The sequence below is a fragment of the Narcine bancroftii genome, chromosome 11 (assembly GCF_036971445.1).
Source record: "Narcine bancroftii isolate sNarBan1 chromosome 11, sNarBan1.hap1, whole genome shotgun sequence".
Lineage (NCBI taxonomy): Eukaryota > Metazoa > Chordata > Chondrichthyes > Torpediniformes > Narcinidae > Narcine > Narcine bancroftii.
In genome coordinates, this window is record NC_091479.1 from 1,421,604 (window position 1) to 1,565,782 (window position 144,179).

Consider the following 144,179-nt stretch of genomic DNA (forward strand, 5'->3'; position numbering starts at 1 on the left):
CTGCAGTGTGAACATGTCGAGATGAGATTTTTTTCATGTGAATTCCATACTGTAATTTATCCATTGGGACCCCTACATATTTTTACAGAGCGGCTGCAGTGTAAAATGACCGCAGCCACTCTGTAAGAAACAGGCCTAATGAATGACGTTCCCCCTCTGACAAACTCCATAACACTGGCTGTGTAAAAGTGCTCCTGTGTAAACAACCACATTGGGATATTCTGAAATATCCCAATTTCTTTCCGAATGATTCCAGTTTCTGTATAAAAATGCCATCTGATTGAGTCTGATGGTGGAGGGGGAGCAGCTATTCCTGAACTGGTGGGGTGAGTCTTGTGGCACCGATACCTCTTTCCTGATGGCAGCAGCAAGAAGAGAGTGTGCTGGGTGATGTGGGTCTTTGACGATCACTGTTGCTCTCAGACGGTAGCATTCCCTGTAGATGTTCTCCATGGTCCTGGGCTGTGTCCACTATATTTTGCAGGGCATTTTGTTCAGGGGTATTAGTGTCCTAATTAGGGAGGCCAGATGTCTGGTTTTAAGCCACAGTCCAATTTTGAGCCCTCTGTCCTCCATCTGGTACCAACTCAAGCCAAACATTAATTTGTTCTCCATTTGGGGGTGTTGGCCCTACTAGGTTAGCCAGACATCCGGGTGGCAGCTTGACACCTCCAAATGGAGGACAAATTAAGGGGAAAAAAGGGCACTTACCTGTGGACAGCCACATTTCTTCTCGCATGCAGGTGTGATGAGGGGGAAGTGTGACAATTGCACCTGTCTTCCCCCCTGAGTTTCTTATGCTGACCCTGCACGTCTTCTGTTTTAGCAAGTTTGAAATGGCCAACTGACCTCAAACCTACCTAAACCTACTCCACAAATTGAATCTTCCCAATCTCACACTTCATAACCCTCTATTTTCCTTGTATCCATGTATCAGAGTGTTGTTAACTTGGCCTGTGACATCACAGGCACCAGACTTCACTCCATGAAGGACATCGACATGATGCAGTGTCTAAAAGCAGCTGCTCACCTCAAAGACCCCACCACCCAGGCCATGCCCTCTTCACTCTGCTACCATCAGGGAAAAGGTACAGCAGCTCAAAGTCGAGCACTCAGTAACACAAGGACAGCTTCTTCCCCCTCTGAATAATCAACGAACCAAAGACACTGCCTTACTTTTCATGCATCATTATTTTCATATTCATGTTGCAAGATGGTTGAAATAGGAATGTTCGCAACTGTGATGGTGCTGTAGAACACAATTTCATGACTTGTTCATGAAAATCAAATCCTGATACTGTTTCTGAGAACCACAGATGGCAATGAGGAACTGAACAGGAGGCAGACAGATCAGCTTGTTGACTGGTGCTACAACAACAACCTTGTGCTCAACATTAGCAAAACGAAGGAACTGATTGTGGACTTCAAGAAGGGGAAATCTAGAAAATACAAATCAGTCCTCATCGAAGGAACAGCAGTGGAAACAGTCAAGAACTACAATTCCTGGGTGTCAGCACCTCCGATGATCTGTCCAGGGGCCTCTGTGTTGATGCAATCACTTTCTCTTTATTTTTAAACTAATTTTTCAAAATATAATTTAAAGCAATTTTGCACAGGGAAAACATGCAAACTCCTTATAGACAGTGCGAGTTCAAACATGGCGGGTTTTCGTGTGAAGACCCCAGTCCCGATTGCTGGTGCTGCAAAGGTGTTGCTCTAACTGCTCCGTCAACCATGCCCCCCCCCTGAAGTTATTGCACTTACAGGCATAAAGATTCTCAGATCAATATCCTTGGGATGTGTTTTTCCTGGGGCGATTGGGGGAGTGAGGGTTCAAACTGAAATAGAGGGTGGTGTGAGAAACAGAAGTACCTTCACAGAAATTGCTCGAGACAAAAATTGAGAACAAAGAACATTTATGATACAACAATGCAAAGTTGGGTGCTTCCCCTTACCCTGGAAATACACACATACACTGGGGCTCACCCAACTTTTATACAGTTTATTTCAGTATAGAAGTACCCTCCCCCTTACATTCTTCTGCCTCCTGGATGAGTTTGGCATTAGGCAATCCTGTCTGCCTACGTCCTGTTTCTGTGAACTTGAAGGACCAGGGGGTATCCTGTCTGTGTCCCATCATGTCATTGGGGGTGTTTCTACTGAGCCAGGAAAAGCACGGTGATGTGAGGTAATGCGAGGTGAAGCGCAGTGATACGCGGTGACACCTCGAATCTGGCCGCACTGTAAACACATCCGGTTGTGGCCGATGTGCGGCAATTCAAGGTGCTCTGGCATCCTACATTTGAGGTGGTCGATGCGGGGTGATGCGAAGGATGACCTCGCAGTGGAAACACCGCGGGTGACTCACTGGAAGTCGCGATTTTTCACCCGCGGTTTTCAATTGCTCATCGGACTTCCTGGTCACCTCGCATCGCCCTGCATCACTGCGTATTCAATCACTCGGTAGAAATAGTTCAGGTAGTCCAAAAATGCGCGGTGATGCGAGCGGAAAAAAAATCGCGGTGATTCGAGGTGATGCGGGGAGATGCGAGATGTCCTTAGTATAAACACAGCTATTGTCCTTATTGTCCTTATTCACAAACCTGCCTTTGTCCTTATTCGCACCTTCCCAACCCTCAGGGCTTACTAACTGTTATATGCAGAACTTGCTAATTCTGTCTAAGGCTAGAAGACCCTTATCTTATTCAGACTAACTTTACTTCCTACATTCTATTATCTACCCTTATCCTATTCATACTGGCTTTATTCATCACACATATATCCATACTAGCTTTCTTCATCTCTCATATTTTCATATTAGTTTTACTCATCTCTCACAATCCTTACTTTTTTTTAGCTACGCTTCCTGAATTCTCAACTGGAATGTATTACTTGTAAACTTGGTTTTTTTTTCCCAGCGAGTCAGTAAACGAACTGCAGTCTCAGCATCATCAGACAGAATTTGGGAAACATACATCCTTTGGGTTATAGTGATCTAACAAGGGGTTAGTTGAATTAAATACTGCACACAAGTCTTAAGGCAGGGGAGTACCATAATGGCCAGAATAGTGAGTCCAGCTGCTATAAGGGCTGTGGTATCAAACTCCAGTTACCAATAAAAAGTCTAGTCCATCCCACACTGGACCAAGGTTGCCAAGTCTGAACCTGGGCATGGGAAGATTTTTGAACTCCTGAAGAAGTGTCTTTTACCACCTGACCATTGTGAGCATTGTCATTAACCAGTCTTTCGGGAAGTCACGTGATGGAGTAGTGGCCGGTCGGTGAACTCCAGCCCTCTCCAGAAAAGTAGAAAAAAATAAAGGAAAACACAAAGGCACAAAAATAAAAATTAAAGTAAAGTGAGTATAAAGGTGGAAAGAAGATGGCAATGAAAAAAGAAAAATCGAAACGAACGGTAAGAAGAGAGGAAGAGAAGACAACGGAAGAAGAAGGAGAAGGCCTTACCTGTTCGAAGAGGTCCGCAGTGGAGAGAGAAACCCGCTCCCTCAGGTCGGTAGGAAGTGGACTACAAAAATGGCTCGCTGAGCCGAGTAAAAGTGCGCAACCGCGCATGCGCGACTCCTCGCGCATGCAAAACAACACACCGACGGGAGGGGCGACCAGCTGGGGAGTCGATCTCCACAGCCGGCAACGACAGCTGCAGAACAGCAGCAGCAAGAAGAGAACATAGAAGACAACGAAAACAAGAAAGAAGAGAAGGAAAGGGCAACAAAGAAACAACAGATGGCCAACCCAGAGGAAGAAGAAGAGGAAGAGGAAGAGGACAGTGAAATGGAAGAAGAAGGGAAAGGCAAGACAATGGATATACTTTCTCTTATTAAAGAATACATGGATTCATTTAAAGAATGGCAAGCACAAGAATTTAGTGATTTAAGAAGAAGAATAAACAATGCAGAAGAGAAAGTGAATAAAATAGATATGACCTTATCAGAAATAGGAAAAAGAATGGACAAGGTGGAAGAACGAGAAGCAGCAGTAGAAATGGAGGTAGAGGACTTAACATAACATAACATAATAACATAACAATTACAGCACGGAAACAGGCCATTAGGCCCTTCTAGTCCGCACCGAACCAAACACCCCTTTCTAGTCCCACCTCCCTGCAAAATGCCCATAACCCTCCACATTAGGGTTAGGGTTAGGGTTATATAAAAAGAAATTAGAGGAATCTAATAAAAAAGTTAAAGAGACACAAGAGCGGTTAGCTCAGAAAATAGATATAATGGAAAATTATAACAGAAGAAATAACATAAAGATAGTGGGCCTTAAGGAAGATGAAGAAGGCAAGAATATGAGAGAGTTTATAAAAGATTGGATCCCCAGGATCTTAGGATGTCCGGAACTACAGCAAGAAATGGAAATAGAAAGGGCACATAGAGCATTAGCCTTTAAACCACAACCACAACAAAAGCCAAGGTCTATTTTAGTAAAATTCCTAAGATATACTACAAGAGAAAAGGTACTGGAGAAAACAATGGAGAAAGTAAGAGAGGACAACAAGCCACTGGAGTACAAAGGGCGAAAAATCTTTATTTATCCAGATATAAGTTTTGAACTCCTGAAGAAGAGAAAGGAGTTCAATACAGCAAAGGCGATTTTATGGAAGAAAGGGTATAAATTTATACTAAAGCATCCAGCGGTATTGAAAATATTTATTCCAGGACAGCAAAACAGACTATTCTCGGATCCAGAGGAAGCACGAAAATTTGCAGAACAATTACAAAATAGACTGAGAGATGAAGACGTGTAACGAGAGTACAAAAGACTGTGAACTAAAAAGACACATAAGTTTTGAACTCCTGAAGAAGTGGAAGGAGTTCAATACAGCGAAAACGATCTTATGGAAAAAGACTATTCTCGGATCCAGAGGAAGGAAGGAAATTTGCAGAACAACTACAAAACAAGCAGAGAGATGAAGACATGTAATAAGAGTAAAAATGACCACGATCTATATGTATGTGGGTAAAGAGGTATATGTGTGTATATATATATATAGTGTGCATACATGAATGTATCCATATTTAGAGGAAAATATATAGAGTATAGACAAGAATTAATAAGGGAGGGAAATGGAATAGAGGGAATAAGGAGGGAATTAAAAGAGTGACCTTTGTTACATATGAAAATTGAAATCTTTTCTGGGGGGGGCTGGGTGGGGAGGAGTTAGTTCACCTAACGAAGAAGATCAAAAGTTTATGCAAGATATCTTTTTGAAGATAGCAGATACGCAAGGGAACATATTAATAGGAGGGGATTTCAACTTGAATTTGGATTCAAAAATGGACAAAACTGGGAAAAAATTAACAGAAAGAACAAAGTAACCAAATTTATAATTAAATCGATGGAAGAAATGCAACTTTTGGATATATGGAGGAAACAACACCCAAAGGAAAAGGAATATTCATATTACTCGGCTAGACATAAAACATACTCAAGAATAGACCTATTTTTGTTATCAGCTCGTATGCAAGATAGAGTGAAAAAAACAGAATATAAAGCTAGAATACTATCGGACCATTCACCTTAATATTGACAGTAAAGTTAGAGGACATCCCTCCAAGAATGTATAGATGGAGATTAAACCCCATGTTACTTAAAAGGCAGGATTTTAGAGAATTTATTGAAAGACAAATTAAAATGTATTTTGAAATAAATACAAAATCAGTGAAAGATAAGTTTATACTATGGGATGCAATGAAAGCATTCATTAGAGGGCAAATAATAAGTTATGTAACAAAGATGAAAAAGGACTATAATCAGGAAACAGAGCAGTTGGAAAGGGAAATAGTAAATATAGAAAAATAATTAGCAATGAAGGAAGATACAACTAAAAGAAGAGAATTGGCAGATAAAAAAATAAAATATGAAACACTACAAACATATAAGGTGGAGAAGAATATAATGAAGACAAAACAGAAATATTATGAACTAGGGGAAAAACGCACAAAATTCTAGCATGGCAGCTTAAGACAGAACAAGCTAAGAAAATGGTATTGGCATCAAGGAAAAAAGACAAACAAATTACATATAATCCAAAAGAGATCAAGGAAAACTTTAGAGAATTCTATGAACAATTATACCGAACTGAAAACGAAGGGAAAGAAGGGAAAATAGATGAATTACTAACTAAAACTGAACTACCAAAACTACAAATAGAGGAACAAAATAAATTAACAGAGCCATTTGGAATAGTAGAAATACAAGAGATAATAAAAAAAATTACCAAATAATAAGACACCAGGAGAGGATGGATTCCCAATAGAATTCTATAAAACATTTAAAGATTTATTAATTCCGCCCCTCCTGGAAGTAATCAACCAGATTGATAAAACACAAAAGCTTACCAGATTTATGTAAAACAGCAATAATTACAGAAATACTAAAGCAAGGGAAAGATCCACTCACACCAGCGTCATATAGACCAATATCTTTACTTAACACAGATTATAAGATAATAGCTAAACTATTAGCAAACAGATTAGCAGAGCATGTACCGAAAATGGTAAATCTAGACCAAACTGGATTTATTAAAAAAAGACGCACAACAGACAATATTTGTAAATTTATTAACTTAATTCATGCAGTAGAAGGGAGTAAAGCGCCAACAGTAGCAGTTGCTTTAGACGCAGAGAAGGCCTTTGACAGAGTAGAATGGAATTATTTGTTCAAAGTATTGCAAAAATTCAGTTTACCGGAGAAGTATATTAATTGGATTAAAGCATTATATAAGGGACCATTGGCGAAAGTGAAAGTAAATGGATATATATCAAAGCAATTTAACTTAAGCAGGTCAACACGGCAGGGATGCCCACTATCACCTTTATTGTTCGCATTAGCTATAGAACCACTAGCAGAATTGATAAGAACAGAAAATAATATAAAAGGGATAAAAATAAAAGACAAGGAATATAAAATCAGTTTATTTGCGATGCGGATGATGTTATAGTATACTTAACAGAACCAGAACTATCAATAAAAGAATTATATAAGAAATTGAAGGAATATGGAGAAGTGTCGGGTTACAAGATTAATGTAAATAAAAGTGAAACAATGCCTATGAATAATGCGGATTTCTCAAAATTTAAGAAGGAATCACCATTTAGATGGCAAATGCAAGCAATAAAATAAATAAAAATCTCGGCCAACTATATAAACTCAATTATTATCCGCTAATGAAAAAATTACAGGACGATTTCAAGCATTGGAAAGATTTACCACTAACACTAATAGGAAGGATAAACTGTATTAAAATGAAAATTTTTCCAAGGATATTATACCTATTTCAGGCATTGCCAATACACCTGACAGAGAAATTCTTCAAGGAGTTAAAGAAAATAATAAGGAAATTTTTATGGAAAGGGGGGAAACCGAGGATAGCACTAGATAAATTAACAGAATGGTATAAACAAGGAGGCTTACAACTGCCAAAGTTTAAAAATTATTATAGAGCCGCACAATTAAGATACCTATCAGATTTTTATCAAACAAGGGAAAAGCCAGATTGGACCAGATTAGAATTAGATAAAATAGGGGAAAAGATACCTGAACACATATTATATAAATGGGATGAAAAATTGGTACAACATAGAAGTTCTCCAGTATTACATCATCTACTCAATATTTGGAAGAAGATTCATGTAGAAAGAAATAAAACAAGTTATCAATTACCAAAACTAATATTGATGCAAAACAAGTTACTCCATTTTACAATAGATAACCTTTCCTTTAGAGAATGGGAGAAAAAAGGGATTAAAAGAATAGAAAATTGTTTTTCAGGAATTAGATTATTATCCTTTGAAAAAATGAAAGATAAATACAATATAACTCAAGATACAGTGCTGGCCTATTACCAATTGAGATCCTACTTGAAGGACAAATTAGGAAGCAGTCTGAGTTTACCAGAGGGAAGTAACTTTGAATATGTGATTACAGATACAATGATAATCAAAAGATTTATAACAAATATGTATATTAAACTGCAAGAAAAGGAGAAGGAGGAAACAAATGGTAAAACTAAACAAAAATGGGAACAAGATTTAAATATAAAGATAAAAAGGAAACATGGGAGAAGTTATGTTCTGGAACGATGAGAAATACAATAAATACGAGGTTACGTATGATACAATATAACTGGATACACAGGCTATACATTACACCTCAAAAGTTAAATAAATGGGACCCAACAGTATCTGATAGATGTTTTCGATGTAAAAAAGAAATGGGAACAACAATTTATGCAATCTGGACATGTGAGAAAGTAAAAAAATTTTGGGAAGATCTAAACCAAATATTAAATAAAATTACAGAAAACAATATACCAAAGAATCCAGAGATCTTCCTCCTAAGTAACATAAAAAACAAAGAATTTGGAATTGATTTGGATGGAGCACAAAAAAGATTTGTTAAGATAGCTCTAGCCGTAGCAAAAAAATGTATTATGTCAACCTGGAAATTGGAAGATAATTTGAAAATACAACAATGGTATATAGAAATGAATAAATGTATTCCATTGGAAAAAATAACATATAGTTTAAGAAATAATATTGAAATATTTGAACAAATATGGGAGCCTTACATGAAACACAATAGCGAAAACCTACCGGGGACATTCACTACCTAAATTAACGGAAGGAGAAGGAAATGAAAAGAATTGACTCAGTGGAATTTCTTGTTTATTTTTATTGAATGACAACATTGTTTGACTGGTTTAATGTATCCTAGATTTTGTACTTTAAATGGACGGGAGGGGGAGGTAGGGAGGGTGGGATGGGAGGAGGGAGGGGGGGAAAGAGAAAATGGCACTGTTTATGTTTGAAAAGGAAAAAGTGTGTATCATGGTTAATGTGGTTTATGGTGTGAAAAATAAAAAAATTAATAAATTTTAAAAAACAGTCTTTCACAAACGCTGCCTTCAGCAGCCAACGAGTCATCGAGAGCCAGGTGGTTTTGTTGAACTGTGGCTCGTATCTGTCGTCTTTCTTCAGCCCATAAATTCAGGGCCATCGCTGTCTGTTCGGTGATGATCTCTAAGGCTGCCTGGAGTCTGATTAAATGATTTAAATGCCAAGCAGCTGTGGTGTTCTGGTGCAGTTACGTCATTTACAGCTGGAACTCCCCTTACCGAGGTGGTGCTTAACATTCCGAATGTCTGTGTGACCCAAAGGATGCTTTACAGGAGACCAAGTTGGGGAGGGGTGTTTCTTGTCACTTTACCTGTGAGTTGCAGCCTGTCTGTGAACATTAGCATATGTATTCACTCTATCTCTGCTACATGTCCAATCCTGACTAACATTCTGTCTGTCATTGTCCCACCATCTTCTTTGTGCTATCTCTTTAAAACTCTTCTTTTTAATACCCGTAGAGGCCGAAATACAAATCAAATCTACTCCCCTAGGGCCGTTCTGTTCCCCTGGTCCATGTTGGGATCCTATTTTAACCCATACCCTAACTATGATTATACTCTATACCTGCGCCCTGTCTACATTCTAAAGGTAAATAATTGTCACCTCTGCTGCCCCTGTTCCAGAAGGACTTAATACATCGTGAGCAATTTGGTGATTTCCCAAAAATTGGGAACCAACAAGTAAATATAACAACAAATCGTAAAAACAGCATTACGGCACTTTTTCCCGGCGTAGTGTAACTTTTAGATCAGAAGGATGAGGGACTGCACGCCAGGTGGAGGGTAGATTATCAATGTCGTTAATCCGTGGATCAGCAGCTCGTTTAATTCGTTGGATGTGGCTCCATCCCCTTTCTTTCGTTCGCACGGCAGTGTCTGTAATCAAAAGTACACAATAGGGGCCATCCCAGACAGGTTTTAGTGGGTGATCTTGCCATGCATTTACATAAACCCAATCCCCAGGTTTAATAGAATGAATAGGATAGTCCAGGGGTGGGTTTTGAGCTAATAAACCCTTCTGTCGTAAGCCACGGAGAGAAGTAGAAAGTCCCTGTAAATATTTAGATATGTACTGGTCATTAGCCTCAGGGGTAGGGGTATCAGTGTGGAATCCCATGTAAGGAAGACCAAACATCATTTCATATGGTGAGACAGCAAGGTCCTTACGAGGGGCTGTGCGAGTCCTGATTAAAGCTAAGGGTAAGCATTTAATCCAGGAGAGACCAGTTTCCTCATGAAGTCGAGTGAGCTGATTTTTCAAGGTCGTTCAACACGGCCTGAGCTCTGTGGGTGCCATGGGGTATGTAGCTGCCCATCTATTCCCAGTATTTTACACACACCCTGGAGTACCTGAGAGGTAAAATGTGTACCTCGATCTGAGTCAATGGTTTGAATCATACCATATCGTGGAATCACAGACTCCAGTAGTATCCTGATAACGGTGCTGGCACGATCATTAGGGGTCGGGAAAGCCTCAACCCATCGTGTTAAATGATCTACCATCACCAGGAAGTATTTGTAAACCCCTATCTTAGGTAATTCCGTAAAGTCAATTTGTACCCGTTATATCGCGACCGCCAGTCATTACCTGGCGCATAACTTTCTTATTTACTCTCTGACAGATTGGACAACCCTGAGTACTTTGCTTGGCTATAGTGTATATTCCCGAGTAATGAAAATACCATACAAAAGTATGCACAAGTGCCTGTGTTCCCCAGTGTGTCTGCTGGTGGAGCTGATCAATAATTTGCCGAGCCAAGGCTTTGTTCAGCACTTGGCGACCTTCTGCTGTCCACCACAACCCATCAGCAGTTTGACGCATTCCCTGGTCCTTCATGTAAACCTCCTCTTCCCGTGAAAAGATGGGAATCTTTTGAACCTCATGTGGGGTGGGCAATAACAGCTGCATGTCTATTTTCTCCATGAGCGCAGCCTGTTTGGCAGCTGCATCTGCCTGTCTGTTCCCCTGTGCTTCAGGACTGTCACCACTTTGATAGCCCCGTACATGAACTACAGCTATCTTCTCAGGTAATGTAAGAGCATCTAGAGATTGGACAATTAAGTTTTCATGGATCAACTTTTGTCCTTTCCCAGTTATCATTCCCCGCTCTTTCCAGATCTTCCCAAAGGTGTGCACTACACCAAAAGCCTACTTTGAGTCTGTGTAGATCGTGCCCACCTTGTTCTCTAGACCCTGGAGAGCTCTACAGAGGGCATACAATTCACAAGATTGTGCTGACCAATGACCGGGAAGGCGACCGGCTTCAATCACTACTCCTTCCTTCCCATCCACTACACTATGCCCACTATAACGAGTGCCATCAATGCAACGGGAAGATCCATCAATAAACCACCTTTCACCCTCCTGTAAAGGCTCATCACTTAAATCCTCTCTAATTTTGGTTTACCTCTAAACATACATGCTCTAAATCATTTATGGTATTGTCAGAATTTGGAGAAACCAAGAAAGCTGCTGGATTCTGTTCTTTATTCGTAATCAGGGTCAAATCATCCCTATCCATTAGGATCGCTTCATATTTTAAAATTCTAGAGTCTGTAAGCCACCTTCCAGCACTTTGTAAGAGAATATTGCGGACTGTGTGAGGGGTGTGAACTATCATCGGGGCACCAAACGTAATCTTTCGTCCTTCCTCAACTAAAATAGCAGTGGCTGCAATGGCTTTCACACATTCTGGCCAACCACGACAAACAGGGTCTAAAACTTTTGACAGAAAAGCAACTGGCTGTCTACAGCCTGCCCTCTCTTGTGTTAGTACTCCGGTGGCCACACCATCTGGTTTCTGGACAGGCAAAACTGGGGTGTTAAAAGGTGACATACAAGGTTCAAGTATACCATCTTTTACCAACTGGTCAATTACTGGCTGCAGCCCCTTTTGGCCAGCCATCGGAATTGGATACTGCTTTCGTCTAATTACTTGCTCAGGACCTTTTAAAGTAACTTGCAGGGGAGGAATATCTAACACTCTTCTATTGCCTCTTTTTGCCCATACTCCAGGATTTATTAGTTCCTGATCCTCCTCGGTTAATACATACAATTGAACCCCGATACCTGATCCCTGTGGTCTGGTACCGATACCCAATTGGTCTTGTAAATCCCATCCCAACAAGCAAACTCCAGCTTGGGGAACTAGTAAAATATCCTCTGTTATTATCTTTTCTCCCATTTGTATCCTTACTTTCTTTAGTATAGGGACCGTAAAATCTCTTCCTCCCACTCCCGAAACCAGCACTGTCCCTTCTGTTTTAACACCCTCGGGCCATTGTAAAATACTAGACCGGGCTGCCCCAGAATCTACTAGAAAAGTCATCTCGTCACCGTGGGGTCCTATGCTTTAATTTACCAATGGTTCTCCGTGCAGCCCCACGGTGTGTATTGACTGAGAACCGTGACCCCCCCTATTCATAATCTGCTTCCATCAGTGCGTAAGATCACGTCTCCCTGGCTCGCATTGGATATTCTCTCTTAAAATGTCCCTCCTTTTTACAATGGTAGCAAACTAATGCTCCTGTTTCCCAATTCCTACCGGGATTACCACGAGGTCCCAGGAACGGTCCTCATCCCCGGAATTCCCCTCTACTCTTGCCCCTCCTCTGGTCTCTACTCTCCCACTCCCGGAGCTCCTCCCAATGTCCAGGAGCTGGCACACAGCCCGTACCCTTTCCTTGCTGTCCCTCCATGACTTCCTTGACTGCCTGCATCCAAATCTTAGCCTTACCTTTCTGTTTATCTTCAGACCTCTGGATGGATGCCCTTTGTGCGATCTGTAAAAGCTGTGTTATTCCCTGTTCATGCCAATTCTCAGTCTTCTACAATTTCCTTCTAATGTCTGGGGCTGAATTTGTAACAAAGCCCGTTAATACCAATTGTTCACCCGCTGGGGATTCTATATCCAGACCTCCATATTGCTGTCTGGCCGTATGCAATCTATTCAGAAATGCAGAGGGGGTCTCCTCGGGACCTTGGGGAACCTCAAATGCTTTCTTAAAATTCTGTCCCTTTGGAACAGATTTCTTGATTCCTTTTATCAGATTAACCCTATATTCCTCCATTAATGTGCGACCATCATTGGTATTCTTATCCCAATTTGGCTTTGCCAGGGGGAATTTAAGTACTCCAGGTATCGCCTCTGGTCCCCCTTGGTGTTCCCTATCCCAGACTCTAATCCCTGCCTGGCGAGTCATTCCACGTTCATCCAAAGTGAACAGAGCCCTAACGATTGATGTTAACTCATCCCATGTATATATATTTGGTCCCAAAAATTGATCTAATTGTTCGGCACATCCCTGAGGATCCTCTATCAGGGAGGTCATTTCTCTCTTAACGTTACTCACCTCCGTACTAGTCAGGGGCACATTTACGAAACCAAGACCCCCCTCCTACGGGAACTTCCCGTAAAGGTCTCATCCAGTTAATTTCTGGCTTATCCTCTCCTTTATAATGTCTAGGTTCCTGCTCTCTGGGAAATGAATCAAAGGGTTATGCCCTTCCCTCCCGGAGGGTCTCACACTGTTCTGAATCAAAGTTTCCTCCCTCTCTTGTCAATTGAGGTGGTAATCTAGTACTTTTTGAACGGGTCATCATACCACCCCTACTTTCTTCTCCTTTCTTTAGCTGTGGGGGAGGAGGGGAAGGTAAAGAAGGGTAGAGCATAGGAGAGAGGGGAAAGATAGGAGCTGGCATAGAAGGAGCATAAGTTGGAGGAAGGGAATATAACACATCCCATCCTTGTGTTTCAGGGACAAAAGGTTCCTCATCCTTCTTGTCCTTACATTCCTTTTCATTCAAAACCAGTTGATCAACCGATCCACTGAGCCAGCAGGCTGTATATTCTCTGCTCTCAATATTATCTCTTTGATTTTGATAGAGCCAGATGTTCAATGCCTGACACATCCAGTCCTCATCGGATCCGAACTTTGGCCAATATACCGAATTCCCTTTTATTGGCTTTTTAACCCATTCCAGACAGAAATACCTGACCACAGTCTGTTTGTCTTTCCCCTGGGTTCTCCCCGCACCCCAATCAGATAGCATTAATCCTAACGGACTTTGCTTAGTTATCTGATCGTCCCGTCCTTCCTTAGGACTATTTCCCTTGCTACTCACACCTCCCATACTAAAAGGTAAGTAAAATTCCTCTTACCGGGATCCAGTAGCTATTCCTGGCGCGTTTCCTTAATGTCCTCCCGTCGTTTGTTCTCAATGCCTCTTCTCGGATATCACTCATTTCATCCACTGACTAGTCACCCGTCGTCCGTGAGTCCAGCTGAATCAGCCGGGGTGCACCTACCCTCGTCGTCGGGCACTCTGTCAGTGGAGGGAGTGGGATCCTGGACGAACCCCCATTTGTGAGAAACAGAAGTACCTTCACAGAAATTGCTCGAGAGAAAAATTGAGAACAAAGAACATTTATAATACAACAATGCAAAGTTGGGTGCTTCCCCTTACCCTGGGAATACACACATACACTGGGGCTCACCCAACTTTTATACAGTTTATTTCAGTATAGAAGTACCCTCCCCCTTCCATTCTTCTGCCTCCTGGATGAGTTTGGCATTAGGCAATCCTGTCTGCCTACGTCCTATTTCTGTGAACTTGGAGGACCAGGGGATATCCTGTCGGTGTCCCATCATGTCATTGTCCTTATTCACAAACCTGCCTTTGTCCTTATTCACACCTTCCCGACTCTCAAGGCTACTAACTCTTATATGCAGAACTTGCTAATTCTGTCTAAGGCTAGAAGACCCTTATCTTATTCAGACTAACTTTACTTTTCCTACATTCTATAATCTACTCTTATCCTATTCATACTGGCTTTATTCATTACACATATATCCATACTAGCTTTCTTCATCTCTCATATTTTCATATTAGTTTTACTCATCTCTCACAGTGGGAATTCATGGGAAAAGACAAGGAAAGAATGGAGTGGAGAGAAGTAAAATGTTTAGGAGACAAAGATTCAGTTCCACAGGGAGAGAGTGGGCAGGCACTTCCTGAAGCTGAATCACAATCTATTTTCATGAACATGCCATGAAATTTGTGGCAGTGTTACACTGCAAATATTGGTATAAAATTACTTTTAAAAATAAATAAATCAGTGCAAAAAAAAGGGAAAGTGAAGTCATGTCTATGGTTCATTGTCCTTTCAGAAGTCTGTTGGCAGAGGGGGAGAAGCTGCTCTTGTCACAGGGAGCTCGTCTTCAGGCTCCTGCACCTCTCTGATGGTAGCAGTGTGAAGAGGGCATAGCCTGGGTGGTGTGGTTCCTTGTGTCAGTACCATACTCTGAAATATCTCTATTCTACAACACTCCCCACCATTGACAGTGTCAGTACCCATACCCTGAGGTCTCTCATTTCTATATTCCCCATTGTTCACCATGTCAGTCCCCACACCCCAAGGTCTCTCTGTATGACAACATTCCCCACTTCACCGTGTTAGCCCCGAATGCTGAGGTCTCTTTGTTCCATGACATTCCCCACCATTCGCCATGTTGGTCCCCGTACCTCAATGTGTCTGTTGGTCAACACTCCCCACCATCCACCATATCGGTCCCTGTAGCCTGAGGTCCCTCTGTGCAATGACCCTCCCCAACATTCACCATGTCAGTCCCCATACCCTGATGTTTCTCTGTTAAGAACATTAAAAAATTGGAGAAAGAGTAGGCCCTCCAGCCTGTCAAGCCTGCTCCAGCATTCAATAAGATCATGGATGATCTGATCATTGCCTCAACTCCACCTCCCTACCTTTTCCCCTTATCCCGTGCTCTTCAACGATGACAGCTCGTCCTTCAAAACCATTATTCCCTCAGTGCTGGTCGAGAAGCTACAAACTCTAGGCCTCTGTCCACACCTCTGCAACTGGAGCCTTGACTTTCTCATGGGAAGACCACAGTCAGTACAAATTGGAAACAACATCTCCTCCTCACTAACCATCAACACAGGTGGACTCCAAGGATATGTGTTTAGCCCACTGCTCTCCTCATTATGCACCTATGACTGTGTGGCCAGGCACAATTCCAATGCCATCTAGTGATGCAATTTTTACAGTAATGTCAGACGGTTATGATATGAATGTCTGCACTGACGCTGCCGCAAAACTCAGAATTTCATGACCTGTTCAGATAATAAACCCTGATTCTGAATTATGGAGTGTGCCACAGAAAAAAATAATAAATCTAGATTTAAAATGTTAACCCCCGGCCCCAAAACAAGATTGAAAGTTAATGTTGACAAAACAACGTTGCTGTGAAGGTTTGGGGGGGGGGTAACACTGAGCCCACGTTCTGTATTAACACTGAACCTGGAGATGAACAGGCCCCATAACATTTGGAATCTCATGTTTAAATCATTAATTGCGAATCTAATTCTCCCCAATTTAAACAGGACCTGACATCCCTCAGCCGTTGTGCAAAAGTAGGGCCGGGCTTTTATCTTTCCACTTCATCCAAATAGCATGTCTGCATCAGCAAGGAAGCGAAAGATAAAAATCACAAGACCTCAAGATAAAGGAATAGGCATAGGCCATTATGCCCATCAAGTCTGTTCCACAAATATACCCTGAGCTCAACCATTCTAACATCTAGTTCCAAATTCCAGCCTTTCCCCAGATCCCTTGATACCCCAACTAATTAGACACGAATCAATCTCCCCTTAAACTCCCTCAATTATCCCACCTCTCCACAACTGTTTGTGGCAATGAATTCCATAAATCCACAACCTAGCTAGAATGGGGAGGGGGGGAGAACAGAGGAGAAGGAATGGAGAATTAAGATTGCAACACCATGAAACTATGTTCAAGGGAGGTGGAGGAGGCACCTGCAGGAATGCTTTGAATCGGTGACTGGATCATATTCAAGGACTCTGCCTCAAACTTGAATGAATCTGCCATGGCTGTTATTGACTTTGAGACCTGCGTGGATGAGTGTGTGTCCATGTGCACAAACCAGGAGTTTCCCAACCAGAAGCCAAGTACGAATCAAAATATTCTCAACCTGCTGAGGGTGAGGACAATACCGTTTAAGATCCGTGAACCAAATCTCTATGTCAAGTCCATGTACGACCTGCAGAAGGCTATCTCAGCTGCATAGAAGCAATTCCAAGGGAAACTGGAGAAGGAATCAGGTACTCACCAGCTATGGGAGGGATTGCAGGCCATTGCATCCAACAAGCCAAGGCTTGTTGAGGCCAGAAAAGTCCATCCTGCTTCACCACTCGAGGAGCTGAACACTTTTTATGCCGGCTTTGAAAAGGGTGGAGGCAGAAGGCACGAGGTGTAGGGGCCAAAGTAGAGGGCACAAGGTAGAGGGGCCAAGGCGGAGGGTGAGAAAGACTGACAATTCCTCAATGCTACCATACTACCCCATTCTCTCCGCTCCCATGACTGGACACAATTCCAATGCCATTTACAAATTTGCCTGTGACCCCATGGTTGTTGGCAGACAGCAATGAGGAATCATATGGGAGGGAGACAGATCAGCTCGTTGAGTGGTGCCACCACAAGAACCTTGCACTCAATGTTAGCAAAACTAAAGAATGGATTGTGGACGTCAGGAAGGGGAAATCTGAAAAATACAAACCAGCCCTCATCGAGGGAACAGCAGTGGAAACGGTCAAGAACTACAAATTCCTGGGTGTCAGCACCTCCAAGAATCTGTCCAGGGGCCTCCGTGTCGATGAAATCATTTTCTTTTCTTTTAAGCTAATTTTTTAAAATGGCATTTAAAACAATTATCCATCTGTTATGTGGCTGCAAAACAACAAATTCTCTGACCCATGTTCATGACAATAAATGAGAAAAGGGCCATTTAATAAAGATTCTCCACACACATCCAGCAAGGAACCACCTTGGACATTGTATCCACTCACCTTGAAAACTAAGGTTGTGTCTCGCAGTTGGAAAACTTCACATACTTTCTGCAAGACAGACATTGTTTTTAATACTAAAATGTTGCACATAAACATGTAGCTTTTTTTTGGGTGTGGAAAAAAATCAGAATTCGGAGGTGGAAAAGGAATTGGGAATCCTCATGCAGGATACCAGAAAAGTTCACCTCAGGTTGAGTCAGTGGTGAAGAAGGCAAATGCAATATTGACATTCCTATTGAGGGAATAGGACTCAAGAGCAGGGATGTGATATTGAGGATTTACTGTGTAAGACACTAAAGAGGCCTCATGAAGTTCGGGGCACAGTTTTTGGCACATTATTTCAAAAAGAATAGGGGAGGGTTCAGAAAAGATTTACAAGAATGATTCCTGGAATGTAGGGATGAGCAGATGAGGAATATCTGACAGCTCTTGCACTGGACTCCTTGGAGTTCAGAACAATGATGGGGAACCACAGGAACATGATGAAAGTTGAAAGGCCCGCGCAGAGTAAATGCGGCGAAGTTGTTTCCCAGGATAGGGGAGTGGGAAAAAGGGCACAATTTCAGGATTGAAGGGCACCCATTTCAATGGGGAGGAATTTCTTCAGCCAGAGTGCAGAGAAGCTCTGGAATTTACTGCCAGAGGCACCTGCGGAGGCCATGTCGTTGGGTGTATTCATGGCAGAGATTGACAGCCATCTGTGATGAACTAATGTTTGGGACTAAAGGGTCTTTTTTAATTTTATTGGGACATGTAAAAAATTACATCTTGAGCCAAAATTTCTATATATAAAAATCAATACATGCTTTTTAAAAATAATTTTCCTTCCCCCCACCCCCCACCCACTCCCTCCCACCTTGAAAAGAAAACCTCCAAAGAAAAGGGAAAAAAGAAAGAGCGAAAGAGAAAAGAATAAACTAATTTTAAAACTATCTGGGGTTATTACCTCCTCGATCAATTGTGATCAAATTATTCTAACACTAACGGTCATCGTTATATCTTTTAAGCATAAAATATACAATAAAATAAAATGCTACTGTATATCATACAACACTTCATCAAAATCAAAGTATAATATTATATTAAAGAAAACACATACAGAACCTCCAGCAAAAATGGGAAATAAAATATTAAAGTTCCCACCAAATTCTACCAAGGGACTAAAGGGTCTTTGACAAGAATCCACTTCTGTCTCCACAAAGTCTGCTTTCCTCTGAACTAAAATGGCCAGACTTTATACAGGTGCTTCTGAACTAACACCTATTGTTTTCAATATCTCAAGTACCATCATAAATCCTTTTCACCTTCTTGACTCTAACTTCAATCAGCACCCATGTTTGTCTCAACTGCCTTCTGTCTGCGATCTCCAAGAACCATGTGTGTTTAAAATGCTAATGCTTTGTCCTTGTGCCCCTGAACCATCCAAGCTAACGCACCAAGAATATAGGTACAATATTTTACCTCTGTAATTTATTTTACCAAGACATTTTTATAAATGAGAAATATTATTTAATATTAAATTAAAGGTTAACACAACTCTGTAACAGATCTGAATAGTCAGGGTGTCAAAGGATATGTGGAGAAGCAGGGGAGTGGGACTGAGTGGGAGTTTTCAAAACCACAATTAGTAAATCAGTTTTGGCTTTTTAAATAAAAATTGCTCGCATTTTTACACAAAGATGTGGCTTTTGACACAAAAACTCGACACACTTTGAAAAAATACAACTTTATAGCAGCGGCTACACTGGCTCCTGCAATAACACACTCAACCAGACGGGATGAGCTCAGTGAGCAGACGAGTTTATTGCAGGCTGCTGGCCTGCGCTTATACTCCCAGCCCAGACCTGGCTGAGAACTGTGCTGGCTGGAGGGCGCTGACATCAACTGGGCGTCACATGGTCCCCAAGCGCAGGTTTCTGAGCCCTGAGCTGGAAGGAAGGGAAACCCCCGACAGCACCATTTTGGCCGGCTACCCCGCCGCGTGGTTTACAAGCAGGGTCGGTTCGCCTGCCTTATGGTGAGCTGCCACAACCTTGTCTTTTTTTAAAAAACAACACACTTTCCTTCAAAACACAACCTTCAGTTTTTGTTCATTGGAGCCTCCACTTCTCACAAAACAACCATTGTGCACAAATTCCCCCAAACACCACAACCTTTCCTTTCTTGGGGAACCCTTCTCCTAAATATTGGCAACATTTATTCTGGTGTTGCTCGGGCACCCTAATCAGAGTGACCCACAGTCGCCAGGAGTGGGTGCTGCCACGCGAGCCATCATTCAAGTAAATGGCTCGCGAGACTATCTTGTGACTTGAAATCAAGCTGGTGTAAATACGATCAATAACTCTCTCCGTTTTGTGTGAAGAGTTTTGCATATCAGAAATAAAGAGAGTTGGAGTGTGGTTTGGGGAAACTGTGTCTGTCATTAATTTTCTGGGGAAACTCTGTGTCTGTCATTAATTCTCTGAGTCAACTCAAAGTGGGAGTTCGATTCCTCAGCTCCGTGTGAAGCCCAAACATTTCAGGCACAGTTACACCAGGTGTACACGTTGCCCAAAGCCTTTGGAATCAGCATTGTCGTGCACACAATAATCACGTCAAATAGGATGGAGTGATTAAATGGTTTTAGTTAGAATGCAATAATCTTCCAGAGGAAATAGTTGAGGCAGAGTCAATTCTTTCATTTAAGAGGAGGCTGGATATATACATGGATAAGAGGGAGCTGGAGGGATATGGGCGGAGAATAGGCAGGGGGATCTCGCAGAGTTGTTTGAGTGAACCGGTGTGGACTTGAAGGGCTGAGATGGCCTGCTTCCATGCCATAAACTGTTATATGGTTAAAAATCTAAGCATTACTGATACATGACTGGGCCAGGTTCCAGGTACAGGAGCAAGAGCGGACAAGTCCGGGAAATCCAGGGAGGAGCCAAGAGAGGGGTTGGGGAAGGTCAGGTAGATTTGGGCTGGCCAGTCCATACATCTGTACAAAGGCCTTTCACCACATTCACCCCTTCTTTGAGATAAAACTCGGTGGGGTGATGTGGCGACATGAAGCACAGACTGTACTTTATTACATACACACACAGTTCATAGTGTCCATCACAGGTTCAGCCTGTCGGGTGTCTCGTGATCCTCTGTGATTTCCAAGGCACTGGGTGAGGCCCCTGTTGTTCCTGCACTGAGCTTGCAGACCTGTGTGGGTGGAATTTCAGTTACTGAGCCCTTTGCTATCTGTTAGGATGGGCTCCTTGCTGGCGAGATCTCTATGGGATTGAGTGCCGCAGGTGCTTGGCTAGTGCTGGCGGGGTAGGTTCTACAGATGACCAGATTATTGGGGGGGGAGCAGTTGGGCTGGAGTATGTCAAAACCCTGGGACGTGGATGGGCACTGTGTCAATTAATGGACTGGATCTTCTGGGGTCACCTGAACAGTGTTAGTGTACCTGCCTGGACCAGGTCTCATGCTGACACTGTGTCCTCCCTCCTGTCCTGGTACCACACAAATGAATATTGTGGGTTCACGTTCACCAGATGCACTTCTTCCACTAAGGCATCTGTCTTGTGGGGTCTAATATGTCTGTGAAGAAGGACCAGTCCCGGTGTCATCAACCAGACTGGCACAGTGGTTCTGGATGCTGACCTCCTGGGTAAAGAGTTTCTTGTGGGGGTGGTATTTGTAGCCGTGCACAGCAGGGACTCAGTAGCATGCAATGCATCCAATCATACCTCTTGCCACTGGGAAACGGGCATCCCTTTTGACGTGAGAGCAGCAAGATGGCTCTCCAGTTTGTACCATTCAGCCTCTCCACTTGCTCATTCCTATGGGGGTTGTAGCTAATAGTTCTGCTTGTAGCTATCCCCATCGCCTGTAGCTGGTAGTTCTGCATATGGCTATCCTCGCCGCCTGTAACTAGTAGTTCTATTCATGGCTATCCCCACCACCTGTAGCTGGTAGTTCTGCTCGTGGCTAACCCCGCCGCCTGTAGCGAGTAGTTTTGCTCGTGGCTATCCCCGCCACTTGTAGCTAGTTGTTCTGCTCATGGCTATCCCCACCGCCTGTAGCTGGTAGTTCAATTTGTGGCTATCCCCACCGCCTGTAGCTGGTAGTTCTGGTTGTGGCTATCCCCACCACTGCAGCAAGTAGTTCTGCTCGTGGCTATCCCCCCCACCTGTAGCTGGTAGTTCTGCTCGTGGCTATCCCCGCCACCTGTAGCGAGTAGTTCTGCTCATGGCTATCCCCACCGCCTGTAGCTAGTAGTTCTGCTCATGGCTAACCCCGCCACCTGTAGCTGGTAGTTCTGCTCATGGCTATACCTGCCGCCTGTAGCTAGAAGTTCTGCTTGTGGCTATCCCCATCGCCTGTAGCTGGTAGTTCTGCTCATGGCTATCCCTGCCGCCTGTAGCTAGAAGTTCTGCTCCTGGCTATCCCTGCCATCTGTAGCTAGAAGTTCTGCTCGTGGCTATCCCCGCCACCTGTAGCTGGTAGTTCTGCTCGTGGCTTTCCACGCCGCGTGTAGCGAGTAGTTTTGCTCGTGGCTATCCCCGCCACCTGTAGCTGGTAGTTCTGCTCGTGGCTATCCACGCCGCCTGTAGCGAGTAGTTTTGCTCATGGGTATCCCCGCTGCCTGTAACTAGTAGTTCTATTTGTGGCTATCCCCATCGCATGTAGCTGGTAGTTCTGCTCGTGGCTATCCACGCTGCCTGTAGCGAGTAGTTTTGCTCATGGGTATCCCCGCTGCCTGTAACTAGTAATTATATTTGTGGCTATCCCCACTGCCTGTAGCTGGTAGTTCTGCTCATGGCTATCCCTGCCGCCTGTAACTAGTAGTTATATTTGAGGCTATCCCCATCGCCTGTAGCTGGTAGTTCTGCTCGTGGCTATCCACGCCACCTGTAGCAAGTAGTTTTGCTCATGGGTATCCCCACCACCTTTAACTAGTAGTTCTATTTGTGGCTATCCCCATCGCCTGCAGCTGGTAGTTCTGCTCGTGGCTATCCTTGCCGCCTGTAGCTAGTAGTTCTGCTCATGGCTAGCCCCACCACCTGTAGCTGGTAGTTTTGCTCATGGGTATCCCCGCTGCCTGTAACTAGTAGTTCTATTTGTGGCTATCCCCGCCACCTGAAGCTGGTAGTTCTGCTCATGGCTATCCCCGCTGCCTGTAGCTAGTAGTTCTGCTCATGGCTCTCCCCGCCACCTGTAACTAGTAGTTCTATCTGTGGCTATCCCCATCGCCTGTAGCTGGTAGTTCTGCTCATGGCTATCCCTGCCACCTGTAGCTAGAAGTTCTGCTCGTGGCTATCCCTGCCGTCTGTAGCTAGAAGTTCTGCTCGTGGCAACCGCGGAAACCTGTAGATACTGTCACAGCTCCTGACTCATGAAAGAGGAACCCCTGTCACTCTGTACATAGCTGGGGTATTCCAACATAGTGAATGTGGTCTGGAGGCTTTGATGACCATGGCTGTGGTCATATCCACAAATGGGAACCGGGAGTTCTCATCCACTACATTCAGGAAGTAGAGATTCCTGTTATTGAATGGGAGGGGACCCTCGAAGTCCATACTAGGATGTTCAAAGGGACAAGTTGCCTTAATCAGTTGGACTCTATCTGGTCTGTAAAAATGCGGCTTGCATTCGGCACAGACTGGACAGTTCCCGAATCTCCAACTGAATCGGGTAAATTTCTAGCCCTCATGAAGAGACACAGCTTCGTGACCCCAGGTGGCAGAGCTTGTCATGCAGGAACTTCATACGATCCACTTGTGTGTTGGCACACATTTCCCGGGACAGAGCATTGGGTGGCTTATTAAACTTCCTGGGCCAGTATAAGATCTCAATAATTATATGTGGAGAGTTCAATTCTCCACCACATGATCTTATCAATTTTTATTTTACCCCACTGTTTGTTGTTTAACATAAACATGACAGCCCTCTGGACCTTCAGCAGGGTAAATGGTTACCAGCCAAATGCCTCCAGTGGCACACAGCTTCCACTATGGCCTGGGCCTCTTTCTCCATTGCCGAGTGCCTGAATTCCGGGCCCTGGAGTTTTCTGGAGAAAAGCGCCACTGGCCTGCTGGCCTGATTCAGCAGTAGAGGTATTACTTTCTACTTGGAATGGGATGGATTCATCAAAGACAGGCATCGCCACCTTGGGAACCTCATCTCAAAGGCTTTACGAGCCTCCGCCGATGGGGGAAAATCCATTGCCCTCACTAATGGCCAGGCCTTGTCCTCATAATTGGGCACCCATTGGGCATAATAGGAAAAGAACCCGAGGCACCTTTGCAGGGCTTTCAGGTTCTGGGGCAACGGGAGTTCCCTCAGGTTCTGCATTCTCGGGGCCCAGGGACATGATCCCTCCCTCTAACACGTACCCTGGCATTGTCAGCCGCGAACATGCACTTCTTCTGATTATATGTCAGGTTTAGGGCTTTTGCTGTGGCGAGGAATTCCCTTCGATTCATATCATGTTCCTCCATGACATGGCCGCATATGGTGACGTTATCCAAATACGTGAACATTGACTTTAGTTTGTGATCGTCCACCACATATGTGGTCCATCTCCCTTTGGAACACTGATACACCCATCATCAGACTGAATGGCACCCCGTGGAACTGATACAGTCAGCCATCGGCTTCAAAAGCCATGTAGCACCTGTCCTCTGGGCAGGTTGGGATCTGATGGGATGCTCACTTAAGATCTATGGTGGAGAAGACCCTATGGGGCAGAATCGAGGGTTATGATCTCAGGGTTGTTACCTGTGCCATGTGTTGGTGAAGATCAGAATAGGAACACAATGGTGCTGAAGATGTGGCTGAAGACATTATGTGGGAGGGAGGGATTTGTTTCTGGATCACTGGGCAGTCTTCCAGGGAAGTCAGGACCTGTTCTGACAGAACAGTTCACATCTGAACTGGAAGGGAAAGGAATATCTGTGAGGGAAGGTTTGCTAGTGGGGCTCCAGGGTTCTAAAACTATATCTGCAGAGGAAGGGAATCATAGAGGCAGAACAAATTGGGGAGTGGAGGAGAGAAAAACATTCCACAGGGAGATGGATGGAAAGGCATTTATCTGAGTGTCCAGAGCATTGAAACCAAGGCCCATAAATGCGTGGCACAAATCAGTGGCTGTTCGAGATCTGTGGCTCCAGGGAGAAGATAATGGAGAAAGGTTGAACATGGTTATTGATTCAGTGAAAACTGAACTGCAGATGTTTGAATCTGGAGCAGTGTCCTTTTTATCACAAAGAGAAAGATACATCACCAACGTTTCAGGCTTGAGGCCTTCAATATGGTTGAAACCTTGATGAAGGCTTCAAGCCCAAAACATTAGTCAGGCATCTTTAGCAGGTGAAGTACACTGTTTGACTGCTGAGTTTCTCCAGCATTGTATTTTTACAGAATTTGGTTACTACAGATTAGGTTACTGTACATCCTCGCAGACCAAAACTTTAAATATCGATGTACAAAACAGTAACAGGCCATAACAAGCCCTTGTCGTACAAATATCCCAATTCACCTGCCCTTCCCATGTTATGAAGGGTGGGAGAAAACAGATGCAGACACAGGAGAACAAAGATATTCCTTGCAAACAATGACAGATTTGAGCCTGGGTCACTGACATTTTAAGAGCATTGCACTTGCCATGCCAAGATCGAGATTCAATTTATAATAAAGACAATGGAATATTGGAAAAAATTCACTTCATTCTCCTGTAAGGCAAACCGATTTGCCGCAGCCACAAGTCCAGCCTGAACCATCAGCAAACACAAGTTCCACATACAAATCTCAGACACAAATATCCCTTCACCATCACCCCAAACTAAGACCCAAAATTGCTGGCAGAGTAAACCAATGCATTTGAGTCGTTTCAGCTACAATATCAATCAGTCACATGGAAAACACCAGCTTACATTGTTAAACAATTTAGCAATCACAGACAACTACCAACATAGAATGGCTTTCACTAACACCTGATGCCTTTCACACCAACTCAAAGGACAAGCCCAAAAAAATTAACAATTAGAACATAGAACTTTCCAGCACAGTATGGCCCTTCAGCCCTCAATGTTGTGCTGACCCAAATTTTCCTTCCTAGACCCTCCATACCCATAACCCTCTTTTTCTTTCATTCATCTTTCTAAGAGTCTCTTAAATGGACCTAATGGTTCATCCTCCACCATTCCAGGCACCCACAACTCTGTGTTTAAAAAAAAAACTTACTCTTGATGTCTCCCGTAAACCTCTCTCCCTTAACTTTGTTCGTATGCCCTCTGGTGTTTTCTGATTCTGCCCTGAGAAACAGGTGCTGGCACTCCACCCTGTCTCTACTTCTCAGAGAGCAGTCAATGGCATCTTCCAGCTAATTGTTGATCCATAATCTCCTCCATCCACAGTTGTGGCAAACAGCAAAACAGCATCAATTACGGAATGGGCGGCTATTATCAGGTGACAGGAGTTCATGGGTTTAAAACGGGGGAATCTCCCCAGTTTAATGCATTCAGAGGGAATATCTCGTCATGTGGAATAAGCTGCCAGCAGAGTTACTGGATATTGATTTTCATATTTAACATAAATTTGAAGAGGTATTGGGGCAGGAGGGGTAGAGGGGGCTATGGTGTGGGTGCAGGTTGACAGGACTAGGCAGAATAATTTGGCACAGACTAAATTGGCTGAAGGGCTTGTTTCTGTGCTGTAGTGTTGGAGTATTTTAGTTGTTTCTATCCCAATTGCAGCAGTCTGCTGAACAATGGAAGGATTGCACAGCAAAGCCTGATCGAGCTGTTACCAGAATTTCATCTTCCATTGATGAGGACAGTGACTTTTGGTGCAATGCAGAAGTTTAAGTTTTCTTTCTATCTGTCTCCTGTACATATGGAACAGTCAAGCTGCAAGCGAGTTCGCTGATGCTTGAAAGCATCTTTGCGCTTCCCTATGGCAGACACTGATTAACAATCCACAGTTGAAACTTTGATATTTGTTCTCTTTAGACAGGTGCACAAAACAGTGCAACACAGAAAGTCAGAATAACTTGGGTTTTAATTTTTCAGTGCAAGTTGGGTCACAAACATTTGAACTGATGTATAATATTATGATCAAACAAGGAATAAAATGTGTCACACATTGAGTACCTTATCTGATTGCAACATATCACATCATCTTGAACCCATTATTTAATACAAGTTTAATAATACCACCAATTTGGCTTCAACAATATTCCAACGGTTTCTTGAAAATGAGAACTCAAACTTCCCACCATTTCGGTCTTGGGATGATCATAAACAGAAAAGAAAATCCAGGAACTTTTGACCCAAGTGAAGTAAAAGCTAGTTTGTATTCAATGCATCAAATATCCTCACCAAGTTTCCAAAATTCACTGTTATATTCTCTCAAATTCAAAATACTTTAACCCTTTACTGAAATCTTAGCCATGCCCAAACTAGTTTCTTATTCTGAAGTTCCAACAAGAAAAGTCATCTCATTGATTCTTTTCAAGTAGTGTACTTTGAAATTTCAGTGAATTCTTGCTGGCCCTGAATGTTCACAGTCATATCAGTAAATATTATAAAATTGACCCAAAATCATGGGAAATTTCCAAGGAGGAAATTTCCTTGTGTGCTCAATGGTGGGAGATTTTGGATGAAGATTAGAATTCTGACTGTTTGCAATTTCCTCGAGTCTTCCTCCCCATTCTCCCAGGGAACAAACTCATTACCTTGTCCCAGCATGGATCGGAACAGGCACCTTGCCTTCCACTGTTGGAGTTTGATTTCCTGTACAAACAAAGCTTCAGACAGCTAAGTTGCTAGGTTACAAAAACAGCAAAGATTGTGCAAGTTCACATTACTTGCATTCTTCACTGCACTTACTTCGTTCATCAAGAGAGTTGACTTTGGGAATGACCCTGTCAAAGGAGTATGGGTTGTACCACACTCAGGTTGCAAGAAGGGGAAAGTGGGAGTGGAGAGATGCAGAGGAAACCCCGTCCCTTCATTTTTGCTTTTGTCATTGTCTGCAGAGTGCTCCAATTATTATGGAAAAAAGTATGTCCAGTTTAAATTAATCATAAACCATAGACAAAATCATTGAAAATAAAATCCACACAGCAATAGTCCGTCTTTCATTATTAAATGGTCCCCAAGTTAATGCTCCAATGGCAATAATTTATCCAGACTTGAATCAGTGTTTTGATGTTCAGCTATTATCCTAATCAGTCAGTTTGAGGCCACTGTCTAAAACTCCTCCCTGTTTCGTGTGAAAAACCAAAGAGAACCAGTTGAGAGTCCTTGTAAATTTTTAACACCAGTCAAGAGGGAATCGAAATTTCTGGATTGAGGTCAAACAGCACAAGTCACTGACTTTCTCCCTTCAATTGGCTTTGCATCAGATTTTAAATTTGCATTTTTCTTCTTGAGATATTTTAAGCTGAAACAGAAAAATAAATGTAACAGACCCTTCACAGCATAACATAGGATGGAGCCTGTAATCGAAATACTGGAAATAAGCTTTGGAAAAAAGCCTTCCTCGCATGAAGTTGCATGTTTACTAATTATCAAAACATGTGAACACTTAAGCCGCTCCTCAAGCTCACAAGAGCTTATAAACATACATCATAATATGCTCTATGTTATGTTCCTAATTCAGCTATTAAATTATCTATTAAAGTGGCAATTGTTTTTAATAAAAAGCGCAAAATATTGCTTCTCAGCATATTTGTGAAAATAATATAAAAATAATTTCTATATTACAATTTTAAACGTTTGCTCGTAAAGTTCCATCATAATGCATCATCTAGTTCACAAACACATAGTTATCTTCTGATATGTTATTTTTACAGTCATAATTAATGTGCAAATTATCACTGGAGTTTATTCTGCAGTCGTGTCATTAAAAAACGTACAGGTAGGAATAGAATCATCTATTTGGTAACAGTCCATGGAGTTCAAACACAAAAGCTCTTGTATTGCCCTGGACAATGGGCAGGAATTCAAATGTGGAGTTTCAATCCTGGAGGCACAGATTTTCACTGTTCCAATACTTCCAATTGCAGCAATTGGCCCAGGACTCGCAAATGCAGTGAACAGATATTTCATCCTGCTTTTAAGATTTCTATTTCGCAAATCGTTCATCAAGATATTTCTAATCATAGAATTGTTTAATATGGAAAAACAGAACTCTCCATCCTGCCATCACAATCAAACAGACTTGTTTCCTCGCTCTCTGCGTTTGAGCTCCTCCTTGTAGCAGCAGGAACAGTAAGACTGTGTCTCCGGACGGCCATAGAAAGGGCAGTTGTGCTGTTTGCATCTGCTCTGTTGCAGGGAATGAGGCGGGGTTGCCACACTTTGCTCTTTGCTTTTCTCCCCACTCTGCCACACAAAGAACGTGTCCTCATCTGCATATTCCATGTAGTCACTAACATCACTGGATCCAAAACCATTGGTATATGTGTGACTTTTGTGTTCAGGGGGCAACAAACACTTTAGAGGTTCCATGGTTTCCATCGTGGGCAGCCCGTGCAGATCCACAGGGCTATAGCTTTGATAAGACAGTGAGCGACTATGTTGTGGGTAAGTTGCACATGTTTTCAGAGAACTGATCATGGTTTGTTGATTGCCAGTTCGATGACTTGATGGCGGAGACATCATCTCAGATACGTGGATGACATGCTGTAACAAAGCTGGTGAGTGGGTAAAATGGGCAGAAGTGAGGGTGCCAGCTTTGGGGATTCCACCATTTTGTGAAGACTTTGTGGATACCTGCTCATTGATCCCATGTAGTTTTGAGCTCAGGTGACCTGTATGGCTTTGAGAAGAGCCTTGAAGAGTGTCCTCTTGTGAATTTGCTTCTGATTTGTTTCTCCAAGTTGGCTCCTGCTCCTCATTTTTACACGTGGAGCCACTGCAAGCCTTTTTCTCTACCTCCTTGCGCTTTTGCTCCTGCTCTGAACTGAAGCGCTGCTGAGCAGTGGTCAAGTAATAATTAATCATCTCCTCGTGAAACTGATGCCTGTGACTGGTCAACAGAAGACCAGCAAAAATGAACTTCCTCTCTCCTTGCATAGCAGCTCTCAAAATGTTGAGGCTGAGTTTGACATCAGTGCTATATTTCCACTGATCAGATTGTCTCTCAATTTGACATTTAACTGAGACATTTGGCTTGTCTGTGGGAGATGAATTTGCAGAATTTGATGACTCCTCCTTACTACCTTTACGATTTTTGCTAGATTCTTTTTTTTTGAGTTTCTCTCCAATTTCTCCATTCCGCCCATTGCTGTTGTTTCCCCGACTGATCTTCCCATGGACGAGGCCTCCAAGTCCTCCCATATTTTTCTTGATTTTAATTCCCAGAGTTTTACTGAGGCTCCCAAGTTTATTTGCAACAGAATCTGTCCTGTTCTTTTCCTTGTCCTTCTTTGGTTTCTCTCCTTTCTCTTTTTCTTTCTTGTTTCTGTTGACATTCAGGTTGGAGTTGCTGCAGACGGAGTCTCCGTCGGACTCTGTCGAGTCGGCAAGTGAATGAACGTCCTCCCCTGCTGAGGCAGTTGGTGATTCTGGCTGTGCCAACGGTGCCTGTGAATACAGATCTATTTATTATTAATAATCTTATTATCCCATCAACACTATGAAAAGACCATTGATAAAATAATTGCAAGATCTGCCTCCTGCTCTCTGTCTGATCCTATTGATGCAGTTGATACAATACTTGGTGACAGAACCAATAAGTATCCAGAACTTCACCTTAATCGTCTCTGTGGATAAGTGTTGAGCATCAGTGGCACCAGGCTTATTGAACACATACAAATGTATGGATGTAAAACAACTGGTTCTTGTACAGGTTCATCACGAGAAAATGCATAACAAACCTACAAACCCATAACTCCCATAGTTACCTTGATTACACCTCTTCACATCCTGTCCCCTATTAGGATTCTGTTCCTTTCTCTCAATACCTCATCTCCATCGCATCTGCTCTCAGGATGAGGTTTTTCATTCCAGATCATCAGAGATGTCCTCCTTCTTCCGCACAATTGCCCTGGCCCCCTCTGCCTCATGATGCAACAGGAACAGGATAGCCCTTGTCCTCACCCCAACATCCTCCTCATTCAACATAGTATCCTCAGCAATTCCCATCACTTACAACAGGTTTGCACCACCAAACCAATCTTTTCCTCTCCGCCTTCCAGAGAGCTTGCTCCCTCAACCACTCATCCTTTCCCCCTTGGCACCTACCCCTGTGACTACAGGAAATACTACGTTTTCGGTCACACTTCCTCCCTCACCAACATTCGAGGCCACAAACGGTCCTGCCAAGTGAAGCAACATTTCACTCATGAATCTGTGGGTGCCATCTACTGCATCCAGTGCTCCTGTTATGCCCTTTTCTACATTGGAAAGACTGGACGCAGACTGGGAGATAATTTTGCTGAGCTCCTTTGCTCTGTCCACAGCAATGGCAGAGATTGGTGGTGGTCAGAGAAGAAGGTTAAGATTGCAACAGGATTCAGATCAACTGGGGAAGTGGGCCAAGAAATGGCAGATGGAATTGAACTTGAATTTTGCATTTGGAAGTTAAACTAAGGAAGGACTTGCATCATAAATGGCAGAACCTCGGAGCATGTTGGAAAACACAAGGAGCCTCAGAATAAAAGTACACACATAGTTCCCTGAAAGGGCAGGATAGTGAACTGTGGCATGTAGCACACTTACCTTCATTAGTGAGGACACTGAGTACAGGAGTTGGGTCATCATGCGACAATTGCAGAAGATGTTGTTTAGAATAAGTTATGTTACCAGGTCAGAAACCCAGTACAATTCTGTGTTATATGGAGAAATTGAATAGTGAGACTTTTTTTCTTGGAGAGTAGGAGGCTGAGGGATGACCTTATAAAGGTATATAAAGGGCATTGATAAGGGGAATTTAAAACTTGAGGGCACAGAAGCTTGAGGGGTTATTTTGTTCCTGGGTACGTGGAAAGAGCTTGCAGAGGAAGTGGTAGAGGCAGGCCGTCATGGAGTCAGTCAGAAGAGAACAGGTCTTTTGGCCCAAATTCTCCATGATGACCAAGTTGGCATTTGAGTTCGTCCCATTTGGCTCATATCCCTGTAACCCCTCCTATCCATTAATCTGTTAAAATGACTTGTGAATGCTGTTCTTCCAGTTTACTGTCTGACAGCTCATTCCATTTACAACCTTCTCTGTGTGGAAAAAAAGTTGCTTCCCAGGTCCCCCGTATCTTAAACCTATGCCCTCTAGAACCATCTAACCTGGGGAAAAGGCAGTGAGCAGGATTCCACAAATTGTTTGCCTCTTTTGCTCAAAGGAATAAAGCTCCAGACTCTCCAATCTCTTTTCAATTAAGCCCTCCAGCTCCAGATAATTACAATTTAGAAGAACTGAGACAGGTACATGGATAGAAAAAAATCGAGCAGTATGGGCCAAGTGAAAGCAAATGGGTCTAGCTCAGGTAGGCCATTGGCCGGCATGGATGAGCTGTGGTGAAGGGCCTATTTCTGTGCCACATAATTCTCTGATCATAACTCATGGTCCATTTTAGATCAGGATGGGCACAGTTGCAATAGCATCGAATGCTCCATTGCCAATTTCTATGATATTTATCATTCTTAAACTTCAAAAGACGGCTTTTAAAATGTTCCGACCGTAAAGCTAATTTACAATCTTTCATGTTGAGCTGAGAAATCTTTTCCACTGAATCAATGGAGCAATGTTCTATCTGTCAATTAAGTCACAGTTCTAACTTCCAAAATGTAGGAGAGAGAGAGTTTACCCTTGTTTCTCCAGGAATACATATCCAGGATACATTCATATAGCTGTGCAGGAGGTGAAGCTTTGCTTCCAGGGAGAGGATCAAACTGCAAGAAAAGATTGCACCAAGACTAAACATCGACACAAAACCAATCAGAGTAAATTGGCTGCCAGTGGAAAAAATATATAATAACGTCAATTGTGGAAATGAATTATACAAACCTAATCAGTCTGAATGTCACCAGACAAAGCTGACAGTCATTGTCCACAACATGCAAATGAACACAACTCGGCACTTGCTTCTCGACATGTACAGCACCTATGTTTCCAGTCATTCTCAATGGGATGAAAGATCACACAGAAATTGATATCACAATGAATCATACCCACTTACTTCGCTAGCTTCGTACTATCACTGTCATCCTTTCCCCATCCCCAATCCTTGGGGTCTGTTGCAAAGTGCAAAGGGAGCAGCTTGTGTTCTGAATCAGTCAAAGGAATCACAGCTAATGAAAAAGAGTTATTAGTACAGCATATTAAATAAAGGGAAGATTTAAAGAATTCAAATACATGGCTGGGCGTCACAAATGAAAATTATATTTCTCTGCTGTACATTTCCCTTTGCAATCTTACTCAGAAACAAGATGCTATCTTCCTCGAATTAATTGTATCAGTGGCCCTCAATGCTCACCTGATGAAGACAAAACATTGACTTGCTTTCCAGATCAGTGTGAAAGACAAGGAGCATCAGCAACCGTGGGCAGGAATTTAAATTTTATTACCTTTGGAGGGCAGCTCAACTCATTCCTACGTGCTCTGTGTTAAGTCATTTGATGGTGAGGTGATGGGTGGGAGGAGGGAACAGGACAGGAATTCTGCAACCAACATCCCATCCTAAACCCTGTGACTGAATCTACTCAGAGATGCACAACGATTCTTATTCTCAAATGCACTGAAGCAGAAGCTACAGAAATATCTTCCGACAGAAATATGTGGATGGTCTATCTCTCGTTACAAAAAGACAATTCTCTGAAATCATATACACATCTGCTTCTTCAAGCATTAGGCTTGATTTCAAGAACTTCCTTCTGTCCTCCTTCCAGGATCCACCAGTGAGCATCACTCTGGTTATTCTACCAGCACTCAACCCCCATCCTTATTCAGTGCTCCTGTCCCATCTCTGTTCTGCCCTGGCACTTTGCCGAATTTTGTGTGTTTTCAGTTTTTAATCATATTTGCAGCTCAATCCATTTACTACGTCTTTATTTGAGAATTCTTTGAAGTTCAACTATATTTTCCACTGCAGACCTCTTCCACTAGGCTTATTGGTTGATCCCGATTTTTCAGGCTGTCTGGGCCTCCCAGGAACAACCCAAAAACATTTAAAACACCCCAATTGCAAGTAACAAAGCTGTAAATGAAATAAATAAAAATAAATAATGGCATACCAGAGAGCACTGGCTCCCGGAGTTGGAGCAGTGATATCGTGTTCCAAGTGGCAGCAGAAACCTCGGCCTACCAGGCAGCAGCGGCAACGACCATGGAGCTGGAGCACCAACATGGTGCTCCTAGCGGGAGCAGGAACCTTGGCCTACCAGGCACGAGCGGCAATGGTGACTTCAGGGTCCCAGGTAGGGGTGGTTATGGCAGCGCATAGCGGTGGGGAGGTGTTGGGGAGCGGTGCCGCTGGCAGTGGGAAGGTGCTTCCAGCATTGACTTATACGCCAAATTGACGTTAATCTGGTTTTATTTCCTGGTGAAATTAAGGTCTCAAAAGTATATAAGTTGATCCCTCCTTTTTGAGAAATTTTTAAGGGTTACACGACTTAACTTATGCACCAAAATATACATCTTTTTTACATTCAACCATTCAGAACAGAGGTAAGAGACTACGTCTTCACCCAGAGGGTTGAGAATCAGCCATGATCGAATTTGGCGTGCGCAAGGAGCCAAACAACCAATTGCTTCTAGTCCTCATTATTTATTATAATATTGAATTATTGGTACCTTATTGATTTTGAACTGAGAACCTTCTTGGTCTGCCTCACCAAAACTCTACATTATTTTGAAAATGAACAAACTGCTTCAATGGTCATATCCCCTTTCGTGATTTCTCTTTGTGAAATTGCCTTTAATCAATAGTCAATTGAGTTGGACAAACAAACACAAATACCTTGTTCCCTTTGTTGGTCATTCTGTTCCATGGACACGAGTGCAGAAAAGTGGGCCTGATCATAGGCTAAGACTAAAGGTGAACAGTGACATCTGTTAGGAGGAACTTCCAGAGGTAAGTAAATCCCTCCAAATGGTATTGGTGCAAAAGCTGCAAAAATAAATACAATTTCTTTAATTTACAGTGGAAAAATGTAAACTGGTAAAGCCAAAAAAATCACTCCATGGATTACCCTTCAGAATAGTCTGATGAAGGATGCTGTCTGAAACATTCCTGATTTGGTACTGATTGGGCCATGTGAATTTTCAGTTAATTTTTAGGTGGCCTTTCTACTGGAAATTATCACAGCATTTGCTGCATTCCGTGATGTCAAAAATAGTCTGAGACAGCTGGGGAAGGACCCCAAATTCTATCTTCAAAAAATGATTTCTCAACAGGAATTCTGATTTAAACTGAATGCCTTGGGTCTATTCTTCCTAGAATGGCTTTAAATTACCAATGTTTAGAATAAATGGCTTGAATAACATTGTTGTCATTGAATTTGACTGTTTCAATAGCTTTAATATCGTTAAAAGATCACATGGTCTAAAATCAAATTGATAAAAGCTGTGTAATTGGAAAATCTGGAGCTGACTAAACATGCATTACAGTGAGGAATGAAACGACAAGGAGAAATGAGATGGCATCCAATGCTGACCCCTGCCTAAAACCTCCATCCCTATCCTGTTGAACATCTTCCCAACTCCAGATCCACGGATGTGTCAGGCTGAGATTTTGCTTCTCCATTCCAACTTGCTGCAATTCATGTTTTAACTTCCCACTTCCACTGCTAATGTACATCTAAATATGCAATCCTGGAAATTTATTGTGATATGCCTTTTCCCAGAGCTCGTAATTTCCTTGTACAACGAAGATTAACAGAATGTCTTACTTTATCTTTGACATTATTGTCTCCTTTGAAAAGATGCTGAAAATGTCAGGTTTAGCAGAACAGATCCATAATAGGGCAAAGCTCTGCAAGACTCCGGAAGACCACTGAAAAACACACACCCTGTTTTAAAAATTCCAGATGTATTCGTTGAATAATATAACTGGTGGAAAGGGCGAACACCCTCTCGTGCCAACTCTACTGGGTGCTGAAATTACCTAGTGACATTTTTTTTCTTTCTCCATCCTCATTTTCAGATAAAGGAATGCTTTTTAGTCTTGGCTGTATGCATTTACTCTCAAGGGAAGGCAGATGGTGAGTTAACTTAAACTGCTCCCTTTCTCAGTACTGCCTCCTTGAACAACGTTGCTAGAAAAAATACCCTGAACAAATAAAACAAAGAGGGTGAGGATGTAAGAGTCATACTAACCTTCACCTCCTGAGTCCCTTAGCATAGTATCTGCAACCACAACAATTGGTCTCCGTAATACATGGGCAAGAACAAACACATGGAGCTCCTCCAAACTTTCATACACTGGGTCCTCAGAGTTGTCAACACTGTGAAAGAATAGACCCAGCTTTAATTCTCTACAATATTCAAAGTTCACTCATCATCTTTTAGTCTCTATATTTTACCTTTTTTGTTCAAGATGTGAGTCATTGCTGGAGAACAGAACAATTTTCATCTCAATAATTGGTGTCAGTACATCCAACTTACATATGTTACATAGAGATGCAGAGCAAGAAGATTCCATCTTGTCCCAGCAAAGTATCTCAGTCCTAACCGTCTAATATTATATTTCATATCCCCCATCCTTGTTAACTGGCTCTGGCTGGTTGTTTCATGGTGTGGTTCGGTATTCATGAGGCTGTGAGTTCTGAGTCATTTCAAATGGAACCTTTGCAGCTGGAAAACACAGGTTATTTTTGATCTTATTGAACTGAACAGGGTTTGAACCCAAGCTCTGAAGTGAGAGGACAGCATCCAACACAATGCTCCAACTAATTCTCAAGCAAGATGTTTTGATTTAAAATGATCATTTTTCTGCAAACTATCTATACTAATAGCAAGCAACTTCCAATATGTAAGAGATGAATTCATGTTGTTCCCTGGTCCAGGGGCAAGCCTTAAAAAGAATACTCTATCTAGTAGCACAAAACTTCTACAATAAAATAAACTTAATAAAACAAACCTGTGCACCTCCCTGGTTGAGCGCAGGTAATGTGTTTTAAATTCATATGCTTGAAGTTTTAGTGCACCAAGCTGCTTCCTTCCATCTTTTGGGGGTGGGGAGGGGAAATATCACAACTGGTGAGATTATCTTATCTTGCCTCAACATCGAGCTGTCAGAAAGAGAGCACGGCAAATTGATTGCAACCATGATTTCATCTGCAGGTGCAGAGGGACTAGGAAATGAGGTCAAGATCACCTTAACCTCCAAATGCCTTTCCACAACCCGACTTCAATGCATGTGCATGAGGCCATAAAAACTACGGGAGCAAACCAGAGAAAACCAACATTTCACTACCCATGATGCATTGACATGTTGTACTAGTTCAAGCTAAGAATCCTTCATTGAAAGTGAAGTAAGAATAAAATTATATTGCAGAATATTTATTTCAAGGAAATTGACATTTAATCAGAATAGAGGTATATTGTTAACATAACAATTACAGCACGGAAACAGGCCATTAGGCCCTTCTAGTCCGCACCGAACCAAACACCCCTTTCTAGTCCCACCTCCCTGCACAATGCCCATAACCCTCCATCTTCTTCTCATCCATATACATGTCCAACCTTTTCTTAAATAATACAATTGACTCTGCCGCCACTATTTCTCCCGGAAGATGATTCCACACAGCTACCACTCTCTAAGTAAAGAAGTTCCCCCTCATGTTACCTCTAAACCTCTGCCCCTTAATTCTTAACACATGTCCTCTTGTTTTAATCTTTCCTCCTCTTAATGGAAATAGTCTATCCACATCCATTCTGTCTATCCCTTTCATAATCTTAAATACTTCTATCAAATCCCCTTTCAACCTTCTACGCTCCAAAGAATAAAGACCCAATCTGTCCAATCTCTCCCCATACTCCAGATGCTTAAACCCAGGCAACATTCTGGTAAACCTTCTCTGCACTCTCTCCACCCTGTTTATATCCTTCCTATAATTAGGCGACCAGAACTGCACACAGAACTCCAAATGAGGCCGCACCAACGTCTTATACAATCTCAACATCACCTCCCAACTCCTATATTCCATGCAATGATTGATAAAGGCCAGCATACTAAAAGCCTTCTTCACCACCCTATTCACGTGAGTTTCTACCTTCAGGGAACGATGTACCGTTACTCCTAAATCTTTCTGTCTTCTGTATTCCTCAATGCTCTCCCATTTACCACATATGTCCTATTCTGATTCTTCTTACCAAAATGAAGCACCTCACACTTATCAGCATTAAATTCCATCTGCCATTTTTCAGCCCACTTTTCTAAGCAGCCCAAATCCCTCTACAATCCTTGAAAACCTTCTTCATTATCCACTATTCCACCTATCTTAGTATCGTCTGCATATTTACTAATCCAATTCACCACCCCATCATCTAGATCATTAATGTATATAACGAACAACAATGGGCCCAATACAGATCCTTGAGGCACACCACTGGTCACCGGCCTCCAACCTGACAGACAATTATCCACTACCACTCTCTGGCCTCTCCCTTTCAGCCAATGTTCAATCCATTTGACTATCTTAAAATTTATACCCAAAGACTGCACCTTCCTAACTAACCTTCCATGTGTTACCTTATCGAAGGCCTTACTGAAGTCCATATAGACAACATCCACTGCGCTACCCTCATCCACATTCCTAGTCACCTCTTCAAAAAATTCAATCAGATTGGTCAAACATGACCTTCCTCCCACAAATCCATGTTGAGTGCTCCTGATCAGACCCTGTCTATCCAGATGTTTATAAGTACTATCTCTAAGAATTTTCTCCATTAATTTACCTACCACAGACGTCAAACTTACAGGCCGATAGTTGCCAGGCTTCCTCCTTGAACCCTTTTTAAATAACGGAACCACATGCGCAATGCGCCAATCCTCCGGCACTATCCCCATATCTAATGACATTTGGAAAATTACCGCCAGAGCCTCTGCTATTTCCTCCTTCACTTCTCTCAATGTCCTGGGGAAGATCCCGTCTGGTCCCGGAGACTTATCCACCTTTATATTCTTCAAAAGCCTTAAAACTACACCTTTTGTAATCTCTATATTCCCCATATTTACCCAATTTGCTTTTTTTATCCCACATCTCCCAATATCCTTCTCCTTAGTGAATACCGAAGAAAAGAAACTGTTCAATATCTCCCCCATTTCTCTAGGCTCCACACACAGTTTTCCACTCTGATTTTCTAAGGGACCAATTTTGTCTCTAGCTTTCCTCTTACCATTAACATATTTGTAGAACTCTTTTGGATTAGTTTTCACCCTGCTTGCCATAGTTTTCTCGTACCTAAATCAATGGAAAAGTAAAAGTCTTCTCAAAGGAAAAAGGAGGACTTTTGAGGCAGATTGTAATCTTACAGTAGAGAACTGGAGCATAACATCAAATGAGGTTATGCACTTCGTTTTTGCTTCGCTGGCAGATGGTTCTTTACTTCTGTTACACAACACAGGCCAGTAGTTTATGCTGGTAACAGTAAAGTTATTCCACCCTTCCCATTCATCTGTACCATGCAACTCATTCTCTCACAGGCCCAACTTTCTTTCGATATTTTTCATCACTTATGATGTGAAATGGATAATTAACAACAATCTATGAACTGAACAATGAAGACATGTATGTACTTTGACAATAAATTTGAACTTTAAGAGGAAACCAGAGTTACCTACTCTGTCAACATACTCTGTCATCAGGAGAATTTACAAACTTCCACAGACCTCTTACAACACAGATCAAAGAAGCTGTGAGAATAGCTGTAATCTGCCGTATTCTCTTTCCGCTAGCCAGATGTTGAGAGAAGGATGGGAGGCAAAGTCGTGCTGTTCGACTGAAATCTTAATCTACTCAATAAGCTGCTTAGTTATAGTGAATTTCACATGACTGTGTAGGAATAATTAAGTGGCAGATTGCTGTTTTAATCTTTGCAAATACAATCTGATCAACTGAATATTTCCAGCAGTGGAGCCTGGTTTTTCCATTAGATTTTCAATTTATTTTGAACAATACAGAGCTCTCTGTACTGACCTCAAGCATATTTGGTAATATGTAGCAATTACTTTGCTTGTCTCATGGGTATATCAGATTTTGCTGGGTGTTCATCACCATGACAAGTTCCAGTTCATTGTCAGAGCACATACGTGACATCACATCACATGAGATTCTTTTTCTTGAGGGCCAGGCAGCATTTCTACTTCTTGGTAGTGTTAAGAAGTATTCTTATCCAAAAGAGATCAATGTGAACAAGGAAAGAAATGTAAACAAACTGTAACAACAGAAAAACCATTCAATAATAAATAATGTGCAACCCAAGAGTCCTTCAATGTTCCTGAACCGGGGGGGACGAGCCTTGTGGCATCTTTCTGATAGCAGTCGTGAGAACAGAGGTTGTTCTGGGTCCTTGATGATTGCTGCTTCTCTCCAGCGGCAACATTCCATGCAGATTTTCTCAGAGCAAAAAGGAGGATTTTTGAGGCAGGTGGTGGGTGGGGGGGGGGGGGGGGGGGGGGGGTTGCCTGAGATGTACTGGGTTGTATCCAGGGCTTTCAACTGAGAGGCATTGGAACCCCTGCACCAGGCCACGATGCAGCCAGTCAGCCCACTTTCCACAACACATTGCCAGAAGTTTGCAAAGGTTATACCGAACCTCTGCAAACTCCTGAGGAAGTAGAGGCGCTGACGTGCTTTCTTCATGATGACATTAGTATCTTGAATTGAGGAAAGGTCTTCAGAGAGTGACGCGCAGGAATTTAAATTTGCTCACCCTCTCCACCTCTGACCTCCCAATGATGATTGATCGTATACCATTCAGCCAAGTTTTCAATCTCCCTCCTGAATTGCTGACTCCTTACTCCTTTCTATACAGCACATTTGAAAATGGTGTTGCTATCGTAGCAAGCAATGCAGCTGTAGCTGTTAAGTGAGTCAAACGAGGGCTAGATATGCAGCCCTGTGGTGCTCCAGTACTCAATAGAGAGAATTATGTCATTTAAGTGATCTCCAAATTATGCAGCATGAGTATTAGGCTCCTCAGTTGACTAGATCCACGCTGACTCATCTATGCTCATTCCATTTTACTCACATCATTTCCAAAGCATTTTACATGATTAACAGAAAGATGGTCATGAACTTATTTACAATTAGTTTCTGATTCATCCATGTACCTATTCAAATTTCTCAATTCAGAATCAAGCCTGAATTCTTCAGCTGGCAACTTGTCCTAGACTCACCACACTCTCTGTGTATCCCCTAATGTTCCCTTCAAATCAGTGGTTCATAACCTTTTTCTTTCCACTCACGTACCACTTTAAGTATTCCCTGTGATTCGTAAGGGACTGCTTAAGGTGGTATGTGAGTGGAAAGAAAATGTTTAAAACCCCTGTTTTAATTGCACCGAATTGACTCACTATGTGCACAGTTCCATCACTCCAAAGGAAATGGGCCAATGACAATTTTTCAATAACAATTAGGTCTAGAGCAGTGATTCTCAACCTTCCCTTCCCACCCACATACCACCTTAAGCAATCCCTTCCTAATAACAGACCACCAATGGCATCGGGATGACTTAAGGTGGTATGGGAGTAGAAAGAAAAAGGTTGAGAACCACTGCCTTAAATATTTCACCCTTAACACATGTCCTTTAGTTCTTTTCTCTCCTGACCTCAGTGAGAAAAGTCTGCTTGCATTTACCCTATCTATCATAATTTTGTAAACCTCTCCTCTCATACTCCAACACTCCAGGGAATAAAGTTTTAACTGTTTCACCTTTCTCTGTAACTCAGTTCCTCAAGCACTATCCTCGTCAATCTCTCAATCTTATTGATATATTTCCTGTCGTAAAGTGACCAAAACTCCAAATTTGGCCTCACTATTGTATTATTACAACTTCACCATAACATCCCAACTCCTATTGGTGATATTTTGATTTATGAAGGTGAATGTGCCAAAAGTTCTCTTTACAACCTCATTTACCCTAATCCTAACCCTGTGACCCCGCTTCACAGGAATTATGTATCTGTATTCCCAGATCCCTCTGCTTTACTGTACTCCTCACTCCCCAACCACTTACCTTGCGTTCTATCTTGGTTAGTCCTCCAAAAGTGCAATACCTCACACTTTTCCACATTAAATTCCATCTGCATTTTTCCAGCTCGTCTCGATCCCAATGCAAGCTTTGAGACTCTTCCTCACTGTCTGATCCATTCACCAAAACCTGTAAGGAGCTTTTGGCATCATGATCAGGCAGTAGGACCCTGAAGGATAGCGCTGTTTCTTCCAGGTCTGTACTAGTGGCAGTGCTCCCATTGCAGCAGTGCTATTTTATTTTCCAGATTTGTTATTACAACTTTATCAAAGATCAATGAAAAAAATCAAGCATTGAGAAGACAGAATTATGAAATTTAACATGGATTCAATGTTCCAAAAACTGTTGTGTTTCACAATAAGGACCATTCTATCAATCCTCCAGAAGAAACAGAGTCCATCTCTATATGCACCTTCAACTACCTTCAATTAGCTTATTTTATTTTTAAATTCAATTTTTGTGATAAGGAAAGATAATGCTTCAATAAATGAAAATTAACCAATTCAATATGAATTGCACACTGTACCTTTTTTAAAATTTTTATTTCATATAAAACCACTTAGCAAACATATCACAATATTTCAAACAATCCAAATACATGTGGACAAATTTTATTAAAAAAAGAAAGTAAAGAAATACAAAATAAAGAAAAAAACCTCCTATAAATCCCCCCCACCCCTCACAACTAAAAAAAGAAAAGGAGGGACAAGAAAATCACAACAGGAGTACTTCACTTTCTAATACTTTTAAGTATATAAAAGGAATGTTTGAGATTTATTTAGATTTTAATACCAACAGTCTGTAAATATGGACTCCATATTTCACAAGGTGTATGATACTTATCTCTTAAATTATAAGTGATTTGCTCAAGTGGAATACAACTCTGAACTTCTGCATGCCATCTCTCCATTCCCAGATTAGTATCTGACTTCCAAGTTATAGCAATATATTTTCTAGCATAATTTTATCACATTTTACTTGATACCTATTCAATTTTAATTTAGATTTAATCCCTCTCACATCTCCCAATATAAATAATATTGGATCCTGTGGGAATCTTACTCCAGTTATTTGTTGTAATAAGTTAACCAAATCAAGCCAAAAAGGTTTAATTGTGGAACACTGCCAAGTCGAATGCAAAAAAAGTACCAACTTCTTGTCCACTTCTAAAACATAAATCTAAATAAATATAAATTATATTATGTAACTTTTGTGCTTTTAAATTTAATGGATGAATAAAATTATATTGAACGAACAATATCTCACATTTATTGTCCTTGTCTTATACTCACTTTACATATCTGAATCTGTCTATGTTCATCGATCTGCTTATTTCAATCTACCTCCCATTATGTTTTGATTTATGAACTCCTTTTCGAGCCTTCTTTTGTAATAATTTATACATCTCTGAAAATAATTTATTTAATAATAATTCTATTTCTGTTGGTAATACTAAATCTTGACTAAAAAGTTCACAAAAAAAATCTCTAATAGGCAAAAATCTGTGTATCAATTCAGACCACCTCTTTAAACAGAATGAACATTTGTTTTTTTATGTCCATCCATCGAAGAAGCTAAGAATTCACCAGAACACAAAAGTCCATACTGAATTATATTTTAATAAAGATATTTGGTGGTAACTTTTATAACTTCCATTTAATCTACCAAAGTAATGTAGGTCGCACACCAGCCAATTTGTATAAATTCTAGTTGAGGGACAAGCATTGATAAGACACTGGGGATAATGAACTTTATCATTTTGCAAGCAGTCCCAATTTATACCAAATAAAACGATTTAACAATAAAACCTTGTATTTGAACAGAAAATCTGTGATTGGGATAAGACACGTCAATATTTGCAACTCACTGCAACAGCAAACATGCTAAAATTAGAGTGAACAGTTGAACTCAACAAAACAGTCCACTTACCCACCACTGGTGCCAGTATTCTTACTGTGGTGCGTCCGAGGTTCACTGGATGCAAGTTTAAGCAGCTCATTCCACTCTCGCTCCCATTCCTCTTCAGTGTACACCAAACCAGACTAGTTTGTCAAGGGAGAAAATGGTAGTTCATTTAAATTTGTTGCCACATTTTAATGAATTTTACAAAATTCAAATTGTTTGGGAAAGCAATTAATTTAATGGACACATTATATGAATGGTGATGATGACAACAAAATTACCACTGGCACCCTAAATTCATCCAATTTTTATGGGGAATAGTGTGATTAAGAAGATCGGGTCCACTGCCTGGAAAGAAGATAAATATACGATGTACCTATGCAGGATTTTGCCACTTCATTCTGTACATATCTTTGACAATACGTTTATGTATATAACACATTTAAAACAACTCACGTTGACCAAAGTGCTGTACAGATTATAATTACATCTGCTATTTAAAGTGCAGTATCAAACGGGTCCCTGAGGTTCAAAATTGTTCATACCACATGGTTAGAATCAACAATCACCTCAAAACTCTTGCGAGTAAAAACTTGCACCAGGATTTAAAAGTTAAAGGAAGGGGCTGATTTGATGGAGGAAGGAATGTTGTTCCACAGTTTGGGGGCTGCAATAACAAAGGCGTGATCTCCCAAGTTTGTGATTTGAGCACAGAACAACCAAGTGCCCTAAATTGGGTGATCTGAGGGGTCTTAATGTGGAGTAGGGAGTTAGATCAGTGATTTAAGAGGGGGTTAGTCCATTAAGGGCTTTGTAAACAAACTGGAGAACTTTAAAATCTTTCTGAGCCATTCTGGCAGCCAGTGGAGGGAGACCAGAATAGGGGTGATATGATCCCTCTTCTTGGCTCCTGTGAGGAGCCTGGCTGCAGCATTCTGGACCAGTTGCAACGGGATAATGACAACTGACTAATTCCTGTATATAGAGAGTTAGAGCAGTCCAAACGGGAGAAAATGAGGGCATGGATAAGTTTCAGTGACAGGGATGAGTTGAATTTGGCATAGTGTGGAGCTGGAAAAAGCTAACTCTTACTACTGCCTTGACTTGTTTTTCAAACTTCAGGTGAAATGGAATATCACACCAAGGGATTTGACGTGTACTTTAATGAGGGTGGTTAAGTTACCAAGGATACTGGAGATAATTTTGGTGGAGTTGAGGGGGAAAATTGGATGATAGATTTGTTTAGCTGCAGGAGGTTTTGAGCCATCAAGCACTTCAGATGGTCATTGAGGTTGTTTATCTTTGCTTGGTCATTGGGCTTTAAGGGGAGAGGTCAGTGTGCTAGACCACAACAACATCATCTGGCTTCAAGAAGGTCGAGGTCAATGCGCCAGACCACAACAGCGCCACCTCTGTCTGCAGGTTTGATAACGAGGTTGGGATTGGTATGGAGAGATTGGAGAGTAGAGAGTCTGAGATGAGAATAAATGAGGGGAGGGGAGGGTGTCTCGATAACAGTTGGAAATATAAATATCCAGAGCTGGTAGAAGACCAGAACAAAGTGCAAAAGGAAGAAAGTTCAAGTTGGGAGAAGGGGTCTGCAGTGGGAGATGAAGGATCCTGGAGGAAGTGGGCACAGAGACATTGGAAAAAGAGTTCAGCATCATGGCATGCACAGAACTCACTGAGGTGTGGGTGAAGGAGGATGAAGGCTAGGCCTCTGCTGAGGACAGAATGTGTCATCTAAGTGTGCCGATGATTCGGAATTGATTTGAACAACAAATTGTGTGGAGGACACTGAGAATCTATAGAGACATGTAGATAGGATAAGTGAGTGACAAGGGTTTGGGAGATGGAGGACAATATTACGAAAAGTGAGGTCTTCGACTTTGGAAGGAAACACACTAAATTAAAATATTTTATACATCATGACAAGTTGCAGCCTGCTGTTGTGCAGAGATCACAAAACATGAATTTGCAGGTTCAGCGGGTAATTAATATGGCATATGGGATGCTGGTCTTTACTGCCAGAAGACCAGGGGATTCGACTGCAACTGGAGATGAAACATATTTAATTTCTCCGAGGAAACTAGTGAGCTGTTTTCAAAAGCTGTTCCGTTTTCTTCATCATGCCTAATAACAATACCCGTTTTAACATGACAAAACAAAGAGTTGATCCAAAAACCAGTGCAAACATCTACCTCCTTATTTTGCTGCGTTTGTTGCCACCTCCATCTCCTTTTTAGTGCATCTCTCTCTGGACCTTCTTTCATCATGGTATAAAGAGATTTCCGAAGCATCAGATCTCTATCATGGAAACCCCACATCCCTTTAATACAAGCAAGCATTTTTTTTAAAGTCAAACCTCAAAATATTGCAACAAAATAGAATGAACGTACTTCTCACATGTGTTACCTAGAGAAGCTGCGTGTAAGAGACAGTTCCCATCTCCAGTTGTTGCTAATGGCAAAAGACGTTTACAGCTTGAACAAACAACTGACCACCAATTTAGTCGACCTGTAAAAATCAAGAGTTAGTTCATTAGCAAGATGACCCCCCAATGTTCTTGAGATTTTCCAAGTTTGAGAACTTGCCTAACTATTCAATCGTTCAAATTAATTATATTAGGTGGCATTTTGGAAATACAGTTTAGAGAATTCTGTGGGAGTCTACGTACTGAGGAAGACACTGAAAACTGAAGGCAGCCAACAAAGCCTCTTTTGGGATTGCGCCCGCATAAAAAACTCAAACTTATTACTCAAGGAATAAAACTGAAAAAAAATTCTGAAATCATGTGATGTACTGATTTTCTTTTCAATCAAAGGATACATTTTGTGCAAGTGACAAATGAATGACCACAATACTCACTTGAAATTTATGTCTTCCAATTTTAGACTTCTCTAGCCTGGGACTATTTACCTTTTCTATACCCTTCATCATTTTATATACTTCCACAAAGTTTCCCCTCAGCCTCCAACATTCCAGGAGAAAAGTCTCAGTTTGGAACTGAGAAAAGTACAGCACATGCCAGGCTCTTCAGCTCACCAAACACGATGCCGAATTAAAACTCAAATTCTGCTGTTTACACATGATCCATGACCATCTCTTCCCTGCATATTCATTGTCATTCAGCTTCTCCTCATCATTCAAGCCCAGCAATCTTGGTAAAATTCTTGTCGATCTTTTCTGAACGCTTTCCAGCTTCATGACATCTTTCCTATAGTTGGGTGACCAGAATTGCACACAATATTCCAACTGTGATCCCATCAATATCAATCCCAACATGAGATTCCAATATTTAATCCACTTTTTTCTCTAAAAAACTAATTCTTGTTGAGAACTGGTCCATGGCAAGAGGAAACAATCATACCTCACTTAAAAGCCAACACATGTAAATGGGTAATTAAATAATGAAAACAATAGACCACAGCATATCCAACATTCAGCAGGGGTTTGTAGACAGTAACTGACAAATCTGATACAAAGGTTGGAGATGGGGTGGATAGTGCAGAAGGTTTTAGGTAACAACAGGAAATAGACAGGATAGAGAATTGAGTGGAAAAGTGGCAGACAGAGTATAATCCAGAAAAGTATGAAGCGATGCATTTGGAAGGTCAAACTTTAAGCAGAATGCATTGTTAATGTCAGGATTCTTAACACAATGGAAGAAAAGATGGACCTTGGGGTGCAAATTCATAGATCTCTCAAGGTGGTCGGACAGATTGATAGGGCTGACTGTATGCTGATCTTCATTAGTCGGGGGAATGGAGTTCAAGTGTCATGAGGTAATGTTGCAGCTCGAGAAACCTCTGGTGAGACAAGACTTGGAATAATGTGTTCAGTTCTGGCCATCTCATTGCAAGAAGGATGTGAGAGCTATGGAGAGGGTGCAGAGATTTCCCAGGATGTTGCTGGAATTGGAGAACTTGCATAGCCTGCATCTCCTCGATTTCTTGCACTTCCATTCTCACCCTGCCTCCTCCTGACAGAAGCAGGAAAGAGTCAACTTTTCAACTCTGAAGGCCCTGTATCCACCATCATTCCTTTGCACTTCCATCAACTTCCCCTTCCTGCCCCTTTCTTCAGGAATCATTTTCTCAGTGACTCTCTGGACTCATCTACTCTCCCCAGCCAATCTTCTATCCACTTCAACGCTTTCCACTGCAACCGTAGAAGTAGTATTTTACTACATCTACCCCTAAACTTTACTCAGGACAAAGCTTCACATGCACATTGTCCAACCTAATCTACTGCATTCAGTGTGGCCTTCACCATATTGGTGAGATCATCGCAGAATAAATTACTGCTTCACCAGACATTCTGACCTCAGGTGGAAGCTGAAGCACCTTTTCATTTGCCTCACCATTCACACAAAAACATGTCTGTCCTTGGCCAAACATCAGCTTGAGGAACAATTTCTCCAGTCTTCCTCACCCTCCTCCACCCGTATATGTTTGTATCTCCCTTTATTACTTTAGTCTCAAAAATGTGTTCTGACATGAAACTTATCATTCTCTATATAATTATTCTCATTATCATTACTATATGATCAGTATATGATCATATATGTTCACTATATGATTATTATATGTTCACTATATTATCACTCTTTTCAAGACGCTGTTTACATCCGGAACTGCACGGATGGCAGTCTCTTCAATCTGAGGCGCCTGCAAGCTCACACCAAGACACAAGAGAAACTTGTCCGTGAACTACTCTTTGCAGACGATGCCGCTTTAGTTGCCCATTCAGAGCCAGCTCTTCAGCACTTGACGTCCTGTTTTGCGGAAACTGCCAAAATGTTTGGCCTGGAAGTCAGCCTGAAGAAAACTGAGGTCCTCCATCAGCCAGCTCCCCACCATGACTACCAGCACCCCCACATCTCCATCGGGCACACAAAACTCAAAACGGTCAACCTATATCGGCTGCACCATTTCATCAGATGCAAGGATCGACAACGAGATAGACAACAGACTCGCCAAGGCAAATAGCGCCTTTGGAAGACTACACAAAAGAGTCTGGAAAAACAACCAACTGAAAAACCTCACAAAGATAAGCGAATACAGAGCCGTTGTCATACCCACACTCCTGTTCGGCTCCGAATCATGGGTCCTCTACCGGCATCACCTACGGCTCCTAGAACGCTTCCACCAGCGTTGTCTCCGCTCCATCCTCAACATTCATTGGAGCGCTTTCATCCCTAACATCGAAGTACTCGAGATGGCAGAGGTCGACAGCATCGAGTCCACGCTGCTGAAGATCCAGCTGCGCTGGGTGGGTCACGTCTCCAGAATGGAGGATCATCGCCTTCCCAAGATCGTGTTGTATGCCGAGCTCTCCACTGGCCACCGTGACAGGGGTGCACCAAAGAAAAGGTACAAGGACTGCCTAAAGAAATGTCTTGGTGCCTGCCACATTGACCACCGCCAGTGGGCTGATATCACCTCCAACCGTGCATCTTGGCGCCTCACAGTTCGGCGGGCAGCAACCTCCTTTGAAGAAGACCGTGGAGCTCACCTCACTGACAAAAGACAAAGGAGGAAAAACCCAACCCCAACCAACCAAATTTCCCCTGCAACTGCTGCAACCGTGTCTGCCTGTCCCGCATCGGACTTGTCAGCCACAATCGAGCCTTGCAGGGGAAAATTGGTTGGTTGGGGTTGGGTGTTGGGTTTTTCCTCCTTTGTCTTTTGTCAGTGAGGTGGGCTCTGCGGTCTTCTTCAAAGGAGGTTGCTGCCCGCCGAACTGTGAGGCACCAAGATGCACGGTTGGAGGTGATATCAGCCCACTGGCGGTGGTCAATGTGGCAGGCACCAAGACATTTCTTTAGGCAGTCCTTGTACCTCTTCTTTGGTGCACCTCTGTCTCGGTGGTCAGTGGAGAGCTCGCCATATAACACGATCTTGGGAAGGCGATGGTCCTCCATTCTGGAGACGTGTCCTACCCAGCGCAGTTGGATCTTCACCAGCGTCGATTCGATGCCGTTGGCCTCTGCCATCTCGAGTACTTCGATGTTGGTGATGAAGTCGCTCCAATGAATGTTGAGGATGGAGCGGAGACAACGCTGGTGGAAGCGTTCTAGGAGCCGTAGGTGATGCCAGTAGAGGACCCATGATTCGGTGCCGAACAGGAGTGTGGGTATGACAACGGCTCTGTATATGCTAATCTTTGTGAGGTTTTTCAGTTGGTTGTTTTTCCAGACTCTTTTGTGTAGTCTTCCAAAGGCGCTATTTCCCTTGGCGAGTCTGTTGTCTATTTCATTGTCGATCCTTGCATCCGATGAAATGGTGCAGCCGAGATAGGTAAACTGGTTGACCGTTTTGAGTTTTGTGTGCCCGATGGAGATGTGGGGGGGCTGGTAGTCATGGTGGGGAGCTGGCTGATGGAGGACCACAGTTTACTTCAGGCTGACTTCCAGGCCAAACATTTTGGCAGTTTCCGCAAAACAGGACGTCAAGCGCTGAAGAGCTGGCTCTGAATGGGCAACTAAAGCGGCATCGTCTGCAAAGAGTAGTTCACGGACAAGTTGCTCTTGAGTCTTGGTGTGAGCTTGCAGGCGCCTCAGATTGAAGAGACTGCCATCCGTGAGGAACCGGATGTAAATTGTTGAGGTCTTTCATGGTTTGTTTCAGAAACAAGCCATGATATGATCACTATATCATTACTATATATTACTATATGATCACTCTTCTTCTTTGGCTTGGCTTCGCGGACGAAGATTTATGGAGGGGGTAAAAAGTCCACGTCAGCTGCAGGCTCGTTTGTGGCTATATGATCACTATACTATCACTATATGGTTATTATATTATTACTATATAATTACTGTATTATTACTATATGTTCATTTTATTATTATTATATGATCACTACATTGTCATTCTCTATATAATATAGCCTGATCTGTTTATTTGCTCAAGTTTCCAGCATCTTAAGTTCTTGTGTTCTCTTACTAATAATAACATCTGACTTTCTAACAACTACAAATTTAAACACTCATAGAGTAAATATGATGCCACCGTATTAATATACTTAACATCAGTGGTGATCCCAAAAGCTTGTTGTCATGAATTTAAGACCAAAAATCTCCTGTGTCTTATGTTAATTAATTATAAATCTCAAAACACTCCACTTAAGGTGTTTTCTCACCTGCCTGTTCCAAGGCTACCATTGTCGACTGTTCAATCAAATCTCTTTCAATAAAACTTCGGAAATCTTCACTGTAGACATTTAAATCAGGCAGCTGGAATGTATAAATGGGCATCTCTAAAGGAAATTGTTCACTACTGCATTCAGTTGCCACTTGTGAGCGAGCCAGGGTTGCAATGGCTGAACTTGCATGAGAAATTCCTCGTGAGAGGCGTTTTTCTATATTGAATGGGAAAAGACAATCAATTATAATGTCCTAAAAGTTCAAATTCTGATTGGCTAGGAAAGACCTAGGAAAGATCTTATAGTGGAAAAGTAAAACCAGAAAAAAAAACACATTTAAATTACAGAGAAGATTCTAAAACTCTGCAGAGAACTGACATAGAAACAGTCAGAAAAAGATCATTGTTTACAATAAGCGGTACTGGAAACACTCAGATCACACAGCACAGTACAGGGCCTTTGGCCCACAGTGTTGAGCCAACAACAATAACCTATTCTACTAATGGTCTTGTATTTCCCCACTGCATAACCTTCCATTTTTCTCTGTTCCATGTACCTATCTGATAGCCTCTCAATAAATCCTAATGTACCTGCCTCCACCACACTCTGTGTTATGAAGTTAACTTTGACATCCCCTGTATTTATTCCAAATCACCTTAAAACAATGTCCCCTCCTGTTAGCCATTTCATCCCTGGGGAAAAGCCTCTATGATCCACATGATCAATGTCTCTCATCATCTTGTATACTTCTATCAGGTCACCCCTCATCCTCCATTGCTCCAAGAAGAAAACACCAAGTTTACTCAACCTTTCCTCGTAGAGGAATGCTATCCAATCTTGGCAACATCCTTGTAAATCTCCTCTGCACCTTCACTATATCATCCACATCTTTCCATTCATGAAGTGACCAGAACTGAACCCTATTTTCCAAGTGGGGTCGAACCAAGGTCTTGTATATCTCATGAATCTTGAACAATCCCACGGTTCATGAAGGCCAACACACTAGATGTCTTCTTAACAACGTTGTGCAGCAGCTTTGAATGTCCTATGGACAAGGACCCCAAGATCTCAGTTCATCCACAATACTCAAAGTCCTCCCATGAACATTGTATTCTGTCTTCAAATTCGTTTTTCTGAAATGAACCACCTCACATTGTTCTGGTTTAAACTCCATCTCAAGTCAAGTCACCTTTATTTATCGTTCATACATTAATCACAAATAGCACAGTAAAGACGAGATAATGTTTCTCCAGCATCAAGAAACAGATTTACGCAAGTAGGAATGAACTAATAAGTCATATTAGGTTATGACACTAGGTATTGGTTATGAGAGGTTGTAAATTAGATTCAAAATTGGCTGTGTGGGAGAAAACAGAGACTGGTAGTGGATGGTTGCTTCTCAGATTAGAGGCCTGTGGCCAGTGGTTTGCCTCAGGGATCCATGTTGGGATCATTGCTGTTTGTTGCATTATATCAATGATCTGGATGATAATGTGGTGAATTGGATCAGCAAGTTTGCAGAAGACACAAAGATAGGAGGTGTTGTGGACAGCAAGAAAGTTTTTCAAAGCTTGCAGAGGGATCTGGAGAATGAACCAAAAAAATGGCAGATGGAGTTTAATGTAGACAAGTGTACGGTGATGCATTTTGGAAGGGCAAACCAAGGTAGGAGATGTACAGTAAATGGTTGGGCACAGAGGAGTGCGGAAGAGCAGAGAGTTCTGGGAATACAAATACATTATTCCCTGAAGGTGGCGTCACAAATGGAATGTTTACCTTCATCACTAGAGGAATTGAATTCAAGAGTAAGGAGGTCATGCGGCAACTATACAAGGTACTGGTGCGGCCACACCTGGGCTAATGTGTGCAGTTCTGGTCTCCATACTTGAGGAGAGATACACTGGCCTTGGAGGCAGGCCAGAGGAGGTTCACCAGGTTGATCCCAGAGATTGACCTACGAGGAGAGACTAAATCACCTGGGATTATTCTCACTTAAATTCAGAAGAATGAGAGGAGATCTTATAGAAACATATAAAAATAAGATATATTGTTTTCACAGATAGGTGAGACCAGAACTAGAGGATCCAGCCTCAAGATTCAGGGGAGTAGATTTCAGAAGGAGTTGAGGAAAAATTGTTTCTCCCAGAGAGTAGTGAATCCGTGGAATTCTCTGCCCAGGGAAGCAGTTCTGGCGACTTCATTAAACTTATTTAAGGTTCAGTTAGATAGATTTTTACATAAAAAAGGAATTAAGGGATATGGGGAGAAGGCAGGTAGGTGGAGTTGAGTCACTGATCAGATCAGCCATGATCTTATTGAATGCTGAAGCAGGATCGACGGGCCCGATGGCCGACTCCAGCTCCTATTTCTTATTTTCTTATGACAGGGTTGTCAAGAAAACTTTTGATATCTTAGCCTTTATAAATCAAAGTATTAAGTACAAGAGTTGGGATGTTATGTTGAAGTTGTTTAAGACATTGGTGAGGCCAAATTTGGAATATTGTGTGCAGTTCTGGATGCCAAACTACAGGAAGGATATAAATAAAATTGAAATCGTGAAAAAAAGATTTATTAGGATGTTGCTGAGTCTTCAGAAGTTGAGATACAGAGAAAGATTAAACAGGTTAAGATTTTATTCCTTAAAGCGAAGATGAATGAGAGGAGATTTGACCGAGGTTTACAAGATTATGAGAGGTAGAGACAGAGTGGATGCGAATAAACGATTTCCACTTAGATTGGGGGAGATAAATACAAGAGGTCATAGTTTTAAGATGAGGGGGAAAGGTTTAGGGGGAAGTTCTTCACTCAGAGAGTGCTGGGAGTTTTGGATGACCTGCCATTTGATATGGTGAATGCGGGCTCGATCCTATGTTTTAAGAATAAATTAGATAGATACGTGGATGGGAAAGGCCTGGAGGGGTTGAAATGGGAGCAGGTCAGTGGACTAGGGAGATGGTGGTGAGCATAGACTAGAGGGGCTGAATGGGCTGTTTTCTGTGCTATATCATTCTATGGTTCATAATGCAATAAAAACTATGAAAACAAAACATGAGATACTAGCACACATATATTCTAGGAATTGAGAAGCCTGATGGCTAGGGCTAAACTGTTGCACAATCTAGACATGTGGTCCTGAATGTTACGATACCTCCTTCCAGACGGCAGACGGGAGAAAAATTTACAAGGGGTGTGTGAAGTCCTTCACAATGTTATTTACCTTCTGCATGCATCATTCTTGTAGATGTCCACCATGATAGGAAGAGAGGCCCCAGTGATTTTCTCCACTGACTCCACTATCCTCTGCAGGGTCTTACGGACTAAGGTAGTAAAGTTTCCAAACCAGGCGGTGAAGCAGTTGCTCAGAATGCTCTCAATACATCCTCTGTATGATATAGGGAGGATGGAGGGTGGGAGATGAACGTTCCTCAGGCTTTGGAGGAAGTGGCTATGGAGCTGGCGTTGAGAGATCAGGTGAGATTCTCAGCCAAGTGCACACCAAGAAATTTGGTACTCTTGACAATCTCAATGGTGGAGCCATCAAAGGTCAGTGGAGAGTGATCCCCCAGGCCCTCCTGAAGTTGACAACTCTGTCTTTTGTTTTATTAACATTCAGATGCAGGTTGTTGGCTCTGCATCAGTCTGTTAGCAACTACACCTCATCTTTGTACGCTGACTTATTGTTCTTGCTGCTAAGGCCCTCCACGGTCATATTGTCAGTGAACGATGATGTGGTTCAAGCTGTTTTACTGCACAGTCATGAGTCTGCTGAGTAAACAGCAATGGACTAAGAACACGGCCCTGATGGGCCCCTGTGTTCAGTGTGATAGTCATGGAGGTGCTGTTTCCGATCCAGACTTGCCTGAGGTCTCCCCATCAGGGTCAAGAATTCAATTGCAGAGGAAGGTGTTTCGGCCCAGCAGACTCAACTTCTCTCAGGTACTGAGGTACGATTGTGTTAAATGCTGAACTGAAGTCAATAAACTCCATTCGAAATACGTGTCCTTATTTTCCAAAGGGGTGAGGGCGAGAGAGAGGGTGGTGGTGATGGCATCGTCCACAGAGCGGTTGAATTTATACTGCAGGGGCTCCAGTGAGGGGGGCAGGGCAGCAGGATCTTGATGGGCCCCATGACTAAACTCTCAAAGCACTTCATGACGGTACATGTGGGTGCGACAGAGAGAGTGGTCATTGAGGCAGGACACTGATGACCATTTTCGGCACGAGGACGACAGTGCCGGCTTGGAAGCATGATGAAACCATGGTGCTGCTCAGGGAGATGTTAAAGATGTCAGTGTGCATATCTGCCAGTTGAGCCACACATCCCCTGAGCACTCTGCCGAGAATTTTATCCAGACCAGCAGCTTTCTGTGGGTTGATCTTGCCTAACACTCTCCTCACAATGGCCTTTGTAAGACACAGCACCAGATCATTTGAAGGTGAATGGGTCTTCATTGCCATCAGATCATTTTTTGCCTCAAAATGTGTGTCAAAGTTGCTCAGTGCATCGAGGAGGAAGGCATCACCAACACAGGCAGATGGTGTAGTCTTGCAGTTAGTGATATTTTGAATGCCCTTCCACATGCATCGCCTGCTCTTGGTGTCCAAGAAGTGACTATGAATTTGCTGGGCATGTGCACGCTTTGCCTCCCTGATGGCCTTAGACAGATTGGCTCCCGCAATAGCTTGGGCTACCTTGCCGCCTGCTCTGAAGGCAGAGTCTTGGCTCCTCAGCAACACACGCACCTCTGCAGTCATCCATGGCTTCTGGTTGGAGCAGGTAATGATGGTCTTGGGCATAGTGATGTCATCAGTACACTTACTGATGTAGCTGGTCACTGATGCCATATACTCCTCCAGGTTGCTGGTTCCTTGAACATGTTCCAATAGTGTGCTCCAAGCAGTCCTGAAGTGCATGAATGGCTCCTACTAGCCAGGTTTTAATCTGCTTCAGAACTGATCTAGAGCATCTGACAAGCAGTCTATATGCTGGGGTGAGCATCACAGAGATGTGGTCTGAATAACCGAGGAGGGGGCGAAGCTCCACCCAATACACGTCAGAAATATTCATAAACACAAGATCCAACGTGTTCACCCCTCTCGTAGCAAAGTCCACATACTGATGAAGTTTAGGTAGCACTGACTTGAGGTTTGCCTGGTTGAAATCCCCAGCAATAATAAACAGTCCATCAGGATGTGCAGTCTGCATTCGCTTATAGTCCCATTCAGTTCCCAGATCGCCTCCTTAGTGTTAGCGCTGGAGGGGACGTGCACGCCAACTATGAGGACTGTGGTAAATTCCCACGGTAGATAAAATGGTCTACATCTGACAGTCACAAATTCCACCAGTGCTGAGCACTGACTGGAGACCAGTACACTATCCTTACACCGTTCTGTGTTGATGTAAACACACAAGCTACTGCAACGCAGAGCAGTATCTCTGCTAGCCCTAAATAAAGTGAGTCCATCCAGCTAAATGGCGGCATCCGGGACTCTGTCCCAAGCCACATTTCAGCAAAGACCAAAACACAGCAGTCCCTGAGTTGAATGTAGTCCAGACATTGGCGAGGAGGATGGACAGGAGAGCCGGGTGGCAGGGTTCATTCTCAGCCTAGCATGATCCCCTGCTTGCTTACTGAGCTTCCTCCAGCTCGCACACCATGTCCGTCTTCTCCACCATCCCAAGGCCTAAGACCTAGTCCCCACAGCAGCCCACAGCATAGCTTGACCCGCAGATCTTCCCAGAGCTAAGTTGAAGAGTTTCTGAATAATATTAAATACTGGAGGTTGCATCGGGTAACCATACCTCATGCATTTTTGTAAAAAATAAAACATTCTTTAATGCTATATAACTATAAAATAAGAATAAAACTAACGGTTCCGGAAAGGTTGCTGCATGGCGTCTCCTCAACACTTCTCAGTCCAGCTCGACATTCTATCAATGTCCTTTTTTGTGACTTCTGGCAACCTTCCAGACAAGCCACTTTTGTGTCATCCACAATCTACCAACCCACCCTTTCACTTCCTTATCCAGATTATTTATAAAAATCACAAAGAAGAGGCATTCCAGAACAGATCCCTGCAGGACACCACTGGTCACTGAACTCCTGCAGAATATAAACGATTTACAACCACTCTCTCCCTTCTCCATACAAGCCAATTCTGTATCCACAAAGTGAGACCTCCTTGGATTCCATGCCCCCTTACTTTCTGAATGAACCTTGCACGGGGAACCTTATGAAGTGCCTTTCTGAAATCCATATACACTACATCCACCGCTCTAAAATCTTTATCATTTTTTGTTACATCCTCCACAAATTTAATCAGGCTTGTGTGACATGATTTGGTCGTGACAAAGCCATGCCAACTATCCCTGATCATATCATGCCTCTATGAATGGATGTACATCCTGTATCTCAGGATCTTCTCCAACAGCTTGCCCACCACTGAAGACTCACTGGTCTATAATTTCCTGGGTTATCTCTACTCCCCTTCATGAACAAGGGAACAGTATTTGCAACCCTCCAATCCTTCATACTTCTGTCCCTATGACGATGCAAAGGTCATGGCATGTGTCTCAGCAATCTCATCCCTTGCTTCCCACAGTCGGTTTGAGTAAATCCATACAGAGAACAAGAATTGATGGTGCTCCCAGGATGAGTTTTAAAATTGGAGAATATTTTGTCAAATCACTATTTGTTTTGTTCTTCACAGATGCTGCCTGAGTTGCAATGTGTTTCGAGCATCTTCTAGTTTTGTTTTAGAATTCAACAGTTGCAACCTTTTGCATACTGCACATGTAGGCATTTTAGATTGAAATTTTGACCACATGAAAAGTGCATTTTGCTGGACAATTGTGCTTGAAAATAAATTTAAGATTTTCATTAATTTCGAGTATAGTAATCATTAAGACATACTACATGAGTTCTGAAAGGAGTGATTTCAGAGTTTTGGGTGAAACAATAACTTAATGAACTCTTCTGAAAAATTCAATTATCTAAGATATTTACATTGCTCGGTCAATTGAAGACACGAGAAAAATATATTTTGCATCAGCCTCAGGGTTTATGACTTGCAGATACAAATCCAAGCAATTTATTTCAGTGTAAACACCCATTGTGTGTTCAGGAATAAGTCTCATGGTTTCTGAGAAAAGGAATTCATTCATATTTTGGGTCCTGGGCATCCCTGGCAAAGGCATCATTTATTGTTCATCTAATTGCAGATGGCATTGATGAGGAGAAAACATGCAGGAGTCTCTCAATGAGGGCAGGTTTCCTCCCCCCCCACCCCCCACCCCCCAAATCACAGCAATCCAGTAACTTTGTGGTCATCACAATTAACAACTAGATCTCTTTTACAAACTCAAGATCATTAAAGTTATCTGAAATTTTACACTTGGCTGATGAGAAATAAACCCATTCTGGTGAGTCAAGTCTCCTTCAGCTGTTGGGCTTCCACCATATTCAGTCTAATATGATATAAATTGGATAAATTAGATCAGATAGTAGTCGTCGTCCTGAAAATATAAATTTCTCCTTTCATAAATCCAGCTTGACTTACTAAGTACAGTAAAATCCCTATTACCTGGATTCAAGCAACTGGCAACAAAAAAACCACGGAAAATAAACAGGTAAAAAATACAAAAGTTTAAAATGGGCAACCCCCCTATCAGTCATGTCACCAATTGTGCAAAAAGCAATCTCAAGCATCCAGCAAGTTCATTCATACGGCATCTACCACTCCCCATAGGTGCCAGATACCAAAGGATTTTACTGTATCTCCAATATTTTCTATTTTAACATTAAACAGTATTTCCTGATTTCCAAACAACATCTCTGACAAACTTTTACCTCGTCGTATTTTGCTCTCACTGCTTATAGAATCTTCTTTCATTATATAGGTCAGGTTTACATTGCTTCAAGTCATGCTCACGTTTTACTCAGCTTCCGCATGAAGAACTGTGGCTTAGCAATCTACCACAATGTAAACTACACAGTAATCAATGAAAAACTGAATGAGACAAGTTTTGAGTTGTTGCCTGATGCAATAAGATCCACGAACTTCTCATATTTTCTATTTCTAATTGTAGAGATGCTAAGTGAACAATGAAATATCTTAAAAACATTTGAAGATGCTTGCAGGAACGTAGGGGAAGACTATTACCTTGAGTAATCTCATCCTGTCTCTGTTCACATGTGTTCACCTGATTGGATTGTTCTTTTTCTTGTTGTTTGCAGAAGTTTCCTTCATTGAACACATGAGTGTGAACTTGCCTAAGTTGTTCAAAATCATTCAGTGCTGCACTCAGATCCCAGTTCTTACCTACAAATATAAAATTATACATGAGTCTTTATTGTCTCAACATAATCAAAATTCTTTCCTTCTACTGATGTCAGGCTCACCAGGTTGCTGGGAAATTCTTTCAGCCAATTTCTAGTTGTGATTCTTAAACTTCTACAGATTAAATCATGATTACAAGCTACTTTAAACAAGTTCAGAATCTTTGCTCAGTTAACAGAAATTGGCTGTTCTGTAAATAAAAATCTACACGACAGCAGAACTTTATTACAAAGGAGATGGTGTACAAGGGCAAAGAACTCTCATTAGAAACTGTTTCTAGCCTTGTTGATGGCCCTACCAGTTATTGTCTTTTTATTTAAGGAAATTCATACTTTCCTGGAGGTAATACAGCTGACACAATTCCTCCAGGACATCGTTAGCACCTCACAGCAGCAGTGCTCTATCTCTGAGGATTCCTAGCCACCATCATCATGGTGCCCAAGAGACTGGATTAAATGACTATCGCCCAGTGGCACTGACCTCGACCGTCATGAGCAAACACAGAAGTCTGCAGACACTGTAATTGAAGTAAAAACACGAGGCTGGAGAAACTCAGTAGGTCGACAATGTACTTTATAGAGCAAGGATAAAGATGCACAACAAATGTTTTGGGCTTGAACCCCTTTATCAAGGTCTGAGCAAAATGTAGGCAGGCGCCCGAACTTCGGTCAGAATCCCACCTTCCTGTGGCATTGGGCCTGTTCCAGTTAGCTTTCCATCCAAACCGGTCCACAGAAAATGCTGTAGCCTTGACCCTCCACCCTATTTGCAAATGGTTTCAAGGAATTGGCATAGTTCACACTTCTTTTTTATTGCTCAGGAAATCGGAGGAATGTTGTGCTGCAGTTCATTAGGGCATTGGTGAGATCACATTTGAAATATTGTGTACATCACTGTTCTAATTTAAGGAAGGATGCAAATGCATTGGAAACAGTTCAGAGGCAGCTTACTAGACTAATAGCTGTAACAGACAGATTATCTTATCAATAAAACGTGGGCAGGCTTGCCGGCTGAAGTTCAGAGAAACATGACAATTTAAATGGATCTGGCAAAATGGATGGAGAGAGAATGTCTCCTCCCATGTCAATGTTTGAAGAAGGGGTCTACTTATTTAAGACACAAGAAATGGAATCTTTTTATCTTTGGGTTTTAAGTCTTTGGTGGAGAAAGAGTCTGAATATTTTTAAAGCACAGACAAATATGAAAAGTAAAAGAGCAGAGTGTAATGGCTGAAAGGTGAATTGAATGGGAATGTACAGGTGAGGTCACTGTCAGATGAGGCATGATTCTGCTCAATATCAGAGCAAGCATGAGTGGTTGAGAAGCCTTCGCTTGATATAAGAGTTTATAGGTACAGTCACACACGGATAGAATGGTTCCTGGAAGTGTGGAAGATGAGTGCAGGCGGGTTATCATTGAAGATGGTGGAAATGGCAAAGGGTGATGGGGAGCAATTTTTGAGAAGGGTAAGTACTGTCTAAGACATTTTTAAACTCAGTGTTCTTGCAAATAAAATGTCGATCAGAGGGACGACAAGTGCCATCCCCGCTACCTTACCATAAATAATTGATGTGTGTATTTGGAAGAGCTAACTGTATCTCTTTATAACTGTGCAGTGTAGTATAATTTCTTCCATCTTGTTATTGTTCTTTACTCATATAACTCACTGCAATTCTTGTTCATTATTTGCCATTCAGCCCTTCTAGTCTGTGCTGACCATTATCCATCTAGTCCTACTGACCTGCTCTCTCTCTCTCACCCTCCAGACCTCTCCCATCCATGTATCTATCCAATCTATTCTTAAAACTCAAGATCAAGTCCGCATTCACCACATCAGATGACAACCCATTCCATTCTCCCACCACTCTCTGAGTGAAGAACTTTCCCCTAATGTTCCCCTAAACCTTTCCCTTTTCAGCTTAAAACTATGGTATTTATCTCCCCCCAGTCTAAGTGGAAAAAGCCTCTGTCTGTACCTCTCATACTGTGTAAATCTCGATCAAATCTCACCTCGTTCTTCTTCACTCCAAGGAATAAATTCCTAACCTATTTAATCTTTCCCTGTAACTCAACTCCTGAAAACCCAACAAGGTCCTAATAAATCTTCTCTGTCCTCTTTCAATCTTATTGATATCTTTCCTGTAGTTAGGCGACCAGAACAGCACACAATATTCCAAATTTGGCCTCACCAATGTCTTAAACAACTTCAACATAACATCTCAACTTCTGTACTTAAAAGTTTGATTTATAAAGCAAAGATACCACAAGATTTCTTTTCAACTCTGTCCCCCTGTGATGCCACCTTCAGGGAACAATGTATCTGTATTACCAGATCTCTTTGTTGCTCCGCATTCCTCAATGCCCTATCATTTTTCTGTGTATGTACTACCTTGGTTTGCCCTTCCCAAATGCATCACCCTTGTTGCCAAGGGGGGCATCCGCGGGCATTTCCCCCCCCCCCCAAGCGAGGTGCTCTGCCCCCCCCCCCCAATATGGTCGTGTCCATTGCTCAGTGTCAGAACCATCCCACCCCCCTCCCCTAGCGACAACACATTAGTTCGGTGGCAAAATAAACAAATATTCCAACTGCCAATCAGGAGGTCACATTCCAATTTCACACAGTTAAGAAATGCTACATCACTGGATAAAACATACAATATGGCAAAGCAAAACAAAAATGAGCACCAAAACATTAAACTGAGGATAAGACAGTTAGTTAACAGTCTATAACTCACCTTCCAGCAGATCTCTTGCCAGACCAGGTTCTGCCCCCGTGGACCGAACAAAGTCTGACAGGACTGCATCCATGTCAAGAGTCATGTGATCATATAGATGGACTGCCTGACCCACCACAGAACTGGTTAGAGTCCGCAAGATTTTAGATGGACATCTGTGAAAACAAAAGCGAATATGAACTGCTTTCAGAGTGAGAAAACAAATATGGCATCAAAGATTTATCCTGGAGGAGCTCATGAATATTTCCCACCCGATACTGCAGCAGCTCGTTGGGGAAGCACAGAATTCTCACAGACTCACTGGTTTGTTTTCTGCGGTGCTACGAATGAAGCAGATCACTTCCGTTTGTACCATCCGGCAGCTGGAAAAGTAACCGTATCACCAGTGTGCGACAATGACTCACACTTTAGGAACCCAAGAATGAAGAGAGCAAACCAACAACTGCAAACAGCACAAGTTAAGAGCTGTTCCATTTTGCTAGAATAATTAATAAAGTAGAATTAATAGCTAACATTGGGGAAATTCTGTAGTGACCTGAAAAAAAGAGGTTATCATCTGGAAAACCCTGAAGGGGGCAAGTTTTGTCACCAAGACACTGGAGTGGCTGATTAAAAAGGAATCAGTTGTGGATGTCCTGGAACAAGGAAAATACTCTCTCTGAAAACCAACAAGAACCTTTCTGAGTGATAACCATTACCTGTTAAGCACCAAAGCCTAGTGAACTTTATTAATGTTAACTTCTAGGCACGGTATAAGCATTGCCTGCAATCAGTGAGATTGGACTATGAACCAAAGAACTTTGCTGAACTTACATACACATTACACACATATGCACTTAGAATTAGCGGGAGGTTAAGTAGGTTAAATGAGTCAATAGAGATAAGTTTAAGTTTGATTCTTTTTTCATATTCAAAGATAATTAAAAATAACTTTTGTTGAAGTAACCCTTTGTCGTGGTGCATACCTATTGCTGCTGGGTTTTGGGGTCCTCTGGACTCATAATGTTGCCTTAAATCTTACAGGAGCACTTTCCTGACACACCCTGTAATGGAGTGGCAGCATCCACCACCTGGTGGCACTGATGAGCTCCTGTTCGGAGGACACACTATTGCCAATCAAGGTCAAAGACATTCCCCAAGCCATCAAGGTGACCCTTGTGATTAGCCCACCTAAATCATCAGGTGCTGCAGTTCAGACAGCCTGCCCAGACTCAGCCTGACCTTCACCTAATTGACCCAGGTGAATCACCTCAGCTAACCCCTGCTGAGTCCATGCACTTGGCTTCAAGCCATTGACCACAATAGCCAAAGGGGCCCAGCCTGCCCCGAGTAATTGGCCCCCAGTACTGCCTGCAGAACTATAAAGAACCATGTGTCCCTTTGTTTTGCCTCTTTGGACTCCTCGTGGCATGTAAATAGCACCTTTCACACTGGGTTGGGGTGAGTCGCGAGGCCAGATAGCATGAGCCGTGTCTGTACCGGTCAAGGGGCACGTGGTTTCACCTTGATCCTAACTGTTGAATGTGTATGTTCATGTAATTTTCCCCAGTCTTCTGTCGGTTTCTCCCTCGCTATCCGAAGTATATATTTACTCCTTGCGTATTGTGTGTGTATGTGTGTAGAGGTTCGCCGAGCATATTGACTTTGTTGTTCCGCTTGCATTCCCGAAATAAACGTGTGCTCTTTGGTCAACTTTGGTCTGGTTCTTAACCTGTGGGACCCACACGAACCCAAACAACACACCTTTGCTATGAAACCACATATCCCAATCCACTCCTAAATCCTTTCTCATTTCCACAAAATTTGCCTTCCTCCAATTTAAAATCTCAACATGAGGGCCAGACTTATCCTTTTATATAAATGAAGCTAATGTCATTATAGTTACTGGACCCAAAATGTTTCCATTTGTCACCTGACCTGCCTTGCTTCCTAATAGGAGATTAAGTATTGCATGATTTCTCATTGGTATCTCCACGTATTGAATTAGAAAATTTCTTGAACACATCTCACAAACTCCAAGCCATCCATCCATTTTACAGTATGGGAGTCCCAGTTAAGATCTGGGAAGCTAAAATCACTATCACAACGTTCTGCTTCCTACATCGGTCCGTTATCGCTCTACGGATTTGCTCCTCCAATTCTCTCCAACTATTGGATGGTCTATAACACAACCCCATCAACGTGGTCACACCTTTCCCGTTCCTCAACTCCACCCATATGATCTCTGTGGACATGCAGTCCTCGTATGACCCTTATCCTCCCCCTTCCCACCAACTGCTCGAACATACTGAATCCCTCCCCCTGCAAATCAAGTTTAAACCCATCAGGACAAGACTAACAAACCTTCCTGCAAGGATATTAATCCCCTTCCAGTTCAGATACAATTCGTCCTGTCAGTACAGATTCCACCCTCCCTGGAACACAGCCCAGTGAAGCCCTCCCTCCAGCCACGTGTTAAGCTGTCTTATCCTCCTATTACTAATCTCTCCAGCATGTGACTCGGGAAGTAATGTTGAGATCACTACCCTGGAGGTCCTTTTCAGCCTAGCACCTAACTTGCTGAATTCTCCTTTCAGGACCTCCTCACCCTTTCTACCTGTGTATTGGTCCCTACATTGATCACGACATCTGGCTGATCACCGATCTGAGATATCCCATACCCTGGCACCAGGGAGACAATATACCATCCGGGATTCATGATCTCTTCCACAAAACCTCTAACTTCCTAACTATAGAATCCCCTGTCACTGCAGCTCACCTCTTTGTCCCCCTTCTCAGGCACACCACCAGACTCCGTGCCAGAGACCTGTTTTCCATGGCTTGTGTCCGTTAAGTCATTCCTCTCAACAGTATTCAAAGCAGCATACTTGTTTTTCATGGGGTCGCCCACTGGGTGGTCCTGCTGTACCTGCCTGGTCCCTCGACTAACTGTAACCCAACCACCTGTTTCCTAGGCGTAAAAGTCTCCCTGTAACTCCTACATATCACATCTTCTGCCTCCCGATTGCTCTGGAGTTTATCCATTATCTGCTCCAAAGCCTCAACATGGCTTGTCAAGAGCATCATCTGTAATCAACAGGGAAACTATTAACTTCCCTAACAATCCACATCAGACAAGAGGCGCATTCCACTGCCCTGGGCTCCATTCTCCCTCTCTCTACCCTGCTCTCTCTATCCCACTTTCTCTATTTCATAACAATATCACTCTCTGCCTATTTATGCAAGTGGTTCCTGGGGGAGGCAAAAAATCAAAGAAAAACCTGGGGCCAAATACAGGGGAAAACTTGGGAAAATTCCTCCCCGACTCCCTCGTGACATTTGAGCAAAGCTCCAGATCATTGAAAATAGTGATACACCATCAGCAAAACTACTTCTAATATTTTATAACTATTGTACTCTACAACAGAATTAGACGGGTCCTCTGGCCCAGACTTCTCTCTGCGACGACGACTGCTCCACTGGCCTTGAACTCCGCGTCACTCTTCTCACGCAGACCACTCAACTACGCTTCGCCTGCTGACGCTGTTCACCTCCACCTCGTTCATTGCTACTGACAACCTTTCCTCTCACCACCGCTACTGCCAATATCCTCACCGCTACTTCTGCTGACCTCCCCTACCCTGGATATATATTTAAAGGTGGGGTGGGGAGACTTCAGGGGAGATATGTGGGGAATTTTAATTTCCAGAACAAAGGTGACAAGAATGGACTGTCAGGGTAGCAAAAATAACATTTAAGAAGCTTCTAGCTCGTGTGCAAGGAATGGAGGTCTAGTCATCCTGCACAAACAACAAGTGTTTAATTTGGCCTGTTAGGTCCAGACATCAGGAGCCAAAAGGCTCTATGTACATAGATAGTATCCATGTACATAGATAGTGCCTTACACTTTGATCCACATGGGATCAAGGGCAACATATTGAAGACAAAATCACATCGATCTTGAGTAGTCTATTTACCAATGACAGGAATGTTGACTATTCCAATTTCAAGGAATCCTTATCTCTTCTGTTCCCTTCTTTTTCTCCTTCTGATCCACCTTCAAATTTTGTTGCCTTTCTCATATCCCCTGTCTCTCCTGGATATTGTGCCAGGAGGAAAAGAATGGTAGTGTCGGGTTATTTTTTTCAGATGGGAGACGTAACCACAGGAATTGATGCAGGCCCCTTATTGTGATGTTTATTAATGTTTTGAAAGGTTAGATGATTCATAAGTATGCAGAGGCCAACATTAGTGCCACATTAGACTTTGAAGAAGGTGGTTCTCTATGAGGGTTTCAGATATTTAGTTAATTGGACTCTTCCAGGGAAGGTGGGATTTTACAAAAGGGACAAGTTACACCTAGACTGGAGAAGGACCAATATCCTCACAGGGAGATTCACTTGTGCCACTGGGAGGGTTTCAACTCGAGCAGCAGAGGGACTGGAAACTGAGCAGCAGGGCAGAAAGTGGAGGAGCTGAGAGGATGGGAGATGCAAGGGTGAACAGAGGCCAGGTGAATGGCTGCAAGCAGAATCATTATAAGCAGAATAGAAAAAAGGAGATTCAGGAGATATTGCATGCTAGAATTTTCAGAAGCCTTTGACAATGTGCTTCTCGAGGCTGCTAAATAAGATAGGATCCCTAAATATTACAGATAAGGTACTAATATGGATAGATTGGCAGAAGTGGGAATGAAGTAGACCTTTACTGGCTAGTTGCCAGTGACTAGTGGTGTCCTGAAGTGATCAGTGTTGGGTCCGATACCTTTCACATGATTTGTTAATTATTTTGATGACAGAATTGATGGCTTTGTGTCCAAGTTGCTAGATGATACAAAAGAGTCGGCACCAAGGGGGGCATCCACAGGCATTGCACCCCCAAACGAGGTCATGGGCACCCCTGCCTGTCAGACCTGCCCCACTCCCTCCCACATCAGTAGCGTCTAGGTTGATGCCTGCTAGCAACTTTTCACCCACTCGCTGCCACATCACTGGCGTGTATTAAGCGTCAGTAGCGTCTAGTGACGCTTGACGCAAAAAGAAGAGCGCCCTCCTGTCCCACATCAGAGGGATGGCCTCAACAACGTGTAGTCTCCTGCCAGCACTCCACCCCCCCCCCACCATCAATAGGTAGTGTCCTGCCAGCACTCCACCCACCACCACCCTCCCCCCATCAACAGGTCAGTCCTTTCCCCCTCTAACTTGCTAATGCCCCCCCAACATACATTCTGGCACCGACCCTGCGATGCAAAGATAGGTGGAGGGGCAAGTAGTATTGAGGAAGCAGGAATTCTGCAGACGGGTTTGGGCGAACAGACAAAGTAGCAGGTGGAATATAGCTTAGGGCACACATATCAAACTCAGGACCGTGGGCCAAATTTGGCCCGTGATATAATTATATTTAGCCCGCAAGATCATATCAAATATATATTAGAGCTGGCCCGCTGGCCGCCGCGCCAGTATAGCGCATGCACAGCTAATACTACAAATCCCAGAATGCTTTGCAAATGCATTGGCGCGGGCCCGTCAGCCCACTAATCGCCCCCACCTCCTCTCTTTACTTTCATTACCATCTGCGACCTGTCGCCTAACTCACATGTAATAAACCCCTTATGAAAAATGGCCAAACGAAAGACAGAAAACAGGACCTTTCAAGACAGGTGGGAGGCAAACTCTGACCCCAGAGTTTGATGAACTTGTATCGAAAAGAGATGCCAAGTATCTGGTTTAGACCCAGGTGCATCAGAGTAAATCACAGTGGAGCAAGAAAAGCTTGGATTGATATTTTCTTTGGTTAACTTTGGACTGTTCATAGTTGAAAGATTGGATTTTCATTGAAGCAAGTTGTTATTTTTTTGACTTGTTGGCTTGTAAAAAAAAATACATTTAAAAGGAGCTTAAAGGCTATAGAGAAATATTATTGATTGAATATTTTATTTCTTATTTGTTAATGCTTCTTCTGGAAAGAGTTTAACCAAAACTATTTGTCACTGTATAACCATATAACCACTTACAGCACAGAACAGGCCAGTTCGGCCCTACTAGTCCATGCCGTAGCAAATCCCCACCCTCCTAGTCCCACTGACCAGCACCCGGTCCATACCCCTCTAGTCCCCTCCTATCCATGTAACGATCCAGTCTTTCCTTAAATGTAACCAATGATCCCGCCTCGACCACGTCTGTCGGAAGCTCATTCCACATCCCCACCACCCTCTGCGTAAAGAAATTTCCCCTCATGTTCCCCTTATAATTTTCCCCCTTCAATCTTAAACCATGTCCTCAAGTTTGAATCTCCCCCTTTCTTAATTGAAAAAGCCTATCCACATTTACTGTCTGTCCCTTTTAAAATCTTAAACACCTCTATCAAGTCCCCCTCTCAATCTTCTACGCTCCAGAGAAAAAAGCCCCAGTCTGCACAACCTTTCCCTGTAACTCAGACCCTGAAATCCTGTCAACATTCTCGTGAACCTTCTCTGCACTCTCTCTATTTTGTTTACATCTTTCCTATAATTTGGTGACCAAAACTGTACACAGTACTCCAAATTTGGCCTCACCAATGCCTTGTACAATTTCATCATAACCTCCCTACTCTTGAATTCAATACTCCGATTTATGAAGGCCAACATTCCAAATGCCTTCTTCACCACACCATCTACCTGAGTATCAGCCTTGAGGGTACTATTTACCATAACTCCTAAATCACTTTGTTGCTCTGCACTCCTCAATTGTCTACCATTCAATGTATATGACCTATTTAAATTTGCCTTTCCAAAATGCAGCACCTCACATTTCTCTGTATTAAATTCCATCAGCCATTTCTCAGCCCACACCTCCAGCCTTCCTAAATCACCTTTTAATCTACGGTAATCTACCTCACTGTCCACAACACCACCAATCTTTGTGTCATCTGCAAACTTGCTTATCCAATTCTCTACCCCTACATCCAGATCGTTAATATATATAACAAATAGTAGTGGACCCAGGACCGAACCCTGAGGAACTCCACTAGTCACCGGCCTCCAATTGGACAAACAATTGTCTACCACTACTCTCTGGCACCTTCCATCCAACCACTGCTGAATCCATTTCACTACCTCCTTATTTATACCTAATGCCTCCACCTTTTTTCCTAACCTCCTGTTTGGAACTTTGTCAAAAGCTTTACTAAAGTCCAAATAGACAACATCCACAGCTTTCCCTTCATCAACCTTTTTTGTAACCCCCTCGAAGAACTCAATCAGGTTTGTCAAGAATGATCTACCCCTGACAAAACCATGCTGATTACTCCCTATCAATCCTTGTACGTCCAAAAATTTGTAAATAGCATCCCTCAGAACACTTTCCATCAACTTGCCCACCACAGACGTCAGGCTTACAGGCCTATAATTCCCAGGTTTGCATTTGGACCCTTTCTTAAACAGAGGAACCACATGCGCCATCCTCCAATCCTTTGGTACCACCCCCGTGGCCAGTGACATCCTAAGTATCTCTGTTAATGGCCCCACTAACTGTCCACTAGCCTCCCTGAGTGTCCTAGGGAATATTTTGTCCGGTCCGGGAGATTTATCCACCTTTGTCTTTTTTAACACAGCCATCTCCACATTTATTAAACATTTATTTTAATAAGAAAAAGTTTAACATTACATATGTTGAAAGAAGAGAAAACATGCAGATGTTGTTGAAAATTTTCAGTAAATATTTAGTTTGGCCCACGACTTAGTCCAAGTTTTTAATTTTGGTCCTCTGTGAATTTGAGTTTGACACCCCTGGCTTAGGGGATTGAGTGGTCATGGACTCTGGTGAAAGAAATAAAGGCTTAGTCTATTTTCTAAATGGGGGAAGAATTCAAAAAGCAGATATCCAAAGGGTCTTGGAAGGGCTAATGCAGGATTCCCTGAAGGTAAACTTGTAGGTTGAGTTAATAGTAAGGAAAGCAATGCAAGTTAGCATTCAGTTGGAGAGGCCGAGTATTAAAAATCTGTGCTGACCAACATATCAATGTATTCTCAGGTACCTTCAATATCTCACTCCAGCAGGATGTGGTACCCATTGGTTTCAGACAGGCATCAATCATACCTGTGCTCAAGAAGAGTGCAGTGACCTGCCTTAATGACTATCAGCCAATAGCACTTCCATCAACAGTCATGAAGTGATTTGAAAGGATGGTGTTGAACCATATCAGCTCCTGTCTGAGCAGTGATATGGATACATTCCAGTTCATCTATAATAGCAACAGGTCTATGGCAGATGCCGTCTCACTGGCTTTACACAAAGCCCTGGACACCTGGACAGTGAAGATGCATTCATCAGGATTCTCTTTATCGACTACAGTTCAGCATGAAACACTATCGTCCCCTCAAAACCACCCCATTGGGTCATGGATTTCCTCACCTCCAGACCACAATCAGTGTAGATTGGCAAGAACATCTCCTTCACAATCCCCACGGAGCTGTGTTCTTAGCACCCTGCTTTATTCAGCTAACACCTATGACTGTGTGACTTGGTTCAACAATAACCCCAGCTACAAATATGCCAGCAATACAACTGGAGTGAATTGTAGAAAGAATCTACAGGAGGGAGGTTGAAAACTTGAATGGTGAACTAACAACAACCTTGCACTCAATGTGACCAAAATAAAGGAGCTGATTGTTGACTTCAGGAACAGAAAGCAAGAGGTTTATAATCCAGTGATCATTGGGGGATCAGAGGTGGAGAGGGTGAGCAAATTTAAGTTCTTGGGAGTCACTATCTCGAAGGATCTTTCCTGGAACCAACACACAAATGGCTTCATGAAGAAAGCATTTCAGCACCTCCACTTCCTCAGGAGTTTGCAGAGGTTTGGTATGATACCAGAAACCCCTGGCAAATGTCTACAGATGTGTGATGGAAAAGTGTGCTGACCGGCTCCATCACAGTCTGGTCTGGGGACACCAATACCCCTGAGCGTAAAGCCCTGCAAAAGCTCGTGGCCCTCCCCATTATCGAGAATATCTACAGGGAACACTGTGATCGGAAAGCAGCAGCAATCATCAAGGAGCCACACCATTAAGCACACTCTCTGTTCTCAGGAAGGAGGCCTCAGTACCACAAGACTCGCACGACCAGGTTCAGGAACAGTGACTACCCCTCCACCATCAGACTCCTCAACGATAAAGTCAATCAGGGGTTCAAATATTAAAGCAAAGATGTAATGTTGTGGCTTTATAAGGCATTGGTCAGACCTCATTTGGGCCCCATATCTGAGGAAGAATGTACTGGCATTGAAGAGGGACCAGAGTAGGTTTACAAGAATAATACCAGGGATGAGAGGACTAATGTACAAGAAGCATTTCATGGCTCTGGCTTGTACTTGCTGAAGTTTAAAACCATGAGGAGGGATCTCATTGAAACCTAGCAAATACTGCAAAGGCTTGATCGAGTGGACAAGGAGATGCTTCCAGGAATGAGTCTAGGACCATGGGAAAACCCTCTGAGCAAAAGGACTTCTCTTTAGAACAGAGATGAGGAGAAAATTATTCAGCAGAGGATGATGAACCAATAGAATTTGTTGCCACAGCCAGCTGTGGAGGCCATCATTGGATATATTTAAAGCAGAGATTGATAGATTCTTGATTAGTAAGGGTCTGGAAAGTTTAAGGGAGAAGGCTGGAGAATGAGGCTGAGATGAGAAATATATCAGTTGTGATTTCAATGGAAGAGTCGGCTCGATGGGCTGAATGGCCTAATTTTCCCCGTTGTCTTATTTGCCCAGGGTGATATGGAGCTTGAGACGTTGGAGGTAGAATCATCCAGGCAAGTGGACATCATTCAATCAGGTTTTTGTTTGTACCTTTTGTGTTTTAAAGTCAGAACCTTTAAACAGTTGTTTAGAAGTAGTTACGAAGAAGATGACACACTGCGTGATCACATTGTTCAAAACTCACAAATTCTTATCGAGTTGCTTCCAGAGAAATGTTCTTTCATATCAATGAAGGTTACAACTCCCCTCTTCCTTACATAGGGGAAACAAAATGTGTGTCTTTCACAATGCTTTCAAAGACCCAGGCAAGGGTCAGATGAAATAACCATCAAAATGGTCATTGCCAGAAATAAAACTTCTCACACATGAGTCTCTTTAAAACTGATGACACGACAAGCTTTATTTACAAGTCTGCAGAGTTGGACTCAACTGGTTTCTCACCAGTTAAGCCCCGATACATACAGTGCATTGATTTTTATACCCTTATTATTTGCCCTTCCCCTTCTTATTAATACTGTTTTAATTGGTTAGTATTACAAAAACATTCTAAGTATAACTGCATTATTAATTATCACGTTCGTTACGTACGCTGTGAACTCTACATTCACTAAATTCTGTTTCTCACACTTCTTATCAATCCTTTGTCTCCTGCATGTCTCTCACTATGACCATGAAAAGATAGGTTTAAAAAAACATATTCAGCAGATCCTTCTGTCCTTGACTGCTAGTAAACTCTCTGTCCGTTCTGGCTTCCCTGTTTATGATTAATCATCACATTTTAACTTAAGTCTTTTTAACCTAAATTCTCTATATCACAGTCATAATCCAAATGCAAGAATGATCATGCTTTCTTTACCTCGATATGGGTCAATCAAAAGTGACCATTACAATGGCCACAGCAGATCATTGTTTCCCCTTGTCAAGGAGAAAACCACAGCAGTGTCCATCTCACACAGTTACTTCATTTCTCTCTTTTCAGATGACACTGGTTGATGATACTAAATGTTGCTTCTTCATTGGGTGGCCATTTCAAAATTACCAAAATGGAGGACATGCAGGATCTCAGCGGGAGGGTGGGAGTGGGGTGCAGTGGTGCGTGTGCCTTACCTGCCATGAACCTCTGTGTGCCGCCATCACACTTCTCCCTCCCTCCAACAGAACACACAAACATGCCTGCTTATATTGAATGCTGCCTCTACTGACACTAGTGCTGTGGGTGGGGGTGGGGAACAATAACTCATGGGGGGGGGGGGGGGTTGTCTGCGAATGCCCTCCCCCTTGGCGCCTGCCCTGAGGACATGGTCATAGGTTATCTATATACACACACACACAAAGTGTTTCAAAAAAAATTATTTCTTTATAAAATTAAGCTGTATTGCAAAAACAACAAATGCAGACATGATAACCTTAGTTATTAAATTAAAATCCTAACTTTTTTTCCTATTTAAATCCAGCAAAAACCTAGCTATTTCAACATAAATCAACAATTATCTGCTCGAGCGCTTTTTCCTATTCAATGATTCATTACTCTGCATAAGACAGTCTTCCATTATTGATCCCTCCATTACTCCATATAATTCTCCATTCTTCCTCAAAAGTTATCCTTCCTTCTTTTTCCCATTTTGTTTTAATGATTGTCAGACCGCGACTCACTTTTATGCATCAGTTTTTTCTTGTCTTGTCATTCAACTACATTTTTAATTTAACAGTGCCGGGAAAAAGGACAATTACCCAAAAGTAGGTATTGGATCTGTGGTACAACAAGAAATATAAATATATCAAGGTTTATTGCTCATTCTCAATATTGAGCTTCCAGAAAACATTTTGCAAACGAGACTCTTGGAGTTTGCCAAGGTGGAATGACGAAAGAATTCAGCCACTGAAGTTGGAATTCGAGGGCCAAACCCATCGGGATCATTGCCTGAAGAGAGCACACAAAATCAGTGAACCGGTGCGGACTCGAAAGGCCAACATGGCCTGTTTCCGCTCCGTCAATGGTTCTATGGTTCTATGGTAAGAAGTTGAGTAAGTCTTAAAATTTGACAGACCTTTATATCCACAACACAATACTTCAAATGATTTTATTACCATTATCTGGATGATATGCTTCTAAAAACAGTAGTGTCAAACACCTTGCCTTGGTTACATTTTTAACTCTCCTATTACCATAATTCACATGATCTGCAAATACTGATAAAAGTCTTGTATTTCTCATAAGTGTTTCTCTTATACAGATAAACCTTTGTCAGCATCTCAGGAAAAGTTTTAGCTTTTATCACATTGATAGCCAGACGACCAATCTTACTGAAATGGAAAGATGATTAATCTCCTACTCATACACGTGGTTACATGATATAACGTCCTATTTAAGTTTTGAGAAAATTAGATACAATATTAAAGATAGAAAGTTTCAATTTATGAAATTGTGGGGCCCATTTTTAAAATTTTTTTTTATTATTGGAAGAATTAACAATTCTGAATATTCCAGTGACTCATGGCCTGTTCTCTGGGGGTCACCAGTGGTTCCACATTATTGTTTTTTTTTTAAATTTGTACAAGGTAATCTTGATTAGAGGGAGGGGGTAGATTAGCTTGAGTTTTAGTTTTCTTTCTTTTTTTTTACAACTTATTTCCACAAATAGGTTTAACATGGTCATACAGATCATTTCATTTTAATTGTTTTTGTGGTATTATATAAGCAATTATTGATGTCATTTTTTTGCATGTGCTTACTTGTATACAAATAAATTGTTATGTGCTTTTCAATTCTCTATGTATGCTTAGATGTTAAACTCAATAAAAATATTTTAAAAAGAAAAATGCTTAGAGAAATACTAATTAAAAAATTAAATTTAAAAAATTGAATCAAAACTGAGTTATTCACCCGAATTCAAAGATCACAGTCCACAAACACACTCCACTCGATGTTATCCGTTATCGTCGACTCAAGGGATCATTTGCAGGCACAGCCAAATATCTTTGCACCACAAGTACAAACCTGTACCCTGAGCTAAACATCTGACCCAAACTTACCCCCCCCCACCCCCCACCATCTGCATGTGGGCCCCCTGTGCATGCGCTGGCTGGCACAGGTCCTCAAATCTATCGCGCATGTGCAAGTGCTGACTGGCGCATGCACACAAGAAGAAACATGACCACGCCAGGTCTTCTGACCCTGGTATGCCACAAATTGACAGGTAAGTACTGTGTCCCTTGACTCCCTTTCCTTTTTGCGGATTCTGTCCTTTAATTTGTCCTGTTTGGGGATGTATGGCCTACAGAGGACAGAGTCCTCAAAAGCTGGACTGACCGGCCTAAATCCAGACACCTGGCCACCCTAGTTTCAATCACATGACTTGCTTGATCAATACTGGTTTCAGTTTCAATTTCCTGAGAGCATGATTCATTAACATATCTCTGTTCACCAGTTGTCTTTTCCTTAGGTCACACATGTCAAACTCTGGCCCGTGGGCCAAATTTGACCCGCGATATAATTATATTTGGCCCGCAAGATCATATCAAAAATGTATTAGAGGTGGCCCGCTGGCCGCCGCGCCAGTATAGCGCATGCACAGTAACTGCTGTCTCCCAGGGTGAGAGAGAGAGAGAAAAATCCTGGTCCTTGAAAAGTAGTGGTAGGTGGTTTAATAAACACGCTGTCGTGTCCCCCCGCCCACCCCCCCCCCCCCCCACCACCGCAGCGTGGCCTGGCTGGTGTCAGGGGAAGCCAAGGCCGCTTCCCAGCGCCTGGAACCCCAGTGACGCAGCGTTTGTTGGAGCTGCAGATGGAGTCGGGACACCGGAGGGAAGTTTGGGGCTCCCCGCTGGGCGATGAGGGCGCCGGCCGCCGGCCGCCCTGCATCTTCCCACCGGACCAGCGGCGGGTGCCCGGAGTACACGTGGAGAGTGAGGCTGGTCGGGCAGGTAGGGTGGAACCCCCCCCGCCAATCTCGGGAGTGGCGTGGGCTGGATCAGGATTAGCCGCGCTCACCTGCTCCTCCACCGCTGACCGGGATCCCAGCGCGGTCCTGAGAGCGGAGACTGCCCTGGAAAGGTCCTGGGACACCGGCATGGAAAGAAGAGCAGGGTCCATAGAACATTACAGATCAGAAACAGGCCCTTCGGCCCTTTGACTCTACCTCGTGAAAACCCAACACTGGAGAAACTCAGCGGGTTAAACCGTATCCTTTATCCAGCAGAGAGGTATCTGACAATGTTTGGCCCTTGATCCCCCTCATCAATGTATGAGCGAAAGTCTGTGGTTGTCGTAAAAACACCAGAAGGGAGAAACTCAGCAGGTCAAGGGGGGTCCGGGAGAAACTCAGCAGGTCAAGGGGGGTCTGGCAGAAACTCAGGGGGGGCCTGACCTCGCCAGGATTGTTGCCCACTCCCCCTCCCTGCCGCAAGCCGACCCGCGACTCACTGATCCGCCGAGATGCCGCCCTGCAGCGAGAGCCGATGCCCCCGTACTGTCGTTATCCAACCCGATCGCCCGCAAACCCCGCCCTCCCGCACAGGCCTGAGTAAGTATTATGAACTTTAATCTCAGGATAAAACGATCTTCCAATAGTTTCATGTCACAGTGATAAATATATTCCTGGTTAAAAATGGTCCTGCACCTGGATACAAGCTCATTAGCCATAAAACTTGAAAAGTGTGTAAATCAAAGGATATCTGTACCAATGGAAAAAGGGCATGGCAAATAACCCTGCTAGAGTTCATGCCCACAATCAGTGTCCCATTGGATTGTTTCAGGAATCATGTTATTCTCCCACATTCTCAATAGCCCTCAGATTTTACTATTCGACAGCACACTAGCAACATTTGACAAATCCTCTATAGAGAAATATTATTTATTGAATATTTTATTTCTCATTTGTTAATGCTTCTGGAAAGAGTTTATCCTAAACTATTATTAAACATTTATTTTAATAAGAAAAAGTTTAACATTACACATGTTGAAAGAAGAGAAAACATGCAGATGTTGTTGAAAATTTTCAATAAATATTTAGTTCGGCCCTCGACTTAGTCCAAGTTTTTAATTTTGGCCCTGCGTGAATTTGAGTTTGACACCCCTGCCTTAAGTAAACGAACCATTGTTATAGTCTTTACTTGAGATTATTAACTGCGTTTACAGCTTGGACTGAGGTGCCTCTGCATCTGTTCAAATGATATTATGAAATCTGTGAGTTGCTTCATCCCTGTTCCAACCTCCAAAGTAACTCTAAAATATGACAGAAGCCTGCAACACAGGAGGAAACCATTTTTTTCCTTGTATATAGTACAACTCTGATAATCCTCAATGGTCAGGTCCAGACCAGATTACTGGTCTTTTTTTTTAAATAGCCCAGGAGCAACAGGAAATCACTTTTTTTTCAAACTTTATTTAAAAGATTAAAACAACATAACATACAGTATAGAAATAATAATTTTTTTTTTACATTAACACGCACCCCACCCTCTCACCCCTTCAGCCAACTCCCTTAAGGGGAGCAACAAAAAAAAAGATATATATATATATATATATATATATATATATATATATATATAAAATATTATAAAGGTTAGTAACATTTCAAAGTATATCTAAATGCATATTATTCAAATATGGAGACCACTTACTAACAAAAGAAGAATAATTATCATGTGAATTATAAGTAATTTTTTCCATGACAATACATACTTTCAATTCATTATGCCAACGTGATATATGAATCTCAGTATCATCTTTCCAAGTACTAGCAACACATTTACACGCAACTGATAACACCAAACATACAAAAACAATTTGAATTTTGTCCAATCCCATCCCCCTTACGAATACAAATTTCCCAACAAAAAAATTGTTGGATCTAATGGTAATATAAAATGATAAAATTTTTCCAAAACTACTTTAATTCCTTGCCAAACGGCATGTAGAAAAGTTCCAATACATGAGCCACCTCTAAAACAAGAATCCGAATTACTAAACCCATTTTTTTTTTTTAGCTTTTCCGGGGTCAAATATAATTGATGTAAAAAATTATAATTAACCATTCCATATCGTACATTAGTCAATTTAATTACATTGTCCTGACACATATTTGCCCAATCATCATCGGGAAAAATAATACCAAATCACTCTCCCATTTAAGTTTAGATTTCTCCCAACCTGACTTATCCATACTATCTTGTAACAAGATATACATAACTGAAATATAACCCTTTTTCGGTATAGAGGAAATCAAACATTCAAATCTCAATAAAGTAGGTAAAATCATCTCTCTATCATAATTATCTTTTATTAAAGCTCTTTGATAATACGTAAACAAAGAATTTACAGGTATATCAAATCTTTCTCTCAATTGATTAAAAGAAAGATATTGCCCCTCTTCAAAACAATCTTGTATTGTCTTTATACCTTTAGAATCCCAAATCTTTAAATGATTATTAAACATTGAAAAAGGAATAAGCTGATTATTATACAATGGAGTTAAAATTGATAATTTATCTTTCGACCCTAACACCCTGTTTTTTTAAAATCCAAATCTTTAACAAATGTTTCAATATCGGCATATCATATTGCTGTAACAAAATCAAATTCCAATGAAATATAAATTCATGTACCTCAACCTGAGGAATACACGCCATTTCCACCTTAGCCCAGCAAGGAGGATGATCTAAATCCATCAATCTACTAACAAACTTCAACTGGGCCTCTTCATAATAATTTTGAAAATATGGTAATTGCAGTCCGCCCAATGCACACTTCCATTTAAGTCAATGCCACTCGAGCTAATTTACCTTTCTATAAAAACTCTTGCACTGCTTTATTCAAATCTTGAAAAAAGCCCTTAGAAAGTAAACAAGGTATTGGCTGAAATAAATATTGAATTCCAGGAAAGATATTCATTTTAATACAATCAATTAACCTGATCAATCAAAGTTAATGGAAGATTTTTCAACTTAATCAAATCTGCTTTAATCCATTTTAAAATAGGTAAATAATTTAATTGATATAATGATTGATAATTAGTATCCATAAACACACCTAAATATTTAATTTTATTTGTCACCTTAATTATGTAATAGTTTTAAATTCAGAATAATCTCCCACTCCAACTGGTAAAATTTGACTTTATCCCAATTAACTTTATATCCCGATAATTCTTCAAATTTCAACAAACACTTTATAAGCTAATAAAAGCGTGTCTTCTCCCTCCAGTTGTGAGAGCTTATATTTTATTCGCTTATTAACTAGGAGATGGAAGCGCTGCTCAAGCTGAGCATGCTCCTGATCGACTCTCTGTCCCCGGATGCTGCCGAGGAGTTTGCTTACTGGCTGGACTGCTTCCGGGACTACCTGAATGCGACCAAGGATGTATTCAACACGGATGAACTCAGGAGGTCGGCCCTCGTTTCCAGAGGAAGCTGTGCCTCAGCACACACCAGCCAATTACAGTCTTTGCATAATGACCTCTGGCATCCCAGGGTTACCCGGATGGCTCATTTTGTCAAGACACGCAATCTGCCCTTTTCAACGGAAGATATCAGGGAAATGACCAAGTCCTGCCAGGTCTGCGCGGAGTGCAAACTGCACTTGTACCACCCCACAAAGGCGCACCTGATAAAATAATCCTGGCCCTTTGAATGGCTCAGTGTCAATTTTAAGGGACATCTCCACTCCACGAGCGGTAACACATTTTTCCTCTCCATCACTGATGAGTACTTTCACTTCCCTCTTCAGTTATTAAGGCCTTAGATTCTATTTTCACCCTGTTCAGGTATCCCGGCTATATCCATAGTGACTGGGGGTCATAATTTATGATTGAGGAGCTACGTAAATACCTGCTGGCAAGGGCCATCGCATCCAGTAGGACTACTAGCTACAACTCCCAGGGGAACAGGAAGATGGAAAAAGAAAACGCCACGGTCTGGAAAGCCGTCAAATTGACCCTCAAGAGGCCTTCCAAATGCACGCTGGCAGGATGTCCTGCCCATGGTGCTCCACTCCATTCGCTTGCTACTCTGTACAGTGAACAATGTGACTCCTAATGAGCTTTTATTCAATTTTGAATGGAGATTGGCATCAGGAACCACACTCCCAACCTGGCTCATCACACCAGGTCCAGTCCTTCTAAGAAAGCATGTGAGGAGAAGCAAAACTGATGCCCTGTTGGAGAGAATGAGACTTCTCCATACCAACCCCACGTATGCCTAGGTGGAGCACCCAGATGGCAGGGAAGACACTGTCTCTATCAGGGACCTGGCACCTGCTGGAACAGAGAAACCATTTCCTCAGGTGACCCACAGGTTCCAGAACTCTTTTTCACCATCTCTCTCACCATCCCCAATCAGGGTCTCAGGAGGAAAAGTCATCCCCCACTGTTGCAGAACCTACTGCCCACTGTTCCTCTCCTATGAGGGGACCAGGAGACCCAAAGAGCCCAAGGACCACCAGTCTTCCAGGAGTTCCAGACCCCCCGGATTGTCTAATTGTAAATATTCTGATTTTTTTTCTGCTGAGTCTGTGTTCTCTGTCTTCGTCCATAGGCCCTAATTTTGCAGGAAAGGGTGAATACAGCTCCTCCCCCAGGATCCATCCCCAACCACCCACATATAACCCAGGTCTCCCTCCTAAACCCTGATCCCTTCTGAAGATTACTGGTGACCCTAACCTTTGTTATAAGCTAATAAAAGTGTGTCTTCTCCCTCCAGTTGTGAGGCCATTAACAGAGATATTTAGGATGTCACTGGCCACGGGGGTGGTACCAAAGGATTGGAGGGTGGCGCATGTGGTTCCTCTGTTTAAGAAAGGGTCCAAATGCAAACCTGGGAATTATAGGCCTGTAAGTCTGACGTCTGTGGTGGGCAAGTTGATGGAAAGTGTTCTGAGGGATGCTATTTACAAATTTTTGGACGTACAAGGATTGATAGGGAGTAATCAGCATGGTTTTGTCAGGGGTAGATCATGCTTGACAAACCTGATTGAGTTCTTCGAGGGGGTTACAAAAAAGGTTGATGAAGGGAAAGCTGTGGATGTTGTCTATTTGGACTTTAGTAAAGCTTTTGACAAAGTTCCCCACAGGAGGTTAGGAAAAAAGGTGGAGGCATTAGGTATAAATAAGGAGGTAGTGAAATGGATTCAGCAGTGGTTGGATGGAAGGTGTCAGAGAGTAGTGGTAGAAAATTGTTTGCCCAATTGGAGGCCGGTGACTAGTGGAGTTCCTCAGGGTTCGGTCCTGGGTCCACTATTATTTGTTATATATATTAACGATCTGGATGTAGGGGTAGAAAATTGGATAAGCAAGTTTGCGGATGACACAAAGGTTGGTGGTGTTGTGGACAGTGAGGTAGATTACCGTAGATTAAAAGGTGATTTAGGAAGGCTGGAGGTGTGGGCTGAGAAATGGCTGATGGAATTTAATACAGATAAATGTGAGGTGCTGCCTTTTGGAAAGGCAAATTTAAATAGGTCATATACATTGAATGGTAGACAATTGAGGAGTGCAGAGCAACAAAGGGATTTAGGAGTTATGGTAAATAGTACCCTCAAGGCTGATATTCAGGTAGATGGTGTGGTGAAGAAGGCATTTGGAATGTTGGCCTTCATAAATCAGAGTATTGAATTCAAGAGTAGGGAGGTTATGATGAAATTGTACAAGGCATTGGTGAGGCCAAATTTGGAGTACTGTGTACAGTTTTGGTCACCAAATTATAGGAAAGATATAAACAAAATAGAGAGAGTGCAGAGAAGGTTCACGAGAATGTTGACAGGATTTCAGGGTCTGAGTTACAAGGAAAGATTGTGCAGACTGGGGCTTTTTTCTCTGGAGCGTAGAAGATTGAGAGGGGACTTGATCGAGGTGTTTAAGATTTTAAAAGGGACAGACAGAGTAAATGTGGATAGGCTTTTTCAATTAAGAAAGGGGAGATTCAAACTAGAGGACATGGTTTAAGATTGAAGGGGGAAAATTATAAGGGGAACATGAGGGGAAATTTCTTTATGCAGAGGGTGGTGGGGATGTGGAATGAGCTTCCGGCAGACGTGGTCGAGGCGGGATCATTGGTTACATTTAAGGAAAGACTGGATCGTTACATGGATAGGAGGGGACTAAAGGGGTATGGACCAGGTGCTGGTCAGTGGGACTAAGAGGGTGGGGATTTGCTACAGCATGGACTAGTAGGGCCGAACTGGCCTGTTCTGTGCTGTAAGTGGTTATATGGTTATATGGACTTTTATTCGTGCTACACGGACATAAACATTTCCTCCCTTTTTTTCAGTCACATCCACAGTGCTATCTGCAGACCTCTTTGCCACTGCAAAACTCTCCACTGGAATCAAAATAGCATCTCAGAGATGTACATGAGCATGCTGGGTTCAAAAATATTTTCATCCTGTGATGTCAGTTCAGCTCCAAATAAATTTAGGAAAATGGAGGATTCCTAATTGCTTCAGATATCTTCATTTATCCAAAAAATTTCGGAGGTGAAATGATGTCATTTTGGCTTTGAAATTTTTTCGGATTGTAATGGATAAATATTGGGAGGAATTTTGTAAAATTAGAGTAGGTTTTTACACACACATTTTAAAACAGATCTTATTTGAATTACTGAAGAATTCATATTCAGTAACATTGCAGGATCTATGGAGAATGTTATGTACATTTCACAAGTAGGTGCTAACTGAAATGATGCCATGAAATGAATAGCTATTGTTCTGGAGGAGACAAACTGGCTGTTTGCAAGGTCCGACGGTGTGCTCACTGAAAGGTCACCCCTGGGTTTTGTTTATCTAAGACAACAGTTTGACCAAGAGTGGTTTGCTGAAGAAGGTGGGGTTTTTTTTTTGCAAGTAAGTCACATGGGCTCTCTAGCAGTTGGCAGTTGGGGAGAGCAAGAAGATAAGTTCAAGAAGCTCCCTCAGCTAGTGTGTGTGAGACACTGAAAGCAGCTGAACAGGGCAAGCCAGGAAGCTGGTTGAAACTGAAGAAAAGCTCCAGAGCGGCGGATGGCTGTAAGTGCTATCTGTCTGATGTTTCTCTTGGAATAAGTGGAACAGAATGGAATTCTGTGGTAGCCTGAGAGAAGGAGGCTACCATCTGGAGAACCCTGATGGGGCAAGTTTCATCAGCGAGACATTGAAGTGACTAATGGTGGTACCTCAGTTGTGGAAATCCTGGAACAACAAATTGCTCTATGCAAACCCTACAAGAACCTTCCCGCGCGGTAACCATTTACCTTTCGTGCACGAAAGCCTGGTGAACTTTATACATGTTAAATTCTGTGCACAGTACAAGAACTGCCTGCATCCAGAGAACTTGGAAGAAGGAGAAGTGAGATTGAACTGTGAACCAAATAACTTTTCTTAAATTTACACACACATTACATACACGTGCACTTAGAATTAGGGGTGGAAGTGGAGGGGGGGGGGTAATTTGTGTTAGTTAAGTATAGAGATAAGTTAAAGTTTGATTCTATTTTCATGTTTAAAGTTGATTAAAAATAACTTGTTTTAAAAACTACTTGTTGTGGTGAATGTCTATTGCTGCTGGGTTTTGGGATCCTTTGGGCTCGTAACAGGATAAATGAGGATTTTTGATTTTTCTGAAACACTCAATTATTCAAAAAAGTTTTCAGAGCTGAACAGACGTCAATTCCAGGTCCAAAAAATTTTTGGATAACTGAGGATTTTGGATAATCCGATTTGTATTGTATTTGCTCTGATGTTGAGTTAGATTTTGCTTCTGTGCCACTTTCCTACCTTAATCCTATGTTCCTGATTCCTAAAATATCTCAAGATCCTTCAAATATCATTTTGGGATTGATTTCTGTTCTGGACATCAACTTGGAGAACCACCTATCCTTCAACCTTGGCAATTCAATAAAATTACTTCTCATTCTACAAAACTCTAAAGGATAGAATTTGCTTAATCACTGGTTGTATAATCTACTAGTCCCAGAAATCTACACCTTGACTGCTTCAACCCCTCCTCTCTTCCACATGTATCCTTCCTTAGATAGTTATAGACCTGCAAACATTCATTTTGGATAAGACTCGATAATCAGAGCAAAACTCTTGTACTCAAATCCTCTTGCAGTAAAAGTCCAACATATTGTAAGCCTACAACATTTTGCAGAATATTCAAATTTGTGGCCTGGTTTGGAAACGAGTGCAAACACATCAAATAACACAGGCATATCTCAAGGAAGCATTTTTAACCCACTGCTCTCCTCCTTATACACCCATGATTGTATGGCTCAACTGTTGTCAACTGTTGTCAACAATTCAACTGTTGTCTACAAATTTGCCGATGACACCACGGTCATTGGAAGAATCGTGGATAGCAATGAGGAAGTGTGCAGGAGGGAGATAGATCAGCCAGTTGAGTGGTCTCACAACACTAACCTTGCACTCAACATCAGCAAAAACAAGGAGATGACTGTGGATTTCAGGAAGGAGACATCAGGAGAAAACGAACCAGTCAGCAGTGGGAAGGGTTAAGAACTTCAAGTTCCTGAGTATCAACATCTCTGAAGATCTGTCCTGGGCTTTGTTAGGTCTGCTTTGTTCATGAATGAGTGAGACAAACACCAGGCTGAGTCGAAATCAGGGTTCTTTGTTCTTTATTACCGGATTGTAACACTTGCGACTAACCATGTTAGTCAGAGAATGCATTCTGCCGTTATCAGCAAAATGGTGATTTTTTATACCCTTGGATATGTGCTTAGAACATCATCATATCATTACTTGTCCAATGACTAAAACTGTTGCTATCCTTTCCCTGCTAGCTTCCTGCCTCTCAATCCATCAATGTCTCTCTTATCTTGTAAGTACAAGGATGCATTCACATCTTGTTACAGCCCTGCACATTCCCATCTCATGATGTTTTACCTAACAGGAGTACAAGGACACCTCCCCTTCTTGTTACAGCCCTGTACAGGGTAACTCCTTACACATTCCCATCTCATGATGTTTTACCTTACAGCTTCCATGTTGATGCAATCATGAAGAAATTTCGCCAGCAGCTAGACTTCGTGATAAATTTGAGGAGATTTGGTATGTCACCAAAGACTGTTGGATATTTCTACAGATATACAGTGGACAGCATTCTGACTGGTGGCATCACTGTCTGGTATGGAGGTGCCAATGCACAGAACATAAAAAAAATAAGTTGTGAACTCAGCCATCGTCATCACAGGCATCAGTCTCCACTTCATCGACAAGAGGTGATATCTTAAGAAAGCAGCCTCTATCCTGAAATACCCTCACCAGCCAGGCAGTGTGCTATTCTCACTGCTACCATCAGGAATAGAAACCCGAGGATGAACATCCAGCAGCGCAGGGACAGCTTCTTCCCTTCTGCAATCAGATTTCTGACGGACAAGAAACAACAGACACTACCTCACTTTCTCATAGTTTTTGCATTTATTTTTAGATTTTAAATGTCATTTTTGAGCAATAGATGCACTTTCACAAAACAATATTCATGATAATAAATCTGCTTCTGATTGAAGCAGTTAAAAGAAGGGTTGATTCTTAAAATTACGTGCGCATTTTATGAAAGAGGTTGGATTTATGCCAAGAATCCAATATTTAAATGCTAAAAGGAAAAGGACACATATAAGCCACAAAGTGCTAAGTGCTTGCATCTGCAATGCACTGTATTAATCCATTCAGTCGTGTCCTTCGTCTCCACTGCACCTGCTCATTCTATTTGGTGCTGGATTATATTGCTGACCTCGCACAACTGATGCAATATCATTTGCTCCAAAGTAAAATTCTCACCTTAAAACAGAAGTTTCAATGTCTTGATTTTAATCCCAGCACTCATTTTACCCAGGACAGAAAGAATTTTGGTTGATGAGAAGAGGGATAACATTATTTTCTGATAGAGTCTATGTCTGTCTTTGGGTCCGAACATAGATTTATGGATCTAATGGTGTATTTATGAATTTCTCTGAATGCTCAAATCTGAAAACAACTACTTTTAAACTGCTTTGAAGAAAAATGGGATGCACGCGGCCTATTCTCTGTATAAAACCATTTCCCTCTCTCTCCCTCTTGGATTTCATTCAGTCCTATTTCTAACTTTCCTTGATTTTGTCATTAAAAGCAGCAGGTTGTTACATTTCATATCCTTTTATTTTATTAAAACATAGCTCCCACTTGCAGTGGTCATTTGAAATTTGCCCTTGTCGTCAATGGGTATATTTCACTGAGATGTTGTTCAATGATCCATTTAAATCTTCTGGTTGACAGATAAGTAAAATGGGGAGGGGGGATGGGGTTCACACAGACATGGTTCAGTTTAAAGTGGAAAGAAGAGCACTTTTACATATTGAAATACTTTGTGGCACCACCACCGTATTCATAAGTTTCCTAAATGCGGTGATACAATGCACAAAAGGGCTGAAGAAACTCAGCAGATCATGCAGCATCTATAGGAATTAGAGGATAGCCAACATTTCGGGCCTGAGTCCTTCGTCAAGGTGTTAGCAAAAGGTAGACAGATGCTTAAATAAACAGATGATGGGAGGGTTGAGAGAAGAGAGGGGTGAGGGGAGGAGCACAGTCCAACAGGAAATAGATGGGGTATCAAAGCTGAGAACTAATAGTGAAGTTGTTGGCTCTCTGGATGGAGGGGGGGAATGGAAGGAGGTGAGGAGTTAGAGGAGAAAGACATGGAGTAAAGGTTTAACAGTTACTGGAGGTCAATGTTAATGCTGTCTAGTTGGAAAGTGTCCAGACAGAATATTAGGTACAATTAAATTTAGTGATATTGCATGATACATGGAATATACACGATTCAGTCTGAGGATGTGAAAGCAGATTGGAGCTCTGTGTATTAAAAGAAATGACACCAATTAACACATTTTGTCACTGACACAACTGAGTAATTGAGATAATTGCCAGGGACAAATAAAGGGAGGGGAATCTAAAGGAGCAGCGATAGAGTGAGTGGCTCAGTAAAGGAGTGGGTCTTGGAGACTTTGGTGAGCAGAGGCTATAGCAAGCAGAAGCTAACTAGGGGCTCCTTACACTACTGGGGAGCAGTCATTGTTGGAGTGGTCTTGGAGAGAATTTATAGTAAAAGGACAAGTTGCAGGTATATTATTCAATAATATCAGACATTGGTGGCATGCATCTAGGATTAGTGTTGTGCTTGGAGCACCAGATGTGGGGACTCTGGGGTCTACCAGCCTTCCAAAGGACTGCATCTATGCCAGGTACTTTGAAATGTGATTCCTGAAAGGACCATGTTGAGGATCTGGAACTGCAGCTTGAGAACTGTTGGTTAATTAGGGAAAGTAAGGAGGTGATTGATAGCAGCTATAGAAAGATAGTAGAGAACAATCCTGCAACCGTCTCCTTCAAAAATTGGTATATTGTTTTAGTTATGGTTGGAGAGGTTGATCTGACAGAGGAAAACTATGGCAAATGGGTCTATGGCATTGTGCCTGGTGCTGTGGTCAAGAGAGAAAGGAGAAATGCAGTAGTTATAGGGGATTCCATAGTGAGGGAAACGGACAAGAGATTCTGTAAGCATTATAGGTATATCATGTGTTGCCTCCCTGGTGCGAGGGTATGGGGAATGTCTTGTTGGTAGCAATAACATAGATGAATAAGCCAGGGGGGTCTTGAAGGAAGATTACAGGGTGTTGGGAAGAATTTGAAAAGCAGGACCTCTGGGGTGGTGATCTCAGGATTTCTGCCTACGCCATGTGTTAATGAAGGCAAGAATAGCAAAATTAAGCCGTTGAATACGTGGCTAAGAAACTGGTTCAGGAGACAGGTTTCAAGTTCTTGGACCATTGGGATCTATTTTGGGAGAGATATGATCTGTACAAAAAGGATGGGATACACCTGAACTCAAAGGGTACCAATATCCTTGCATGGAGTTGAAGCTTAATATAGCTATTAAGGAGAATTAAAATTAAATTGGCAGGGGGAGGGAAGCCAGGGTGTTAAGGTTGAGTAAGAGGATAAATATCAAATTTACTGTGCAGCAAAGATGACAAAAAGACAGGTGAAAAGACAAGATAATTTGCTGTACAATAGAAATAAAGCAAAATTGGAAAACAGATACTGATATAAGTGCATGGAGAATTAGAAATAAAGTAGATGACCTTGTTGGACAGGTACAGATTAAAAGATGTGACATTGTGGCCATCACCAAGATGTGACTTAATGATGGATGTTATTGGGAGCTGAATATCCAAGGCTACTCAATGTATAGGAAAGATCGGCAGATGGGTAGGTAGGGAGGGTGGCAAGGCCCTGATGGTGAGCAATGATATTAAATCACTAGAAAGTAGTAGAATCCTTGAGTTGAGTTAAGAAATGGCAAGGGTAAAAGGACCCTAATAGCAGTTATATACAGCAGTAGGGAGGTGGACTGCAAGGTGCAGCTGGAAATAGAAAAAGTGTGTCAGAAGGAAAATGTCAAAATAATTATGAGGGATTTTAACATGAAAGTCAGGAAGGTCCCGAATCTCAGGAGAGAGAGCTTGTAGAATTCCAATGGGATGGCATTTTGGAGCAGCTTGTCGATCAGCCCACCAGGGGATTGGCTGTTTTGAACTGGGTGCTGTGTAATGAACCTGAGGTGATTGGAGAACTAAACGTGACAGAACGCTTAAGAAGTAGTGACCATAATATGATTGAGTTCCTTTTCAAATTTGAAAAGAAGAAGCTGATATCAGGTGTCAATATTTCAGTGAAACAAAGGAAATGACAGTGGTTTGAGAGAGGAACAGGATGGATTGGAAAAATAATCTAGATAGAGGGACAGTAGAGCAGATTTGGATGATATATTCAGGATGGATACATTCCAAGAAAAAAGAAAATTATGAATGGAAAAATGGCACAAATGTAGTTGACAAGAGATTAAGGCTAAAATAAAAGCAAAAGGAACCAAAAATTGGTGGGAAACTTTCAAAAAGTTACAGAAGTAAACTAAGAAAGTCAGTCGGAAAGAAAAGATGAATTATGAAAGGAAGATGGCAAATAAAATTCAAAAGGATTCTAAGGGCTTTTAAAAAATGAGAGTAAAAGAGACACGGGTACAGATAGGAACGATTGAAAATGATGCTGCAGAAATTATAATGGGTAACAGGAGATGGCAGAGGAACGAAATGGGTATTTTGCATCAGTCTTCACCTTGAAAGACAATCGTAATAAACCTGACAGTCAGAGGTCTCAGGAAATAGAATTAGATTCAGTCAAGATTACAAGAGAGAAAGTGCTCGGGAAGCTAAATGGCTAAGGATAGATACTTCTCTCGGACCGAATGAAGTGCACACACAGGTTCTGAAGGAGGTGGCTTTGAAGATTGTGGAGGCATTGGAAATGATTTTCCAAGAATCAATACACTCTGACATGGTTTGGAGGATTGGAAGGTTGCAAATGTGATTCTGCTGTTTAATAAGGAGGGAGGCAGAAAAAAGAAAATTGCAGGTCTATTAGTCTGATGTCAGTGCTTGGAAAGTGAAGGACCACGTTATGAAATACCTCAGGGTGCGTGATATGATAGGTCCAAGCCAGCATGGCTTCATGAAAGGAAGATCTCGCTTGACCAACCTACTGTAATATTTTTTGAGGTAATCTCAAGTAAGACTGTCAAGGGAGAGGCTGTGGGTGTTGTGCATTTGAATTTTCAAAAAGCCTTCGATAAGGTGCTGCATAAGAGGCTGCTTTAATAAGATGAAAAACCATGGAATTACAGGAAAGATATTAGATTGGGTGGCGCATTGGGTGATAGGCAGAACACAGGTGGGAATAAAGGGATCCTGTTCTGGTTGGTTGCTGGAGTCAGTGTTGGGGCTGCTTCTTTTTACAATGTATATCGATGATTTTGATTATGGATTGAATGGTTTTGTGGCTAAGTTTGCAAATGACACAAAGTTAACTCCGATTACCTGAAATCAAATTCTCCGAAATATCAATTATCCAAAATTTTTTTGCAGCTGAACTGACCTCACAGGTTGGAAAAAAAAATTCACCTGGCATGAAATTAGAACCACTATTGTCCTTATTTCAGGCAACTCCCTCACCTCTCTTGTTCCATTTCTTCTTTACCTTCCCCTATCAACTTTTCTCTCCAACTCTCCCTCTCGAACTGCGTGGCACCATCTCCCAGCTGCGGTCAGAAGAATCCCTTGTCCATATGTCATCAAGGAGAGCAGGGTCTTCGGGCTCAGTGGTGTTACCTCCCCATTCCTCCCTCCTTAGCACAGTGGAGCTCCCCAATGCTGAATCAGAACAACCCCCCCCCCCCCACCACGCGCACACATACACACCTTTCGGGTGAGCATGTGTGGTATGTCTAGCAAGGGAGTATTTGGAGTCGGGACTTGAGCGTCAGGAACTCCAGTGGCTGGGGAGACAGGAGCTTGTCGACTTGCCAATGAGTGCTCCACTGGCCTGGGAAGCCTCCTCAGTGGTGTGTCCATGTCAGGACTGGCTGTGGTTGGAAGGTCTCAGTGATTGGTGGCGGCCAGGATTTTGTTTTGGTGAGAAACTTTATTTTAAAGCTTCAAAAGTCTTCCCTTGTTGTTTGTTTTTGCTTAAACATCGATACAAGTGATTTGCCGTTGCGACTGGGCTGGTTTTTAAAAAAAGACCAGTTCTCCGAAAAAAAAGTTTATCTGACATCAGATAATCAGAGTTGGACTGGAGGTGGAGGAGCAGGAAGTGTTGAAGAAGTCAAAGGGTTGTCGGGAGACTTGGACAGTTGAGGAGAGTGCACAGTGAAATGGCTGATAAGATGCAATATTGAGAAAGGTACGGTTGTACATTTTGGAAGAAAAATAAAAAGGCAGATTATTATTTAGATGGGGAGAAAATACAAAATTCGGATGTGCAAAAGGACTTGGGGGTCCTCGTGCAGAACACCCTAAAGGTTAACCGCCAAGTTGGTTCGGCAGTAAGGAAAGTGAATTCTATGTTGACATTCTTTTCAAGAAGAATAGTGTCCAATAATAAGGAAATGTTAATATTACACGATGGAATACGGAGATACAGAGTTGTATTCCCCTGGAGAAAAATCATGTCCAACTTGAGGAGGAAATATGACACATTCATTCGAGTGTGGCAACCTTGTCTGAAACGCAGGTTAACAGATCTAATTTCACCCCTTTGGAATAAAGGAAATGAAACAATCTGTCCCACCAGGGAAATGAATGAGATCCAAGAAGTGGAACGTGGTGCAGACAACAGACTCTTGTTTTCTTGTCCCTTACCACTTTTTATTTAAGTACCTGGGGTTTTTTCAGTTTTTCGCAAGGGTCATTGCCCTCACTGGGATTTGTTTTTTTTGTATTTGAAAATTTATATAACTTTATTCTCAGTTGTATTTGGGGCATGGGGGGGAAGAGGAAGGAGTGGGGAAGGAAAAGGAAAAACTGAATCTGTATGTTATACATTAAGTGTTGAAATAAAATGTAGTGTCTGAATCTGACTTTGAAAATCAAAAATATTTTTTAAAAATGTAAAGGCGATGTTGATGAGGCTCTCTGGGGCCTCACTTGGAGAACTGTGCGTAGTTTTGGGCTCCTTATCTTAGAAGATTTATGCTAATGTTGGAGAAAGTACAGAGAAGATTGACGAGGATGACTCCTGGAATGCAAGGGCTAACATATGAGGAGCATATATCGATTCTTCGACTGCATTCATTGGAGTGTAGAAGAATGAGAGGGGATCTCGTAGAAACATTTCAAATACTGAAAGGATTGGACAGAGTAGATGTGAATAAGATGTTTCCCTTAGTGGGTATGTCTAAGGCAAGAGGGCACAGAAATAGAGGAGTGGTTCTTAACCTTTTTATTTCCACTCACATACCACTTTAAGTAATCCCCTATGCTATCAATGCTTTGTGATTAGTTAGAAATTGCTTAAGGTTGAACATGAGTGGAAAGAAAAAGGTTGAGAATCACTGGTCTAAACCCAATAGATACTGACATATTTTTGCTCCTTTGGAGTTGTGACACCGTGCACATAATGAGTCAATTAGGTAGAATTAAAATAGTGGTTTTCAAACTTTTTCTTTCCATCCACATACCACCTTAAGCAATCCTTTACTAATCACGGAGCACTGATGGCATAGGGAATATTTAACATGGTACGTGAGTCGAAAGGAAAAGATTGAGAACCACTGAATTGGAGGGGACCCATTCAGAACAGAGATGAAGAGAAATTTCTTTAGCCAGAGGGTCATGGATTTGTGGAATTCATGGCCACATACAGCTGTGGAGGCCCGATCATTGGGGGAGTTTAAGGAGGAGATTGATGGGTATGTAATTAGCCAGGGTATCAAGGGATATGGGGAAAAGGCAGGAAATTGGAACTTGATGGGGAAAAAAGTTTAGCATGGTGGAGTGGCAGACCAGACTCAATGGGCTGAATTGCCTACTTCTTTTCCTTGAGTTTTTCATTGCATCAGACTTGCTTGCAAACAGAACATTGCAGTGTCCCAAGTAAACTGTGATCATTAGTTCAAGAATTTTCTGAGAACTGGCAGGTTTTCTCTCATCAGCTCCATTCCCTTTACGACTGTTACAAATAATTACCAACAAATAAATGGCGGACTGAATGGTGGCAAAAAAAATTGATATTTGAATCGTTGTAACAGTTCACAGACTATCAATAGAATTAGAAAAGAGCCATGCAATGAGTGTGTTCTTTCACATGTCAGACGATGTGGTGGGGGGGGGGGGGGGGTGGGGGGGGAGCGGCATCATTTTCCTTGAAGGATGTGATATCTCAATCCACTATTGTTTTTTTTTGCCCACTACTGATCATCTCAAAATGTCCTCATCAATTTTTCATTCCTTCCATTCTACTGCTTCGTTTCCACAACTTTTTTGGAAATGTCTTTGAAAATTTCTCTCATGCCTCCCTTTCAGCTCTCCAAATAGCACTTATGCCTTTTTCTATTCCCTGTCCCCACTTCAGCATATTTTGAAAATCATTCTATTTTTGTGCAAGTGGGTATCCACCCTAAACTTTTTGAGAGCAGTGATCCTTGATTTTTTTTCTTCTCTCGGTTTTGTGCAAATCTCTTTTAGAAAGAGAAATGGTAAAACTAGTGTGTTTTGTCATGCAATGTAATAGGATATCCCATTGGTGAAACTTGAGTTTCTTTGTGCATTTGAGCATTGAATTCACCTCATATCAAAATACAGATTGGACTCTGCCATAAATGAACATCAATGGGAACTGGGTTAAAACTGAGACAAGAAAATAAATGTAATTTTAGCAGGTTAGGCAGTATCTTTTAAGAAAAAGTGAAACAAAGTTAAGATTTTAGTTGAATTGTTTTATTGTCATATGCGGGCTCAATCTTAATTTTTAAGAATAGATTGGATAGATACATGGATGGGAGAGGTCTGGAGGGTTATGGAATGGGAGCAGGTCAATGGAACTAATGGAGTGGTGGTCAACACACTAGAAGGGCTGAATGGCCTATTTTCTGTGCTGTAGCATTCAATGAAAGCATTATTTTGTGTGCTATCCAAGCAATTCAACTCCTACAGCAGGTAGTGCAATAATAAATCAGATAATGGTACAAAGAGTAGTGTTATAGCAGTCAAATTGTGTACAGTAAAGAGAGACAAAAACAGTGCAGGGAAAAGAGGTTTGAAATGCAAATTATCTTATATTTCGGGATACGTCGGGTCCTCATTTTCATGGTTTTAACTTATTGGACATATGTCAACCCCCCAAAAGTTCACGATGACTGAGCTGCTGGGCATTATAGCTGAGGGTGATTGTTATAATGGAGGCTCCAGCAAAACTAAGCTAGTGTGAAGTGAGTTTCAAGTGAAGTGATAGAACTTGAGCAATTGTGCTGCAGCAAGAAAATTTAATTATATATGAGAATTTGGTAAGAGATTGGAGAAAGAAAGAAGAGACTTAAAGAAAAAATACCAAAAAGACAATTTTTGATGAGAAGAGGAACCACCCATTGGCCAGAGTTGGAAAATCGCATTGCAGAATGGGTACTTGAACAGAAGCAAGATTGCTCCAGTCACGAGAAATCAATAAGAGCATTTGCACTGAAGTGGGCAGTTGCATCCAGAACACAGTAGCTACAGTAGGCTGGTGCATCCATTTCATAAACAGGAAAAATCTGGTAATACAACAAAAAACAAAAATTCCTCAGAAACTACCAAAAGATCTTGATCATAGAGTTGCAAGTTTTCACCAGTTTATTATATGTCACTTGCAAAAACACCAGTTTGCATTGGCAAATATTGGAAACCTGGATGAAACCCTCATGACAGGAATGGAAAGGTGTGAAAACTGTGCAAACCAGAACTACAGCCATGAAAGGACCAGGTTTACCATGGTGTTGTCGTGCATGGCTGATGGGACGAAGTTAAGACCCATGGTAATCGTCAAGTGCAAACTTAAACCTAAAATAAAATTCCCAGCAGGTATTTTTGTATGCTTTCATGAAAAAAGGATGGATGGATGAAAATGTGTTTCAAAAAAAAACTATGGATAGAATTATGGATAGTGGCAGATGAGCGGAGATGCGAGTGACGGCTGAGTCATTACTGGTGGAGGGGAAGCCACGTTTGAGGAAGGCAGACATTTCAGAAGCTCTGGACTGAAAGACCTCCTCTTGGGAACAGATGTGGTGGAGATGGAAAAATTGAAAGAAGGGGATGGAATCCTTGCAGGGGGCAGGGTGTGGTAATTTGGCTCAGCAAGTTTGCAAATGACACTAAGATTGGAGGCATTGTACAGCAAAGGTTTTCAAACCTTGTAGAGGGATCTGGACCAGCTAGAAAACTGGAATGATAAATGGCAGATGGAATTTCAAGCAGACAAGGTTGAGGTGTTGCATTTTGAAAGGACATGGTAAATGGCAGGGCATTGAGGAGTGCTGCAGAACAGAGGGATCTGAGAATCCAGATAATTCTCTGAAAATGGTGTCACAGATGGATAGGGTTGTAAAGAGAGCTTTTGTCATACTGACCTTCATAAATCAAAGTATTGAGTCTAGGAGTTGGGATATAACCATATAACAGGCCATCTCGGCCCTTCAATTCCATGCCGGTTCACTCAAACAACTCCGCTAGATTCCCCCACCTATTCTCTGTCCATAACCCGTCTGGAAGATGATTGCATTCAGCTACCACTCTAAGTGAAGAAGCATCCTCTAATGTTTCTCCCAAAATTTTGCCCCCTTACCCTCAACTTGTGTCCTCTTGTTTCAACCTCTCAGGGGGAAGAGTCTACTTGTATCTAGTCTATCTATTCCCTTCATCATTTTAAGCATCTCTATTAAATCCCCTCTCAACTGTCTATGTTCCAATGAATAAAGTCCTAACCTCTTCAATCTTTCTCTGTACCCAAGGTATTTTAAGCCAGGCAACATCGTTGTAAATCTTCTCTGCACCCTCTCCACCTTATCTATATCCTTCCTATAATTTGGAGACCAGAACTGAACACAAACCTGGTCTCACCAACCTTAAACAGTTGCAGCATCTCTTCCCAGCTCCTATAAGGGATGGTATGGTAAAGTTTCATAACACATTGGTGGGACCAAATTTGGAGCATCGTGGGCAGTTTTGTTCAACTAACTACAGGAAAGATGTAAATAATATTGAAAAGGTGCAGAGAAAATGTACTAAGATGTTGCTGGGTCTTCAGGGACTGAGTGTCTGGGGAAAGTTAAACAGGTTAGGACTTGATTCCCTGGAGCATATAAGAATAAGAGATTTGATAGAGGTATTTAAAATTGAGGATGATACACAGAGTAAAGGTAGATAGGTTTTTTTACACTGAGAATAAGTGAGATGCAAACCAAAAGACATGGGTTATGAGTGAAAGGGGAAAGTTTAGGGGGAACTTCTTTACACAGAGAATGGTGGGTGCGTGGAACAAGCTGCCAGATGAAGTAGTGAATGTGGGCTCAATTTTAACATTTAAGCAGAATTTGGACAGGTATGTGGATGGGAGAGGTATGGATGGCTATGGACTGGGTGCAGATCAGTGGGACTAGACTAAACAAAAAAATGGTTTGGCACAGATAAGAAGGCCTGAAGGGGCCTGTTTCTGTGCTGTAATATTCTTTGGATGTTATGGTGAAGACATCGATGAGGCCAGATTTGGAGTATCACATGCAACATTGGTCACCTACCTACTAGAAAGATATCAATAAGTTTGATAGTACAAAGAAGATTTACAAGGATGTTACCAGGACTTGAAGAACAGAGTTACAGAAAAGGTTAAACAAATTAGGAGACTTGATTCCCAGGAACCAGAGAATGAGGAAATTTGATAAAATTTTGAAGGATACAGATGGAGTGAATGCAAGCAGCAGACATTTTCCACTAAGAATTCGAGGACATGGGTTTAGAGTGAAAGGTGAAATGTTTAAAGGGAACATTTGAGGGAACTTCATACAGAGTGTGGAACGAGCTGCCAGCTGAAGTGATGAATGCAGGCTCAATTTTGACATTGAAGTGAGTGCATTCACCTCAAAAGTTAAATAAATGGGACCCAACAGTATCTGATAGATGTTTTCGATGTAAAAAAGAAATGGGAACAACAATTCATGCAATCTGGACATGTGAGAAAGTAGAAAAATTTTGGGAAGATCTAAATCAGATATTAAATAAAATAACAGAAAACAATATACCAAAGAATCCAGAGATCTTTCTCCTAAGTAACATAAAAAACAAAGAATTTGGAATTGATTTGGAGGATGCACAAAAAAGATTTGTTAAGATAGCCCTAGCTGTAGCAAAAAAATGTATTATGTCAACTTGGAAATTGGAAGATAATTTGAAAATACAACAATGGTATATAGAAATGAATAAATGTATTCCATTAGAAAAAATAACATATAGTTTAAGAAATAATATTGAAATATTCAAACAAATATGGGAGCCTTACATGAAACACAATAGCGAAAACCTACCGGGGACAATCACTACCTAAGTTAACGGAAGGAAAAGGAAATGAAAAGAATGGACTCAGTGGAATTTCTGGTGTATTTTTATTGAATGACAACATTGTCTGACTGGTTTAATGTATCCTAGATTTTATAACTTAAATGGACGGGAGGGGGGAGGTGGGGAGGGTGGGAGGGGAGGGGGGAGAAAATGACATTGTATATGTGTGAAAAGGAAAAAATGTGTATCATGGTTAATGTGATTAATGGTGCGAAAAATAAAAAAAAATTTTAAAAAAGTGAGTGCATTCATCCTCTCATTGTGCTAAACCCTCATTAATACAGTTTAAGGTTGTACATCGAGCCCACTATTCCAAAGTTAATTTGGCTAAATTTTATTCTCATCTCTCTTCGAAATGTGACAAATATATAAATGAAGAAGGTTCACTATCATATGTTCTGGTTATGTCCTTCTCTTTCCAATATTGGGGAAGGAGGAATTCTTACCTTGTCTTTAGTTCTTAATATTGACTCCAAATCTTTTTCTTGCTCTCTTTGAAATCAGTAGGTCGACAGATTTGATACTGACATCTTCACAATCCAACGTGGTTGCCCTTGTTCCCTTATCATTAGAAAAGTCATAGTAATTAGATGGAAAGATGATGTCCTTCCCATTCATACTCAATTGTTATCTGATACGATAGCATGTTTGACTTGGGGGGGGGGGGGAGGAAAAAGATTAAATGTTCCACTACTGAAATGAATCTTTGTTTCTTTTTGGGGTTTTTTAAATTATTTTCAAAATGTATAAGATTAATTATTTTCTGGTTTATGACCCCATTGGTTGGTTTATTTTTTAAAATTATCAGTAGTGGTCTGTTTGTGTTAAGCCAATAGCCTCTGTAGGGTGGGGTTTGATCAGTAGATCAGTAGTTTCATGTTTTTTTAAAATGTAATATCGATTACAATACCATTTGTATGAGGATACAAGGTTTGTTAATATTCTATTTTATTCTCATGTACCTATGTAGCATTTTTTATGATGAAACTAATAAAAATATTGAAAAAGACATTCAAGAAAAATTAGGTACATGGATGGGAAGGAAATGGAAGGCGGTGCTCCAGGCCATTTCATTTGAGACGAGGCAGAATAACAGTTCAGCACAGACTATATAGAGCAAAGGGCTGGTTCTGTGGCAAAACAGGCTCGCCAGGGCAGATGGACAACTCCTGCTCCTATTTCATATATTCTTAATGTATATACTTACTGTTTATAGTGATCAACACAAGTTTTAATAAGAATACATTGGACTGTTTTAACTTTGAATGTACTTTTCAGTTATCCTTTCTACATCTGAGTCTTCTCTACATTGTACAGCTTTGAAATAATTCTACTTTTTATGTCTTTCGCCTGAACAATTATCTCCACTGTTGGAATCTAGGGGTTAAAACATTATGAAATAAATGATTAATCAATAAGTTTATTTGTACTGCATGAGTCAGGGAAAGAGGAATGTGGCTAAGTGGCTGTCACAGCATGGAGCAAAGTTGGCTGAACAAAATTGGCTGCTCCCAAGATACAGGGAGAGGATATGCATAAAACGATTTAGGAGGAATGCTCAACTGAAGGAGGTGGGAAGTAGCACAGGAGACACAGGCCAGATCAGAACAAAGAATGGCCCGCAAGAATCAAAGGGAATGGAAAACCAGTCTAGGAGGAAGATTAAGGCACGAGGAGGTGTTAAAGAGAACAGCAGAAATTGGCCAGACAGGGACCGTATGGTGATTAGAAATATCTGGGGATGAATTAATTTCAGATCTAAACAACAGGATAGTCTGGCCTGGAGGATTAACATGGGAAGGCTACACCCCAGAAATCTGCAAAACAGGAGATGACTCGTGATAACCCTTATGCAAAAAGATCTAGCAGGGAAAACAACTTTTGTTCTGTGTGATAAGATTGACCTATATAAACTGTGCCAACTGGACAATAGGGGTCAGTCTCGGGGAGTAGCTCACTGGCAGGTGACCTATGAACTAACAGACTGACCCAGAGCTCTGTTAAGTTTTATTCTTGTGCTGTGTAATAAATTGACTGTTGAACCGAATACCTTCTCCTATCACTTCATTCAAAGAACGCGCTGGACTCAGACTACACATAGACTAAATTAAGAGTAAGTTAAAGCCAGAGTCCAACAATTTGGTGACCCCGACGTGATGAAGATGGAGAAGTGACGGAAGAAAAGATACGAAACACCGGTCGATTGTGGTGTGATGATAACAACAAGTGACCATTCAACAGAGGGAGGTAAGCAGACGCCTGTTCAAACGAAGTTCTGCTATTGGCAAAGATAAAATTGTTGGACTCTGGCTTTAACTTACTCTTAATTTAGTCTATGTGTAGTCTGAGTCCAGCGCGTTCTTTGAATGAAGTGATAGGACAAGGTATTCGGTTCAACAGTCAATTTATTACACAGCACAAGAATAAAACTTAACAGAGCTCTGGGTCAGTCTGTTAGTTCATAGGTCACCTGCCAGTGAGCTACTCCCCGAGACTGACCCCTATTGTCCAGTTGGCACAGTTTATATAGGTCAATCTTATCACACAGAACAAAAGTTGTTTTCCCTGCTAGATCTTTTTGCATAAGGGTTATCACAAGTCATCTCCTGTTTTGCAGATTTCTGGGGTGTAGCCTTCCCATGTTAATCCTCCAGGCCAGACTATCCTGTTGTTTAGATCTGAAATTAATTCATCCCCAGATATTTCTAATCACCATACGGTCCCTGTCTGGCCAATTTCTGCTGTTCTCTTTAACACCTCCTCATGCCTTAATCTTCCTCCTAGACTGGTTTTCCATTCCCTTTGATTCTTGCGGGCCATTCTTTGTTCTGATCTGGCCTGTGTCTCCTGTGCTACTTCCCACCTCCTTCAGTTGAGCATTCCTCCTAAATCGTTTTATGCATATCCTCTCCCTGTATCTTGGGAGCAGCCAATTTTGTTCAGCCAACTTTGCTCCATGCTGTGACAGCCACTTAGCCACATTCCTCTTTCCCTGACTCATGCAGTACAAATAAACTTATTGATTAATCATTTATTTCATAATGTTTTAACCCCTAGATTCCAACACCACCCAGAAACCTATCAACATAATTCAAATCTCCATTTCTGAAGAATCATCAAAAATGTGCTCGTTGTCATCTTCCCATCACGCCACTAAAAATACCTGCTCCTGGAAATTAACGCAATAATCCCCAAAAAATCTACTGTTATTATTTCAACCCAGAATTGTCAAATGGATTAGATTCAGAAAATTGTTTGAAACACAAAAGTCTGCAGACGTAAAAACATACCAAAATACTGGTGAAACTCAGCTGTTTTTTTTCCAGAGTCCATCGGAGACAGACAATTTGAGCTGGAGTCCTTCAAGGAATAAGCAGGATGAACCAGAAGCAGGAAATCTCAGGATTCAGACAATGCTGCCTGGGGGAGGAGTCCAGACCAACAAAAGGTGTTAGTTGGATAGAATTTCACTTGTGAATCTGCGTTGAGCACCTTGGCTCTGTCTGCTGCAATAGTGTGGATCTCCCAGTGTCCACCCCATTCCCTTGCTGACATGACTTATGTTCTGCCAAACTGACACCACCTGCAAATTGGAAGAACGCCACCTCATCTTCTGACTGGACATCCTCAGACTGGATGGCATTAATGTACACTTTGACTTTCATTTAAACCCACCCCCCCCTCACTTCTTACCCTGTCACCTTCTCCCAGCTCTGTTTCTCCCTTCCATTTCCTTTCACACAAACTTGATAAATTCTTACCTTGTCCCTTAACATATCCAACTAACACTAACACCTTTTGTTGGTCTGGATTCCTCCCCCAGGCAGCACTGTCTGAATTCTGAGATTTCCTGCTTCTGGCTCATCCTGCTTTAACCTTGAAGGTTCAAGCTCAAAACATCAGCAATGTATGGGTACTGAAAAGACTGGCTGAGTTCCTCCAGAATTTCAGAAGATTATTTTGTCAGTGGATATTTGAATTACAGAAGTAATAATTTCAACATAACCATGGCCTGACATGAACAAAGTTGGAAATAAACATAAAATGCAAGGTAAATAAGCAGTTACACTATTACTACAGGCATAAATAAATGCAACATTTTAAAAATCATTAAATTACCAAAACTTTATTCTATAAGACATCCTTTACATTGCAATTGAGAAATAAAACAAAAATGTAATTATCCAGATTGTCCAATGATTACCATATATATATATATTCATGAAATTGTCAATACCATGTAATAATTGACCCCCCCCCCCAACAATTTTGTTCCAAAAATCAGGTGTTTTTGTATGACCAGGGTAAAAGTTGACCCCCCCCCCCACCCCCAACTTTTGGCTCCACCGCCTGCCAATTTGGGTTCTGGATGCCCCAAAAGCGGACACTTGCCCAGCCATCCACCTGAGGCAAGCTCCGTCCAGTGCTCCCTGCTTCCCTGCAGCACACCTACTGGAGCTCTGGACATCCTTGCACCCAAGTTACTGGTTGTGGAAGAGGGAGAGAGGGGAAAGGAGATATCGGGGAAAAATGGACAGGGAGGGGGCATTGGGGCATATCTAAATGGAAACTGGAGAGGTCGATGTTGATGCCATCTGGTTGTAGGGTGCCCAGACGGAATATGAGGTTTTGTTCCTCCTATTTGAGGGTGGTCTCAGTCTGGCAGTGTATGAGATCATAGGACAGACGTGTCAGGAAGGGAATGGGACAGGAAATTGAAATGGGTGGCCACTGAGAGATCCATTCTATTGCAGCAGAGCCAAGAAGCTCAACGAAGCAATTTTCCAGTTCTGCTTCCAGTCTCTCTGATGTAGATGGGACCACAATGGGAGTAGCAGATGCAGTAGATGATCGCTGAAGATTCACAAGTGAAGTGTTTCTTCACTTGGAAGGACCATTTGGGGTCCCGAATGGTGGCAAGGGAGGAGATTTGGGTGGCAATTGGAGCATCTCTTGTGGTCACAAGGGTAGGTACCAAGGAGACAATTAGTGCAAAGGGAAGAGAGGGCAAGGGAGTCGTGGAGGGAGCAGCCATGCAGTTGGTAGAGAGGGGAATAGGTTGAATCATGTAGTAGATAATGGAGGATGTTGGATGCGGAGGCTGGTGTGGTGGTAGTTGAGGACAAGGGGAATCCTATCCTTGTTGCATCTGGGGGAAGAGGGGGCCAGGGAAGATGTGTGGGTATTGGTGGATATGCAGGTGAGGGCTGAGTTAATGGTTGTAGAGGGTAAAACATGTTGTTTGAAGAAAAAAGACATCTCTCAGGATCTGGCATGGAGGATCTCATCCTGGAAGCAGATGCAAGAGAGATGGGGAAATTGAGAGAAAAGAATGGAATCCTGACAGGGGACTGGGTGTGGAGGTATAGTCGAAGTAACTGTGGATTTATTGAAAATATCTATCGAGAATTTATCTCCCAAGATGGAGACAGAGAAATATGGAAAAAGGAGAGTGCTGCTAGAGATGGACCAAGTGAATTTGAGGTTGGGGTGTATGTTGGCAACAAAGTCGATAAAGTCAGCGAGCTCATCATGGGGCCTTGCCTGTGTAGGCTTGTGACATGGATTGCCTGTGGCATACTCTAATGTGCGCATACTCCAGGAGAGCAGTGAACCAGTGAAGGGCACTCGAAACTGGGAGAGTATCCCCTGCTGAAAGTATCCTCTGTTGAGAAGGAGAAGCAAAAGAGATGACCCTACAGGACAGTGATCTTAGCAATGGACCAGTGAGGGGAACAGCAGCTGAAGGACTCACACAAACTGCAGGCAGTTAGCGACTTGCATTCAAAGGAGTCGAACAGTGTGGGCTTCTGACAATTCACGGTCAATGGATCCACACAGGCTGTGAGCTGTGAGACTTCCTCATGGCAATCAAATATCAGAACCAGGATTCCAGAGGGTGCTGAGGGCCAAAAGGGCTCATTGAAGCATCTCGGGCACTGAAGGCTTCCAGAATCTGGAGTTCAGGTTGCCGATGGTTTCTTCTGGAGTCTGTGTGCTGCAGAGGCTGCAGGAGCACTGGAGGCAAATCCTCAGTGTATCTAAAGGAACTCTCTTTTGCTTTTCTTCCTCTTATTGTTAGAGGTGCTAGACAAATCTCACAATGACTTAACCTTACGGGAGACAAAAGTTGAAGTATCTCACGTATATAACAAATGTGACAATAAGAGGATGTTGGAATCTTTGAAATCCTGTTAGTGACGCAGGTAAAAAAAACAATGGTTCTGGAAGGGGAGTAGAATGAAAACAGGTTGTGGGTGGAGTGGGAAAGGGGACAAATATAGTAGGGAGAAGGGAGAACACAGGTGTCTCCACTGAAGTTACTACCTGAAATTGGATAATTCAACTTTTACATCACAGTGCTGCAGATCACCCAGGAAAATGAGAAGTTAAGCAAAGAAATGGTGGAGGAACTCAACAGGTCAGGCAACATCCATGTTTCCATTTCTCATCCAACATTTCAGTTCTGGGTCCCTCCATCAAGTAATGAAGTGGAGGGGAAGCTTTTACTGGGAAATGCACCTAAATTCATAACTAGGATGTATTCTGTTCTCCAAAGCCAAAATGCTAAGCCAGGCCTACAAAGATTGAGGAGAGGTGGAAGTCAGATCTGGGTGTTATAATACCAGAGGAATGCTGGTCTGATTGGTGTTTGGATAGCATGACATCATCAATAAATGCGAGATATGAAATGATTCAATATAATTTCCCACATCAACTAGATCTTGCGCCACAAAAACTACACAAATCAAAATCTGAAATGTGCTTCAGGTGTGGCATTGAAATTGGAACCTCTTTATATTCTACGTGGTTGTGTATGATAGTAAAATCATTCTGGCATGATATTGCTGAAACTCTGAATAAGAATAACAAAAGTTACCTTCATATGTGACCCAGAGCTAAACCTTCTGGGCAACTTTATGGAAGTGAGCAATAAACTGACTAAATTTAAAATTTATTTTGTTAAAGTAGCCCTGGCTGTGGCCAAGAAGCGTATAGCAATCACTTGGAAGTCTGACTCTCCCCTACTTATTGTTCAATGGGCCGGGGAGTTGTGAAGTTGTATACCCATGGTGAAAATTACTTATAACTTAAAAATAAATGCAATACATTGGTAAAGATATGGCAACCATACTCAGATTATATAGGGGTCCAATTAAAATGTGTTTCTTTAAGGCAAAAAAAAAGTGATATCCCAGAAAAAGGATCATGGGGTGGGGGGGGGGGTGGTTGGGGAGAAAGAGCTCTGACGGTGAGTGGATATATTTTGTATTTATGGGAGGGGGAGAGAAGGGGAGATTTTATTTTGTAAACATTTAATATGTTTAAAGATTGTATGAATATATTTCTGGAAAATGAAAAATTGAATATTTTTTTAAAAACATTTCAGTCCTGGACCCTTTATCAAGAATCTCTGCAGAATTTGAGGTGTCATTCCTCACTTTGGCAGTGGTGAAGGTCAATGTGAGAACAGTAAGGAATTGAAATGGCAGGTCATGTAAACAGAGTGCAGGGGCTCAATGAAATGGTGCTGAGTCTGGTTTCACTGATGTTCTGGAGGCCACAAAGTCCAGCAGATCAAGTACATAAATATCTTTGTTTCACCTGGATGGGTCGTTTAAGTTCCTGAATGCTGGCAGGGGAGAAAGTGGAAGAGCAAGGGTTGCACCTCATTTGGTGGAGGGGAAGGGGAGTCACCTCATGTATATTTTGTTCTGCCTGTGTCTGTAAAGAAAAGCTTTGAATGAGGATTTCTGGCATTCTAAAGTGGAAGGCTGAAGATTTACTCTAATTAACGTCTAATTATTCGACGTTTCAACAAAAACGACTAATTTACACGAAAATATCAGTCATTCAAATACCTGTAGTAACAAATCAAAATCCACTGCCAAAACCATGATGAGTAATTTAAGTTTTTAACTCCCGCATTGCACATTAAACCAGGAACTCAAAGCTTCACATCAAACATAAACAGATCAATAAGACAATCCAAATATGACAATACAATGAAAAGCGCCTCGTCCTTTAAAACAAGAAGACATCGGGTTTTCAGTTGTCATCCTGCTTTAATTCCCTCCCTGTCCACCATTCTGATGGTGAATGATCCGAGGAGGAGTGCTGCAGTGGCCGGGGCTGTCCGCACATCCGCGACAGGCCGAAACTCAGTGGCCTCGAAAACGGACCCGTTTCCATGAAGACAAGACACAATTACAGAAGACTGTGGCCTTTTTCCTCGTTGTATCTCAATCAGAAACAGGGCCAAAATCAACAGGCTCAGAGCATTTGGGGGTTGGGGTTGGAGTTGGGGGGGGGGGTCGGGTCCTTACCGTGGCCGTCCCGCCGTGGGACTGTCCTGAGGGGCCACTTCGGCCACCCGTCACCTCACCTCCGGCCTCCCTCACAAGGACGCCATCCGCCTGCGCGCGCAGCCGCCTCCTTTCGCGCCTGCGCGCCCCGGCCGCCTCCGTTCGCGCCTGCGCGCCCCGGCCGCCTCCGTTCGCGCCTGCGCGCCCCGGCCGCCTCCTTTCGCGCCTGCGCGCCCCGGTCGCCTCCGTTCGCGCCTGCGCGCCCCGGCCGCCTCGTTTCGCGCGGGTGGGTCGTCGCTCGCCTCAGCGCGGACCGGGCGGCGGGAAGGAAGTTTCCCTAATCGGGGGCGGCGGTGGCGGGGAGAAGCTTCCGTTCGTTTTTGTCATCGGCACCCTCGGACTTTGTCGGAAAAGTATCGTCTGGGAAGGTCGATTGGCCGTTTGCAGCCTGGGCAGCTCGGCTTGTTCACCACGGATCACGGTGTCGCGACAAGGTCATTGGGGGGGGGGGGTCACAACAGGCAGGTGGGGGGGGTCACAACAGGCAGGTGGGGGGGGGGTCACAACAGGCAGGTAGGCCTCCAGCCCTCACCAATTCACCTGTCCAGTTGATCAAACTATTTTCCACATGAGTGGTTCACGAGTCCCACCTTCACCCTTCTTGGGCAACATTGACTGAGGTGAAGGAGGAGAACTAAGGAAAATAGCGTCATATCGCAAATTCAAAAAATTAAAAGTCTTAATCGTGCTTTTCATAAAAAGGCTCAATGTGCCTTCAGCCCAAATATTCGTTACAGCACAAAAAGAGGCCCTTCTCGTCTGTGCCAAACTGTCATACTGCCCCATCCCACTGACCTGCACCCATTCCATCGCCCTCCCATCTTTGCACCTGCCCAAACTTTTCATAAATATTAAAATTGATCCCACATTCACTACTTCAGCTGGCAGCTTGTTCCACACTAATGTGAAGAAGCTCCCCTGGCAACATTATCCAACTCAATTATATCTGCCCTCTTTCCATCTTATTGTTACTTTTCTTTATAGGTGGGTGACAAAAACTGCACACAATAGCTAAATTTGTACAACTTTACCATAACGTTTCAACTCCATTACTCAATAGTTCGCTTTATGAAGACCAGTGTGCCAGAAGCTCTCTTATCTTCCTGTGACCCCACTTTCAGGGAAATCTGTTTTCCCAGATTCCTCTGTTTTACAATAGTCCTCCACGATGTACCATTTGTTGTGTCTGCCCTTCCAAAATGCAACAGATCACACTAGTCTCCATTAAAATAAATTTGCCATTTTGCAGCACATTTTTTTAGCTGGTCCAGATTTCTGCAAGCTTTGAAAGCCTTCTACGTTGTCCACTACACCTCCAATCTTTGTGTCGCCTGCAAACTGACTGATCCAATTTATCACATCATCATCTAAATGAGCCATTCTCATCAGGGGGCCACAACACATTTAAGTAAAAGCCTTGTTTTCACCTTTGTAATAATTTTTTTTTATATAGTCAGTAGCAGAGAAGCATGAAAGAAATCAAAACTTGACTGCTTCACAGGGAAGGGGGCCCATAAACTTTGACCAGAGTCCTCAAGGATGCAGAGCCAAAAAAAAGCTTGAGAATGGCTGATCTCGATCATTAACACAGATGCAAACAACAAGGGACCCAGCATCAATTCTGGAGGCACACCATTCATCACAGTGAGAGAAGCAATCATCCACTGCCACTTTCTGGCTTCTCTCATGAAGCAAATGTTGAATCCAGTTGACGAGCTCACCATGAATACTAAGCAACTGAACCTTCCTGCCTAACATCCCACATCCACAGCCTTTCCTTCATTAACTTTCTTGGTAACCTCAAAAATTTGTTAAAGTTGACCTACCATGCAAAAAGCCATGTTGAATATCCCTAATCAGTCCCTCACTATTCAAATACTTGTTTATCCAATCTCTTAGAATTCCTTTAAATCTTCTGTTGATGTCAGGAATAACATGAGCTATTCTCTGGCACCTCATTTTAAATATTTCTGTCAGGGCCATTGCAAGTTATACACTAGCCTCTGTCAAGGCCTAAGGGAATATCTTGTCAGGCCATGGGGATTTATCCACCTTATATGCTTTAAGACAGTTATCACTTTTTTTAAACATTTTTTCATTTTTCCATAAATATTTTCATATACTCTTTAAACTTTTATACATTTCAAATACATATTAAATGTTTAATGCTTGACAAACCTGATTGAGTTTTTCGAGGGGGTTACAAAAAAGGTTGATGAGGGGAAAGCTGTGGATGTTGTCTATTTAGACTTTAGTAAAGTTTTTGACAAAATTCCCCACAGGAGGTTATGAAAAAAGGTGAAGGAATTAGGTATAAATGAGGAGGTAGTGAAATGGATTCAGCAATGGTTGGATGAGAGATATCAGAGAGTAGTGGTAGAAAATTGTTTGTCCAATTGGAGGCCAGTGACTAGTGGAGTTCCTCAGGGATCGGTCCTCAGTGCACTATTGTTTGTTATATATATTGACAATCTGTAAGTAGGGGTGGAGAATTGGATAAGCAAGTTTGCGGATTATACAAAGATTGGTGGTGTTGTGGACAGTGAGGAAGATTACTGTAGATTATAAGGTGATTTAGGAAGGCTGGAGATGTGGGTTGAGAAATGGCTGATGGAATTTAATACAGATAAGTGTGAGGCATTACATTTTGGAAAGGCAAATCTAAATAGGTCATATGCATTAAATGGTAGGCTATTGAGATGTGCAGAGCAACAAAGGGATTTAGGAGTTGTGGTAAATAGTACCCTCAAGGCTGATACTCAGGTAGATGGTGTGGTGAAGAAGGCATTTGGAATGTTGGCCTTCATAAATCGGAGTATTGAATTCAAGAGTAGGGAGGTTATGATGAAATTGTACAAGGCATTGGTGAGGCCAAATTTGGAGTACTGTGTACAGTTTTGGTCACCAAATTCTAGGAAAGATATAAGCAAAATAGAGAGAGTGCAGAGAAGGTTCATGAGAATGTTGACAGGATTTCAAGGTTTGAGTTACAGGGAAAGGTTGTACAGACTGGGGCTTTTTTCTCTGGAGCGTAGAAGATTGAGAGGGGACTTGATAGAGGTGTTTAAGATTTTAAAAGGGACAGACAGAGTAAACATGGATAGGCTTTTTCAATTAAGAGTGGGGGAGATTCAAACTAGAGGACATGGTTTAAGATTGAAGGGGGGAAATTATAAGGGGAACATGAGGGGAAATTTCTTTATGCAAAGGGTGGTAGGTTGTGGAATGAGCTTCTGACAGACGTGGTCGAGGCGGGATCATTGGTTACATTTAAGGAAAGACTGGATAGTTACATGGATAGGAGAGGACTGGAGGGGTATGGACCGGGTGCTGGTCAGTGGGACTAGGAGGGTGGGGATTTGTTACGGCATGGACTAGTAGGGCCGAACTGGCCTGTTCTGTGCTGTAAGTGGTTATATGGTTATATGGTTTACAAATAAAATAAAAAGACTAATTTAACCCCTTTTTCCCTCCCCCACCCACCAATATAAGAATATAACTTTGCGTACCATCATTTCTTTCATAATTCTTTTTTCTAGGATATCACATCTTTACATCCATTGAAGGGTCAGGTTTACAATTGCACCCCTCCATGATCTAAGTATGGTTTCCATATCTTATTGAAAGTCATATTTTTTTTTCTATGGTTATACAACTACTCATCTCTCCAAACCATCGAGCAATAAGTTAGGGAGAGTTGGACTTCCATGCAATTGCTATACACTTCTTGGCCACAGCCAGGGGTATATTAACAAAACAGATTTGAAATGTTGTCAATTTGTTGCTCACATCCGTGAGGATGCCCAGAAGGTATAGCTCTGGGTCTCATGTGAAGGACACCCTTGTTTTTTGTGTTTCATCAATATCATGCCAGAATGATCTTACCTTCACACTCAACTATGTAGAATGAAAAGGTTCCAATTTCAATGGCACACCCAAAGAACATTTTCACATCTTTCAGATTTTGATTTATGTCATTTTTTGTGGTGCAACATATAATTGATATAAAAAATTGTATTGAACCGATCCATTTCTTATATTAATTGTTGATGTCATACTGTTCAAACACCAGTCAGACCAGCATTCCTTTGGAATTGTAACACCTAGATCCGACTCCAACCTCTCGCTCGACCTTTGTTGGCCTGGATTAATTCTTTCACCTTGGAATACATCTTAGTTATTTCCCAGTCAAAGCATCCCCTCTATTTCATTACTTGAGGGCAGGACCATTGTGGGACCCCATCTATATTGCAAGAAGGACTTCAACTGAAGAAATCAGTAGAAGGCTCCATTTGACAGATTATATTTATGTTTTAGTTGTTCAAATGACATGAGTAGCCCTTCTTCATAGCAATCATCTCCAATATTCCTTTCTCATGCCAAATATTTAAAATTCTATTGCCCGAATTCATAGGCAATAGTTCGTTCTGGCACAATGGTGCTTTTAGTGAAATCCTCACGTTTTTCCAATATTCTCATTAATCTCATACCAAATTTTAAGCATATATAAAATGGGGTTATGTGGGTTTTTATTAATTTGGCATACCATTTATAAATGAAATCTTTCGCTGCACTCTCTCTCTTATTGTATGTAGTCCCATTTGGATCCATGAGGGAGAGTTCTATTCTTCGAAAAAGGATGAGAGGAACCTCATCTGGGCTGTGAAATATTTTTTTTAATCCAGTAATCTTAATCCTCCCAAACTATATTCCCACATCAGTTTTTCCATTGCGATTCTAGACATTTTATTATTCCAAAGAAATTGTCTTGTATAACCATTAAGTTTCTGAAAAAAGTTCTTAGTCAAAGAAATCGACAAAGATTGAAAGAAGTACTGCAGTGTCGGCATCACTTTCATTTTCAGACAATTAACCTTTCCAATTAAGGTAATAGGCAGGTCTCTCCATCTTTGTAAATCCTCCTCCATCTTTCCAAGCAAGGGGAAATAGTTAAGTTTATATAAATTTTGTAGATTATTATCTAACATTGTTTTTAAATATTTGATTCCATCCATTAAACTTGTTTTCTTTTCAAGATCTTTCATTATCAAAATTAGTTAATGGCATAATTTCACTTTTTTCAAAATTAATTTTATAACCTGAAACTTTCCCATATTTTTCCAGTGTGTTCTATAATTTGGTCAATGATTTAGATGGATCCGATAAGTATAGCAGCACATCATCTGCAGATAAATTGATTTTTTTGCTCGTCCTGGCCAATTCTGAATCCCTTTATATCTGGATATCTCCTTATAATTTCTGCTAATGGTTCAACATGCCTCTTTGACAGTGGGCACCCCTGTCTATTGGATCTCCTCAAAGGAAAAGTCAATGATATTTGGCCATTGGTTATAATTTTGGCTTGTGATAAAGAGTTTTTATCAAATCAATAAATGTTCAGCCCATTCCAAACTTTTTTCGTACTTTGAATAAGAATGGTCGCTCTAGTCGATCGAATGCCTTTTCTGCATCTAATGGTAGAATTATACTTGGATTTTCTTTAGACTTAGCCAAATGAATTATATTAAATTGTCTGCTCAAATTATATGCAGAGTGTTTTCTTTTAACAAAGCCTACCTGATCTGAATTTATCAGTTTAGGTAGATATTCCCAGAGTCTATTGGCTAGCGCTTTTGCCAAAATTGTGTAATGTGCATTTAACAAGGAGATAGGTCTGTATGAAGATGGTTTTAGTGGGTCTTTTTTTTTGGTAGTACCGTAATAATAGCTGTTGAGGAGGATTCAGGAAGAGTCTTAGTTTCGACAGCCCGATCCAATGCCTCCATAATGAGAGGCATCAAAAGAGCTTTAAATTGTCTGTAAAACTCAGGTGGGAAACCATCCTCTCCTGGTGACATGTGCCTGTAATGCATTCAAGGTTTTTTTGATCTCTGGTGAAGGGGGCATCTAATTCCATCTGATCTCTATCAGTAATTGGTAATTCAATCACTGAGAGAAATTCATCTATTTCAGTAGAAAACCCTGTCAAGTCTGATTCAGACAGTTTTGTATCGTATTGTTTAACAGTATCATTGATTTCCTTCTGATTATATGTTAATTTGTCAGGCTGTTGAATTGCATTTAGCATCCTTGATGTCTCCTCTGCCTTTAATTACCACGATAAAACTTTACGCGCACTATCTCCCAATTCATAATACTTCTGTTTTGACTTTTAAAAAGTTATTTTTTCTGTTCTATATGTTTGTAAAGTATATTTCAGTTTTTTAATTACCAATGTTTTGTATTTTTCTTTCGAACTCATTCTCTGGCATTCTTTTTCAAATCTGTTATTTCTTTATCCAGGCCATTGACCTCCTTTATTTTTTTCATATATGAAATTATCTGTCCCCTCAAGTAATCTTTTAATGTATCCTATATTAGAAAACTATCATTAATAGAGGGCCTATTTGTTTCACAAAACAATTTTATTTGTTCCCTGATAATATTAAAGAAATCTGTCCTTCTCAATGGTGCAGAATTAAGACATCATCTATATACATTCTCTTGCTTCTCAGACAGTGTTATCGTTAAAGTCAGAGGCACGTGGTCAGAAAGTAGTCTGGCTTGATATTCTGTTTCAACCACTCTGTTTTTCAATTATGCAGACATTAAGAGCAAGTCTATTCTTGAACCTTTGAGTCAAATGAATAATCGCTTGCCTGGGGTGGGGGGGGGGGGGGGGTGTAACGTTTCCCATACATCTATCAGGTTTAAATCTTTCATGAAAGATAGAATAGCTTTCACAGCTTTTGCCTTTGTCAGGTTCCTTTCTGATTTATCAAGGACAGGATCCAAGCAAAAATTAAAATCTTCTCCAATCAGTAAATTTGTCTGTCCTCTACTGTTTTTAAGAAGACATTTTGTATAAAGGATTCATCATCAAAATTTGGAGTATAAATATTCGTGAGCATCCCAGGTTCTACATATATCTGACACTGTGCCATAACAAACCTTCCCGTTGAGTCAATGGGTCTGCCTTCAACCAACACAAGTAATTTTTTATTTATTTCTCACTTTAGTGTTAAAAGAGGAGGACATGACTTGTCCCACCTAGTCCCTTTTCAAATTTGTAAGGTGTGTTTATTGTAGAAAAACTATATCTGCCTTTAATTTTTTTAAGTATGCCAAAACTCTTTTTCTCTTTATATACCCATTTATCCCATTAATATTATAACTGATACATTTTAACATTCTATTCATATTTACATTTGTACATATTCATTAGACCCTTTTGCTTATTTATACAGTGAAGTGATTGTCCCCTTTTATTGCCCCTGCTCTGATGATGATGTAATCAAGAGATCCAGGAAATTAGCAAAAAAAGCCCATGGTACTGTCCGAGGAAAAACCCTCCCCTTAGCTTCCACGCCACTTTGAAAAAATTCTCCCTCTCCGGCGCCATTAATTCCCTTAAGTTGGAGTATCTACCCTGCTACTATTTTACTAAATATTTTCTCTCTGTAGGGCTCTCTGTATACTTTTCAATATTACCTTAAATAATTTATAATGGACAGTTCAAAAATATAACTATCGTTTTACTTTTTTAACCGATTTTTCACATTTACAGTTCATTTTGTCTTTGTTCTTGTTCTTTCTTTTTCTTCCTTCTGGCATCTATTTTTGGGTCTCCTTTTCAGTTCTTGTTGAAATTTCTCTACTTCCTTTACTGTTTTATAAAATCTTTGGGGTTCCTCTGTGACATCGATCCTGAGCGTCGCTGGATACAGCATTGCATATTTTATATTCCATGTTCTTCATTGTATTTTAGCATTGTCAAGTTATTTTCTTTGTTTTACCAAATTAGCATTTCAGTCCTGAAAGAATAGTACCTTTCCTTCTTCCTTCTCGACAGAGCCATCATTTTCCCTGACATAGTCCATTGCTGCTCTCAATGTTGCCTCCCGATCCCAGTAACTCAAAAATCTTACCAGGACTGGTTGTGGTCTTTAGTCCTCCACTCTCCTGGGGCTAAGGATCCTATGTGCTCTCTCAATATTTTTCCTTAAATTTTCCCATTTCCTGCACTTGTGTGATCCACTCTTCAAAGAAATTCAGTCAGTCCTTCTCTCAGCCTGATGATTTGGACAATATTTCTGCTGAAATTTTCCATGTGGTCAGTTTTGTTTGGCAGCAGTTGTTTCCACTTGTTTGTATTTTCCTCCAGGGTTTTTAATTATTCTTAAATCGTTATCAGGTTGTTTACAACCTGGCTTACCTGAGTATTCAGGTCTTTAATTGCCATTGCCCTATCACTGTTATTTTTTTGCCATCTCTCTTAGCACATTTTCCACCTTGGAGAATCATTCACTAGAACATCTATAGATTCTATCAATTTTTGGAAGTCCTGTGTCGATAACCCACTTCCTTGGGTTTGTGCCGACATCATGGCTGCACCTTGTTCACCGCTCCCTTGTGGATTTTCTGTCGATGATCTTGGCAACTTTTGAGCTTCTTCAGTTTTATTTTTCTGGGTCTTGTTCTTCTTACCCATCAATCTTTTATCCTTCAAAAATTTTTTATTTTGATCACTTTAAATCATCTTTTAATCTATCTTCTCGGAGAGCTCTTCCAACCTACGTCTGTCTAGGTCCTCAGCATAGCCATTCCCTCTCTCCTCCTCCTCCTCCTCTTTAAACTGTATAGGTTCCATGGCCTCACTGCTTGTTTGCCTCATTACCTGAGTAAATACAGGTGCAAAAGACCCATTTAAGATCTCCACCATCTCTTCTGACTTTATACATAGCTGACCACTCTGATCTTCAAGAGGATCAATTTTGTCCCTTATTATCCTTTTGCTCTTAATATATCTATAGAAGCCCTTAGGAATTCCCCTCATCTTGTCTGCTAAAGCAATTCATTTATTCTTTTAGCCCTCTCCATTTTTTTCCTGCATTTTTATACTCCTCATTTGATCCTTGTTGCCTACACCTGCTAGAAAAACGCTATGCCTGTTAACTTGGCCTTTAATCCTTAGAGGCACATACAAATTCTGTTCTCTCAAAATTTCACCTTTGAGGGTCTCCCACTTACCTTACAAATCCTTGCCAGAAAACAACCTAAGGCAATCCATTCTTTCTAGATCCTTTCTTTCCTCAAAATTGGCCTTTCTCCAATTTAGAATCTCAGCTTGAGGACCAGACCTACCTTATTCATAATTAACAAAACTAATGGCATTATGATCACTGGACCCAAAGTGTTCTCCTATGCATACCTTTGTCACCTGTCCTGCCTCGTTCCCTAATAGGATATCCAGTGTGGCACTCTCTAGTTGGTGCCTCGATATCTTGATTCAAAAAACTTTGCAGAACACATTTGACAAATGAACCCATCCAGCCCTTATACAGTATGGGAGTCCCTGTCAATGTGCAGAAAGTTAAAATCACTTTATGTTTCCTGTATCTGTGTGCTATCTCACTGCAGATTTGCTTCTCCAATTTTTGCTGACTATTGGATGATCTATATGTCCTCATTCATATGGTCATACCTTTCCCATTCCTCAGTTAACCTGAGTCCATCCTGTCAACACAGATGTGATATTTTCCCTTACGAGCAATGTCAGTCCTCCTACTTTCATCCCTCCCACTTTATCGCGTCTGAAACAATGGACTCCCTGAACATTGAGCTGCCAGTCCTGTCCCTCCTGCGATCATGGCCACAATGTCATAATTTCATGTGCCAACCCATGCTATAAGCTTGTCTGCCTTTTCTACAATACTCCTTGGATTGAAATCAGTGCACCTGAAAACATTATTTCCACCACACACAAACATTTGATTACTGCCTTTATATATAGTTTTAACATAATCTTTTTCCTCCACTATCAACTCTAGCACTCTGGATCCCATCCCCTTGCAAATCTAGTTTAAACCTTTTGGAGCAGCACTAGCAAACCTTACCCCAAGAATATTAGTCCCCTCCCAGTTTAAATGCAAACTGGCCCACCGATACAGGTCCCACCTTACCTGGAAAAGAGTCCAGTGATCCAGAAATCTGAACCCCTCCCTCCTGGACCATCTCTTTAGCCACATGTTAGGCTGCATTATCCTCTTTCTAACTTCATTAAGGTGCAACTCTATCCTAGAGGAAAGCAAGCACAATTTGCTGTGGGAGAAAAAGAATGGTTGAAGTTTTGAGCTTTTCATCAGGGCTGAGGAATGTGCACAGGAGTAGTATAAAGCAGACAGGGTGAGGGGGATGAGGCAGGGCGCCACATGGGATTGGCCACATGGGATTGGCCACATGGGATTGGTCACATGGGATTGGCCACATGGGATTGGCCAACCAGAAGGAGATGAAATAAGATGGACAGATGGCAAAGGTAGTGAGAGGCAAGATAAACAAATGAGCCCGGTGGAGGAAGCTGGGTGATTAGAAGACAAAGGCTGCCAGTATTGGGTAATGTAGGCAGAGAAAATGAGAATGGTGCCGTGAAGAGAAACCAAATGGAACTAAAGGGGAAGCGGAAATGGGGTGGAGATGCCAGATACCAGGGGTTTTACTGTACGTGAAATTTGAGAATTCTATGTTCATAACATTGGACTGCATGTGAGTTATTGTTCCTCCAAGTTTGCATTGGGTTTTGTTCTGGGATTGGAGAAGGCCCAGGACAGACAGGTCAGTGTGGAAAGAGGAGTTAAAATGGCATGTAACCAGGGTATCAGAATAGCCATGGTGGACAGAATGCTCTGCGAAATGGTCCCCAAGACTTCATTGGTTATCACCAATATCTTTGGCTTGGCTTCGCGGATGAATATTTATGGAGGGGTATGTCCACATCTGCTGCAGGCTCATTGGTGACTGACAAGTCCAATGCGGGACAGGCAGGCACGGTTGCAGGAGTTACAAGGGAAAATCACCAATATAGAAGAGGCTTTATTGAGCAATATATTGAGGAACTATCAAGAGAAGAAAATTTGAGAAAATAACTGGCTCAAATCTGAAATAAAACTGAATGTGAGAAACATCTGTGGACAGAGAGTGGAAGTTTTTCAGGTGCAAGACATTTAATCAAAAAATAGAAAAGAAAGAATATAATTTTAAGTTGTCGAGAGGTGGAAGGAGATGGGGCAAATGGAATATCTGCAATACCATGAGACTAGGTCAAATCAGTTCATGGAAAATTTGGAGGCTGAATATACTTTGTATTCAGAGGAAGATCAGCTGTATCAAAGGAGAGAAAGTCTGAGCTGATGACAAGTAGATGACTGGCATAATTAGCCAATTCTGATACAGACCTTTCCTGGACCCACAACATCTCAACAGGGGCACCTGCATTTTCTCAGGAGGTTGAGGAGCGCCTATTTTGACAATATTTTACAGGAGCACATTTGAGAGTGCCCTGACTGGCTGCAATATTGTGTGGGATGGTAGCTGCTAAGTGTCAGACCAGAACTCACTACAAAGAATCATCAAAATGGGCAAGAAAATCACTGAGGCCTCCCTTTTCTCTATTGATGACATTCACCAGGAGCATTGCTCAAATAAGGCTAAAAGAATTATTGAGGACATTTTCATGGAGCACACAGTATCTTTGACCTGCTACCATCAGGGAGGAGGTACAGGAGCATCAAAATCTGGTCTACCGGACTGAGAAATAGTTTCTTCCTGCAGGCTGAGAGATTGATGAACAGTATCATGGAACCAAATAAATAATTCCATGTATTTATTTTAAATTGTATCTTTATGGAAATGTGATTATTATGTGAGCTCCTGTCATCTGAAGTTACTCTGATTTGTCTGGTTGTTTATGTACTGTCAGATGATAAATTCAAAACAGCAGGTTATCTTGAGTTGGAACATTTAATATCAAATCCAATAGGTTGCAAAGTGTCCAAATGGAAGATGGGCAGTTTTCTTCAAGGTTGTTTTGTGCCTCATGTAACAATGCAGGAAAGGGGTAGAGAATTAAAGCCTCTTCTCTATTTTAACAAATTAAACTGGCATACAGGTTCTCACATGGTTATTCAATTAGTGGCCAAAACATGATAGAATTCTTCATTTAAATGGAGACTCAAGTAGTAGAATCAGAAACTGGGATTCTGAATTTGAGCAAAAGAAGTTATCAAGACATAAGTAAACAATTTAAAATTTTTAAATTTAGATATCCAGCACAGTAACAGGCTGTGCCACCCACTTAACCTACAACCCCCAGTATGTTTCAAACAGTGGGAGGAAACCCGAGCACCCAGGTAAAATCCAGACAGACAAGGGGAGAAACTCTTGACAGACAGCATGGGATTAAAACCCTGGTCCCAATCACTGGAATGTAACAGCCACTGTCCTAACTACTACGCTAACCGTGCAGAAACATTGGTAAGGTTTAATCTAAATCAACTGTTCTCAACAGGGGCCACACAGCCCCCCTGAGGACTACAGCACATTTAAGAGGCTAAACACACAATGTCGTGATATATTTTCTCCTTGTACAATATTCCCTACCTGTGTGCTGTTGTATGTATGTGGCTGGCCCGCTCACAAGTGACTCATCTCCTAAGTCTCCTCCCCTTATGACCTCCATTCTTGTACCTGGATCCGGGCCAGCCAAAGTCTTGTATTTATTAAAGCCTATCATTCCCCTGCTCTTGACTTAGTGGTTATTGATAGAGCCTATCATCGCTGAGGTCATATCCAGGCAGGGGATGGCAAAAGGGAACCTGGAGTACTCATTTATGATGTTGAGGAAATAGATATTCTTGTTGGATGAGGGTAGGGGCCCCTTGAAATCGACTCTAAGTCATTTGAAGGGGTGTGTGGCCTTGATGAAGTGTGCTTTTCAGTTGGAAGAACTGCGGCTTACATTCGGCACAGACCCAGAAAAGTCTGGTCATGGACCTGACATCCTCAATAGAGTATGGAAGGTTCCGAATCTTAATGAAGTGGAACAATCTTATAACTCCAGGGTGGCAGAGGTCATTTTGGACTTTGCCAGGGGGTGGGCTTTATCAGCATAATTGGACACCCATTGTGCAAAGTATGAAAAGAGCCTAGGTACTTCTTCAGCGCCTTCAGGGTGTTTGGGACGGGGAGTTTTATAAGGGGTCACATGTGGATGGGGTCTGGGCCAATGACACCATGTGCCACAACGTTTCCAAGTAGGGCCAAGCGATTCATGCTAAGCACACACTTGTCCTTATTATAGGCCAAGTTGAGGGACTTTTCTGTATGCAAGAATTTAGCGAGGTTTGCGTCATGGTCCTGCTGGTTATGGCCTCAGATGGTGACATTGTCTAAGTAGGGGAAGGTTGCTGCCAAATTATGCTTGTCCATTATCCGATCCATCACCCTTTGAAAAAGAGAGACACCGTTTGTGACACCAAAGGGGACCCTGAGGAAGTGGAAAGCCTGCTGTCCACCTCAAAGCCCAAATATATGCGGTCTCCCCGGCGGAGGGGGAGCTAGTGGCATACCAGCTTGAGGTTAATGGTTGAGAACACCCTTTATTGGGCGATCTTATTGACCATGTCAGCTATCCGGGGGAGATGGAATGCGTCTAGCTGTGTGAAGCGGTTGATTGTTTGGCTATAGTCTATTACCATATGGGGCTTGCTCCCACCCTTGACCACCAATACTTGGGCTCTCCAGGGACTGGAGCTGGGGGCGATGATCTCCTCTGATAGGAGTCGCCGGATCTCGGCCCAGATGAACGCCATATCCTTGGTGCTGTAGTGCCTGCTTTTGGTGGCTATGGGTCTGCAGTCCGGGGTTAGGTTAGCAAATAATGATGGAGGGGATATCTGAAGGGTGGAGAGGCCGCAGGCTGGTATTGGGGGTTGTGAGGGGGGGGGATCAGTGAGTTGCGGATTGTACACAGTGAGTGGTGATTGTGAACCTCCAAATGCCATCGTCACACTCCTGAACTGACCCTGGAAGTCAAGGCCAAGGAGGATCGGCGCGCAGAGCTGGGGCATGACCAACAGTGAAAAGTTGCAATAGTTTTCACCCCCCCACCGTTAGAGATGCGATACAGTACCCACTGATTTTAATGCGGTGGTCCTTAGCCGCCATTGAGATTGAGCCATTCATCGGCCAGACAGGGAGAGAGAGTCTGCAGGCAACATCTGGGTGGTTGAAGCTCTTGGTACTGCCACTGTTGAAGAGGCAGTTAGTTTTGCGCCCATTTACCTCTATCTCCATCATGGGTGATTGGGTGAGGGTTGCCCTGGTTCAGCGTGACTAAAGCCAGGAGTGGAGCGTCATTGTCGTCTTTGTCGCTGGTGGAGAGGAGGTCCGATGGGCATGGTGGTGACCTCCATGTTAACCATGTGGTCATCGCTGCCGAGGTCGTGGAAGAAGGCGGAATTGACGTCACGGGGCTGGGCAGGATCGGAGTCATCCATGAAGACGGCAGAAGTGACATCACGGAGCCTGGCGAAAGTGGAGTCATGGCACCACCCAGAAATTACGTCAGCATGGAGGGCAATAGTGGCGCTATCTATGCGGAGGGTAGGAGTGATGGCAGATAAGATGGCGCCTCCCTCATAGCGCACGTGGCCGGTACCAGATGTGAATTCGGGATCCCCCATCGGTCGTGCATGCCGCGCTGCCTCATTGGGAGATCTTTCACGGGCCACAGTCATCACGGATGCTTCGTTTGCCTGCAGAAGTAGCACTTCAGATGCTCAGTTGCCACGGCTGCAGCGGTTGGGTCGGCCATCCTGGATGCCATCTCCCAAGATGGTGGCACCCATGGCACGCACATGGAGGGCCCATTCTTGCCAGTGATTGATTCGGCATGGCACTGGGCTGAGTTGAGTGTCCTCGCAAGTTGTACAGCCTGTTTTAATGGTAGCTGGTCCTCTTCAAGCAGACGTTACCTGATGTAATTGGACTTTAACCCTGACAGGCATCCCCGACCAACTCTTCCATGCACTGGTCTTCCGGCTCAGGGTTTGTGGAGCTACTCCAACAGTCTCTTCCCAGCTTGAACAGGGCACGAAGGAACTCTTTTAATGACTCACTAGGCTGCTGTTTCTGGGATGCAAGGAAGTAGTGTGAGTACACCTCGTTGAGCTTAGGCTTGTAGAGGGCATGGAGTTCAGTCATCATCTCTACGAAAGTAGTGCAGCTTTTTATTGCCTGGAAGACTCTCTGACCGACCCTTGCTTGCAAGACTTTCAGCCTTAGTCGTCAGAGTCCACAAGGTTGGCAGCAGCTTCTAAGAAGTTGTTGAAACGGCTGATCCATTGTTCGTAGTACTCGGAAGCCCCTGATAATTGGGGGTACTCTTCTAGGCAATCGGGGCGCAGCAGCTTTTCCACTGCTGGAGAGATGATTCTGTTTATTAAATTGATAGCTCTATCAATAACCACGAAGTTGAGAGCAGGGGAATGATAGGCTTTAATAAACACAAGACTTTGGGTGGCCAGGATCAAGGTACAGGAATGCCGGAAGGGGGGGAGGGAAGTCAACCTTTATGGTCAGGTCATAAGGGGAGGAGACAGAGGAGATGAGTCACTAGTGGGTGGGCCAGCCTCTTACACACAAGTAGGGAATAATGTACAAGGAGAAAACATATCCCTACATGCATGAGATTGTCTGATCTTGGAAGGTAAGCAGGCTCAAGCCTGGTCAGTACTTGGAGGGGAGATTGCCTAGGAACACTAGATGCCCTAGGTTTCTGTGAGGGGTGCTGGATAAAGTGGCGACTCTCTGCCTTACAGTGGACAAAAATCAAAGAATTTCATTATGTTACATTCTAAATATAGTATTATGTGACAATAATGGACCTTTACCATTAACTTTTTTTGTAGTCGCTAGGAAAGAAGTACAGAAGAAACCAACTAAATAATTGTTTCAAAGGGAAGGGGGCCCCATTAACTATGAAGAGTGTCCTCAGGGACCATACCCCCAAAAAAAAGATTGAGAATGGCTGATCTAAAGGGCATCAAACAATCGTGGTAAGATATGATATGGAATTAAACAGGGAATTACAGATGTAGTCAAGAAGGATATTTACTGTAATGATGGGTGACTTTATAGATACTGTCGAGGAAAAGCTCCTGGAATTCAGAGAAGGGGAACAAAAAGATTAAGGAGAGAAGATGGACTCTGAGATTAAACTTGTAGGAAACAAAATTGACAAAGTTTCTACGTTTACAGTATATGAAGTGAAAAGGATTTGTGAATAGAAATGTAGATCCCATATTGTTAGAAATTATAATTGGGAACAAACAAATGCCAGATAATTAAATGTATGCTTTGATTCTGCCTTCAAAAAGGAAGGATGTAAATGAACTCCCAAGATATGCAAGACCACCAAAGGTCCACAGAGGGAGAAATTGAAAGAAATCCAAATAGTTAATGAGACAATGCTAGGATATTAGGCTCAATGCTGACAAATTCCTCAGGCTTGCTAATCTACAACCCCTCTCCTTAGAACTAAAAGGAAGTGGCCTAGAAAACCATGAATACATTGGTGGTTACCTTCCAAAATTATTTTTTTGTTTGAATGTACAGCATGGTCATGGGCCTTTTCAGCCCAAAAGCCCGTGCTGCCAAATTTACACCAAATTAATCTACTCTCCTGGTACATTTCAAACGGTGGAGGAAACCGGAGCTCCAAGGGAAGACCCACGCAGACATAGGGAGAACATACCAACTCCTTACAGTGCTGGATTTGAGCCCCAGTCCTGATCGTTGGCACTGTAAAGGCGTTGCACTAATCACTATGCCAACTGTGCCACCCTCTGATACTGCCCTTTGACTCTGGTACTCAATTTCCAGTAACCTCTAGTATCACTGTTTCCATCTTTCCTTTACCTGTTCCCATTTTCCAGCCTATTGCAGTGTTCACTTGTCACTCAGCTCCCACGAGATATGTGCTCTCTTTTCTGTCTTCCCACACCAGCTCTCCCATCTTTATTTGCCCAATAACCTATTCCACTTCCCCTTACCACTTTACTTCAACCAACCTGAAATATTGGTGGTCCATTTCTCTCCATGGATGCTGCCTGACCTGCTGCTAACTCCCCTTTGCACAAGATTCCGTCATCTGCATTTTCTTGTGTCTCTGGCAAAGGTAATCCGACTAAAAGCACAGGGAATTTTAGAAATGTAAACAATATCAGTGGGGAAAATGCCAAAATCTTTTACAACAGATTTAATAACACATCACTGAGAGAGCTTCAATGGGACAAATCAGCAAGGATTAATTCAGGGGAAATCATGGATAATCCACTCGAGATTTTGCAGGGTATACAAAGGAGAAAAAGTGCTTCAAAGGCTTTTGTAAAGGTCCAAAATTAAAGGTTGGTGTGTAAAATTAAAGCACATCGGATGGGAGCAATTTTATTGGCACTAATTTAAGAATTGGTTGACAGGAAACATTTGGAATAAATGGGTAATTTTCTGCATGTCAGACTGTGAATAAAAGAAGACAGAACCTGTGGTTAGCAAAGGAGGTGAAGGATAACATTACATTGGAAAAATAAGGTATATGTACTGGTAAGGCTGGTGGGAGGCGAGAGACTAGGATCAGGCAACAAAAGACTGAAAAGTGGGGGGAAGGAATGATTTTGAATGAAAATTTGCATGTGATATCATTATTCTCAGGGGCACTTGGAGACTGTAAAATAGCTAATGTGACTCCTTTGGCCAAAAAGGGATTAAGGAACAAAGTGAAAAATGATAGTCCATTTTGTTTTGCTGGCAAGATGCTTGAGTCAGTAATCAAACAGGAACTAACTATCCACTATGAAAAGCTGAATACAGCATAACGAACCGTAGTCACAGAGTCCATGTGGTTTTATGAAAGGTAAATTACGTTTGACAAATTTGGTGAAATTCTTTGAGGATTGGTCGGGAGAATTGACAGAGAAGAACCAGTTGAAATACAGTTATTTGTTTAGCTTTCTGAAGACATTTGACAAGGTGCATGAAGAGTCCAAAATATTGGAGGAAATGTGTTAGCACTTGCAGGCTGTTAAAAAAATTGGAATAAATATGTCCTTTCCAGGCTGCAGTGATATAATTAGTGGAGTACCCTAAGAATTGGTTCTTCATCCTCTTGAGTTCTTCGAGGTTGATGAAAGGAAACCTGTGGATGTTGTCTATTTGGACTTTAGTAAAGCTTTTGACAAAGTTCCCCACAGGAGGTTAGGAAAAAAGGTGGAGGCATTAGGTATAAATAAAGAGGTAGTGAAATGGATTCAGCAGTGGTTGGATGGGAGGTGTCAGAGAGTAGTGGTAGAAAATTGTTTGTCCAATTGGAGGCCAGTGACTAGTGGAGTTCCTCAGGGTTCGGTCCTGGGTCCACTATTATTTGTTATATATATAAACGATCTGGATGTAGGGGTGGAGAATTGGATAAGCAAGTTTGCGGATGACACAAAGATTGGTGGTGTTGTGGACAGTGAGGTAGATTACCGTAGATTAAAAGGTGATTTAGGAAGGCTGGAGGTGTGGGCTGAGAAATGGCTGATGGAATTTAATACAGATAGATGTGAGGTGCTGCATTTTGGAAAGGCAAATTTAAATAGGTCATAAACATTGAATGGTAGACAATTGAGGAGTGCAGACCAACAAAGAGATTTAGGAGTTATGGTAAATAGTACCCTCAAGGCTGATATTCAGGTAGATGTTGTGGTGAAGAAGGCATTTGGAATGTTGGCCTTCATGAATTCAAGAGTAGGGAGGTTATGATGAAATTGTACAAGGTGAGGCCAAATTTGGAGTACTGTGTACAGTTTTGGTCACCAAATTATAGGAAAGATATAAACAAAATAGAGAGAGTGCAGAGAAGGTTCACGAGAATATTGACAGGATTTCAGGGTCTGAGTTACAGGGAAAGGTTGTGCAGACTGGGGCTTTTTTCTCTGGAGCATAGAAGATTGAGAGGGGACTTGATAGAGGTGTTTAAGATTTTAAAAGGGACAGACAGAGTAAATGTGGATAGGCTTTTTCAATTAAGAAAGGGGGAGATTCAAACTAGAGGACATGGTTTAAGATTGAAGAGGGAAAATTATAAGGGGAACATGAGGGGAAATTTCTTTACGCAGAGGGTGGTAGGGATGTGGAATGAGCTTCCAGCAGACGTGGTCGAGGCGGGATCATTGGTTACATTTAAGGAAAGACTGGATCGTTACATGGATAGGAGGGGACTAAAGGGGTATGGACCAGGTGCTGGTCAGTGGGACTAGGAGGGTGGGGATTTGCTACGGCATGGACTAGTAGGGCCGAACTGGCCTGTTCTGTGCTGTAAGTGGTTATATGGTTATATGGTTATTTACGACCTACATTAATGTCCTTGAGGGAGGAATGAAATGCAAGGTTTCCAGGCATGACAAGATACAGTTCAGGAAGGAGACTGTGGACCTAGTAAAACATCGTGCTGAAGCAACAAATTCTCCCTCAGTATCAATAAAATGAAAGAACTGGTCATTGACTTGGAGATGCGGTAGACTCCTGTCTGTATTAATGATGGTGAAGTGAAGATAGTGAGAGCGTTAAGTTTACGTCTATTGTGTGTGCACCGTAGTCTGGAGAAATGCTGCTTTGTCAGATTGTATAATAGAATTTAAGTTTTTTTGGAGAAAAATCACCTATCCTGGCCCAAAACCCCGAATTCCTCAGAGGGCTGAGTAAGTTCATCATGTCCCCAGTATTTACCAATTTTTATACATTCACCACAGAAAATATCCTGTTCATATGCATCACAGTTTTGTCTAGGATCTACTCTTCCAAAGACTGCAGGAAACTGCAGAGTTGTGATTGCAGTTCAAGCTATAACTATAACACTAATCAAACTTTACTCCATTGACTCTATCTTCACTTCCAATTGCCTTGGGAAAACAGCAGAGATATTAAAAGATGCATTCCATTCCACCATACAGCTTTCTTCCCTCTCCCTTCAGGCAGAAGAGATGAGTTTGAAAACATGTAACTCCAGGTTGAAGGAAAGCTTTTTTCCTTCTGTTTCCAGAGTCTTTTGTTACCAAAATCAAATTCTTATTCTTGAATGGACCATCATGAGGATAAGATGATGCCTTGCACTGCTTAATTGTATTTGTTTCTACATTCTCCACTTTTGTCTTGTGTGACACCTTTACCCAAATGTAACACTGTTTATTCTCTTGCTCTGGCTGTTGTACCATGTCCTCCTCCCCCCCTATCACTCTCAGCTTTTTCTTCTATCCTCCCATCTGTATCCACCTATTATCTCTTACCTCTTAGTCTGTGCTCCCCCTCCTCCGCCCCCACCTTATTCAGGCATCTGCCTGTTTTTCCACATTGTGGATGGAAAGCTCAGGCGTGAAATGTTGATGTCCATTTACTTCCTTTGGCTGATGCGTGACTTGGTGAATTTCTTCAGCACTTTTATAGATTGCACTCGACCCTAGCATCTGGTGATTCTCTTGTTTAACTAACAGTGATTGACTCAGCCAAATGGCAAGGAAACTGATTCATTCCAAACACATCACCTCAGCTATCTCAATCAAAGATGATTATAATTATTGCTTTTTAACTTGTGATTAAATAATACTTTTATAATAATGAATGTAGCTAATCCACTTACATTGTGGCAGTGCCAAATGTTCACTGCTTTTTTTTTCTCCAACTGGTAGTTTGGACGGATGGATCTGTGCTTCACTCAGCCAGGCTTCAACCATTTAAGTGATAAGGATTGTATTGTGGGCAGGAAGTGAACATGTTAGAACAATGGAACACTGCAGCACAGAAACAGGCTGCATGGCCATGCAGTCCCAGTATGGCCCAGTAGTCCATGCCAAACTATTTTTCTGCCTTGTCTCATTGAACTGCACTCAGTGTTGATTTTTCAGTTCAAGAAACCACCATGTAGATTATGTCCAAAGACAGGTGATGGGGTGAATGATGAATGTTACTCCCATCTGCTGGATGAGAGAATCCAGGAAGCCCAGTGAGTGCCAGACATTAAGATGACAACATGAGGCAGAGAGGCCATCCATTATCCTGGAATGGACAACAGAAAAAAAAATTACTGCAGAAAGGTACATTCCTGTCAATTGAAAGGGCACAATTTACTAACTCACCTGAGCAATTACCAATCTGCTGGAGGACCTCATGAGGTTGAGCAGAATCAGTGAGAGAAAAAGAATGGTCAACATTTTGAGGCAGAGACTCTTCGAGGCCACAGTATGCTATAAATACATGAGACATGGGATCCATGGAAACTTGGCTGCGTGGATTTGGAATTGGCTTGCCCTCAAAAGGCAGATAATAGTAGTACAAGGAGCGCATTCTAACTTGGGTCTGGTAACTAATCTGTTTGGGGACTCCAGCTCTTTGTGATTTTTATAAATTACTCGGGGGAGGGGGGGGAAACAGAATTTCTAGATGATACGAAGGTTGGAGGTATTGTCGATGTGTAAAAGTTTTTATAGCTTACAACAGGATATAGATAGGATGCAAAGTTGGGCGGAGAAGTGGGAGATGGAGTTCAATCCAGAAAAGTGTGAAATAATACACTGGATTATTAAATTTGAAGGTGAAATTCATGGTTAGTGCCAGAATTTGTAGCATTGTGGAAGGATAGAGGGATCTTATGGGGTGGGGGGGGGGGGGGGGGAGGGTGGAATCTGCAGGGATCATCTACAACATCCGGTGGTGGTTTCCTCTACATCTGAGTGACTGAAAGCTGACTGGGAGATTACTTTGTTGATCACTTTTGCTATGTTTGCTGCAATAGCAGGGATCTCCCAGTGGCAGCCCATTTCAAGTCCTTACTCCATTCTCATGCAGACCTCTCTGTCCATAGTCTCATGCACTGCCAGACTGACCACACACAAATTGGAGGAACAGCATCTTATATTGGGCACCTTCCAACCAGATGGTATTAATAGTGACTTCTCCAGTTTTTGTTAAACCACACTCCCAACCCCTGTTTCACTCTCTCTCCCTAACTCTCTCTCCTTTCCTTTATCTTCTTTTCCCTCCATCTTATGCCTCAAGATCGACATTCACAGAGCCAAACCCTCCCCTGAAATGTTTTCACCTTTCCTTGTCTGCCCTCTTAGCCATGTCCCGTTATTGCCTATTACCAGTTGGCTTCTTGGCCTCTGCTGCTCCCCCAGCCCTTTTTATTCAGGTGCCTGCCTGGTTTTTGCTCATAACTTGATCAAGGGTTCAAGCCCGAAATGTTGGTTAAATATCTTTATCTCCTATGGACGCTGCAAGATCTCCTGGGTTTCTGCAGCATTTTTGTGTGTTTAGTACTTGCATATTTACAGCATTTTCAAATTAAAACTTTATTTTCTTTTTCCAGGATACAGAACAGCTCCGGTGGCACCCATTGGTCTGGAACATTTCATTGAACCAGTGGACATGGCATGAACATATTGTTGAAAGATGAGTGGGCAGTCAGCTGTCAACGACATAGAACCTGGACCTACCTGTGAATAGCTACCTTTGCTGGTCCCAGAAAAAGACTGTTGAGGAAGTCCTTTGTCCAACTCATTCCCCTCTACACTGGTTGTCCAAAGATTAGGAGTTTGGAGCTGATGAACAAGCAGAACTTGAGGATCTCCAAAAAAGGGATTGCTAACTTTCATGTTAGTCAGTGAAAAAAGTTATCTGAGATTACAACAGGATCTAGAAATGGAAAAGCAGGATAGGAATGACGGATGGAATTTTACTCGAATAAGTACAAGGTGTTGTTCTTGCGGTTAAACCACTGAAGGACTTACATTGTAAATAACAGAACTCTGTTGGGTATTGTAGAACAGATATGGGGTTACCCATGAAAGTAGTGTCTCATGGAGAAAGGATGGACTTAGGAAGGTTGGATGATTCCAGAAACAGAAAAAGGAAAATGAGGAGAAATCGGTTGAGGGAGGGTGAGCTGTGTCAATACGAAATGGTGCTCAAACATTGAATGGCTTAGTTTTGCTCAGATTTCTCGATTTCTATGTGTGAATCTGGAGAACAGGTTTGGAGAGTCTGAGAAGTGATGAGTCTGAACATAGTTTAGTCACAAACAAGGATTTTAATTTACACAGGGGGAAAGTCACAACAGGGATCAGACACACACATGCACACGCAAAGAAACAGTACACAATTCATGCATCTCGGACCTATACTAAGATTGGTGGTGGTGTGGACAATGATGAAGGTTTTCAAAGCTTGCAGGGGGATATAGGCCAGTTAAAAGAGTGGGCAGAAAGATGGCAGATGGAGTGTGATACTGAGAAGTGTGAGGTGCTAAATTTTGGTCGGACTGATCAGCAAAGGTTAAACACGTTAAATGATAGACAATTGGGGAGTGCAGGAGAACAAAGAGATTGAGGAATTCTGGTACATAATTCCCTCAAAGTGGAGTCGCGTGTAGATAGAGTGGTGAAGAAAGCTTCTGGTTTCTTGGCCTTGATAATCAAAGCATTGAGTACAGGAGTTGGGATATCATGTTGAAGTTGTGTAAGGCATTGGTAAGGCCAAATTTGGAATATTGTGTGCAGTTTGGGTCACCAAATTAGAGGAAGGATATCAACAAAATAGAGAGAATGCAAAGAAGATTCACAAGAATGTTGCCGGGGTTTCAGGGTTTGAGTTACAGGGAAAGGTTAAACAGTTTAGGACTTGACTCCCTGGAACAGGGAAGATTGAGGGGTGATTTGACAGAGGTATTTAAAATTATGAAGGGGGAAGATAAGAGTCAATGTGGACAGGCTTTTTCCATTGAGAGAGGGGGAGATTCAAACAAGAGGGCAAGGATTGAGATTGAAGGGAGAAAAGTATAGGGGAAACATGAGGGGGAATTTCCTTGGTCAGAGGGTGATGAGAGTGTGGAATGAGTTTCTGGCCAAAGTGGTAGATGCAGGCTCAATTTTAATATTTAAGGAAAAGTTGGAGAGGTACATGGATGAGGGAAGTATGGAAGGTTATGGGCTGGATGTGGGTCAATGGGACTAGGTGGGAGAAGGTGTGCAGCATGGACTAAAAGAGCTGAACTGGCCTATTTCTGTGCTGTAATTGTTCTTCTTCTTTGGCTTGGCTTCGCGGACGAAGATTTATGGAGGGGGTAAAAAGTCCACGTCAGCTGCAGGCTCGTTTGTGGCTGACAAGTCCGATGCGGGACAGGCAGACACGATTGCAGCGGTTGCAGGGGAAAATTGGTGGGTTGGGGTTGGGTGTTGGGTTTTTCCTCCTTTGCCTTTTGTCAGTGAGGTAGGCTCTGCGGTCTTCTTCAAAGGAGGTTGCTGCCCGCCAAACTGTGAGGCGCCAAGATGCACGGTTTGAGGCGTTATCAGCCCACTGGCGGTGGTCAATGTGGCAGGCACCAAGAGATTTCTTTAGGCAATCCTTGTACCTTTTCTTTGGTGCACCTCTGTCACGGTGGCCAGTGGAGAGCTCGCCATATAACACGATCTTGGGAAGGCGATGGTCCTCCATTCTGGAGACGTGACCCATCCAGCGCAGCTGGATCTTCAGCAGCGTGGACTCGATGCTGTCGACCTCTGCCATCTCGAGTACTTCGACGTTAGGGATGTAAGCGCTCCAATGGATGTTGAGGATGGAGCGGACAACCGATACTTACTATTCTGACATATCTCTACAGATAAACACGTTTGAAACAAACAGTGCCCGCTACCCCTTGTTCACTGGCAGGCATGGCACCCTAATGGACTCAAAGATCATAGCGACTGCCACAGCTATCTCTTCCCTCATTTCGAACAGCAACCTGGCGTATATTGCGTCAAGCCCCAGGGACTTATCTTAGTATTTTTGACTTAATATTCTTAAGAAGGTCCAACACTTCATCTACCTTAATTTCAACACCGTCTTGCACACAAGCTTGTTCTATTCCGGCCTCACCCTGATCAAGGTCCTTTTCTCTTGTGAATACTGAAGCAAAGTATTCATTAAGGACGTCCCCAACCTCCTCCACCTCCAATCACATGTTGTTTCCTTTTAGTGGCCCCACCTTCATTTTCGTCATCCTTCCGTTCTTCACATATGCATAGAAAATCTTGGGGTTCTCCTTAATCCGACATACCAAGGCCTTCTCATGTCCCCTTCGAGCTCTCCTAAGTCCTTTTTTAAGATCCTTTCTAGCTACCATATACTTCTTATGGGCCCTTCCTGCCTCAACTTACACAATTAGTTGAAGCATTCAAAATCACGAAGTGCAGCATATTATTGAAAATTCATTTTCTGCATTCGCACTTGGACCTTCTTCCCTGATGATCTTGGGGCTGTCATTGACGAACATAGTGAAAGGTTTGACCAGGACATTGTGACCATGGAAAAATTGTATTGTCAAACTGGAATCCATCCACACTGGCTGATTATTGTTGGACACTGACATGAGAGTCGTCAGATGCTGAAAACAAATGAAATCCAGCAGCAAACATTTTTGGGTCAGTTGAACTAATGTAATGTGTCAACATCGTTATGCGATTAGACATGTCAAATTCAATCAAAGTTAATTGAATGTTTCTCCATCTTCCTATCTGAAATTACCTTTGTGTTCAGCTTGAAGTTGTTTATCATCATCCCCAATTTCTCAGGAAGCAAGTCTGTTGATAAAATTTGTTGTCCAGTGTAATCAATGTGGACTTTCCCTGCACCTTCAGACAACAAAAGCCTGTTTTGTGCCTCCTACATTTGCTCTTTTCCTGAGATGACAGTTATTTCCATCTGACTCCTGCACGATTATGAAATATCCTCCCTGCAAAGCAGATTTATCCTCAATCACATTTGTTAAATCCTTTCAGTGGATGTTTGAGGCAATGCATTAACCTGATTATTCTGGAGGAAAGTGGGACAATTCTGTTACTCTGTGAACCATTTTCTCACATCACACCAGCATAGCTAAATGTTGTCAACTCTTACTTTCCCTGCTGTACAGGGTGCTTCCGACCACACTAGCTGAAATCCAGAGCAATTCCCACCAGCCTGAAAGGCATCAACAAGCATGAAGAAGTGAATAGGCTGCTGAAGGAGATGTTAACCAGTTCTCTCAAACAAATGAGTGGCTCTTCAAAACGCACATCCATTAAACGTACTGTGTCTGGGTCGCAGAAGGTGAGTAAGAAAATGCTTCCAATGTTATAGTTTTTGAGGTGGATATTGGGTCTGATGGAAAATTTTCAGATTCTGCACGAGCTCACTATTCTTGAGGCCAGCTTTCTCACTCCATTTATAGGGACCTTAGGCTCATGGACTTGGGATCTGTCCTGCAGTGGAGCTCTGGGCCATTCCTCCTCTCCCCCCCCCCCCCCAACAAAATAATGTTATTTAAAAGACTATAAATAACAAAATAAAATTCAAGCAGAAAAATTGTTCTCGCTTTTGGAAGCCATTGTTTATGGATGCTGCATATCCTAATCTCAAAATGAGTCTTATTTGGGACAGTTGATCTGTTCTGGGATGCAGAATGCCAAACTGTTTGTGTAGTTTAGTTGTTTTAAAATATTTTATATGTAAAATAGCTTTTGACATTTATCCTACCAGTATTTAATAGTGCATAACATGATTGTCCTTCCTGGAACGTTCAGAATGACTGGAATCGGACTGTACAGATATGGCAACGTTTAGTGAATACTCATTTTGAATGTATAATAATGAAACCATTGTGGTCACAAATCTGGAGAACTTCTTGTCTTATGAATTGAGTGGTTTCCCAATCATATATTCTTGGGTCTGAGATGAAATCTGTTCCTTTACATTTACTCTTCTGCTCGCAGTGTAGCCTCTCATAAAAGCTGGCAGGATTATGGAATTTCCTTGCAGGGAAAAGTGTGGAACGAGCTGCCATCTGATGTAGTAAATGCAGGCTCACTCTGAAGTCTTAAGAATAAATTGGATAGAATAGATGCGTGATGGGAGAGGTCTGGAGGGTCATGGACTGGGTGCAGGTCAATGGGACTAGCAGAATAATATTTCTAGGAGGGCCAAATGGGCTGCTTCTGTGCTCTAGTGTTATACGGTTCTATGGAAAGGCAACACCCTGGATCCAGTTGCCATTGGTAAGAATGGATACAGCAGCTTCATGATATCTCAAATGGGTTCCAGTGCCAGAGGTGAGAATGGGTTTGACTCTACTTGTCTTCCAATATTCAAAGGATCGTGAAAGTAAAATTATATATTAGACATTTAACATCTTGAGTAATGTCTCATTCATAAAATCAGAATCTTTTTGTACAGGAATGTCCATTCATCCCATTAATACCATTCCTGCCAAAAAGGGCTTTAGAAACAATAAAAGTGCAGATATTATTAAAATCTGAAGGAAATATTTCTGAAAGTAAGTGGGTTCAGAAGCATCTTAACAACAGAGTTAAGATTTCAAGTCAGTGATCTTTCACCCAAAATCATCAAACTCCTTTGTTTTTTCACCTTATTATTATTTTATTTTCAATGTTCTCATTGAATCTGTATTCAATGCTTTTCAACCAATGAATCCAAGTTACAGCAAATCATGTTTAGCATTGCTTTTGCCATAATTTTCCCAGGTTTTAGTTCACCAAACACCAAATGCATCTCCTCAGCACCTTCAGAGATTGTGCCCAGAAAGAGTTGGCACCTTCATGGGATTCAGTGTGGGTGAGTTGGACCAAAGGGCCTGTTCTGATTTGAAGATTCCATTGAGGAACTGTGGCAGAGAGACGAGAAATTCAAGAATCTGTCATCTGGCATGATTGCAAATTTAAGGGAAGGTAGTTGGTGCTTACATGATCTGTTTAAACTTGAAATCATTGAGAAGGTTATGAAGGTTTGTGAAAAGTGTGGTACTGCCTGTTGGACGATAGTGGTTGATAACAAGAGAAAATGTTCTCTGCCTGGGAACACTCACATTGTGCTGTTATTTGTCCAAGTCGTTTACAAGGGAAGTTCAAATATTATTGGAGATGCCATGTGGTGCACCATGAAAGGGAGCTGGGGTGCCAAGAGGAATAGGGGGAGATTTGGCACACAGTAATAATGGTCAAGCCAATGTGTGAAGATAAATTTGGCTTGAGGTGCAGCCCGTCAACATCATGACTTCATTGAGGCACTGAAGTCAGGAGAAACCATAACTGAGTTTATTTTCCGGTTCCGCGATACTTGGGAGTCTTCTGCCAGTATTGATGGTGTTCCCTCAGCAGGACGGACTCTCCGAAACTGCTTGGGTTCACAGGTTGCTCAGGTTACTTTAACATGGCACAGCAGGGATTCACTGAAGTGGTTGCCTCCCTTGTTAACAGAGGTTGCTTAACAAAAGATAATTTAGCCATTGATGACAGTTTAGCAGCAAGGCGGCTCTACAAGGCAGGGACAGTCCAGGCCAGGATGAGATCACGGATTAACCAGAGATGAGGGTAAAGATCAGTGTCGCCATTGTGGCCAACTTAATCAGGGAGAGTTGGAGTTGAAATGGAACCTCTGGGTACCAGTGCACGCTAGTAGCAAAACATGAGTGTGCGTGCACATGTGGTTGTGGCTCCTTTTTTATGTGCTCTCGCTCCCCCAATGTTAACACCTGACTACACCACTACTCTGTGTCATGAATGATGTGATTGAAAATCAAAAATAAAATATTTCCCAAAAAAAGAATGATGTGGTTCTGACAAACATGCTATAACCCGCACACGCGTTAATCTGGTAAGGCGGAGGGAGGAAGTGGTACGGCACATGCCAGACGTCATATTAGGTCATTGCACCCACCGCACAGCCTAGTCAATGACTCTGGTGATACGAATATGGAGCTGCCAATGGATAGCTGGCCCGTCCCCCACTGGTGACTCGTTCCCTGGTACCTCCTCCCCTTGTGACCCTGGAATAAAGGTTGACCTCCCTCTCCCTGTCCTCATTTGAGCACTTGGAATTGGGTCAGCTTCAAGTCTAAAGTAATATAAAGCCTATCGTTCCTCATTGTACGACTTTGGAGTTATTCAGAGAGCCTATCAATTTATTATATCTTAAATTTTCCACACGGGATGGAAGAACTGCTGTGACCTGAAAACTAGACCTTGACCCACAGACGCCTGGAGCCCCAGAGCTATACAAGCAGTGGATCAATTGCTTCACAGATTTCCTGGAAGCTTCTGAGGACCTCGTAGACTCTGATGAGAAGAAACTCAAGTTACTGTGAGCAACGGTTGGCTGCCGTGTGTACTTGGCGATCTCTGAACAGGTACAAGGGCCTGAATGCTCCACTGTACTTTTATTTATTTTCTTGTCACCCACCTTACGACTTACTCTGCAGCCTCTACAACCTCTACAGACCACAGGTAAACAAAGTCTATTCATGGTACCTCCTGGCCTTGAGAAAGCAGTAACCCAGTGAGACTCTAGATGATTTTTTTTCTGAGCGAGAATGCAGGGGCAATATCCTTCCCCAGTATCGGTGGACCAGTATGTGGAAGAGCTGATCTGGGATGCCTGTGTGGACTGGGTGAGGTCCGATTACATCTGCCAGCAAATGCTAGAGGAAAACAGGCTGACGTTGCAGAGACCCCTCCAGTTTGCTAAGACTTTACATTCAGCCCAATGCTGAATCCATCGCTTCCGGCAACGGGCCCTCCATGTGCGGGTCGCGGGCACAGCCATTTTTGGACATGACATCACAGACTGTCTCCATATAGGGAGGCCCCGACCCCACCGCCACTGCCACAGCCAAGCACCCTAAGTGCTACTTCTGCAGCCAGCAGAAGCACCCTCGGCGATGCTGCCTGGCAAAAGAAGCCACCTGCTTGGGATGCGGAAAGAAAGGATACTACAAGAGTCTGTAAAGCCTTCCCTACCGAGCAGTGCCATGGGCACCCCTGGGGATCAGTCATTGAACCTGACTTCACTTCCTCCTGCAGTCACTTCTGGCCTGAAACGACTCGACCGCATGCGTGACCCAGGGTTGCCACCTTACCCTCCTCCACTTCAGCGTTCACCATCTTGGATCAGGGCAGCCCTCACCCAATTACCCACTTGATGGTGGAGATTGAGGTAAATGGGAAACAAACTAATTGCTTGTTCAACAGTGGAAGCAGTGAAAGCTTCATCTACCCAGACACTGCTCACAAACTCTCTCTCCCCATCAGACCAACGAGCGGTATAATATCCATGGCCGCAAAGGACCCATCTGCCAAGATCCGTGGATATTGTATTATGTCATTCACGATGCATGGTAAACGTGATGACAGTTTCCATTTACTGTTAATGCCTCAGCTCTGCGCACCGATCCTTCTGGGGCTGGACTTCCAAAGCCAGTTCAGGAGTGTCATGATGGCATTCGGGGAGCCCCAACTACTTATCACTGTATACAACACCCAGTTCATTGAACCCCCCCCCCCCACCTGCAGCCTGCCCCTGCCTGCAGTCTTTCCACCCTCCGCATACCCTCACCATCACTGTTTGAGAATCTGACTAAGAGCAGACACTACAGTGTTGAGGACAGGGCATTCATAAAGTCCGAGGTGCAGCGACTCCTGGCAGAGGGGGTTATAGCACCCAGCTCCAACCTCTTGAGAGCCCAAGTCATGGTGGTCAGGGGCGGAAGTAAACCCCATATGGTGATCCACTGTAGCCAAATGATTAACCACTTTACGCAGCTGGATGCATACCCCCTTCTCCGGATCACTGACATAAGCCACTTTCAGGTGGCCACAATACCCGACTGTAAAGCAGCCTATTGTACTCCGATGCGGCTGTCGGGTGGCCACCTGAAAGTGGAGAACCTGACCAAGAGGTTTACCTACCTAACCCTTCTCCTGACGATGTAATATCCTGCTCTGAGAATCCCATGTTGCACCTGAAAGCAGCTCTGGGCAAAGCTGCTAGCAGCTTTCAGGTGCCTAGCAGCGGGAAGGCTGTTGACAGTCAGCTGGCGACCCGCTGACAGCCACCCTCCCCGCTGCCAACACTTACCATCCCCACTGCCGACACTTACCCTCCCCACTGCCGACACCTACCCTCCCCTCTGTTGACACCTACCCTCCCCGCTGCCAAAACCTACCCTCCCTGCTGCCGACACCTACCCTCCCTGCTGTCGAAACCTACCCTCCCTGCTGCCGACCCTACCCTCCCACCTGACAGTTCCCTGGCGTGGGACTACAGGGCTGGGGCGGCCGATGGGGGACTGCGGGTCTGGGGCAGCCAGCGGGGGACTGGGGCAGTCGGCGGGGGACTGCGGGGCTGGGGTGACCAGTGGGGGACTACAGGTTTCAACTGTCCATTGTGTTCGGCGCTGATGTTGGGGCTGAGGTGCCTGAACCTGGGCTGAACTGCAATATTTTAAAACCTAATTTTCAAACGATCCAGCGTCCAACTGCTGAAACATGTCGGAAATCTGTGACCTTGTTTTTCGTGCTGAAGCGAATCCGTGGAGGTTGACGTTTCCCTTCCACTGTCCCCTCCCAGTCCCATAGTCCCACGCTGGCCGCCCCTCTTCTACTGTCGGAGAATCCTGTCTGGATTTTCAAACTTCTGTATTCTTTTTATCCCATATAATGTCTGTGCCATCTGGATTGTAAAACTGATTATTCCTAACTGCAGGGTCACAAAGCTTGGATTGAAAAGAACTTTCAGAAGCGTGACTGTATTTATATCATCCCAAATGCCAAGGACCCCCACAGGTAATGTTGGAGATTGTACACAGGTTTCAAATCGAATCCATGCTACTTTTGGTGTGATTTGCTCTGATATCTTTTCCAGGTGCTGTTGTGGTCAGTTGGTCAGTCAGCATGTCATTAGGGCTAAACCTGTCCCATCCAGTGACACCACAGAGGAGGAGAAATCGCCGATTCAAGCAGAGAAATGGTCACCTAGCAAGCACACAGAGGCTGGGCCTACTGACGCATATGGAGTCATGGAGTTTCAGGGTGGTGGTTCCACCAACAAAGCCATGGTGAGGAAATCTAGATCAGGAGTATCATGGGTGTGGATACTGCTTCATGTTACAGGGGGATTGAGAATATACCTGTGCTGATGGGAAATAAAGGTGGCATTAAGGTATGGGAGGGGGATGTGGGAAGGGCAATAGAAGCGGGATTGCTGAAGGGCTGAGAGAAGGATAGAGCTGGTTGTGGGGATATTATAGGTGGGTGACAAGAAAATAAATAAAAGTACAGTGGAGCATTCAGGCCCCTGTACCTGTTCAGAGATCCCCAGATTTTGGTCATATTTTACCTCAGCACCTCTTTCCTGCCCTGATACATTTTCTCTTGATTCCCTCAGAATGAGAACACAGTGAGTGACTGAGCCTCAACTGTCCTTTTGGATAGAAAATTATAAAGATTTGCATCCTTTTTAATCATTCAAGGGATGTGGGCTTTGCAGGTTGAATTTGTCCCTAACTGCTGCTGGGAAGGAGGTTGTGTCCTGAATAAGTGCAGTTCCTGATGTCTGGATATATCCATGCACTGTCAGGAACCTCAATCCAGCAATTATAAAGGAATCCCATTATCCAGAATTCAAGCATTCAGAAGCCTCTTGCAACTTGCCAAAAGAATCGCGGAAAATAAATTGGAGAAAAATCCGAATGTTTAAAATTGGCACCAGTCAATCTCAAGGAAGCAGCAAATGCACTTATTCAGCAACTAACAATCCGCATGGGTGCTGCATGCCATTAATTTTACTGTATTTCCAAGTCAGGGTGGTGTGTGGCTTGGAGAATTACTTTGTGGTGATGGTATTTCCAAGCTTTTGCTTCTCTTGATGTTTGGGGCAGTGGGTGAAGAAATGTCTCCATTTTCTTGAATGGTTGACCCCTGACCTATACTAATTATTTGAAATTTAATGTTATCCACTGCTTATTTGATTCTCTTTTTTGAAAAAAAAAACCTCTATTCCCAGAATTAATCTGCTGCTTTTTTGTATACGTCATAATAACTTTATCCCTCCTTTAATCAGGAGCCTGGACCTGCACAAAATAGTCCAAATACAGGATCCTTATAATTAGAACAGGATATCAAGATTCCTTTATTGTCATGTAACAGTACAAAACATGTACTATGACACAAAATTGCTTTCTGCCCACTGTAAGGCAGAGTTACCAGTAGTGTTGTCTAGCACCCCTTACAGTATAAGAGAAAGATAAGGAAAATAGTCTCTTTGAAGTCACTGGATTTGCCTCCAACACTCCTGCAAAAGACCCCACTCAATCCATCAGCTATGTGAGCTCTAGATCCAATCAGAAAGCTTTCAGGAACCCTCTTGCCATCAGCATCCTCTCGAATTCTTGGTCCCCATGAGCCAGTCTCCAGCACCCTGCAGTCTTCACACTTCACCCAAATCACCTTGCAATAAAAGCCAATAAGTAGCTTCCTGATAGCTGATACATCTGCATGTTAACTTTAAACCCAGGTCCCCCTCATAAACAACACCCTTCAGTCTTTTTCGATCTATACCTGCTTTGCTTGCTGTTGTTTCTTTTGAAGTAATGACTTCAATTTTCTCACACATAAAATAAAACTACAAGACCATGAGAGTGGGATTAGGCCATTCGGCACATCGAGTCTGCCCCGCCATTCCATCATTGCTCATTTACTATCCTTTTCAACCCTATACTCCTGTCTTCTCCCCATGACCCTTGATACCAGTTTCTTAATTCTCCCCACAGGAATTCTGATCCATGACTCCTCTTTCCAAAGATTTGATTCCATTTTTTTTACCCACAGAGCCACCCCACCCCACCCTCATCCCCCGACGACATGCCTATCCTTCAAGTACACTGTATCCTTGGAGGTTTAGTTCCCAGCTGTGAACTTATTTCAGCCATGACTCAGTGGTGCCCACTACATCATACCTGCCAACTTTCAACAGCACGATAAGATCATCCACCTTATACTACGGGCCTTCACAGCTCGACAAGATCATACACCTTATACTACGGGCCTTCACAGCTCGACAAGATCATACACCTTATACTACGGGCCTTCACAGCAACTACAAGATCATCCACCTTATACTAAGGGCTTTCAGACCTTCAGTGCTGCAGTCATCATCATTTTCAATTTGTTTCCAAACTAGCATGAGTTACGTCTTACACTTGCAATATTTCCCTATTATCTGTCTAACCTTCTTCATCATTTCACTGCCTAGTGCCCTCACATTCTTGTTCCCTTTGTACCGACAGTAACCACACCAGCAGTGCGAGTAGAAGACAGCTGTAATAAACTACTATGTACACTGAGAGGTCTTGTCTCCCTGCAAGACAGACCTGGAAGGCGAGACTGTCGCTCTGGACTGCTTTACAGACAAGATCACTGGGATAACCCCTGGTGACCTAGTGGTGTAATTACATATCACCACACCCTTCCCCCTCCCAAACTAGTTTAAACCCTCCCCAACAATGCTAGAAAATCTGCCCACCATAATATTGGTCCCTCTCTAGTTCAGGTGTAACCTGTCCTTTTCGTACCGGTCATCTTCCCCAGAAGAGATCCCAATAATCCACGAATCTGAACCTCTATCCCCTGCAGCAACTTTTCAGCCATACATTCCTCTCCCATAACTTCCTATTCCTCCCCTCATTGGCACGTGACACAGGCAACAATCCAGAGGTTAAAACCCTTGAAGTCCTGCTTTTTAGCTTCCTTCCTAACTCCCTATTTTTATTCTTCAGGACCTCATCCCTTTTCCTATCAATGTCATTGTTGCTAACAAGAGCCATGACATCTGGCTGCTTACCAGATCCAGGCAATCAATGAGGTTCATGCTCCGCTTCAAATCTTACCTTAGTCTCCACCTCTTCTCACTGATGCCACTTGAGCCAAAGCCTCAACTCACCGCCCAAAATTTGGCCCACTCACACAATGGCCGCTGCCACAATAGCTGTTCCACTTACCTGCTCTAAGTACCCTGCTCTCGCACTCTCACTCCAACTCCTATTCGCTGGAAAAGAATATTCCCTCTGACCTGTCTTCACCAATTCATTGAACTGTTTTTATCCCTAACTCATTGACGACCTTAGACCATAATGCATGGATTTCTGCTTTATAGCCCACGCTGCCGCTTGGCTTTGTACAGTTTACAAATTTTGATATATTACACATCCCATCAACCAAATTATTTAATCCATTGTGACAGGCACAGATTCATGTGGCACCCCACCAGTCAGTCTATCAATCCAAAATTAATCCATTTATTCCTACTCTGTGCTCTTAGTCTGTGAACACATCCTCAATCAATGGTGGTGTCTTATTACCAACATCATAAGATCTAATTTTTAAAATAATTTAGACATACAGGTTATTTTGGCCCACAAGCCCATACCATCCAAATTATATCCAATTAACCTACACCCTTAGAATGTTTCAATAGGTGGAGGAAACCGGAGCCTCCCGGGGAAAACCCACGCAGACATGTGGGAGAACAGGTCTGTGCACTGGACATGGTGGAGATTCAGGAAGTGGAAGTGTCGGATCTTCTTAAAATCATCGAGATTGGAATATATAGGTGGGCACAACATCGAGCACCAAAGGGCCTGTACTGTGCTGTATTGTCTATGTTCTAATATTTAATTTTACTAATACAACACAATAGAAGCCTACTCTGTTCATTGAAAACCATGCCACCTAATTACACCATTTAATCTACCATCCCTGTACATTTTGGAGGGTGAGAGGAAATGAGCACCTGGATAAAACACACGCAGATCATGGGGAGAACATACAAACTCTTTTCACTCAGCACTGGATTGGAACCCGAGTTACTGGCACTGTAATTATGCTGCAGTAACTGTAATGCTAGTTTCAGATTTAACAAAATGACATAAGATTTCTTGATCTAATTATCACATACGATCATTGTTCCTGAAAAGCCCTTGAACTACCATGTGACCAATTAACCTTTCCTCATTTTTACAGCAGGTTTTTCAATGGACTGCAACATACTGATGTAGAAAACCACCTCATTGTACACTTTATAAGTTCATCCTCCATGGCTCTGCAGCCAACAGGAAAGTGTTTCAGCCATAGATATTGAGACTTTGCATGGAGATAGAACCCCACGATGGTTTTTCCATTACCCTTTATACACATTCCTTTAATTTTCTGATTTGTTTTATTTTACCAAAGCCATTTAAGGGTTTATGGGTAGTTCCCAGAAGTAAATTGTGATAAATGATCTACTTGTACAATGGTCTTTGAGTTTGTCTACTGCTCTGACATTACAGTATATCCGTGTATCATACGACACAAAGCCAGACCTCCTGCTCCGCCTCATGTCCACAGAATGGGAACTCGAGCTTCCAAAGCTACTCATCTCTGTTCATGGTGGGCTTCAGAACTTTGACTTACAGCATAAGCTGAAACAGGTGTTTGGGAAGGGGCTGATTAAGGCAGCAATGACCACAGGAGCTTGGATATTCACAGCCGGAGTCAGCACAGGTAAGCAACCAGAATATTGTGGCAGCCTACAACCAGTTTGCCTGCAGACCTTCACAATCATCTGCACCTCAATAGAGACCAAATAGCATCAGGAATCTGAGTTGGGAACCTGGGAACTGGAGCCTGAAGATTTGGGCCTATAGTATTCTGAACAGGGTCAATGAATGTGGCACAAATCAGTACAAAGAAATATAATTTAATGGTCATCGCAGAACCGTAGAGATGATTGTGAATTAAATATCCAAAGGTGTGAGGTTAAGATTAGGATAGGCTAATGAAGTGAGCTAACACCCTAAATTAAGGATGAGATTAAGAAGATGTTGAACGATAAACAATAGAAAAACCAAGATGCAGAATGTTGAATCACTCTGGGTTGAGATAAGGAATATTAAGAGGGAAAAGAAAATCACTGCTGGGCGTAGTCTATTGGCCACTAAATAATAACATTACGCTAGCACAGGCCAAAAATGAAGAAATATCTGAAGCATGTAAGAATGTTGTTACGGGGACTTAACTTGCACATAAATTTGGCAAATTTAATTGGTCGAGGAAGTCATTGACTGTATCTGCAGTGGTTTTCTTGAACAACAAATTACTGAACTGACAAGGGAATGTGTTATCTTGGATTTGGTCCATTGCAATGAGACTAGTAAAATTAATGATCTTGTAGTTAGGGATCCTCACAAACAGAATGATCACAGAATGATTGGGAAAACTTAAAAAAAGAAATAAATTATAGATTATGAAAGTAAGCTCATGTCACACTCTAGTGCCCTTAGCACATCACTCCCTACAAGCAGGCAACGCCCCATTACAAGCAAGCAGCCTGTGGAGACCTTGTCTTGGTGTTATTACCACAGGTGTTGTGGGGTAACTGCCTGCAAGTGCCTTCCACCCTGCCCGTTTGTGGGAAAAGTCCAGGCCAACTGCCAGTAAGGGCTGCGGTGGTTGGCAAGAAACCTGAAAGTCTATTGTGTGCATGGGACCAGTTATCCCAGCGAAAATTTCTGGTGGACACACGTTCAGAAGTTAATGTATTTCCACCCACCAGTTTTGACACATGCCATCCTACCCCAGACCTGCAATTTTAAGCAGTTAACAGTTCCAACATTTTGACTTTTGGCACCAGGAAGATGAATGTAAAGTTCGAGAATCATCTCGAAACTTGGCGATTTATTATAGCCCATCACGGAGATGGGCGTGTGCAGAGCCGTTGTCGTGCCCGCGCTCCTGTTCGGCTCCGAATCGTGGGTCCTCTGCCGGCACCGCCTGCGGCTCCTGGGGCGCTTCCACCAGCGTTGTCTCCGCTCCATCCTCAACATCCATTGGAGCGCTCACACCCCTAACGTCGAGGTACTCGAGATGGCAGAGGTCGACAGCATCGAGTCCACGCTGCTGAAGATCCAGCTGCGCTGGATGGGTCACGTCTCCAGAATGGAGGACCATCGCCTTCCCAAGATCGTGTTATATGGCGAGCTCTCCACTGGCCACCGTGACAGAGGTGCACCAAAGAAAAGGTACAAGGACTGCCTAAAGAAATCTCTTGGTGCCTGCCACATTGACCACCGCCAGTGGGCTGATAACGCCTCAAACCGTGCATCTTGGCGCCTCACAGTTTGGCGGGCAGCAGCCTCCTTTGAAGAAGACCGCAGAGCCCACCTCACTGACAAAAGGCAAAGGAGGAAAAACCCAACACCCAACCCCAACCAACCAATTTTCCCTTGCAACCGCTGCAATCGTGTCTGCCTGTCCCGCATCGGACTGGTCAGCCACAAACGAGCCTGCAGCTGACGTGGACTTTTTACCCCCTCCATAAATCTTCGTCCGCGAAGCCAAGCCAAAGAAAAAAAAGTATCCCGACCTTTGCTTGGTGCAGATTTTCTTCGGGCTCATTCGTTCCTCGTTGATTTAAAAGGGTGTCGGTTAATAGATGAAACTACTTTTCAGACTATTCCTCTGGCAGACACCTATACCCCTGCTCTGTGCCTTCAAACATTAGGTAAACCAGTAGATGAATTGTCCAAGCTGTTGGAAGATTTCCCTGAAATTACTACTCTTCAATTTTCTGCCTCCACTGAAAAGCACAGTGTTTCTCATCACATTTGTACTAAGGCCCCTCCTATCCATGCTAAAGAACGCCGCTTTAGCTAAGGAAGAGTTTGCCAAGATGGAGGAACTAGGCATAATTCGTAGGTCTGACAGTCCCTGGCATATCCATTACATATGGTTCCAAAACCAATTGAGGGTTGGCGACCTTATAAGAGATTACAGATGGCTTAATGACACCACCAGCCTGGATAGTTATCCAATACCTCATATTCAGGATTTCATGGCTAATTTGCATGACCCAAAGATCTCCAAAATAGACTTGTTGCGCGCCTATCACCAAGTACCAGTAGAGCCAGAAGACATTCCAAAAACAGCAATAATTACCCCATTTGGGTTGTTCCAATTTTTACAAATACCATTCGGTTTAAAGAATTCCGCTCAATCATTTCAATGGGTGATGGATACTTTAGCACATGGTAAATGTCTTCATTTACCTCGATGACATTTTAGTGGCCAGTGGAGCTAGGAAGAATATTTGGAACATCTTCGTACATTCATTTTTGTCTTCAAAAGTTTGGACTGACCATCAATTCGGATAAATGCCTCTTTTGACAAGAAATTATTAATTTCTTTGGGCATAGGATTACTCAGGAAGGTGTGACTCCGCTGCCATCCAAAGTTGAGGCCATTACTAAGTGATCAAGACCT

The 144,179-nt window shown here is 42.4% G+C and overlaps 2 protein-coding genes across 7 annotated transcripts in view; one reads left to right on the top strand and one right to left on the bottom strand.

The window, feature by feature from the left end:
* Window positions 1-26,828: 26,828 nt before the first annotated feature.
* On the bottom strand, window positions 26,829-105,283 carry LOC138745369 (OTU domain-containing protein 7A-like). 6 transcript variants are annotated; one of them, XM_069902338.1, is made up of 14 exons: window positions 105,106-105,283; window positions 100,069-100,198; window positions 97,225-97,339; window positions 62,111-62,265; window positions 59,199-59,357; window positions 51,033-51,251; window positions 46,302-46,403; window positions 46,088-46,215; window positions 43,914-44,026; window positions 36,105-36,232; window positions 34,747-34,896; window positions 32,968-33,079; window positions 32,596-32,680; window positions 26,829-30,379 (listed from the first exon to the last, which is right to left on the bottom strand). In XM_069902338.1, the coding sequence occupies exons 4-14, from the start codon at window positions 62,193-62,195 to the stop codon at window positions 29,003-29,005; spliced, it is 2,658 nt and encodes an 885-aa protein (XP_069758439.1). In that variant the 5' UTR covers window positions 62,196-62,265; window positions 97,225-97,339; window positions 100,069-100,198; window positions 105,106-105,283; the 3' UTR covers window positions 26,829-29,002. The 6 variants fall into 6 exon arrangements, with proteins under 6 accessions (XP_069758439.1, XP_069758438.1, XP_069758440.1 ...); XM_069902337.1 differs by lacking the exon at window positions 100,069-100,198; XM_069902339.1 differs by lacking the exons at window positions 97,225-97,339; window positions 100,069-100,198.
* Window positions 105,284-129,725: 24,442 nt separating this feature from the next.
* Window positions 129,726-144,179, top strand: part of LOC138745370 (transient receptor potential cation channel subfamily M member 1-like) — a 107,350-nt gene continuing 92,896 nt past the window's right edge. The window contains exons 1-4 of the mRNA XM_069902343.1: window positions 129,726-131,142; window positions 136,588-136,667; window positions 136,747-136,939; window positions 141,209-141,422. Coding sequence (XP_069758444.1) covers window positions 131,062-131,142; window positions 136,588-136,667; window positions 136,747-136,939; window positions 141,209-141,422 — 568 coding nt within the window. The 5' untranslated portion in view covers window positions 129,726-131,061. The remainder of the gene's footprint in view (window positions 131,143-136,587; window positions 136,668-136,746; window positions 136,940-141,208; window positions 141,423-144,179) is intronic.

What these genes read in the sequence shown, in the direction of transcription:
- LOC138745369 (XM_069902336.1), bottom strand. Translation starts at nt 62,179, where the DNA reads ATGCAGTCCTGTCAGACTTTGTTCGGTCCACGGGGGCAGAACCTGGTC. An exon ending in GTTTGCTCATGACGGTCGAG is followed by an intron (nt 59,358 to 59,855) that starts GTCAGTGCCACT and finishes TTATATTTGTAG; the next exon opens with GTAAGAACTGGGATCTGAGT. An exon ending in AAACGCAGCAAAATAAGGAG is followed by an intron (nt 44,027 to 46,087) that starts GTAGATGTTTGC and finishes TTGACAAACTAG; the next exon opens with TCTGGTTTGGTGTACACTGA.